Genomic DNA, 135,350 nt, shown 5'->3' on the forward strand with positions numbered 1-135,350 from the left:
TAAGTCCCTATTTCAAAAAAATTATAAATTCATTTGGGTTTTCTGTGTAGACTATCTTACAATCAGCAAATAATGAATGTTTTCTTTCTTTCTTTACAATCATTATTCCTTTGATTTCCTTTCTTCTCTTACTGCTCTGATACCACTGGTATCATTAAACATCCTCAAAGTTTTTAAAAGTTCAAATATCAAGGGGCACCTGGGTGGCTCAGTGGGTTAAAGCCTCTGCCTTCAGCTCAGGTCATGATCCCAGGGTCCTGGGCTCGAGCCCCGCATCGGGCTCTCTGCTCCATGGGAAGCCTGCTTCCTCCTCTCTCTCTGCCTGCCTCTCTGCCTACTTGTGATCTCAGTCTGTCAAATAAATAAAATCTTTTAAAAAAAAGTTCAACATCAAAAATAATATTTACTCTAGTTATTTTTATAGGTGGTTCCTATCAGATTAAGGAAGGTTTTTTTGTAGATAGACTCTTTCAGATTAAGAAAGTTCCCTTTGGGGGGCACCTGGGTGGCTCAGTGCATTAGGCCTCTGCCTTCGGCTCAGGTCATGATCCCAGGGTCCTGGGCTCGAGCCCCACATTGGACTCTCTGCTCAGCAGGGAGCCTGCTTCCTTTTCTCTCTCTCTGCCTGCCTCTCTGCCTACCTGTGATCTGTCAAATAAATAAATAACATCTTTAAAAAAAAGAGAGAGAGAAAGAAAGAAAGTTCCCTTTGGGGCACCTGGATAGCTCAGTCGGTTAAGCAACCAACTCAGGATTTTAGCTCAGGTCATGATCAAAAGGTTGTGAGATGGAGCCCTGCACTGGGCTCCACGCTGGGTGTAGAGCCTGGTTAAGATTCTCTCTCTCCCTCTCCTCCTCCCCTATCTCTGTCAAATAAATCTTTTTTTTAGAAGTTCCCAGTAGTTTGCTAAAAATGTTTTAAAATTATGAGTATTTTGTCAAATGCATATTCTGTATCTACTGAAATAGCCATATGGGTTTCCTGGTTTACACAGTTAATATAGTGAATGGTATTTGTGGATTTCACCATCCCAGGACAAGCCAAATTTTGCTGTGAACATAAAACTACTCTAAAAATAACATGAAAAAATCGAATTACAGCATCTATACAGTAAATATCCGTAGTTGTTTGTTAGAATGGGTGTATGTGGGGGAAGTGATATCACATCTGGACCTGCAACTGCAAATTGGCCAACACTCTGTGCCCCCCCCCCCCAGGTGAGTTTCCCCCTTCTGCTTATTTTTAAACACTTTTATTTGGAAGTAGTTACAGAGTCACACAGTTACAGTCCTGGTCATCTTTGATCTTCTCTTCGCACTGGCTCACTCTCGTGGTTCCATCTTTCCTTCCTTCCACATTTCTATTACTCTCCATGGTCTGACTCCCTGCCGATTCCGGGGCTTTGTGCAGGCTGGGGCTTCATCTCTTCATGTCTGGTGATCTTTGTGGTCTTCTGGGGTGATCTTAACTCATGGGTGGACTAGAGACCTAGGTGGAGCTCACTTCGCTCTAGAAGGCTTGCTTCTGCTTCCACCAGGAGCACCACCAGCCCGGCCTGTGCTCCGACCAAGGGCCTCGAGCTCAGCCAAGGAGGCCCCCCTCACCTCGCATCACAGCGTGTGCTGCTCACAGTGGCTTGCTGGGCCCTTTGGAGACATCATCCCTCCCGGGAACCAGCTTGGGGAGGACGGAATTGCTCTCTGCTTCTCCCTACCTTACTGGATTTGGGTTTTGAATCAAGTCCGTTAGGCTCACTCTGCCTCCTTTGCAAAATAAGATTAATCCGTACTTTTGCTAGTTTGTTATGGGCATTACAGATAATGACTGAGGGTTTTTTTGTTTTTTTTTTTCCAAGTAGGCTCCAAGTCCAGCATGGAGCCCAACACAGAGCTTGAACTCACAACCCTGTGATCAAGACCGGAACTGAGATCAAGAGTTTTAGGGATGCCTGGGTGGCTCTGTTGGTGAAGTGTCTGCCTTCAGCTCAGGTGATGATCCCAGAGTTCTGGGATTGAGCCCCACACTGGGCTCCCGGCTCCACAGGGAGCCTGCTTCTCCCTCTCCTTCTGCCTGTCGCTCCCCATTTGTGCACGTGTATGCTCGCATGCTCTCAAATAAATAAAATCTTAAAAAGGTTGGACACAACCAACTGAGCCACCCAGGCACCCCGATAATGACTGAAGTTTACAGTGAGAGCTTGGTGTGCTCAAGGGCCCTTGTTGCTCTAAGGGTCCAGCCTTCCTGTCCAGCAGCCGCCTCACGACCCCACCTGTGAAGAAGCCAGAGGTAAAACACAACACAGATGCTTTATTGGTTACAAAACATGAAAACCCAGGTCCCATGGGACTCAAGGGATGCCAGGGAGGTGGAAGACAGAGCAGCTGGTGGGCCCGGGGGAACACGGGCAAGGGACAGGGTCTCAGCCCCTTGCCGCAGGCTCTGTTCAGCGGGGCTCTGCTTCTGGCAAAAGGTGGCTCGTCCGCCTGCAGCCCAGGGCTGGGCCTTGCCCGAGGACCCCACGCCTGTGGAAAGTGCGGGCAGAAGGAAGATGAGGCTGGCAGCCGTCTCTGAGGAGGTGGTGAGCGGCTCCCAGATTGGGGCAGGTGGGAGAAGACCAGGCCAAGGGCCTCAGGGACCGCTACCCAAAGTTCCGGCCTGGCCACCTGCCCCCCTTCAAGTCCCCTCCGTCCTGATGCCAGTGCTGGAAGGGGACACCTGGAGGTAAGAGAGGAGCCCCGCCAAAGTTTCTCCTTTCTTTCATGCCCAAGTGGGAGGAACAGCTGAAACGCTTCCTTCCACTGAAGCGGCTCAGAGCGGGGGGAATGCTCGCTGACGAGGACAGGACACCTGCCAGGGCTTATGTACACATCTGTCTAAAAAAATGTATGTGACCTCAAAACATCAGTCCATCCCCCAGGTGAGCCCTGTGCTGTGCAAGGACCCAAAGGCAGCACTGAGAGCAGGCGGCTGGGTCCTAGGTCGGAGCTGCCTCTTTCCCGGGCCTGGAGGCCAGAGGGAGCAGGCGGGGGACAGGAGCTGGCAGGCTTGTGGCAGGCTGACGTCTACCTCCCGGGCTGCAGGTGCTTGTGCAGCTGCTCCGCCTGGGTCTTCAGGTGCTGAAACTCTTCCTGAATGAAGTCGGTCAGAGCTTTGCGCATCTCCACCTGAGGAGAAGGACGGGGGCTCGCCTGCGGGCCTTGGGCAGTTTGGCCCGGGGCCCTGGGAGGCTGTGGGTGCCAGGAGAGGCCGCGCCAGCCACAGGGTAGCCCAGGGCAGGCGGGTGGGGGAGGCGCTGGGGAGAAAGGCAACTCACAGCCGACTTGTTCTCAGCCCGGAGCCGTTCGAGCACAGGCAGAGCACTGAAGGGCTTCCCGATCAGCACCGTGATTTTCTGCAGGGAGAGCAGCCACCAGCGGGTGACAGAAACAAGCCGTGGCCCAACCACCCTGGAGAGCCAGAAGCTAAGTCCTGCCCCTAACCTGCTGCGCGTTCCCTCATGTGCGTGGGGATGGGGAGGGGCGCCTGGGCGGCTCAGTGGGTTAAAGCGGCTGCCTTCGGCTCGGGTCATGATCCCAGGGTCTTGGAATCGAGTCCCACATCAGGCTCCCTGCTCAGCGGGGAGCCTGCTTCTCCCTCTCCCACTCCCCCTGCTTGTGTTCCTCTCTCGCTCACTCTCTGTCAAATAAATAAATAAAATCTTTTAAAAAATAAAATAAGGGCACCTGGGTGGCTCAGAGGGTTAAAGCCTCTGCCTTCAGCTCAGGTCATGATCCCAGGGTCCTGGGATTGAGCCCCACATCAGGTTCTCTCCGTGGCGGGGAGCCTGCTTCCTCCTCTCTCTCTCTGCCTGCCTCTCTGCCTACTTGTGATCTCTGTTTGTCAAATAAATAAATAAAATCTTTAAAAATAATAATAAAATAAAATAAAACGAGGTGGTCAGGCTGAGAGACATTCAAGTCCTGCAGACCCCACTCTAGGTATCCTGTCCTGCTTAGACCCCAGGGCTCCCCCCACCCGGCCTGGTTCCTCTTGCTCTCCTTCTACCGGCCTCGATGCCAGGAACTCCCTCTCTCTCTGTTCCACTCGGTCCCCCTGCTGCAGCTGAACCTGGCCTCAGTGATGCTAAGTGGGAGACAAGAGGCAGATGGCAGGCAAGACAGACAGACGAAGGCCAGCAGCCCGTACCCACCTGTCCAAAGCGGGGGAAGTAGGGCGGGCTGTTAGGGAGGACATCATTCATTCCTGCAGCACAATGGACAGAGGCCAGGAAGCAGGCATGGGGTGGAGCAGGGCAGCCCCAGTCCCCTCCACCCTGGGGTCCCTCTCCCTGCCACCCAGTGGAACTCTCCCCAAACCTAGGGAAGCATCCCCTGGCCTCACCCCCAGGCTGCAGCCTTGGCCCGAGAGGGATGCTCACCGACATGCCACAGTGGCAGGATGACGGGGTTGAGATGACACTCGGCAATCAGGCGTCCGATTCCTGCCCCGGGGAGAGACAGAAACGTTGGCACAAGGAGAGTTTCGGTGCCAGCCTACGGCAAAGCCACCGCTGCCCACCTCCAATTAAGACCAACTGCCCTGGTCTGGCTCCTCTGCAAGGCGAGCCCTTGTGCCGGCGCTGCGCCCCACCCCGGCACCGCCCATACGCCCATCCCAGGCCACCGGGCAGCAGAGCCTGCCCCACGCCTACCCCACTTAAAGCGCAGAAACTCGGAGCTCATGTTCACCTTCCCTGTTGAGAGACAGGACAGGGGTGAGGCTGGGAAGCTGGGGGTGTGTGCAACCCTGCCAGCGCCACTGACCTTCTGGGAAGATGTGCACCCAGTCCCCATGGTTGAGCTTATCCAGAATGAAGTCCATTCCCTTCTGGTAGACGCCGTCTCCTGCAAGGAAAAGGCCACACCGTCGGTCGCCATTCTGCCGGGGCACCCTCCTTGCCCTGGCAGCTCATCCCCACTGCACCAGCTCATCAAGGACACCGTCATCCCCACTGCACCAGCCACACGGACACCCTCCAATCACTGTCCCTGGGGACTCAGCCACAGTTGCCCTGGGGCCCACGATGGCATTTGTTCAATGGTATCCTCTAACCCTCCAAGTACCCGTCATGGACAAGGCAGCATCACTGTCTCCAACCGCTTCCAATTGAACTTCCAAGCTGGCAACTCCTCCAGCGGCCTCCAAGCCCACCTTCTGCCCGCTGGTCCCCCGCAGCCCCACCCACTGCGCCTCGGACACCGGCGCTGTGCGCCCTCACAGACTGGCCTGCCGGCTCTGCTCCCTGCCGGCCTGGTCCCCCTTCAGCTTTTTTTTTTTTTTTTTAAGATTTTATTTATTTATTTGTCAGAGAGAGAGAGAGAGAGATCACAAGTAGTCAGAGAGGCAGGCAGAGACAGAGGGAGAAGCAGGTTCCCTGCCGAGCAAGGAGCCCGATGTGGGACTCGATCCCAGGACGCTGGGATCATGACCTGAGCCGAAGGCAGCCGCTTAACCAACTGAGCCACCCAGGCGTCCCCCCCCTTCAGCTTTTGCAGCCTTTCTCCTTGGGGTGCACCACCCCTGGGGCGAGCCTACCGTCTGCCACCCCTGGCCCTAAGGGCACTGCGGGAGCAAACCAAGTCTGTTCGTGATTTCCAGCCTCATCAGGGCCTCAGACCCCGCACAGCGACCCTTTCCTGCGGTCTCAGCTGGGCCAGTCACCACAGCCACTCTTCGCAGGCCTCCCAGCCCCACCTGAGCCCTCAGCCTCCACCATCCCTCCCTCCTGGCTGATCCCTTCGCCCCTCACAGGGCTCCCCCAGAAACTAGACTCTCATTATTGAAGCCTCTTGGGAAAGGGAGAACGTTGATGCGACATGTGGTGTCACTGAGAGCCGGGAAAAAGTCAAACTCACTAGGCTGAAAAAATGGGGGTTTAAGTGCCCCCAAGGCTAATAGCACCCACCGTAGAGACACCTGGAGACCCTGACACTCAGCCTGGGGGGCCTGGCAGTGAGCAACAGCGCAGATACGGGTGCCCAACGCTATGCGCTGGCCTTCAGCTGGGAGCCCCATGGGGACGCGCTGTGACCCCGCAGCCAGAACCTCTACTGTGCCCGTGGAGTGGACAGTGACGGGTGGCCTCGTCAAGGAGGGAGAAACACCATAAAGATGAGGAGACAGACACTGGGGCTATCTCAAATCAGTACACCAGGAAATGGGTTTTTAACCTGTTCTCTGCAAGGCCGAGTGTTTAGAAGGTGCTAGAGAGCCGTCCAGGAGGCTGAACTAAAGCCAACCCAGTGGGAACCTCACCCAGCAGCTCCCGCAGGGGCTGGAGTTGAGGAGCAGCCGGTCCCGGTGGCTTCTCAGGGCGTCCGGAGAGCAGCGCTTCCCCTCTGTAGCACAGCTTTCCCTGGTAGGAGGGGGCTTCAGAGCGCCCCGTCCTTCTCCACCAAACCTCACTGGTACAACAGCGCCATCTGGCTTGAACTGCAAATCATGCTAAACTACAAGGCTCCTCAAGCTCTGGGACACTGCCAGCGGTTCTAAGAAGGAAATGCAGAGAGGCACGCGCCTACTTCAAGAAACATGAAAAACCGTGATCTAACCTCACACCCAGAAGAACTAGAAAAAGAACAAAGCCCAAAGTTAGTAGAAGAAGGAAATAATAATTACATCAGAGTGGAAATAAATGAAATAGACTAAAAAAAATCAATGGAACCAAGAGCTGGGTCTTTGAAAAGATAAAATTGATAAACCTCTAGCTAAACTCAGCAAGAAAAGAGGAGAACGAATGACCGGTACCACAGATCCACCAAGGACCGCAAGAGTAGCGTGAAAAATTACACAACAAAAAGTTGGACAACCTGAAAGAGAGAGATACACACTCAACATGGAATCGGGAAGAAACAGAAAAGCCGAACAGGCCAACTGCTAGTGAATGATTATTTGAATCGGTCATCAAAAAACTCCCAACAGGGACGCCTGGGTGGCTCAGTTGGTTGGATGACTGCTTTCAGCTCAGGTCATGATCTCGGAGTCCCGAGATCGAGTCCCGCATCAGGCTCCCAGCTCCACGGGGAGTCTGCTTCTCCCTCTGACCTTCTCCTCGCTCATGCTCTCTCTCACTGCCTCTCTTTCAAATAAATAAATAAAATATTAAAAAAAAAAAACCTCCCAACAGGGGTGCCTGAGTGGCTCAGTGGGTTAAAGCCTCTGCCTTCAGCTCAGGTCATGATCCCAGGGTCCTGGGATCGAGCCCCGCATCGGGCTCTCTGCTCAGCAGGGAGTCTGCTTCCCCATCTCTCTCTTTGCCTGCCTCTCTGCCTACTTGTGATCTCTCTCTGTCAAACAAATAAATAAAATCTTAAAAAACGAAAACAAAAACTCCCGACAAACAAAGTCCAGGACCAGATGGCTTCACAGGTGAATTCTGCCAAACATTTAAAGAAGAGGTAATATTTATTCTTCTCAAACTATTCCAAAAAATGGAAGAGGAAGGAAGGGTTCCAAATACGTTCTGTGAGGCCAGCATCAGCTTGATACCAAAACCAAAGACATTACAAAAAAAGAGGACAGGACTACAGGACAATAGCCCTATGAACACAGACGCATAAACCCTCAAAGACATATTAGCAAACTGAATCCAACAACACGTTAGAAGGATTATTCACCACCGTGGAGTGGGATTTATTCCAGGGATGGAAGGATGGTTCAGTATGTGTGAATCAATGCTAGTGACCCCACTAACAAGAAGGGTGACAATCATATAATCATAATAGATGCAGAAAAAGCATTTTTTAAAAAGATTGTTATTTATTTATGACAGAGACACAGCGAGAGAGGGAGCACAAGCAGGGGCAGTGGGACAAGGAGAAGCAGGCTTCCTGCTGAGCAAGGATTCCGATGCAGGGATGGATCCCAGGACCCTGGGATCATGACCTGAGCCGAAGGCAGAGGGCAGATGCTTAACGACTGAGCCACCCAGGCACCCCCAGAAAAAGCATTTTGACAAAATTCAACATCTGTTCATGATAAAAATTCTCAACAAAATGGGTTTACTTTTTTCTATCTTTTTAAAGATTTTATTTATTTATTTGACAGAGAGAGAGAGAAAGAGCACACAAGCAAGGGAACGGCAGAGGGGGAGGGAGAAGCAGGCTCTCTGCTGAGCAGGGAGTCCGATGTGGGGCTTGATCCCAGGATTCTGGGATCATGACCTAAGCTGAAGGCAGACGCTTAACCGACTGAGCCCCCAGGCGCCCCTATAAAGAGGGTTTAGAGAGAACATAACATAATAAAGGCCACCTATGACAGACCACAGCTGACATCATGCTCAATGCAGAAAAACTGAGATTTTCCTCCAAGGTTAGGAACAAGACAAGGATGTCCACTCTTGCCGTTTTTATTCAACATTGTACTACAAATCCTAGCCTCGGCGATCAGACCAGAAAAAGAAATGAGGGGTGTCTACATGGCTCAGTGAGTTAAGCGTCTGCCTTCAGCTCAGGTCATGGTCTCAGCATCCTGGGGTCAAGCCCCACATCAGGCTCTCTGCTCCATGGGGAGTCTGCTTCTCCTTCTCCCTCTCCCTCTTGCTTTCCCTCACTCTTTCAAATAAATAGTCTTTTAAAAAAAAAGAAAAGAAAAAGAAATAAGAGGCATCCATTTTGATGAGGAAGGAGTTAAGCTATCTCTATTTGTAGATGATATGATACTATGCATAGAAAACTCTAAAGGCTCCACCAAAAAGTTATTAGAAGTAATAAATGAATTTAATAAAATTTTAGGATACAAAATTAACATACAGATGGGGCACCTGGGTGGCTCAGTTGGTTAAGTATCTGCCTTCAGCCCAGGTCATGATCTCAGGGTCCTGGGATGGAGCCCCGCATCGGGCTCCCTGCTCAGCGGGGAGTCTGCCTCTCCCTCTCCCTCTGCTTATGCCCCTGCTCATCCTCTCTCGCTCAAATAAATACTTTCTTTAAAAAAGATACATGCAGCCCTGTGTTTACTGCAGTTTCACAGTAGCCAAGATAGGGAACCAAGCCATGTATCCGCCGATACATGAATGAAGAAAGATGTGGTGTATACGCAGATACACACACAGAAAATTCCTGAGTCTTAAAAAAGGATGAGATCTTAGGGGCGCCTGGCTGGCTCAGTTGGTAGAGCATGCAACTCTTGATCTCAGGGTTATGAGTTCAAGCCCCACACTGGGCATGGAGCCTACTTAAAAAAAAAAATGAATGAATGAATGAATGAATGAGGCGTATCTGGGTGGCTCAGTCAGTTCAGTGTCTGTCTTCAGTTCAGGTCAGAATCCCCGGGTCCTAAGATCGAGCCTCACATCGGGCTCCCTGCTCTGTGGGAAGCTTGTTCCTCCCTCTCCCACTCCCTGCGCTTGTGTTCCGTCTCTTGCTATCTCTCTCTTTCTGTCAAATAAATACAATCTTAAAAAAAAAAAAAAAAAAAGAATCTGCCTTCGGCTCGGGTCATGATCCCAGGGTCCTGGGATCGAGCCCAACATTGGGCTCTCTGCTCAGTGGGGAGCCTGCTTCTCCCTCTGCCTCTGTGATCTCTCTCTCTGTCTCTCAAATAAATACTTAAAATCTTTTTTTAAAAAAAGAGAGAGGGGCCCCTGGGTGGCTCAGTGGGTTAAAGCTTCTGCCTTCAGCTCAGGTCATGGTCCCGGGGTCCTGGGATCGAGCCCTGCATCGGGCTCTCTGCTCAGCAGGGAGCCTGCTTCCTCCTCTCTCTCTGCCTGCCTCTCTGCCTACTTGTGATCTCTGTCTGTCAAATAAATAAATAAAATCTTTAAAAAAAGAGAGAGAGAAATTTTAAATAAATAAAGGGAAAAAATACTACTACCATGATTTTGGCACAACACTTGAGTATTTAGCTTCTACAAATGCTACTTCTGCTCGTCTGCATGGCTTGTCCAAGATCACTTTGATACTTCATATCATAAGGCCTGTACTTGGGAAGGAAATGGAGTATTTTGGAACACAGAAGCCAAGTAAGCCAGATACTTCCTTTGCTTTAACACAATTTGTTAGATCTTTGCTCCACATCACGTATGTTTGAAAAATAGCTTGTCCCTGTCCACTTTCTCTCACTGAAGGTGCTGAGAATTAAGATTTTTTAGAATTTTTATTTATTTATTTGTCAGAGAGAGAGCACAAGCAGGGGGAGCAGCAGGAAGAGGGAGGAGCAGGCTTCCCGCTGAGCAGGGAGCCCGATGTGGGACTCGATCCCAGAATCCTGGGATCATGACCTGAGCCCAAGGCAGACACCTAACTAACCGAGCCACCCAGGCGCCCCCAGTTTTCTGGTTTTAACCGTACAGTAAAACTTAGATGCAGAGCAAAAAGCAGAACAAGACAAGAAGGTGACGTGGAGGGCGCCTGGGTGGCTCAGTCGGAAAAGCATGTGACTCCTGATCTCAGGGTCATGAGTTTGACACCCCATTAAAAAAATAAATGAACTCATACTCTGGTTTCTCTTCAGATCGCATAAATCTTTCGCCTTTTACTAAAGATTTCCGTGGAGAAAAAAATAAATGAACTTAAAAAATAAATACATAAAACTTAAGAAAAAAAACGTGGACACAGAAAGCCTGTGTGTGAGGTCGCAGAAGGAAGGACCTGAGATCAGGCACCTGAGCAGAGTTCCCATCACACGATCCAACGGGCACTAGCCGCAACACTCGTAGCTTCTGCTCATGTTTTGGAGAAATGAAGCGGCCTTTGAACGCAGCTAGAAGTGAAAACACTCAAAGCTGCTGTCTCCAAAAAGCAGATGTGAGGATCTGAGCGCTGCAGCTTTTCATTAAAAGCCCTTCATTTTTTTGAGGTTACTTTACTGTGTTTCTCCAGCAGAAGTAAGAAACTCTCCCTTGACCTCTGACACCCTTTGGTTACCGCCTCCTCCCTCTTTCTCTTCATGACGGACCTTCTGGGAGGGGTGGACACCCCTGCTATCCCCACTCCCTCCTGGCCCTGGCAGCTCCTGTGGCTGTCACTTCACAGAAATGGCTTCTCCAGGGTCCCTGGAGGCTTCTCCAGTGCCAAGGGGCCCTGCTTTGCTTCCTTCCTGCCTGGCCACTGCTTCCTGCTGCCCCGGTGGCCTTTGTCTCTGTTCACGCTCTAAGCTGCCATCCTAGCGCCTGCTGGCCGTCCACTCTCCCTTGCTGCCACTCTTCCTCTACTTCTGCAACTCTGTTAGTCGCTGAGTCCCTACTACGTGCCCGAGCGCTCTTCTGAGCTCCGGAACTGCACATCCCACTGCCTCTGGGACCGCAGGCTCCTCCAATGAAACATGTGCAAAACACAACACCCGTCCCCTTCAACCCCCACACTGCTTGCCGTCCGTCCCATCCTCCCAGTGGCTCAGTGTCATCAGACGTCACCTAGCGTTGTCTTCAAGCTATCTTTTCCTTACCCCTTCCCACACCCAGTCTGTCAACAAGTCCTGTCTAGTCTGCCTCCAGCTGTCCGCAGAGGCCTCTAGAGGCGCAGCTACGATGGTCTGCTGCTGCCGGAACGACCCAACGAGTCGTCCCTACCGGGCTCCCGGCCTCCACCGAGCTCTGCTCCCCCTCCCCCCACCAGCCACACTGCGGCAGGAATGGTTTCTGTCTCTGAACCACAGAAGGAAGCACATCACTGCCCTGATGACGGAATAGAGTCCAAAATTCTTAACACGATTATTCCAGAACCTTCACATTTGGCTGGCTTGCAACCTACATTTTCTACATTTATCGCTTACCTTTTCAGGGCCTGGCATGTACTTCCTGTGTCTCAAATGCCTTTCCTTTCATACTCTTGCCTAGAAAATATTGTCCTTTCACAGACAAAAGAGCAACCTGGATTCAAATCCTGGCTTTGCCACCTCTCGCCCCATGACCCTGGGCCAGTGGCTTAATTCCTCCAAACCCCTTTATCTGGAGAATGGGGATCAAAACGGCCCCCACCTCCTGAGGCCCTCAGTGTCACACCCTCACCCCGCAAGCCTGTTTTCTGAAACGCTGCAGCTTCCAGCACATGCCACCACCATGGAAGACCCGACACCACCCTCCCATTGCTGAGTCTCTTAGCTGCGGACAATGCCTCCTTGGCTTCTAATGCCACAGTCCAGGTTCACACAGCCCTCAGGCAGTCCCAGGAAATGCATGCTCTCCACAAGGCCCTCGCTCCTCCAGCAGCCAGTACCACCTCTGCAGCCACACAGTGCAACAGGGACTCACACTAGCAGCGCAGTGGCCGCTGGCCCCCTCTGTGCCCAGGCTGTCCCAGCAGGGTCCCTCCACTCCCAGGACTGCTCAAGCAAAAGCACTGACCACCAGTCCCTGCTCCAAAGAAAAGCAGAGAAGGCTGCAGAAGTGCCTCCCTGCATTCACTCGCCCACGAGCCCCTCTTGGAGGACCAGCTCACCTCGGCACACGGGCACACACTTGCCCAAACTGAAGAAGCGGGAGTGCAGCTCTCTGGTGAAGCAGATGTCTGCAGCCGCAGGGGTCCTGAAGTAGGGACAGATGCAGTCATCCCTACCTCCCCTGCACCCTAATTCCCTGCCCTCCCCCAACATGATGCCTGACATCGTCGGCAGTGTGGAAAGGAGGCACAGGAGAGCCTGTGGAACCCCACCCCGTGCCCTGCCTGTACTGCTGGATGCCGCCTCCTGGGCAGAGCAGGAGGAGGGCAAATGTGGGCAGAGACGGGTGAGGCCTGCCAGGCCCACTGCGAGGGGCCCATTCCTCCTCACCAACGCATCAACTTCAGGTTCCAGATGTGGCGGAGTTTCAGGATCCCTAGAGAAGGAAAGTCTTCATGCCCCAGCTTGCCTTGTCCCCAGGGAACATCTTTTTCTGTTACCCAGTTTCAGGGAATGAGGAACAGAGGCAATAGCACTACCATTTCCCTATGGCTGAAGGCAGCATCTTTTAGTCGCTGGGGCTGGACCCTACGTTGTTCCTGGCTCCTCCCTCTTTCCCACCCTCACCCATACCTTATTAGTCGCCACATCTGGCCTGCCTACCCCCAGGTATCTTTTGCCACTGCCTCTTGTTCTACACCTCTCCCTCCACTGTTGCTGCCACCACACTAGTCTAGGTTACTGAGTGGCTCTAAAAGGTCCCTCCTGGTCCCCCGGTGTCTGCCTATGACACTCTACAGGCCCTTCTATGCCCAGTGGCCAGGGTGAGCTCTGAAAGGCTCTGATTTGACTAACTAGCTTCCCATGAGCTCTACAACAGTCTAACCTCCCGAATTCATCAATAAAAGCTCTGGGCACCCCTCTACCCAGCCATCTGGGTTACTGGAGCCAAGCAGCTCCCTGTGAAGTCAACAGAGCAGGAACTTCTAGGTGGCAAAGTGGGCTCCCAAATGAGGCTGGTTAAAGGATACACACTCAGCCTGGGGCAAACCTGGAAGCAGGACACGGGTCTCCCAGCCTCTAGCCCACACCTTCGTTGACAAGATACCCTATGGTTCTCAGATTTAATACTCTGTGGGACCATCCACAGTTTAGAGAATGGAGGGTTCCACAGGCCTGATGCGACAGTAAAGCAGCCATCAGACTGCCTTGCAGCTGCTTCCTCACTTCCTCGGTCCCTCCGAATTTCTGAAGCCCTTACCAAGTCATTTTCTGAGAGGACACTGAAGGGGCCACCAATCATATTTTCATCGTCGGCGCAAGACACGCAGGAACAGGAGTGCCAGGGATATGTACAGAGCCCAGTGAGAAGTGAGTTTGTTCTGCTTTTGTGTGGCCCCCTCCCGGGTTCTCGCCATGCCTCCCTACGCCCAGAACCCTGGTGCCAGGTACCCCAGAGGTGAGGGTCATCCATGCAGGACTGGTGATTGGAGACAGTGATGAGGGGCGTGGCTGGGCCTCGGTTCTCGATGAGCTCGTACAGCACCTCTTTGTTGTGGACGGTGAGGTGGTTCATGTACTCTGGAGGGAGAGACGAACTGTGGAAGAGGTCTTGGCCTCATTCTCCCTGGGTCCCAGGGCTCCCCCCACCCAAACTGGCCCCTACCCACGCCCACAACCCCAAACCCCAACTCTGGCTGGGCGTGGAGAGCCGTGGCCTACTCTGCCTCGGCTTTGGGCCCACTCACTGGTCCAGAAGCAGCTGTAGGTGCCCACTAGGCCCATGACGACGCTGCTGGCCAGAGTCCAGGTGAACGGCGGCACGGCGGGGAACGGCCATTTCACATGCAGGGGCATCTCCGCCGCCCCCACCGAGCTCCCCCGCTCCTCACTCCCCAGGTGGCCCGGCGCTTCCCCTGCCACAGGGCAGCCTGTGGGGCCGCTCTAGGTCTGTGTCCCCGACCGCTGGAGAACTGGGTCTCTGACAGGCCCGTGCCACACGGGCTCCGCGCGGCAGGGGACTCGACCAAGGTCACCTCGCAGGTCAGGCCAGGGCCGGGCCGGCCCCCGCTCTCTCGCCACAGACGAGCCGCTACTGGGGTCAGGAGCCGGGGGTCGCAGTGAAAAGCGAACGGACCCGGCGATGGCAGCCAGAAGCCCCGCGCCCCCGCCCGAAACCGAGCCAGCGACGGCGGCCCGCTCTTCGCTGCCTGTCGTAAAGGGCTATCAGGCCGCTTGACGGCAGCGGGGGCGGGTCCTGGGGCCGTGTGGCCCCGCCCCGCCGCGCCGCGCCGAGCACGTTCCCGGCGCCGGGGGCTGCGTGTCCGGAGGTGTCCGGAGCTAACCGGGCTCCGCAGCGCAATGACGGGACACCGCTAAAGGCTGGAGTTCACGGCACTTTTACTTTAGTTCTTCTTCCCCTTTATTTTCATTGAGGCAAAATTCATATAACGGAATTACCCGTTTTGTAATATTTTGTAGCATTTTATACTGTATGCCATGTTTTATGTATGTAACCTGTTATGTGTTACATTATGTAGTTTCACATAATTAACTGCACACAATTTTGCAGTTACAATATTACAGCTTTGTACAATATGTGTATATATATGTAACATGTAATATGTGATGTATATGTAGCAACATATGCCAAATAATAAAGATACCACGTATAACATAGTATTTCCTGTCGTTCAGCACATTTCCAGTATTCTCAACCACCACTTCTATTCCCATAAGAAAGCCTTGTATCCGCTAAGCCATTGTTTATTTTCCTTCTCCTCCTCTTCCTCCTTCTTCTTTTATTTAAATAATCTCTACCCCCAACGTGGGGCTTGAACTCAGTACCCTGAATTAAAAGGTCACATGCCCTACTGAAACATTTTCTAAAAATCAATAGAAAGGTGCTTCAAAAATAAGAAATCTGGGCGCCTGGCTGGCTCACTTGGGGTCACCAGAGAGCGGAGAAGTGTGCAGCCACGCTGGCAGGCGCCCTGGGGACACAGAGAGGAGGCTCTTGTCCTCCGGGGTCCCCAGGCTCGCAGCAGGGCTCCCCCGACGTCGGGCACAAGCTTGGGCTCTCGTGTTTCCTACCAGGTGCCGCCTAGAGGCAGCCCGTGTGGGGGACTGAGGGCTGGGCCTGAGAGAGCACAGCTCCTGGTTTGCATTTGCGGGCCGGCTCCCCACACCCCCGTGCCCTTGGCACAGGGACCCCACTCATTATAGGAACGCTGAGGCTCGATCTCTGTGACTCACGGGGCTGTCATCCGCCCACAGTTCCAGGCCTCCAGCAGGCGCCTGCTTCCACGTGGGTCAGAGAAGGTGGAGTCCGGCTGTGGGCCCCGGGGGGCCCAGCCCCAGCGCCAGGAAGGGTGGGGCGACCCGCCTGGCCGGAGGGGTGGGTCAGGAAGAGTCCCTTCCTCCTTTCTTCCCTAAGGTTCCTGCCAAGACCGCCGCGGCGACTCCGTAGACGGGTTGCGATCTGGTTACAGCTGCGGCAGGCGTGGATACGAGCTGGTCTGAGTAGGTATGGGAGCCCTCTGAGCAGAGGGAGGGAGGAAGTTGCCCCCTGCATGGGGAGAAGGGAAAAAGGGGAAGGGAACCGCTGGGGGCCAAGACTTAGCTTGGGAGCCTGGGCCTGGGCTGGGCTTTGGGCTGAGGCCAGAAACAGTCACTATGGTTCTTCTTGCCCTTGGCCCTTGTGTGGGCTCCTGACCCCAGAGCCTTCTAGCCTTCCCTTGACAGCCAGGGGCTGCTCCTACATCCCAGAATAGTAACCAGGGCAGGGCATCCAAGCCAGCATGAGTGACAGAGCAGGTGGCCCAGGAGAGACAGACATTCAGCCCGGCCAGGAGTATGAAAGAGACTAGATGACAAAGAAGGGAGAACAGGGAAGAGAGGGCAAGGAAGATAGAGGAAGGCAGAGCGGGAGGTGACAAAACGTTACCTGGGATGCAGTGGGAAGTTACTCAAATAAGAGGACTCAAAGGGGTGCCCCAGTGTTGCAGTCAGTTAATTGTCCTACTCCTGGTTTCGGCTCAGGTCGTCATCTCAGGGTCGTGAAATGGGGCCTGGTGTGGGGCTCTGTGCTCAGTGTGCAGCCTGCTCTGGGTTCTCTCTCTCCCCCTCTCCCTCCTGCTCACTCTCGCTCTCTCCCTCTCTCCCTTCCTCCCTCAAATAAATTAAAATCTTTGGGGCACCTGGGTGGCTCAGTCATTAAGTGTCTGCCTTCAGCTCAGGTCATGATTCCAGGGTCCTGGGATCAAGCCCCGTGTTGGGCTCCCTGCTCAGTGGGAAGCCTGCTTCTCCCTCTCCCACCACCCCTGCTTGTATTCCTTCTCTCGCTGTGTCTCTCTCTGTCAATTAATAAATAAAATATTTTAAATAAATAAATAAATCTTTTTAAAAAATAAGAGGGCTGAAAGCTATCAGTAGAAGGCAGTGGGGGAAGAGACGGAAGCAGAGAAGGAATATGGTTTATTTTACCAAACCAACAGTTCCAGCCACGGAGACACCCAGCCAGCTCAGCGTCTCACCTCACAGCCCCTTGCTAGGTGTGTCTTGCCTGATAGCGCCTCCTGTGAGCCAGTTGGGGCTAGATTGGAGCTGAGCACAGAAGTCCCTTTGCTCCCCCCCCCTCGCCGTGAGTTGTCCTAAAGTAACTCCCTTTAGCCCATTATAATACTAAAGTCTCCTGTAGGTGGACTTTTCCAGCATTTTTTGAACATACGTCGTTTGCACTAACATGTTGACTTGCTAGGCCTGCACAATTGAACCCAAACTGCCTATGTAATGTAAGCTCCCTGCCCTCACCCCTAACCCACTGGATAAAAGCTTCCTCTGTTAACGTCCTGGGGAGACAGCGCTTCATCCCCCGTCTCCTTACTTGTACCAAGAACTAAAAACCTCTTAGCTTTTATTTTATTTATTTTTGTAATGATTTTCTTTATTTGACACAGAGAGACACAGCGAGAGAGGGAACACAAGCAGGGGGAGTGGGAGAGGGAGCAGCAGGCTTCCCGCTGAGCAGGGAACCTGACGCGGGGCTTGATCCCAGGACCCTGGGATCATGACCTGAGCTGAAGGCAGACGCTTAATGACTGAGCCGTCCAGGCGCCCCCAAAACCCTCTTAGCTTTTAACCCTTCCTTGGTTTGTGTTCAAGGTGGTGCACCCCAGGGGGTGAACACCTTGAGTCTGGTTACAGAGGTGACAGAGAAAAGCAGGCAGACAGAAGTAGAGGGACTTAGTTGCTTAAATGAGAATGACACGGATAGGAATCAAGCAAGGGGCTGAACCCAAATGACGGGACAAAGTTTGAGTGCATCTGAAACCAAGGTAAACCAAGAGATGCTCAAAAAGCGGGGGGCTTTCGCAGGTAGGTTGAACAAGATGGGCTGTCTGGGGAGGGCAGGGCCGTGGGAAAGGGGCCCATCCCCCTCTGCAGTGGGTGATTTGGTCTGGCTGAGATGATTTTCAGTGCATACGCCCTTGAACCCAGTAATTCTGCTGCTGGGAGTTTGTCTTAAAGATAGCATCTCCCAAGCAGAGAGATACATGTTGTTAATGGTGGTGAAAAGTTGGAATTCACTGTGACGTTGAACTCTTGTGACCTGTTGGTGGGAATGGAACAAAGGGGTTAGTCCCTATGGAAGATGGTCTGGTGGCTCCCCAGAAAAGTGTGACCCAGCAATTTCACTTCTGGGTATACACACAAAAGGATCCGCAGCAGGAACTGGAAGAGATCTTGGCGCACTCAGGTTCGCAAGCTGTGTGATTGACAGCGGCCAAGGCTGGACGCGAGCCAAGTGTCCATGAACGGCCGAGTAGGTCAGTTCAGTTGGGTTTATCCATACCACTGAATGCTCTCCGGCCTTAAAAAGGACAGAAATTCTGACACATGCTACAACCTAGATGAAGCTTGACGACATGCTGAGTGCAATCAGCCAGTCACAAACATACGTAACGTATGACTTCTCTCCTGCAAGGTGCCGAGAGAAGTCTGATTCATGGAGACACAAAGTGGGACGGTGGACGCCAGGGGCTGGGGGGAGGAGGATAGAGGACGAGTGTCTAATGGGGACAGAGTTTCAGTTTGGGAAGCTGGAAAAATTCTGGCAATGAATGGCAGTGTGAATGTACAAAACAGTGTGGATGTACTTAATGCCACTCAACTCTGCGTTTGAAAATGGTTAAGATGGTGAAAAAAAAAGTCAAGATGCTAAATTCTATGCTATGTGTATTTTAGCACAATTAAGAAGAATGAAGTCGAGGGGCACTTGGTGGGCTCAGTTCGTGGAGCATGAGACTCTAGACCTCGGGGTTGTGAGTTCAAGCCCCACATTGGATATAGAGATTACTTAAAAATAAAATCTTCGGGGGCGCCTGGGTGGCTCAGTGGGTTAAGCCGCTGCCTTCGGCTCAGGTCATGATCTCAGGGTCCTGGGATCGAGTCCCACAATCGGGCTCTCTGCTCAGCGAGAAGCCTGCTTCCCTCTCTCTCTCTCTGCCTGCCTCTCCATCTACTTGTGATCTCTCTCTGTCAAATAAATAAATAAAATCTTAAAAAAAAAAAAAGACTTGTTTAAAAAATAAATAAATAAATAAATAAATAAATAAATAAAATAAAATTTTCGAAATTTGAGAGAGATGGAGAGACTGAGAGACAGAGCATGAACAGGGGGGACGAGGCAGAGGGAGAAGGAGAAGCAGGCTCCCCGCTGAGGATGGGGCCCGCCAGTGTGGGATTGATCCCAGAACCCCAGGATCATGGCCTGAGCTGAAATCAAGAGTCATATGCTCAACTGACTACGCCACCCAGGCACACCACTTAAAATCGTTAAAAAAAAAAAAAAGTGAAGTCGAGCCCTGCGTGCTGGTGTTGAAGGTGTCCATGGGGAGAAAGGCAGGTGGTCTATGATGCTGGCGGTTCTGGGAGGCCGGTTCTGGGAGGCCAGTGCTGGCTCAGTCCCACACTGCAATGTCCTTTCAGAAGCAGAACAGAGCCCAGCTGGGAGCGTGCCCTTGGACGGCCTGGATTCCTCCAGAAGGTCCCAGCAGTCCCCACACAGCCATGCACTACCCAGCCATGCTCCTGCTTCTCCTGCCTGGGGGCGCTGAGGCCTTTCGCATCTGTGCCTTCAATGGCCAGCGGCTGACGCTTTCCAAGGCGGCCAGAGAACATGTGATGGACACCTTTGTTCGGGTAGGTTCATCACTGAAGGAAAGCTGTGCCCACGACCCAAAGCCCCCGCCCTGCCTGACCAGGGACATTTCCCAGAGGAGAGGGGACATCAGGAGTCGTGGGTATGGAGATGGGGAGCACATTCCTTCCCTGTCATCGGCCTCCATCTCCTCTGTAATATGGGTGCAGTGTGGTTGGGGGGCACTCGGTCTTCTCCCAGGTCCTTGCTGGTCCCGGTGCTCTCCGTGGGCCTCAGCCAGAGAGCCGCATCACTCTTGGCCGCACCAGTGCTAGTTTCCCAGGGAGCCCGACTTCCTCCCAAGGTCGCTGGCACTGACCAGCCCTCCTGCTGTCCGGCAGATCCTGGCTCGCTGTGACATCATGGTGCTGCAGGAGGTGGTGGATGCTTCTGGCAGTGCTATCTCTCTCCTTCTCCGAGAACTCAATCGGTGAGGAAGGCTCTGGGGGGCTAATCTGGGGGCCCCCCCAGCCCCTCAGGGGCCCTGACCCTGGGTTTCCCTGTCCCGGCAGATTTGACGGCTCTGGGTTCTACAGCGTCTTGAGCAGCCCCTCGCTGGGGCGCAGCACATACATGGAGAAGTACGTGTACGTGTACCGGTAAGCACAGACGGGGCCGGGCCGGGGGTTGGCACCACGCCCAGTGCCAGGAGCCTCCATCGTCCCAGCAGCTGCAGGTGCCTTCCTCCCAAGGTGGCCCTCACCTTCTCGTTGCACTTTTTCTCCTCAGTGGTTTTATTTTGGGCTCGGACTCTCCTCCAGCCTAGCCAGCTGTGATGGCCACGTGTCCCTACGGCAGGGGGACTTCGTTATCCGTGCGCAGACGTGGGGCCACTCTGCCTCTCGCCCGTGGAAACCAGCGCAGGGGCTCAGGGCAAGGCTGGCCTCCTCTTTGGGAGTGAACCAGCCGAAGCTTCTGGGAAGAGACTCAACAGTGGGGGCTCATTGAGGACCTTGGGCAGACCCAGTTTCCAGAGACAGCCCTAAGTCTGTAGGACAGCCTGGGGTGGGGGAACCCTCTGGGGTCGGGATGGAGAGGGCAAGGGGCGTGCTCAGGAGAGGAGACCTATTTATACAGATGAAATCATCTGTCTAGAATTCACTTCCGTGTTATGTGAAGTATATCTCAATGAAAAACAAGTTCTAGAAAAGCAGCTAGGAAGGCTGCGGTCACGTGAAACAGGGCTGGTCATGGAGGGCCTCTTGCTCTGAGTCCCGGCTCTGAGTTAAATATCACTGATGTGGGGCCACTGCTTCTCATGCCTCGGTCCCCCAGGTCACACAAGACACAGATCCTGGATTCCTACGTGTATGAGGACACGGATGACCTCTTTGCCCGGGAGCCCTTTGTGGCCCAGTTCACTTTTCCCAGCAAGGGTAGGAAGGGAAGAAGGGTGGCCCCGCTGCCTGGGAGCAGGAAGGAGGGGCTGGCTGGCGGTCCCGAGGGTGTGGTTGCTGGGAAGAGGCTGGGAGAGGTGTGCCCAGGAGCGGGTGGGAGCCCTCGGTCCCTGGGGCCTTGCAGTCCTTCCCAGCCTGGTGCTGGTCCCGCTGCACACCACTCCGAAGGCCGTGGAGAAGGAGCTGAACGCCCTGTACGACGTGTTTCTGGATGTCTCCCAGCGCTGGCAGAGCCAGGTAAGGTTGGGATGATCACACGGGGGATCGGGGGGAGGGGCACTGGGTGGCCGGGTCTGACTCCTGCCCCCTCTCTCCAGGACATGATCTTGCTCGGGGACTTCAACGCTGACTGTGCCTCACTGCCCAAAAAGCGCCTAGGGGAGCTGGTGCTGCGGACGCAGGCAGGCTTCCAGTGGGTGATCGGCGACGAGGAGGACACCACGGTGCGGGCCAGCACCCGCTGCGCTTACGACCGCGTGGTGCTGCACGGGGGGCGCTGTCAGAGCCTGCTGCGCTCCGCGGCTGCCTTTAACTTCCCCAGGAGCTTCGGCCTCACTGAGGAGGAGGTAAAGGGGTGAGGCCACAATGGGCCCACAGGAAAGTGCCTCGGCCCCAACGCTGAGGCTCTGTCCTGCTGCCATCCCCCAGGCCCTCAACATCAGCGACCACTACCCTGTGGAAGTAGAGCTGAACCGGGCGGCACCCGGGCTCCCGCCTCTTGGCCTGGCCGCCCTGTTGCTGCTGCTGCTGCTCCTGCTCCCCCGCCTGGGCCTGGTGGCCTGAAGCAGCCCTGAGCCTGCCGCCCGCAGATGTGAGGACCGCGCTGCCTTCGGGACTCGGATCCTGCTCACTCCCCCGTGTGTGCTCCCTAGAGACTCCTCTATCTGATCATAGCTCCGCCCCACTGCAATGCAACCCTTGGACCCTTGGCCATCTGCCTTCTCTTCCGCTTGGCTTGTATTCTTTGGTTGGGCCCCTGCCCCGCATTAGAATGTAGGAGGAGGCAGGCCCTGAGGCTAGACGCATGCCACTCTGCCCCCAGCTAGTGTCAGGAGTGGGAACAGAGCAGGCTCCAGGGCTGGGGGCTCAGATGATTTGCGCTCAACTGCAGGGCTCAGAGAAGGGAATCACAATAGGTTGGAAGATTTTATTAGATAACCAAAAGGAAACACCGCTGAGAACAAAAAGCTAAATTGCGGGTCTATTACATACGTCAAGCAGATGTGCCAAGGGGCCGTTTTTATTACACGCAGGATCCCTATGAATCAATATTAAAATTGCGGCAGACACAGGGATCGATAAGCAGTTTACACGCACACACGCACAGTAACTAGCAAACAAAGTATTTACAGTTGTTGAATCCAATAAATAAAAACAGTTGCTGTCAAGCCCAAGTTCACAACCACGGTGCGGCCCAACCTCCCCCCACCTGGAGTACAGTCGGTCCACGCTGGCTGCGTGCCCACAAGGCGAGGCTTGGGCTGGTAACCAAGGTTAAGGGGCACACAGAAGAGAGGCCCCACCCATGAGTACCTAGGTGCTCGTGCAGGTGAAGAGACTACCAGATACTTAGCAAAATGTTAACAATGATCCTGTTTTGGGTGATGGTATCCTAGAACTCTTCCTTCCCCAGCTTTACTTTCCAGAGCTCAGTAAAACTAGCAAATATTTATGGTTTAGAACCATCTCAAGGTCAAGAATAAAGGTAATTTTCAACCTTAATGAATGGCTGTTAAATAATGATTACAAAAGGCTGGTGGACTCTCCAAGGCCCAGAGACTCACACAGCAGCCCAGCCCAGCCCAGCCCAGGGAAGCAGCAGCGGGGCTGGGCAGCCACCGTGGGCCACTCTGGAAGCCATCTCTTTAGGACCCTCTTCTGGGTGAGAAGCCACAGGGTATCGGGCCTAGTAGAGATCCCGCTGGCTTACTTCTGCTGCCCCAGGGTACTGTACCGAATGCTCCTCTTGGAACCCTGGCCTACAACCGAAGTGCCAGACAGCACAAAGAACCCCCAGACCAAGGGGAGCTGCACCCTATCTATCTGCCAAGAAAGGTCATCTTACAGGCCATTTCAGGTGGTCTGGGGGAGCTTGAGCTCAGGGTGAAGCAGTCAAGGACTTGTAGAGGCCACAGAAGGGGTGGCAGGTAGTTTCGAGTGTGGGTTAAAGCTGCCTTACAACTTTTAACACATGGCCGGAACCATGCCTGGTCTTCTCTTCTCCCCCGTTTCTGATCACGTTGCTGGTCTGGGACCCTCTTCAAGGAGAGCTTCCATAGCAGCACTCAGTGCCTAGGAACTCATCAGAGTGGACTTGTAAAGGGAAATCTCGAACTGACAACTTCTCATCTAGGCAGGTCCAAGTCAACACCCTAGCTAGACAACTGAGAAGATGCCAATCCTGGCCAACTTAGCAGCCTTCTCAAAATAAAGGACTGTGACTTCAGAGTCTCCAAAAAGCCCCCCCGACCATGAATCCAAATGCACAGACAGACAGGAAGTTGGATTTATTGGTGGGCATGAATATGACGGGAAGGGATAGTGCCAAGGTTCTCATGAGTGCAGAGCCCTCCATTTGTCCAAGGGACCACGGTTAGGGATGTATTTGACCCCACAGCCATCTGGGATAAGCCGCTTTTCAGCCACCATGTCTTCAAATTCATCTGCATTGAACTTAGTAAAGCCCCACTTCTTGGAGATGTGGATCTAGGGAGAGATGAAAAGAATGTCATCACAACATCTGGACACTGAGGCAAGCAAAGAAAGAATGGTGCTTTCAGCACAACTCACCTTCTGGCGGCCAGGGAACTTGAACTTGGCCCTGCGTAGGGCCTCAATCACATGCTCCTTGTTCTGCAGCTTGGTACGGATGGACATGATGACTTGGCCAATGTGGACCCTGGCTACTGTGCCCTGGGGCTTTCCAAAGGCACCCCGCATACCTGTCTGCAGCCTAAATTGGAGATAGCCATGAGGTCAGACCCCAGCATCCACCAAAAGGGCTGTCTCCAAGGTCCCTTAGGGCAACCCGTACAATCAACAGGCTGCATACACTACCGAGGAGCTTACTGTTTGCAGCCATGGCACACTGGGCCCCCATAGACAAAGAGCACAGTCGGCTTAATTGGCTGCAGAGAACAGAAAACCCCAAAACTGACTAGCCAGTCCCTATGAGGTGGCACTGGGCTCATCCGAAAGACTGAACTGTGACTGCTTCAGCTACCTGCTTGCTGGCAGATGGCTGTCAGCAGGATTAAAGCTACTCCCTCAGAAGCACCTCCCTCCACCAGCCAGTCACCAAGAGGTGAAGTCTGAGTCACCATACCTCTTATGCTCGTTCCCTCAAGCCAATTCTGTGCAGTGGTAGGAGGGGAAAATAGTCCATTAAAATGCACCCAGTAACATGTAACCTGGTTTTATTACAGGTGGTTGAGTTTGGTTGTGTGAGGCCCATTTATTTCCTCTGATTAAGAAAAAAAATGAAGCCAAACGAGGGCCTCAACTATGGCAAAACACCTGAAAAGGCAGAGACCCAGGACCCAGCTCACCTGTCTGCTCCAGCACAGGACAACATCTTGTTGATGCGGATGACATGGAAGGGATGGAGCCGCACTCGGATGTGAAAACCATCTTTGCCACAGCTTTTCACCATGTATTTGTTGGCACAAATACGGGCAGCCTCCAGGGCTAGGTTGGCGATGGGGAGGGGGGGAGGCAGCACAGTGAGACAGGACAGCCCTGAAGCAGTTACCGTAACCCTCCCTGGCTCTCACAGCACATCTGTAGCGGCTATGTTGACAAAGGCTGCCCGTTGGATACTCATGACTAACTGATAAAGCCCCGGCAGTCAGAACGTACAGAGTGATTAGGATGGCACCCTGCCTCACCTTCAGAGGAGAGCTGCTCGTATTCATCAGACACCATGTGGCCGCATAGTGGGAACTCATCTACTTTTGCCTTCTTCCGCCCCAGGTCAAAGATGCGAATCTTGGCATCTGTAAAGAACTTGTTAAGTGTGTGGGAGTGGGTGCCATAGGCACCTGAGTCAGTGGAGCCAAACCAGTTTCGTTTGGGAGCTCTCCCAGTACTTACCAGGGACACCTCTGCAGAAGCGAGATTTTGGATACGGCTTGTTCTTGCAATACCGGTAACTGCGGGGAGGGGGGAAACCCAAGTTTACAATTCACAACTGAACCCAACAATACTCTGAGGGGGCTCCCTTAAACTAAGACGAAAGGAGGACTGGGAATGGAGAGGACAACAATGTGTCAATCTCTAGCTGTCTCCATTCCTGGTGGCTTTAAGCAAGATATGGTCAAAGTAAGGTGGTGAGATGTTAGAAAACACCCATGCTAAGAACATAAAAGCAAAACAATATCGCTTGACCCCTTATTATGGTTTCATACTTCGCATAAAGTCAACATGTCCAAAAGGGCTTTTTCAGTTAAAAAAAAAAAGTATGTCTCACTTCAAGGCACTGCCAACTCGCTGATTAGTAATTCAGTTCATGCCTTCCACCGACTTTTGGGCACGTGGCACTAAATCCGCCTCCAAACCACGTGTGAAGAGATCCTGACGCCCCCTGCAGGGCACACGAGGCGGCTGAGCCCGCATTTTGGGGCGGCCCTTGGCGTCCGAAAAGGCACGGGCATGTCGCCCGGAAATAAGACCGGGATAGTACACAAAGGCCCTGAAAGGGTATTGAAGCCAAAAACGTGGCGCATTTCTAAGACAGGAGGGAAGAAAGGCGGACGTCACTCACAGCCCGAAAAGTGGTGGAACGGATGGATGTAGTCCAGGGTAGTAAACCTGCCACCCCGAACAAAACAGAAGCCGCGCTAAAGAGCAACATCAACTTTTAAAAGAAACAGTATAACCAAACACCCCAAGCAACCCGGAAGGTATTGGGAAAAACGTAGAGTCTGTTCCCAGTACAGGAAAGGTGCACTAGAGGCCCCACCCCACGGTTGGTTTTAGAGGTGAAATACGGATCTCCCTCCTTTTTCACAGCTGCTAAATTTCACGGATCCGGGACTCACCACCGGGCGGGGCGGCGGCCCATGGCGACACCAGGATCTTCAGTGGCTGCAACGAAACAGATAAAGTCGGACAGAAGACGAGGGCAGGCCTCAAACTAGGCCAGAGAATCAGCAGGGCAACGCACTACCCTAGAACCTCTACTACTCACCGCGCCGAAGGAAAAGAGGCGCTCCCACGCCTGCGCATGCCTTATATAGGCGGACTATCTTCACGCGTAGGTACCATAGAGTCCTGGCCAGGGCGGATGGACGCTCTGTCACACTTCCTAGACCATAGACACAGCACCGTTCTGCGCCTGCGTGCAGGCGTGGCTTCCGCACACGCGCAGAACGGGGCACAGCAGGGTGTTAGCATACGGGCGACCGCTTGGCCAATCTGGCGTCGCCACATCGGCACGAGAAACCTGCTTCCGGCTGGCCATCTTGGGTGTAGAACTCCCGCCGAGGCTTTGCCATCACTACAAAAGACATATATTCCTGGAATTGAAAGAAGGAAAGTACCCTAGAGTGGGGCTTACGGCGGATGCGTGCGTGTTCCTGGAGGTCACGAGGCTGAGACCCGGCCTCCGAGCCTCCCTCTGCGCTCCAGGACTCCACGGCACACGCCATGCTGGAGTCTCGGTCCGCGTTCCTTTGTCGGCGGAGTGGCTGGCTTACCCCGCCCATGTCTCCCCCGCCCTAACCGAAGAGTCCGGACCTGGCGTTGCTGGGAACCTCTCGCACCGCCTCCGGTCAATGGAGACACGGGGCGGGGCTGCGCCCTCTCGCGAGAGAAGAGCCAGGGAGAAGCCTCCCCGTGATCCGGGGCCCCAGAGACCCCGTGTGAGCCTTAGCTCCAGCCCCGCCCACTCTGACCCGGCAGGGAAAAGAGATAGTCGGCTCCCAAGCTTGACTTGGACTGGGAGGACTGCGAGTCCCCTCAAGATGGCAAAGTAGCACGACAGGTCATTCCTTCTCCGGCTGCGCCCCAGTCCTGGGCTCTGAGAGCGGCCTTCCTGTGCGCTTCTGGGCGCTTCCACCCTCCCAGGGCTCATATTACACAATCTCTCCCCCTCCCACTGCGGGCCGGCGCCCGGAGTGTGTGCCTCTGAAATGGTTCGCAATAAAGCGCCCGCCCCCACAACAATAGTATCCCGAAAGGTGAGCAGAATTAGTGCTTGAGTTACCAGCAATCTCAGTAACCGCCATAAGTGTCCACACTTTTGCAGGTGGGGTCAGGAGAAAAGTGACAAAGTCTTTCCCGTGTCACTTGATAGGTGTGGCCTCTGCCAAGAAGGGGATCCGGCTCAAGCACACCTGATCTCCAGGACAATCTGTCACTTGAGAAAATGCCTGCAGGTCCCTTTGTGGTTTCCACTTACACCGATGGTGCAGGGTGCTATCCAGGGCACCCAGCACCCCATCCATCGAAGGACTCTAGTTCTGGAAAGTGGGTGAGAGCCTGTGATTCCACTGGAGCAACAAAAGTCAGGTTATTTTGTTCTTCTACCTAGAGCATTTAGAGTTATATATATCAAGCATGCTATAGCCTCTGCCTGCTTATCTCATTCATGGTGATCTGTTGTTGTTGTTGTTACTGTTTTTTTTTAAGATTTTTTTTAAGATTATATTTATTTATTTGACAGAGAGAGATCACGAGCAGGCAGAGAGGCAGGCAGAGAGACAGGAGGAAGCAGGCTCCCCGCTGAGCAGAGAGCCCGATGCGGGGCTCGATCCCAGTACTCCGAGATCATGACCTGAGCCGAAGGCAGCGGCTCAACCCGCTGAGCCACCCAGGTGCCCTTTTTTAAAGATTTTATTTATTTATTTGACAGAGAGAGATCACAAGCAGGCAGAGAGGCAGGCAGAGAGAGAGGGGGAAGCAGGCTCCCTGCTGAGCAGAGAGCCCGATGCGGGGCTCGATCCCAGGACCCTGAGATCATGACCTGAGCCGAAGGCAGCGGCTTAACCCACTGAGCCACCCAGGCGCCCCTGTTGTTACTGTTTTTTGAAGTAGGCTCCAAACCCAGCATGGGGCTTGAACTCTCGACCCAGGGATCAAGAATCTCATGCTTTACTGACTGAGCAGACCAGTTGCCGCCATGGCTTTCTTTTCAGAGCTTTTCAAAAATGCAGGTGTTCCCACTTTAAGGTTCTCACAGAGCTTCACGAAAAAGAGCTGCTTCTGGCCATTCCATGAAACATAGGGATGGGGTGTTCAGATCGACTGTAATGAATCTACCCTCAAATTCCTCTCTGCCCAATACTTTATGTCCCCCCCCAACATTTTGTATTCCCTTGTCTACCTCACAGCAAGATTATCCTGGCATTAAAACCCATCAAATAAAAGACACCTCTGAGTCCAAGTTTCAGTCCACCTACAAAAGTGTACTGCTAGGTTTCACACCAGAACACGTGCTACTATAACTTCTACCAAGAATATCTCAATTAGGGACTTCAGCACCATTGAGTGTCTCAGCTTGCCTCACTCTGACAGCCTGAGAATCCATCCCCATAATGCTCGAATAGGATTCATTTGTCAGATATAAGTTAAACCTGGGGATTTGTAATGATGCGTGCACTATTTCCTCATGGTTCACACTTTGTGCCCAGGCGACACAGGGGATTGCACAGATCTCAAACACAATATGAGTTCCTTTACAAAGATCATAACCCAGATGACGTAATGACACCTTATCTACCAAGGAAAGGTCAGGCCTTTAGATACAGGAAAGCAGGTATTTTGAACTACAAATGATGCTCCAAGGGACTGATGTCACCCCTTTGTCAGCTTGAGCTGGGGCCCACCAGAGGCCCCAGTGCCAGGCGTGGCGGTCCCACTCCTCCAACCACCGCCTTATCTCTCACACGAGAAACACGACCTGGGAACTCCGCTGACCTTGGGATTCTGTAACCCGCACAACTAAACGTTGTTTGATTTTCGGCCCTGCCCACCCTGGCAGGCAGAGGCACTAAGGGAATTTGTAGGGCCCTCGTGGAAGTTCTCTGGTTGTCATATGGGTGACATGAGCCGAGCCCAGAGGGAAGGAACCCGGACTCGTCCTTTCTCGGCGCGCTCTCAGGTGCACTCGGGGATCGTCGCGCACCCCCATCTTCATGACGGTCCTCGCCGCGCCGCACCCGGGCGACCCAGGGCGGTGGCTGCTCCAGTTCCCCGCGGCGCTCACTGCCGGGGTTGGCCCTTCATCCCGGTGAGCCATAGGTGAGGGCCTGGCGACCCACGAGGCCCCTGCCGGCCACGGGGGCCTCACGTCCCCCTTCCCACTGGCCGGGAGCGAGCCCAGCACTGCGGCCCCAGAGCTGACCAGACCGGCCCCCACATTCCATCCCCGCGGTCTGTCTTCCTGGACCCCTTCCCGTTCGGATCCTGCATCCATCGGGCATGAGTCAGGCTACGGGAAACAGGGTTTCCCAACAGAGGGGACTGACTGGGAGGCTCGGTCACTCAGGGACTGGACGACTGGAGTCACAGAGGTAATGCGGGAGGAAGCTGCCGCCCCCAGAGCAGGGGCAAAGGGGAAAGAGGTTGGCGTCTGGGGAGCCTAGAAGCCAGGACGGGGGTGCCTTGAAGAGCCAGAGCCTGGAGCCCTGAGGAGGGGCTGCTGCAGTTTCCCAGGGAAGGAGGAGCCCCACCGCCCAGCAAGAGGGGAACCCGGGCAGGAGGTCATTTCGGAGGCCCCGGCTTCCGGGTCACTAACCCCTTCCTCAGCGGCACCCGTCTGGGGTTCAATCCATCTGTTGGGACTTCTATTTCAATGACGGTGTTTCTTTTACTTTTAAAGTTCTTTTTCAGGGACGCCTGGGTGGCTCAGTCAGTGGGGCGGCTGCCTTCGGCTGGGGTTGTGATTCTGGCGTCCTGGGATCGAGCCCCGCATTGGGCTCCAGCCCCGCATTGGACTCCTTGCTCTGCGGGAAGCCTGCTTCTCCCTCGGCCTCTGCTGGCCGCTCTGTCTGCTTGTGCTCGCTCGCGCGCTCTTTCTCTCTCTCTCTCTCTCTCTCTCTCACTCTGACAAATAAATAAATAAATAAATCATCTTTTTTTTTAAAAAGGCTCTTTTTCAAATCTGCCTGGACACTTTTCTTGTTTTTATGTTTTTACTATTATTTATTAAAGGTTGTATTGATTACTTGAGAGAGAGGGAGGGAGAGAAAGCACGAGGTGGGAGGGTCAGAGGGAAAAGCAGACTCCCCGCTGAGCCTGGAATCCCAATGGGGGGCTCCATCCCGGTCCGGGGACTCGATCCCAGGATTCCGGGATCATGACCTGAGCCGGGATCATGACCTGAGCCGAAGGCAGGCGCCCAACCACCTGAGCCGCCCAGGCACCCCCAGAGCGCTGGTTTCAGGCCGGATCTCCGTTCCGCTCTCTCACCTCCCGAAAGCCCTTCCTCCTAGCACCCAGGAAACCCGACCCGGCAGCTCCCCCACACAGCCCCAGCCCGTCCCTGAGTCCCTGATCCCTCCTCTGTTCTCATGGGCTCTGCTTCCTCCGGGATTTCTCTTGCTTACCTGTGGGCCACCTATGCATTTCAACAGCGTAACTAATTTTCTCATTATGGATTCCCTCGTCTTTCTCTCCAACTGGACTGGCATCCCTGGATGGCAGCAGCAGGGGGCCGAGTCGCACCGCCCCACCCACCCCGGCCCAGGCTCTGCCGACCGGCACCGAGCCTGTGGCCAGCTGTCCAGGACCCCGGGGATTGGACCAGCGGGTCCACCTGCCAGGCTCGGGCGAGGAGGAGTTGGCAACGGGGACTCATAAATTCTGCCCCGAATCTCCGCACTGTCCTCACGCTTGGCAGGAGGCCTTTGTGCCCAAGACACGCAACCCAGAAATCAGCAACTGACAGTTGAATACATTTGGTTATCTAGAAATGTGCAATGTCGGGGCGCCTGGCCGGCTCGGCTGGTACGGCGTGTGGCTCTTGATCTCGGGGCCGTGAGTCCCAGCCCCACGTTGGGTGTAGAGGTCGCTTAAAAGCAAAACCTGTTTTATTTTGTTGTTGTTGTTTGTTTTTTAAGATTTTATGTATTTATTTGTCAGAGGGAGTGAGCACAGGCAGAGGGAGAAGCAGGCTCCCTGCTGAGCAGGGAGCCCGATGTGGGACTCGATCCCAGGACCCTGGGATCATGACCTGAGCCGAAGGCAGCCGCTCAACCAACTGAGCCACCCAGGCGTCCCAAAAATAAAACCTGTTTTAAAAAAATGGGCAGCTTCTTGACAGCCCAAACCAACAAGCCTAGTCTTTCAAGGCCAAAGCCACACTGAGGGAAAATATTCGCGACATCCATAACAAAGAACGGACAGCCCTAGCGGAGGACGAGCGTGCCTCTTTGCGGGAAGCCATTAGTTCGTGTCTGGCAGCTCGCTGAACGCCGGTAGGTCTCCATCCCGCGGTTCCACTTCCAGGTGGTTATAACCTAGAGGGAGACTGGCGCCGGTTCACAGCAGGCTGTTGTGGCGCCAAGATGCAGTGCGGAGAGCGAGCGAGGACAGGCCAGAGTCCCGGCAGCCAGGGATCCGTTCCGGAAAGCACGGTGCACCTGTGCTCTCCGATGCCGTGCGGCCGGAGAAGGGACGTACACATTTGTCTACCGACATGGCCGGTTTTCCAAGACGTGTTGCTACGGAAAAGAAGTGGAAAAGGAAACACAATGGAATCAACGTGTAGTGTGTAAAATCGAATAAGGACGTTGGAGATTGCAGCAGCAGAATACAGTGAGAAGAGAGAAACAATTGTTAACAATGTGGCTCAAACTAATGTCGCTTTGTAAACATTTTAAATCACGTGCTGTACAAACATGCAGGGTGGTCAGGGAAGATGGTCCAGCCGCCCTGGAAGACGATTCCGCAGGTCCTTTCAGAGCGAAGCAACTGGGGCGCCCGGCGGGCTCAGTTGGGAGAGCGTGGGACTCTGCACCTCGGGATGGTGAGTCTGAGCCCCGAGCTGGGTGTAGAGGCGACCTCAGAAAGAGAAAATCTTTGACGCTTCGGCACCCGTCTGCACGGGACCCAGCGACCGTACCCGTGGGCACTTATGCCAAAGAGATAGAAACTTCGACCGCACCGTGGGCACTTATGCCAGAGAGACGGAAACTTGGGATCCCACGAACACCTGTGCATGAGTGGTCGTAGCAGGTGTGTTCGTGGAGGCCTGAAATGGAGAACAAGCCAGGTGTCCCTCAGCAGGTGAGCGCCTGAGCCTGATCGGTGGCTCCACACGGAGGACCGGAGCCAGCGGCAGGAAGGAGGAACTAACTGTGGATTCATGCAGCGGCCTGCGCGGATCGCAAGGGCATTACGTGTGGGGGGGGGGGGGAGCCCACCGCAGGCTCCCCACCCCGGCCGCGCACCGCACGGTTCCGTGTACCTAGCAGTGTCCACACGACGGAATTCTAGACGAGAATACAACGATGGGGATCGTAACGGGGGCCGTGGGTTGGGAGGAGAGGCGAGGAGGCTGTGCTCACGTCAGGTCAACAGGAGGGGTCCTCATGAGGGACCCACGGGACGCGGATGCCCGTGGCAGTCATGTGAATCTCCACGCTCGAGGAAACTGCAGAGCCAGAGCGCCTGCGCACACACACGGACGCAACTCAGACGGCGGCTCTAGGATGGCACCAAGGCCGCTTCGCGGTGTGCGATGGCAGGAGGCGTGCAACCTGCTGACCCTCGGGGAACTGCGGCAGGCATCCTGGGGTCTGTCACTTCCCCGCAAGTCACTTCTCCAAGATACAAGCTCAGGGGCGCCTGGGGGGCTCGGAGGGTTAAGCTTCTGCCTTCGGCTCAAGTCATGATCTCAGGGTCCTGGGATCGAGCCCCACATCGGGCTCTCTGCTCAGCGGGGGGCCTGCTTCTCTCTCTTCTGCCTGCCTCTCTGCCTACTTGTGACTTCTCTCTCTGTCAAATAAATAAATAAAATCTTTTTTAAAAAATCAATTTATACGGTGCATGGGTGGCTCAGAGGGTTAAGCCTCTGCCTTCGGCTCGGGTCATGATCCCAGGGTCCTGGGATCGAGCCCCGCATCGGGCTCTCTGCTCAGCAGGGAGCCTGCTCCCGCCCCCTCCCGCCCAGCCTGCCTCTCTGCCTACTTGTGATCTCGGTCTGTCAAATAAACAAATAAAATCCTTAAAAAGAAAAAAAAAAAAAAGAAAGAAAGAAACAAGCTCAAGCCAAAAGCACGCAAGCAGGGCTCCGCGTGGACAGACAGGACGACGTGCGCGGCTCTGCACAGAGAGCCCCTACCATCCTTCCCCCGACCCCGGCCTCCCGCCACCGGGGACGGCCGTCCAGCTGTCGGACAGTTCCCAGGGCTCCACCGGGAGGAAGGAAGCCGCCAGAGCTGAGCCCCGCCGGGCGCGCAGGCGAACGGCCTGTATGGATTGGGCAGAGGAAGTGTCCGTCAGGCCGCAGGGGCTGGGCTTCGTCGGCGGCCTGGGGGCGGGTCCCATCAGGAGCCGAGCCTCCTCATTGGCGAAGCCAGCCGGAAGGGGGCGGGAAGCCGGCGCCCCGCCTCCTGGGGCGGAGCTTCCGGTGGGCGCGCCGAGGGACGTGAGAAGACGGAACCGGGGGTGGCCGGGGCGGGGCTCAACAGGCCTGGACGACGCCCGAGCCTTCTCGACACCGCCCTCCGCTCCTGGGCTCCGCTCCTGGGCTCCGCCCCCGCCCCTCCGGGTCCTGGAGGCCCCGTTTCCCGAGACCTGGGGGGACCTACCCATTCTTCCGCGGGGAGGCGGAGGAGGAGCCTCTATGGAGTGCAGGCCCCCGGTGGCCGTGGGGCGCGGGGAGGGGGGAGCGCGGCTCCGTCGGGCTTCTCTCCCGCTGCGCCCCGCAGGGCCCCCCCAGCGCTATCCTGAGAGGGTCTGGCCCCTAGGCCGCCACGGCCAGTGTACTGGGGACCCCAGGGTCCTAGTGAGGAGGGAGGGGGCGGGGGGAGGAGGGAGGGCGGCGACTATCTCCCGCTCCCCCCCACCCCGCCCCCAGGATGACAGAGCGCCCTGTCACTCCGTCTCCAACCCCTCCCAGTCCTGGCCTCTGAGAGCTGCCCTGCTGTCCGCTCCTGGGCACTTCCACCCTCCCAGGGCCCAGACTGTGGCCCTGCCTCCCCCTACACCCACCCACCCCCACCCCACCCCACCCCCCGCCCGCCCGCCCGCTCCTTGCGAGCCCCGCGCACTGTGTTCCAGGGCCCCTGAGCGTGTCTGTGTCAGGGACGGTTCCCTGTCGAACATAGATTCCAAGATCCCAGCACCCCACCCCACCCGTACACACAGGCCTAGTATCCAGGAAAACGTAGACAGAGCTGGGGCCTGTACCCGGGAAGGTGGTGGTCGTCAGAGGTCTCTGTCCACGCTTCTGGGCGTGTGGACAGCAGGAAAGTAACAAAGTCTTTCCACGTCAGTCACCCGACCGGTGTGGCCCCCCTGGGAGGGAAAGCCACTCCAGCACACCCGTGCTCCAGGGGACCATCGGCATGGTGGGGACCATCGGCGGTGCCTGCGGGCCTCTCACCTGGGGAGGTCAGTCAAGGTGAGCCCGGCAGACCAAGCTCGAGCTCGAGCTCGCGGCTTCTCTCGGAGCCAGCGGGCGCGATCAGGAACCATCCATCCCAGTGGTTCTCATGCTGGAGGGCTGCACAGAACAGTCACCCCCGGGGGCTTGTTCAAACTCGGGTCACTGGGCTCCACCCCAGAGTCTCTGATCTGGCAGATCTGAGGTGGGGCCTGAGAAAGGGTGCCTCTGACAAGCTCCTGGCTGCGGCTGCTGCTGTCCCTGCGGGTCTGAGACAAGCCCCCCCACCCCTACCTTACCCCCACCCCCACCCACCGCCCCGGCCCTCCCGGTGAGAAGCGGTGCTCTGGAGGCCTGAGACTCCTAGGGGTGTGCGTGCCTGCCCTCCCTGGGGCTGGCTCCTTTGCAGGGTCCCCACGGGTCTGGCAAATGTCAGGAGGGTGCTAGCCCTCGAGAGACCAGGGACTGCCCTCGAGTGGCAGTCACCCTTTCCTGCCTAGGTGGTCTGGAGGGCACCGTCCACAGCCCAGGCACGAGAAGAGTGTCGGCTTTGTCCAGGTGCTCGGGAATTCCCAGACTGGGGCTCGTGACATGTGGACGCGTGGGAGAGAGGAGCGGCAATGAGCCCCGTGCCTGGGAGTGGGGATGGACAGAACTCTCTGATGAGGCAGAGGAAAGACCCAAACGCTGGGCTTGGGGATGGGAAAGGAACATGGGCCCTGAGATCCAGAACGTGGATTTGGGTGGCGGGGGGGAGAGTGGCGGGGAGCTTGGAGACCACACCGGGGGCTGTCCGCCCGAGAACGGCCCTGACTGTTGTCTGGTCTGTGCGTGCGGTCGGCCCTCGAGCTGGCGGGAAGCCGCTGCCTCTCTTCACCCAGGGGCTCTCCCAGCTCCTCGGTGATGCTGCCCAGACCCGCTCAATGCCCAGCACCACTGCCCGCCCGCCTAGGCCTGTCTTGCTGGTTGGTGTTTGCTTGGCTACGTGGTGGCCTGTTGTCTGGTTGGAGCTGCAGGTGAAGTGCGAGGCCAGTCACTGGCCACGGTTTGTCCCCAGAAGGAGCAACCCTGGGACCCCAGCACCTGAGCGCGTCCTGGCCGTGAGACCAGGTAGAGGAGCTTCTGGCTTTGGTTCTCCCCGCTCGCCTCCTCCACGCCCTGCAACCGCTGGCTCATCAGGCTTTTCCCCGTGGACTGCTTCAGGCTCTCTGGGTGTTCATGGGATGAGCCCTGAGTCACACCTTGCTGCTGTTTTTTCCTCCACCGTGTCACTTGTCCCCTGACTTTGTGGGTTGGGGCGTGTGTTTGGTCAGGCAGACAGTTTTGGGTTTTGTGTCATCGGACTTTCCAGGCTTTTCCTTGTTTTTTAAGTCGCTTTATTTGAGAGAGGAGCGCTTGCACGCCCCTGTGGGGAGGGGTGGGGGGCGAGGGAGAGAGCGGATCCTGAAGCAGACTCCTCCCCGCAGGGGCTCCATCCCAGGACCCTGAGATCAGAACCTGAGCCGAAACTGAGAGTCGCCAGTGGGATGCTCAACCGACAGAGCCTCCTCAGGCGCCCCGGCTCTTCCGTCTTTGCAGGGTTGCAAACAGAACCCGCGGAAAGCCCCAGAAAGCAAGCAGGATACGCGGCAGAGCTGCTGTGGGGCCCGCAAAGCCCAAGGAGTGTGCGCTCTGCCCTTTGCACAGGGGTTGCTGCTGGCAACCAGCCCCGGAGGCAGTCGGGGGGCTGGGGGGCGGGAAGGGCTTTCCCATCCCAGCAGCCCCGTCAGCCCCCGCCCCCAGGCCCGGGAGCTGGGAGGCCCCCACCCAGGCCCCACCCAGGCAGGAGGCTCCGGAACCTCCTCCGCTGGGCCCAGTGGCTCCTGCTGCCCCCCGCCCCCAGTCCTCCCTGCCTTCCCCAGGGCCGGGGTGCAGCTTGCCCTGCTTGAGGCAGGTGGGGGTCACCTCTCTGCAAGTAGGTGCAGTCCCTGCTCTTCCCCCCCACTCCCCTCTCCTCCCCTGTGCTCCAGCCTCCACGGAGCAGCTGGCAAGCAGGTCGGGGCGGGGAGCGGAGAGGAGAGGGGCAGGCCCCTCTGTGGGGGTGCAGGCCCACAGGCCCCTCTTCTTCCCCGACGGGCAGTGTCAGGTAGCCCCGTGTGCCTGCTGGGCTCTGCTGGCTCAGGGGGTGGCAGGTGCCAGGTGGCCTGTGGCGGGGTGGGCGGTGGGGGCGGGGTGGGCGGTGGAGGCGCGGCGGTCAGTCCGGCCGAGGAGCTCCTGCTGTGGCCTCGGGAGCCCAAGGGCGTCTCCTTTCCCCGGAGAAGGGAGAAGCGCCCGCCCCATCCTTCCTGGCTGGGATTCAGAGATGACTTCCCCGTGATGACAGGCTCGGACTCGCTCGGGTAGCTCCAAATTTGTCACGCAGGTTCTGGGGGCGGTGCTCTCCCCGTTGGCTCTCGCCGCTGGCCAGTGCCGGGAAGGGCCCTTGATGGCAGCTCCTGGCACCGTCTCGGGCCACCCTGTGCTTTTTGGACCCGGGGACAGTGGGTCTCGGGGGAGCCTGGCTCTGTGTCTCCCCGGAGCAGAAGCAGACTGGGGCGTGGCTTGCTGGGCCTTGGCTCAGCGGGGACTGTGGGGTCGTGGTTCCTGGGGCCATCCCTCCGCCGGGGTGTTGGGCCGCGTGGTCCTGGAGATGGCTCCCCTGGAGACACGCAGGCCCCGGAGAGCCCCGCACTCCTGGTGACACGTGACCAGTGTCTTCACCATCCCCCTGGCCTGCACCTGAGCTGAGCCACCCTCCTGTCCCTGGGCCCTGGGCAGGAGGAACAGCCAGGAGGGCCCGGCTTCCCTTAGCCTTCCCTCTGGGGCCACCTGCCCAGGAGGGCTCCCGAGGGCCCCATGGGTGCCGAGTCTCCCCTGCCCCAGCTGTGCAGGGGCTCCTCCTAGTGGCCGCTCTGCGGGTGGGCGCACTCCCTGGCTGCGGATACTGTCCCCGCCCCAGCTTCGCTGCCCAAACCTGGCCCTCACCCTCTCTGACCGGCCTGTCCTCAGCAGATGTGCCCACTCGAGGACAGCCCCCAACCCCACCCACTGTGCCGTGCTTTCCTCAGCCCTCCTGCCCTGCCCGTGGCCTCAGGCAGGGCCCGCTCGGGGACCCCTGGGAAGACAGCCCCCCCCCCCCGCCCCGCTCCCGAGGGGTGGAGGTGGCCAAGCCAGCCGCTGAGCAGCGGGCCAGCGGGCCAGCCGGCCCCCCGCTGGTTAGTGCCGTCCCCTGGATGACCTACCTTCCACGTGAGGAGGGGACACGGCTCTCTGCGGGGAGCCTGTCTGAGGTTGGGACGGGCCTTCCGGAGCGGGAGCTGGAGCGGGAGGAGGCCCGTCCAGAGCTGCAGAGTGCTGCTTGCACCTGGGGTCCCTATGGTGGCACCTGTCACCCTGCGTGCTCGCGGACCCTGTCTTAGCGGCCACCCCATCCTCCTTCCTCTGGCTCCGTCGGGGTTCCGGGGTGGGAGCTGCCCTGAAGCACCTTGGCCCTATGTCCTGGAGGGAGGTGCGGCCCCCCCATGCCGGGTAGCCCCCTCGGGAACCCCACAGTTCCCCAGACTAACGTTGCCCTTGCTGAAGTGCTGGGACCCCATCCTGTGTCGCTGAGTGGCAGCCCACCCACCCTGAAGGGCCAGTGCTCCCCTTTCCTCCCCCCCAGTCCCCTTCCAGCCTCCTGCTGGGCAGTGCGGGGCAGCAACAGGCCACAGTGAGGATCAGGAGCAGAGGTGAGGCTGGGCCAGGGGTGGAGGCTGGCTGTGGGGGGGAGCGGGGGCGGGGGACACCCACGGGGATGCGCAGGGGACGCGCAGGGGGCAGGACCTGCAGGGCAGGGGGCTGCTCCAGACTAGGGTGACCAGCGGTCCCCTCCCTAGACTTAGTGGAGGAGATGGGGCCAGCCTGGGGAGGGTGTGTGGCCGGGACCGCTCCTCTGCTCCCAGCGCCTGTTGGCAAACAGGCGTGGGGCCTGGGGGGGCCGAGGCTGCACCAACCCCTGCGGCTCTCGGCGGGTCCCCGGGCCTTCACAACCCGGGTGGGAGCCCGGCCGAGGGCCTGGACCTTGCGCCCCTCCCTGTCTCCTCCTAGCATCCGGGCTGGAGGGCAGGGCGCTGGCGCCGGAGGTCGGGGGTGTCCTCCAGGGGTTTTCTCTGTCCCAGGCCGGTTTGCCCCCAGCAGGATGGAGTCCCGGGACTCCTTTTCCTGGTGCCATCGGCCTGTCCTACCCTGGGGCCCTTTGCAGGGATGGCGTCCCAGTCTTGCTACCCTCCCGCCACCTCCCCGCCCGCGCCCCCCGCCCGCGCGGGACTCAGGCTCAGGCCTCTTCTGGCCTGTAGTCTCTGTCCGGCACTGGCTCCAAGGGCTTGTTCTCCCCTAGGCTGGCATCCTCTGCCCTTGCTGCCCGACGTGTGTCCCAGCTGCCTGGGCACAATGTGGTGTCTGGGGACGGACGGGGGCTCCCGGTTAGCTCGGCTCGGCTCTGGAGCTGTGCTTCCGGGGGGGCCCTGGTCAGCATGTAGAAGTGGTGGGGCCTGGCTTTATTCACCTGTGTCCTGCGTGCCTCCAGTGGGACAGTCTCTCCCGGAGACTGGCCACCGGGAGCCTAGGGTAGCAGACCAGACCCAGGTTCAGGAGCACTGTGGACCCGATGGCTCTCTCCTGCCCTGAAGGCCTTCTGCAGCCCCAGACTGTGGACCTCGGCAGTTTTTGTAGGCTCCTGCTTTGTGCCAGGACTCAGTGGCCCCGACGTATTCTCTCTAGCTCGCGCTGCTCGATCCTGTGCAGCCAGGATTCAAGGCAGGTGCACCCCTGGGCCTGCCCTGTAGGGACCTCCTCTTCCTCTGGGAACAGCAGGGGCCGAAGCTGGATAGCCAGCGTCGGAGCACAGCTGCGAGCTCTACCCCTCGCAGAGTCTGTGGGGCACTTGTCTCAGCCTCCCTGTCCTGGGTGGTACCGCTCTGGCAGCCCAAGCCTGCACACCTGGTGCCCCACCTTGGGCCACTGGGTCCTCTGCCCGGGGAGCCACTGTCCAGTGAACCAAAGGCAGCTATTGCCCCCCTGCTGTGCCCCTGGGCCCCTCAGAACCCTTGGTGGGGACTGAGGGGAAGGAAGCTGCCCTGATCCTTTGGGAGTGTGAGAACTGGACTGCAGCTGTCCTGGTGGGGCAACTCCAGAGCCCTGGGTTGCTTCGGGGAAGGGGGCCCATGGGAGCTTTCACACAGCCAGTCCCAGTGTCCTGGAAAGCACTAAGTGGAGACCTTGACGCCTGGCCTTTGACCACCTTTGGATCGGGGCACATGGAGACAAATGGACGTTGTTGTCCTTGGGGAATAAATGAATGAAAAGCGGGAGACTGTGTCACATGGTTGGGACTATTCCCTGTCTTCTTTCATGCAAGAAACCACAGTGGTGCCAAGTACGCCTCACTCCCCCTTTCCTGCAACAGAGGCGTTAGAGGGCTATCCCAGCCACAAGCCATGCCATCTCTCTCCCTTTGGGATGCCCCGAGCTCAGCTCCCTTTCCTCACGCTCTGCCCCACCTACTCCAGACCGTCACGTCAACCTTGCCCTTGGGTCCAGGAGGCTCCGCTTGCCTTTCTGCCGAGATCCATGGCCTGCCCAGGTACTGAGTGTGGGGCAGTTGCGTTCCCAGGCAGGGTTAGTCCCTCCTCTCCACACACTTGACTTGGGATTAGCTGGTGAGAGGAGCTGCGTCACCCTGTCTCTCCGTGGAGCTGTCAGGCCCCTTTCTCATCGGTGAGGAAGCATGTTGTGTCCATGCCCACTGCCCACGACAGAACATTCAGGTCTCTGCCCAAGGCCTGGCATGGCTTGTAGCAGCGGTAGGGAGCCTGGGGAAGTCCAAGCCGAAGGGGGCCGGGCCCTGGGGAAGGAGCCAGGCGGGAGTGACTTGCAGCAAACAAAGGAGGCTGAAACTGCGGGGATGGGGAGAAAATTAGAAGCAATTCATTTTTCATTTTTTTTTCTGTGTATTCTAAACACAGGCGTTACTTTTAGGAACACACACACACACACACACACACACGGGCAAAAGAGTAGTGTGCAAGAAAAAGAAAGAAACGACCAGGAGCCAGGGCTAGGTGGGGTTCCAGTTCCATCCCTGCCCCAAGCTCACTGTGTAGCCATAAACAAGAGCCCATACGTGCTGTGCCAGCGAGGCTGGCTCTGGCCAAGTCCTACTGCCTGAACAAGGAGCTGGTCAAAGGCAAGGAAGTGATGCCACGGCCCCACCTACCAGGGAAGGCCTCGTGGAGCCTCTGCTTCCCACCTGAGTGCTGGCAGGACTGAGCCAGTATGTGTGGCCTCACGTGGCATGCTACCCTGGGTTTTCTTAGCACTCACTTTAAAAAAATGTACGTGGACTTTTCAGGTTATGAAATACTCCCTCCCCCACAGAAAACCTGGAGATACGCAGAAATACTGCCAGGTGAGGGACTGGATTAGACCCAGAAGCAGTGCGGCATTTCTCCCATGGCATTGAACAAGCAGCTTTCCAGGAGAAACCCACTGGCTACACGCCTTATTTCCTTCCCATCCCCCCGCCTGGGGACACCGATAGTCAGGTTGTCCGCTATTCCCCGTTAAAACAGCCATAGTCAGGGGTGCCTGGGTGGTGCAGTGGGTTAAAGCCTCTGCCTTCGGCTCGGGTTGTGATCCCACAGTCCTGGGATTGAGGCCCATATCGGGCTCTCTGCTCCGCGGGGAGGCTGCTTCCCTCCTCTCTCTGCCTACTTGTGATTTCTGTCAAATAAATAAAATCTTTAAAAAAAAAAAAAAACAGCCATAGCCAGCATTGTGCATACAGCCTCGCCTGATTCCCAAGTGGGCTTTCCACATCCTGTGGGGGCATAGTTCTTTGCCTAAGTAGTTATAGCAGCTTTGGGTGCCAAGTGAGGGAGTGAACCGTACAAGCAAAGCACAAACATGTCCATGGGTAGCATGTAATCCCTACCCCAAACCCAAAGGAAAAAGAGAGAACCAACAAAGCCAGATGTTGATCCTGGAGACCCCAAGGCCTGGAGGCCCCCAGCCCGAGGAGCCTGATCCCTATCCAGGAGAAAGAGCCCACACATTAAAAATAAATGGTCTTTTTATTGTGTGTCCACGAAAACAAAGTCAGGGCGGCCTTGGTTAATCCCCCCAACAAGGTGACAACAGACAGGAGGCATGCAATGACAACAACCATGTTCTCCTCTCCAGGAGAAGGGTCTCGCCCTCCTAGGCCCTAAGGGTCAGAGGCAAGCAGGACCAGGAGACTCCAGAGGAAAGCCTGCCCAGGCCCACTGTGCTACGGAGGGCCTGGGTGTGCTGCCTCCCTGGAAGAACAAGGCAGGGGGAGCAAGTACTGACCTGGGCCAAGCCCAGCACTCCCAAGCTAGAACACACAGAAAAGCCCCACCCCCTCCCCCAGCAAACACGACTAAGGCAGTCAGCCAGGACTTCTGAGAACAGCTGGCCATGAAGCCAGACCCTCAGGGCTCCGTCCAGAAGGGGTTGCCGTCCTCAGCCTGCATGGAGTAGTAAACAAAGAGCAGGAAGGCGGCAAAAACCAAGAACAGGAGCAGCTGGCCCCAGAGCGGGACCTGGCGGTCCTGGCCCAGACCAGCCCCTGGAGCCTGCTTTTCTGGCCGGATAGCACGGCGGGTGAGCCACGAGGTGGGGGAGGATGAAGATGAGGATATGGGAGAGGTGGAAGAGGATGTGGGGTAATAGGACAGGCCCAGGGAGCTTCTGGAGACGTTGGAAACAGGGCGGTAGTGCACGATGTTGTGGTAGGCGCTGTCCCGGCCATAGGCAGGGCGTTCCCTTAGGCAAAGAGGAGAGCGGATGAGCCAGGAGGCCCTGGGCCCAGAATCAGCCCCGGTGCCTGGCCCTTCCTGCTACTCACCTATCCTTGCTTTCCTCTTCAGAAGAGAAATAACTGTCATCGCGCACCTACAGATAAGAGTCAGGGAGAAGGGACTGGCCGGCAGGGTTAGTGTGGCCTGTCCTATCCCTCAGTCCGAACTTCCTCAGCCGCCTTATTTTGACCATCGCTTAGAGGTCCAGACCACGTTCCCTCCAAAACTCCTCTCAGTTTGCAGCCTCACTTCTGTACGTCTTTGTCACTTGCTCAACGACTGTCCTGGTTGCCTGCACCTTGCTTTGTGCCCCAGGATTCTGAGAAAAGCTCTCAAACTTCCATCCCAGATCAGGGTGCAAGGCACGTCCCACGTGTTCCAGCCTTAAGAGCCCCGACAGCCCCTCAGAGGAGAGCCGTGACTGGGAAGGTGTCTGCTCAACCCACTTCCCTGGAGGCACAGGACCTACCATTTGCACCCAGCAGCCCCCTTGTTTTGTCCAAACCCAGCTGTGAACCCCATGGGTTGTACCTGACTCCTCTACAGTCAGCTCACCTGGTGATGAAAGGTGTCTGTATCTGCGAGTGAACTGGAGGGCTGGCGGAATCCCTTGGAGGTGCCCACAGGCTCAGGCTCCCCGTAAGTCCTGGTGGTCAGGTAACTCTCCTCGTAGTAGTCACCACCATAGCCTTGGGGAGCAAAGGGGACAGCAGTGCTCCCACGTGGCCCAATGGTCCTAATCTGAATCCCATTTGGGGGGCTGCAGCACGGTTTCTCCCTTCTAGGGCTGCTGAGAATGATGGGGATTGAGATCTCAGATTCTCCCTGACACCAGGGTCCCTGAGGCAGTGGAATGAAGGTGGCAGGGTGCCCACCCCACCCCAGCTCAGGCTTACCCTTGCTCTGGTAAAGTAAGGCGTCCTCCTTCTTGGGCAGATCGTACATATCCGAGTCCACGGACGCTGAATCTAAGTCTGAATGGGGTGGGGGGAGGACCATTTGCCCCCATGGCTCCCCTCCCTTTTCCCCGTGCCCCTCCCAGCCAGCGCCCCGGCCACACCCTCCCGACCCCGTCCTCCCCGTTGCCCAAACCCTGTCCCCGTGGGCGGCCAGGTGTAGCGCTGGGGCGAGGGGCCTCACCCGAGAACCGATAGGAGAAAGAGGATGCGGACGAGTTCGGAGGCGAGAGCCTCCGCCTCTGGGTCTCGTACTCGAAGATCTTCTTTTCGTAGAGCTTGCGAGTGGAACCTGGCCAGACACGGGACGCGAGGCGGTCAAGGCCGCAGGCCGCGAACCCAGGGGTAGCGCGGGGAGGGGGCCCGCCCGCCGCCGCGTACCCACGACAGGCCCATGCGGGATGTTGTACTGGCGCAGCACGGCGGCCAGCTCGGCGTCCGACAGCACCGCGTAGTCGTCCATGGCGGGCGGCGGGGGCCTGGAGGTGGCCCGGGCCTGGCGACACGAGCCGAGCTTACGGCTGCCTCAGAGCACGACGAGGGCAGCGCCAGCAGCTCGGGAGCGGCAGCACTCGCGTCACGCCTGCGTCACGCTCGCGTCACGGCCGCGGACGCTGAGGCCTGCGCGCGCGGCGCGGGGCGGGGCCAGGCCTCGAGGAACCGTCGCGGCAACCGGGCCGGTCGCGGGAGCAGGCGGGTCGGGCCTGAGAAGGCCCATGCGTCACAGACTGGCGGGACCGGCTGGAGGACAGAGAGAGGAGGGGCGAGCGCGGAAGGCAAAACTGCGCAGGCCCAACGGGCGCCGGAGCGGGCGGGGCACCGCGCCGCGGGAAGGGGGCGGGGTCGGCGGGCCGAGAGACGTCACCTGCTGGCGCGTTTGGGCGGGGCTTGAGGGAGAAGCGCGGCCTGCGTAGGAGGGGAAAGAGCGTGGGCTCGCCGGGGCGTAGGAACGGGGCGGGGTCAGCGACCGAGGCGTCACCGACTGGCGCGTCCCGGTCGGAAGGGAGATGCTGGGGGGGCCTAAGCAACTCGAACCGGCAGAAACCGGTCAAGACAGGAAAGCGGCGCTGGACTGACGCACTGGGCGTGGCTCGCGCTCCCTGAGTCACGTGGGCTCCGCCCCGTGCCCGCAGCCCCCGCAGTTCCCGCCCCCTCCCCGCCCCGGACTCCTGCGCCTGGGCTTTCCCCCGGCCGCACCCTGGGCGGCCGACCCTGCCACAGCCCGAAAGGGCCCGGTCCCAAGAGCGGGCTCGTGGAGAGGCGCGGGTCCCAGGTCAGGCGCCGCTGCGAGCGCTTTGCGCGCGTGCCCCACGCCGGGGAAGCGGCCGCCTCAGACCCCGGTGCCAGGCCCGCCTTCCCGCTCGACGCGGCCCTGGCCTGCGCACCTGCGCCGACCGGTCCCCACCACCTCCCTCCCTCCCCTCTCCATCCCGGAGGAAATGGGGCACTGGGCCAGGAGGCCGCCGGCTCTCCAGGAGCAAGCAGCCTTGCAAGGGACTGCGCGTGCCAGTAGGCACTGGCCCAGGGCCGAGGGAGGCGTGCAGACGGCGAGTGTACGCCTCACCCACCGTGCCATCCACCTGGGACGCTGGGGGTTTCCTCTCCGGTTGGAATGCCTCCCCCAATGGCCCCAGGAGGCAGCCTGGCAGGGGGCGGGGGACAGGGGGAGCCTTCCAGACCCAGAGGGCCTGCCCAGGAGGTCCAGTAAGGCTTAGCAGGCCCTGAGTACTTGGGTCTGGGTGGGCTTCAGGATCCGTGGCACTGCAGAGGGGCCCCCCAAGGACAGGGGTCCAGGGTACTGGTGTGGGTGAGCCATGGGAGGTTGCCAAGGGCTGCCGAAGAGCCCAGACTGTCATAAGGAATTCGTGAGGGCCTCGGACAGGAAAGAGCTGTTTCTGGGGAGATTGGAAAGGAGGTGACATTCATATTCTAAATGAAGTGACTCATGGAGTATGGGTCCAACTGAAACGACCCTCCTTGGGCAGGCCCAGACTGGGAGCATAGGGAGAGGAGGTGCTCTCTCTGATACCAGATGACAGCTGGTGACAGGGAGAAGACAGGAGAGGTCTCTGGTCCAACCCAGTCTGGTTGGTCCAGCTGGTGAGGGTCACAGACAAGTTATCTGTGGGTCATGGGGTGGAGAAGAGGTAGCCACACAGGGTGTGGTGAGATGTGGACTTGGTGTGATCGCAAAGACCCTCAGAAGAGTTGTGGCTGGCTAGGGTCTAGACTCTAGGGGAAGCGGGCTCTGTCTCCCGAAATAGGAGGAGGTGTGTGAGTCTCCAGCCAACCACGTGGCGGAGAAAGGGGGACAGCCCTGGCCACGGTGGGGGCTGCTGCTTCTCTTTCAGAGCAGAGAAGGACATGGCATTTGGGCTCTGGGTGCTTAGAGGCGGTCTCATGGAACTTGGGAGTTTTGGCAAAATCAGATTCCCCAGCACCTTTCCAAGCCTTCTTCTGCAGTGCTGGCTCCTGTCCCAGAGGCTCAGTCCTCCCCCATACCACCCCTCCCCGTAGGGATCCAAGCCGTTTCCTTATGAGGTCAAGGAATTCTAGGTCTGCCTTCTCCCCAAGGAACACCCCCTCCTCTGGCACCTGCCTCAGCACTCTGCCTTTTAGGCCCCACCCATTGCCCCACTACGGGGGTCCCACCAAGGATGGCACCAGGACACTGAGCTGTGATGGTCCCCTGTGCCCACCCTATGGACACCTGTAGCCCAAGCCCAGCCGGCAGCAGTACAGATCTGTTCCAGACCCCCCAAAACCAGGCACACCCTTGGCTGTGGGAGCTAAGAGGCACTCTGTGCCAGCCACCCCCATCACATAGAGGAGGAATTGGGGGCTTAGAGAGGGAGACTTGCCAAGGACCTCTAGGGCAGCAATTCAATTACAGACATTCCCACAGCTAGATTTTAGGTCTCAGGGCAATGTGGCCCAGTGGGGTTTCCGAGTCCTCAGGGGCTGTTGGGGAACATATTTGGCCTCCAGCGGAGTCTTTCTGGGAAGGGTGTGCATAGGTAAATAGGAGGAATTTTTCTGGAACCACAGCCAGGGTGAGAAGAACAAGGAAGCCACTATTCCAAGTCAAGAATAAGACGGTTTCTCAGGGTGCCTGGGTGGCTCAGTCAGTTAAGTGTCTGGCGTTGGCTCAGGTCACAATCGCAGGGTCCTGGGATGGACCCCCAAGTTGGGCTCCCTGCTCAGTGGGGAGTCTGCTTCTCCCTTTCCCTCTGCCCCTCTCCCTGTTCGTGTGCTCACTCTCTCAAATAAGTAAATAAAATCTTAGGAGGACGGTTTCTCTCTTAAGGATGGGAATGGCTTCTAAGCAGTGCATCGTGTAACTTGCAGTCCCCGGAGGATTGGAAGTTATAAGGAAAGATACCGACATGAATACATTTCTCAGCATCCACGTCCAAGGAGAAGATTGTTCACTGAGCTATTAACATTTTCTTTAAGATCAGAACTTCTTAATACTTTAGTTTGAAAAAACTTAACTTTTCGGCACATCTCGGTGGCTCATGGACTCTTGATTTTGGCGCCGGTCATGTGCAGCGTCATGGGATCGAGGCTTTAATTGGGCTCCATGCTCAATGGGGAGTCTGCTTGAAGATTCTCCCTCTCCCTCTGGCCGCTGCCCACCCCGCTTCATGCTCTCTCTCAAATAAAAAAATAAATCTTAAAAAAAAGAAAAAAAACTTATCAGGCACCTGGGTGGCTCAGTTAGATAAGTGTCTGCCTTCAGCTCAGGTCATGGTTCTGGGGTCCTGGGATCGAGCCCCACATCAGGCTCCCTGCTCAGCGGGGAGCCTGCTTCTCTCTCTGCTTCTGTCCCTCCCCCTGCTCATGTGTGCGCTTGTGCTCGTGTGCGTTCTCTCTCTCTCAAATAGAATCTTTAAAAATAAATTTAGAAATTTTTAAAAACTTAACTTTTCAAGAATGTTAAAGATCCTTTGGGTTTACCTGGTGATATTCAAGTGCTTTGAAACATTGCTCAGGGAGTAACAAAGGCCATAACATCGTTACTATTGCGAAAATTAATATGTGGAAAATTGTCACAATCAATGTAAAACAGTGGTTAGCCAACTCAAAGTCTCTTAGAGAATGCCTTGTGTCCTAGTTCTAGAACACATTGGTTCATCTTGGTACTACTGGCATGGCCAGGTGGAGATTCAGCTTGTCCTGGTGGCAAGAATGGAGCTGATTCTGGTGGTTTTCCAGAACCTTCAACACAAGGAGAAAAGGTCTGTGATTTAGTTTGATCTTCAGAGAACAGCAGGTGCTGCACAGACCTTTGCTTCCCCTAAGCCCGGAAGAAGTAGAGACCAAGAGCTGTCTGTCTTTCTGGGTTGTGTATAGAGGGGAAGCGGGGAGGTAGTGGAAAAATGATTCAGATGGAGGTGGGGCTCCCAGGATCCAGCCATGTGGCCGTAGTCTCCTTCGTGACCCCCACCCATGGCAATGGCTCCCATTTTACTGTCTGTGGTAGGGTGGCTTTCTGTCCTTGAAGGACAGCTTTGGCCACGATCTCTAGCTCTGCTTCCTCCCAGGCCTGAATGCATGCTGCCCGTCTGTGCTCCTCTGTCAAGTGACAAGAAGTCACTGCTCTCCCCAGCAACGTGTGTGTGTATGGCGAGGACGGAGTCCCACCAGAGGGAGCAACAAGAGACCCCCTCCATTGGTAGGCGATCCCACTGTGGGTCAAGATGGAAAGGTCATTGCCAGTAGAACTTGCAAAGGCAACAGTGAATGTGGAGGCTGGAGGACGGTCGTCAGCTTCCTCTCCATTGTAGACGGCTAGCCTGGCCTGATTCATACAGCGGGTAGGATGGACTTCTTCCTCCCTCCCTCCCTCCCCCCCTCTTTTCTTTTCCTCTTGTCCTTTTTATTTTTTGCAGATTTATTTATTTGAGAGAGAGAGCGTGGGCGCCTGTCAGGGCGGGGCAGAGGGAGAGAGAATCCGAAGCAGACTCCCCGCTGAACACAGAGCCCAACGCAGGGCTGGATCCCAGAACCCTGAAATCATGACCTGAGCCAAAATGGAGAGTCCATTGATCAACGGACAGCCACGCCGGCGCTCCTTTTTTTCTCTTTTAATGAAGTAGAATAAATTTTATTTTTAGATTTTATTTCTTGATTTGAGAGAGAGAGAGAGAGAGAGAGAGAGCGCGCGCGCACACAGCGGGAGAGGGAGAAGCAGGCTCCTCTCTGAGCAAGGAGCCCGTGGGGCTGGATCCCAGGACCCTGAGATCATGCCTTGAGCCAAAGGCAGACGCTTAACTCCCTGAGCCGCCCAGGCGCCCTAGTGAAACAGAATAGAATAAGAAAATATCGGAGTGCTTTTCCGGTAGTAAGAAAAAGTTGCATTTTGTGAAATGTTTCTTTCTGCTATTTGTGTGGATCTGCACGTGCCTGCACCAGCGTTCTCCCAGGGGCAAGGACACCCTATGGTCTCAGGAAAGAAAATGTATTTCATTGGGGGTTGTGGGCAAAATGTTACCATGGCACTGCTTTCTGCGACCTTCCCCAAGGAAGGGACATTTGAGCTGAATCTGAAGCCACCATGAAACAGGCCTGGAGAAGAGGAAGAGGGAGCCTGGCAGTGCCAGGGCGTGACCGTGCCCACCCAGTGCACCAGTCCTCAGCTCTTCTGGGCTGCACCCCTCTGCGCACTCTCAGACTTCGCGCCTGCACCCAGTGGTGCTCCTGAGGGTTCCACACCCAGCGGAGGCCAAATGGGCGGCAGCCGGGATGCTGGCTCTTCACGGGGCTTGGGTACCTGCCCCACTGTGGCCTTGCGGGTGGGAGAAGCTCAGTGAACGCCTGCACCGGCCCGCTGGCCACCCCCCGCCCTCCCAGAGGGCAGAACCCAACTTGCCCGGCCAGCTCAGGCTTGGGGCACTCGCTGGGGCCCCGCGACGGGGTGGGGGAAGGGCGGATCCCCGGAGGGAGTGGCACTTCCCGCTCAGCTGAGATGTGGGCCCCGTGGACCCCGCGGGATCTTGAGGCGAGCACTCCCACCCCCAGGCAGACCTCGCCGGGCGCTGAGCTCATCGGGGGTGGGGGTTGGCGGTGCCGCCGGGCGGCCCAGGCGCTTGAGCTCACGGCGCGCCCCCCCCCAACCCCCGCCGGCTCCTGGGCGATTTTACCAATTAAGGCTTTCTCGCCGGGCCGGGCGCGGGGCGGGCGCGGGGCGGGAGCGGGGCGGGCGCGGGGCGGGGGTGCGGCCAAAAAGAAGGCGGGCAGCGGCGGCCCATTCGCGTGGAGGCGCGCGGCACTCAGCGGACGCCAGCGGAACCCCGAGGCGCCGGCCGCGGGCGCCGAGGCGAATCCGGCGCCACCCCCGCAGTCGCGGGCTGCCCGCAGGGACAGCAGGTGAGGCCTCCGCGCGAGACGGTCACGGGCAGCTTGCGGACCGGGAACCGGGGTGACGAAGGAGGGCGGAGAGGCGCCAAGAACGCAGGCGCCGGCGCGTAACCGCGCCCAGGCCAGGCGCCGCTGGGATTCAAGAACTTGGGATGCGGTACCCAGGGGCTGCCTTCCCTAAAACTAGGGAACACCCGGGAGGGTGTAACTGTGCCCAGGGTTGTGGGAGCCCTCCGCCATAGGGATCCCTCACAGAGACGGTGTCTTGAGTGTTTGGCAGGACATAGGCTAAGTGGGTGCCACTTAGTGAGGTAGCCACTGCAGTATTGTCTAGGGAAGAAGGGCCCCCGACAGCAGGTCATTGTGTGGGCTGAGAGTGAGTGGCCACCTGGAGGGAGGACAATCCTCAGCCAGTATGGCCCCTGGGAAGGCAACAGTGGCTTCCTCGCTGGCACCAGCTGCCTTGGGCACGGGGGAGCTGGTTCCGGCGCTGCCCCGCTCCGTGGGGGCTGGGACAGGGGTGTGGCCAGGCACCGAAGGCAGGGGCTCCTCTTATGGGCCAGATTCCCCCGCTGGGCCCTGTCCCAGGTTGGCTTCGAGCTGGATGTTCACCGCCAGCCAGGATGTGAGCAGCAACATCCCCAGATTCCCTTGCCAGCTGGGTCCCAGAAAAGGAGGTGAAGTCCACTGGCAGGTCCATCTGCATGTGCTCCAGGCCACATGGTCAAGTTGGGAGCTCAGGAAATGACTGTCCTCACCTGCTGCACCTACCTGGTCTTGCCCTTCCAGACCAGGTCTCTTCTCACCCACCAGCTGAAGCGCCCCTGTAGGAGGGCCTGGCCTGGGGTCTGAGGGCCCCGGGGTGGGCTGGGGGGCGGGGTGTGTCTAACATCCAAGAAAAGAATCTACTCCAAATAAGGGAAAATATGAAAGAGCTGGATTTTGGTTTCTAAGGACTGCCCGATCTGGGGGCTTTGGGATGGGGCGCCATCTGGTGGCGATACTATGTTTCCTGGGGACAAAAATTCTCTACACCCGCCTACCTTGTCTCCCCCAAATAGGGAAAGCCTAGCACTGGAAGCCGGGATAACCAGCTCTGTCCCACTTTCTGCTGGGGCTGAGTACTGATAGGTTACTCTGACTCAGTACCCCTGGTCTTTGAAGATTATGGAGTGAACACAGATGACCCAGGCGGTGGCACTTACCGCGGTTCTTTCCTTGGGAACTTGCTTTCCAGTGGGGCAAGGGGTCGGACCAGGATAGATGTCATGTCATCCCGAATGGGTCCGGGTCGGGAGAAGCCAGTGTGGGCTCTCACCTTGCAGTTCCTGCTCCCACTTCCACCCCAGTTCCCAGACACCCTGGTGTGTTTCGTGCAGGTTACAAGGGGGAAGAGAGCGCATGAGCTGGGCCTCAGTCTGGAAAAGGCAATGGGATCGCTTCTCGGCCTTTTGGCTAAGATCAAGTGTGGAAAAAGCAATGGGGTGACAGTAAGCTGGAGGGCAGGGTGATGCGGACACCCAGGCCCACTGCAGAGTGAGCCATATTTGGGCATGACGCGCTGGCTGACCAGTGCCTCCTCTCCCACTGCTCTCTATCCGATAACTTACTACTAATCTGACATTCAATCTAATGAGCAAGTAGAAGGAGGAGAGTCATGTCTTCCTCGAAAGGCATAAAGAAGGGAACATCCTGCTGGGGGGCGGGTATGTAGGACTGGGAGGAATGAGTCCACTTGGGATGAACCCCTGGTAGGCTGACTTCTCTTGACTGAAGAGGGTGGCAGTGAGCGTCCCCAACAGGCCTCTTGCCACTCCGTGCCTTTGCTGGTCTGTCTCCCCACAGCAGCCTCCTCACTGTCTCCACAGTTATCTACCAGAGACTTGATTTTGAGTTAATAGCTCCCGTTACCCTTGGCAACCTCCCATGGCTCACCCACACCAGTACCCTGGACCCCTGTCCTTGGGGGGCCCCTCTGCAGTGCCACGGATCCTGAAGCCCACCCAGACCCAAGTACTCAGGGCCTGCTAAGCCTTACTGGACCTCCTGGGCAGGCCCTCTGGGTCTGGAAGGCTCCCCCTGTCCCCCGCCCCCTGCCAGGCTGCCTCCTGGGGCCATTGGGGGAGGCATTCCAACCGGAGAGGAAACCCCCAGCGTCCCAGGTGGATGGCACGGTGGGTGAGGCGTACACTCGCCGTCTGCACGCCTCCCTCGGCCCTGGGCCAGTGCCTACTGGCACGCGCAGTCCCTTGCAAGGCTGCTTGCTCCTGGAGAGCCGGCGGCCTCCTGGCCCAGTGCCCCATTTCCTCCGGGATGGAGAGGGGAGGGAGGGAGGTGGTGGGGACCGGTCGGCGCAGGTGCGCAGGCCAGGGCCGCGTCGAGCGGGAAGGCGGGCCTGGCACCGGGGTCTGAGGCGGCCGCTTCCCCGGCGTGGGGCACGCGCGCAAAGCGCTCGCAGCGGCGCCTGACCTGGGACCCGCGCCTCTCCACGAGCCCGCTCTTGGGACCGGGCCCTTTCGGGCTGTGGCAGGGTCGGCCGCCCAGGGTGCGGCCGGGGGAAAGCCCAGGCGCAGGAGTCCGGGGCGGGGAGGGGGCGGGAACTGCGGGGGCTGCGGGCACGGGGCGGAGCCCACGTGACCAGGAGCAACACCCCGCACTCCTCCACAGGGGCCGAGGAGGAGGAAAGTCCCTTGTATGGCGTGCATGCCGGAGGCCAGGTGGTCCAACGCCAGATGCGGCTAAGCCTTTTCTTGCTGCAGCGTTTCCTGCAGTGGCGGTGCAAGGCCACGGGGGCTAGGGTGCGCCTTAACCCATTCAGGGTCCAACCACCCAGCCCGGAGGGTCGGGGTTGGGTCCGAACTGCCAGGACTGGGGTCCGAAGGAGGCATTCCGACGGGCGGGGCGGGGCGGGTGCGGCCCAAAGCCCCACCCCACAACCCCGCCCACTGTGGCTCCACCCCTCCCCCCACTGAACCCGCCCTCCCCCCCCCCCCCCGCCCGCATTTAAAGGGCTCGTTCTCTCCGCAGCACAATCTCCGCTGTCTGCCTCACCCTCAGCGTGCGGAGTTGCCTGCAACTTTAATTAAGGGGCCGTCCCCTCGCCTAGGCTTCAGCACCGCCCCTCAGCTCCTCGCGCCTCAAAATGAGTAGCTCCCACTCCCGGGCGGGCCAGAGCGTGGCAGGCGCGGCTCCGGGCAGCGGTGCTGACACGCGAGACGCCGAGATGCCAGCCACCGAGAAGGACCTGGCAGAGGACGCACCGTGGAAGAAGATCCAACAGAATACGTTCACGCGCTGGTGCAACGAGCACCTGAAGTGCGTGAGCAAGCGCATCGCCAATCTGCAGACGGACCTGAGCGATGGGCTGCGGCTCATCGCGCTGCTGGAGGTGCTCAGCCAGAAGAAGATGCATCGCAAGCACAACCAGAGGCCCACCTTCCGCCAGATGCAGCTCGAGAACGTGTCCGTGGCGCTCGAGTTCCTGGACCGCGAGAGCATCAAGCTCGTGTCCATCGGTGAGGGCGCGGGTCGCTCCGGTGGCACGGGGAGGTCGAGGTTGAGGGCGGGGGCTCCACGCGTCCTCCTTTTCTCTCCTGGGCCAGCCCCTCCTAGCTAGGTCCCCCCAGCCCCGGCGCTGCCCCCCGGGGCCCCCGGGCTCCAACACACAGGCCTCGAGAACAAAGGCGCGCTGGCAGGCTGGCCGGACGTGCAGACCGCTACGCGCCCCCGCCCGCCGCACCCCGGCTGGCCCGCGCCCAGGCTGAGCTCACATCCTCCGCAGGCCGCGCCCCCGCCACTGCACCCGCGGTGGGAGAGGGCCTGCGGAAGGCGGGCACTGGCCGCAGGGCTCTGGCCCTGCGCCGGTGCCCCATCCCTGAGGAGGGGGAGTCCTGAGCTCTCCAGCCCCAACTCCCTTCAGCAGTCTGGGAAGGGCCCTCTAGCCTTAAGGCGCTCCTGTGGTTCCCACACAGGGTGTTGGAGCTTGTGAGTCCCATTGTCTAGGGCTCTTGGCTTTTTTTGGCCCTGGGAGATGAGTCCTAACATTGCAGATGTCTCCAACCCCCCAGTTTAGATCTCTCCTCGGGAAACTTGGGGCCAGAGAGGACCACAGTTAGCAAAAGGGCGTTGAAGCGATCTGGTTTGTAGTCCACTCAAACACCAAGTCACTGTTGAGCTTGGGCCAAACTCTTGCTTCCACTTAGGACTTGCTTTTCCGCATCTAGAGTGCACGAGCTTCTTGGGAGGTACTCCAGCATGCATTGAGCTCGTGGCCAACCCAGGGTCATGTCACTGGGCTGGTGAGACTGCATTGACTGGACCTTCTGCAACATCCGGGGCTCTTCTCAGGGTGGGGGCCATTCAGGGACTTGTACCAGAACTGGTGACCCCAGGGTGGTGTGTTACTGCGGAAGGAGGAGCGCTTTCTTTTCTTTACTGTTCTCCCAGTTGTCCTTAAGGCCATGAGCCTTGTTGAGCCAGAGAGTCTGAGGGACACAGGATTCAGGTGCCCCCAGCCACTCAGCAGGCAGGTCTCCAGGGCCCCACCTCTTTCTCAGGAATGCCAGTCGGGGCTGAGGCCCACCCCTCAGTCCCAGCCTCAGTCTAGCCAAGCTGAGTCATCTCTGAGTCTTGGGTGGGGGGGCAACCGGATGTGGGGAGGCAGGCCACACCCCAGCTGTCTGGGGGGGGTCTCCTCCTCCCTCTTCCCTCCTTCTCCTCCTCTAGTGAGCTGGCTGGAGCAGGCCTAGTTCCCAGAGCTTTGCCATATAAGGCAAAAAAATGTTGGAAAGCAGCAGTGATTAGGGGAGGGAGGGGGCAGGCTAGCCCCGGGGCTGGGGAAATGGGGTGGGATGGGGCGGGGCCATCCAACCAGGCTGTCTCCCAACCCTGGGCCCCGGTTGTCTGCCCTCCCTCTTTTGTGAGGGGGATGAGGAGGGTTTAGGCTGGCCTCCTATGGACCAGGGGGAGGATCCAGCCCAACCCACTAAGGCTGATGTGCTTGGCCTTATGTGTCCCGTGTCCCCTCAGGACTGTGGACGGGGTGGGGGGCGCTACTAGGAAGCTCTGGCTGGTCCTGTGCTCTTGGTCTTCTCTGAACCTTCCAGTCACCCCTAGCCTGAAGCCCCTTCTCCACCAGCCCCGCCTGCTCTTTGGGGCCATACTTGAGGCATTAGAGGCGGTAGTGCCAAACCCGGGACCGACCTCAGTCTGGGAGCAGGGAGGCTGCTTTGAGCAGCTCAGCCGGTCCTCGAGGTCCTGCCTGCCAGGTTTGGAGGCCGCCCACCACTGACAGCCCTTTCGGTGGTGTCCATCCCTTTCCTTCCACCCTCAAGTTGACTTATCAGACAAGTGTTTTCTCTTGATTTTGGGGGGGTGCAGGACTTGTGTCTCTCGGAAAGCCCTCCCCCTTTCAGGGCCCCACCCTTAGGAAGCGGAGACCCAGAAGTGCCTTGGGTGGGGCCCAGAGCCTGGAGGGGTTACCATGGTGACAGGGCGCTAGGTGCCCGCCCTAACCACTTCCCCTGTGGTGAGCTTGGCCGCCACCCGCCTGAGGCCCAGTGCCCCGCTAGGTGGTGAGGAGGGCAGGCAGTGGCGGGAGAGCTCTGCTGAGGCAGCAGGACTCGGACCCCACCCATGGCTTCTGCCACCCCAGCTCCCAAGCTGGGGCCCTGAGTATCCCACCCAGGCTCATCAGTTCTGCCTTTCTCCTCCTGGGGTTGGGCCAGGGGTCCCTGGAATGTGCCCTGACCATAGCCCTGGGTGTCACGGGGCCCAACCGTGGGTTCCTTTGTCCTCAAGCCCCGCCCTCCCCAGGCTTACTCCTGGTTAGGGTCTGTGGGAGGTGGAGGCGAACTGAGGAAGTGGGGGTGGGGCTCACATCCTCCACTCGAAGGGTCCTTGCCCAATGCCTCTACTTCCCCTGCCTGCTGTGGCCCTCCACCCACCCACCCAGCCTGAGGCAACAGTTTTCTTTCCCAACTGCCCCACGGGCAGCCTTCCTCTTCCTCGCCACCCCCCCGACCTGGGTCAGGTCGGGGGTCTCCTCTCTGCGCTTGCTGGGTTCCGGGTTCACGCTGCTGCTCCTGCCCGCTTCCCTGGAGAGCCCTGGAGATGGGCCGCTGTGAAGCACTGTGGGGGAAGGGGGATCCTCCAGAGGCCTCCCCGGGCCCTATCTGTAGCCTGGGTCTGTTGTCGGTCCTTCCTCCAGGCTCCCTATCCCAAGGGCCTCCAGCAACACCGCTGTCACCACGTGTCAATGGGGGGGGTCTCCCCCCTCCCCAGAAGTCTCCTTTATCTCCTTTGCTCCCCACAGAGACCCTGAACAGATTGGGCAGGACCCCCAGCCACCCCCTCGGGGAGCCTCTCCCTCCTCCCTGGGGACCTTCTGGTGCCATGCTCTGTGCCACCCGAGAGTGGCCCGACAGCCTGTGCTCCTGAGCGCGTGGGGATGCCCGTGGCCGGCCCCCTGCCTGCTCAGCACTGCCACTCATTCTCCTCACAGACAGCAAGGCTATCGTGGACGGGAACCTGAAGCTGATCTTGGGCCTCATCTGGACCCTGATCCTGCACTACTCCATCTCCATGCCCATGTGGGACGAGGAGGAGGACGAGGAAGCCAAGAAGCAGACGCCGAAGCAGCGGCTCCTGGGCTGGATTCAGAATAAGCTGCCGCAGCTGCCCATCACCAACTTCAGCCGGGACTGGCAGAGCGGCAGGGCCCTGGGTGCCCTCGTGGACAGCTGTGCCCCAGGTGAGGGGGGAGGGGGAGACCGCCTGCTAGGGGGACCCGTGGGTGCCTCCCCCCTTCTCACAGCCTTCCTTGTGCCGCAGGCCTGTGTCCTGACTGGGACTCATGGGACGCGAGCAAGCCTGTGAACAACGCAAGGGAGGCTATGCAGCAGGCTGACGACTGGCTGGGCATCCCTCAGGTAGCCCCTGCCAGGCTGCCTGGGGCCCTCTGGGTCACTGTGGTGCCCGTGGGGACCGGCGTCACATGGCTTGGAGGTCATGTGGCTGTTGTCTGCTGTCTGTGATAGGTGATCACACCCGAGGAAATCGTGGATCCCAATGTGGACGAGCACTCTGTCATGACCTACCTGTCCCAGTTCCCCAAGGCCAAGCTGAAGCCAGGAGCTCCCCTGCGGCCTAAACTGAACCCCAAAAAGCCCGAGCCTATGGGCCAGGTGAGCCGTTGGGCCGGGGATGCCCTGGGTGCTGACCTCACCCCTGCGGGACTTGGAGGTCTTGGGAGCTCTTCAGTCACGTGGGGGCCAGGTTATTAAATGCCCCCTCAGCGTCCAGCCAATGGGTCCGGGCTGGCCAAAACTGGCCACTGGGCTAGAAGTGCCGAGCACAAGGTGGAGTGAAGTCAGGGAGGGACGACCCAGCCACGGGACTGTCAACAGAGACAAAACCCAGCCAGGGTGTGGCGTGGGAGCTAGGGCCCAGGCAGACCCAAGCAAGAGTTCCAGAAAACAGACTTAGGCCTGTCCCACAGCAAGAATGTAGCTGGGCACGAGAGTAGGCTGTGCATGCTGGGCCGGGGTTCACTCGGAATCAGATGACCCAGTTCAGAGCATTCCTGATGGGGTGACGGCAGGGAGGAGCGCTGGCCTGAGGGGGTGGTGCGCGGGGGCGCGGAGACGGCCCTGTGAGCCGGCTCCTAGCTGCCAGCGCCTGCCCGGCAGGCATCGAGCCCGCGGGCAACATGGTGAAGAAGCGCGCAGAGTTCACTGTGGAGACCAGAAGCGCCGGCCAGGGGGAGGTGCTGGTGTATGTGGAAGACCCGGCCGGCCACCAGGAGGAGGTAGGGCTGCCGCCAAGCAGGTAGCAGCGTGGGGCGGGGCCTCTGCTCGGAGCAGGGACTCATGTGCTCCTTCCTGTCACAGGCAAAGGTAACTGCCAATAATGACAAGAACCGTACCTTCTCTGTGTGGTACGTGCCTGAGGTGACTGGGACTCACAAGGTAAGCCCTCAGCCCAGGGGGAGGCTGCCGGGGGAGACGGCGGCTGGAAAGCCCTGACCCTGCCCTCACCGTCTGCTCCTCCTGGGGACAGGTCACCGTGCTCTTTGCCGGCCAGCATATCGCCAAGAGTCCCTTTGAGGTGTACGTGGACAAGTCCCAGGGTGATGCGAGCAAAGTGACCGCCCAGGGCCCTGGCCTGGAGCCCAGTGGCAACATCGCCAACAAGACCACCTACTTTGAGATCTTCACGGCAGGTGAGGAGGCCGTTGCTGGGGCCAGCCCATCCGGGAGGAGAGCGGGGCCGGGGGGGTGGCGGGACCGGGTGGGGAGCTGAGCAGTGGTCCCTTGTGGCAGGAGCCGGCACGGGGGAGGTGGAGGTCGTGATCCAGGACCCTACGGGACAGAAGGGCACTGTGGAGCCTCAGCTGGAGGCCCGGGGCGACAGCACGTACCGCTGCAGCTACCAGCCCACCATGGAGGGGGTCCACACGGTGCACGTCACCTTCGCTGGCGTGCCCATCCCTCGCAGCCCCTACACTGTCACTGTCGGCCAAGGTAGGCCGGTCCCAGCTGCCCCCAGGCGGGGGCGCTGTAGACTGGGCCTCCCTCTGGAGGGGGCAGCTAGGGCGCGCCGCGCTCCCCGCCCCTGGCCTGGGCCTCTGTGCTTCCACTGTCTGGGCTCTCTCTCATCCCCTGCTCGGGCCCTTCCTCCTCTTCTCTCGCCCTCCTCCGTCTCTCTTCTCCACGCTCTCACCTTCGGAAGAGCCCGCTCCAGCTGTTTAGAACCCTGCTGCTCTCTGCTCTGCCCACAGGGGCCACGGTACTTGGATCTGTCTTCCTCTGGGAGGGGACGGGCTGGGCGGGGGGGCCCGCGGCTGGCATGGAGTGGCTGGGCGGCCTACAGATACTGGGGTCACGGTTCTTCACTATCCTGGGGGAACCACATTCGGAGGGACGCCCCAATTCTGATGGCCCAGCCCTGTGGGAGTAAAGGGTGGGGTCACCCAGGGCCAGCTCCCGATGGCTTAGTTGGCCCTATCCCCACAGCCTGTAACCCAGGTGCCTGCCGTGCCGTTGGCCGGGGTCTCCAACCCAAGGGGGTGCGGGTGAAAGAGACAGCAGACTTCAAGGTGTACACGAAGGGTGCTGGCAGTGGGGAGCTGAAGGTCACTGTGAAGGGTCCCAGTAAGTTGGGGTGCAGCTGGGATGGGTGGCAGTGGCCCTGGGACAGCTGCTGGGCAGGCCTGAGGCCCTCCCTTATCTTGGGCAGAGGGCGAGGAGCGTGTGAAGCAGAAGGACCTGGGGGACGGCGTCTATGGCTTCGAGTATTACCCTATGGTCCCCGGCACGTACACTGTCACCATCACGTGGGGTGGCCAGAACATCGGGCGCAGGTGAGGCCCCAGGCAGAGCCCTCAGAGCCCAGGAACAGGCTTCTCCCCCTGCTGGGCCCTCAGCACTCCTATGTGTGGCTCTTTTCACAGTCCCTTTGAGGTGAAGGTGGGCACGGAGTGTGGCAATCAGAAGGTGCGAGCCTGGGGCCCCGGGCTAGAAGGTGGTGTCGTTGGCAAGTCAGCGGACTTCGTGGTGGAGGCCATCGGGGACGACGTCGGCACCTTGGGTGAGTTGGAGGCTGGGGACAGAGGGTTGCGAGGCCACGGCTCTGAGGCTCTGGGGCGCTGATGGGACTGGTGGCTGTTGTCAGGCTTCTCGGTGGAGGGCCCATCACAGGCCAAGATTGAATGTGACGACAAGGGTGACGGTTCCTGTGATGTGCGCTACTGGCCCCAGGAGGCCGGCGAGTATGCAGTGCACGTCCTATGCAACAGTGAGGACATCCGCCTCAGCCCCTTCATGGCTGACATCCGCGAGGCGCCCCAGGACTTCCACCCAGACAGGGTAAAGGGCATGGGCTGCTGCCCTGGCTCTCAGCCTCTGCTTAGGGACTTGGGAGGCTTGGCTGGGCTGGTATCCCCAACAGTGTGTTCCTGCCGCTCTGGGTCCTTGGGGGCCTGCACTTGGTCCCCTGAGATAGGGCGGTGTCTCATCAGGTGAAGGCACGTGGGCCTGGACTGGAAAAGACGGGTGTGGCCGTCAACAAGCTGGCCGAGTTCACGGTGGATGCCAAGCATGGTGGGAAGGGCACGCTCCGGGTCCAAGTGCAGGTGGGGTGCCCATCTGTGCTGGGAGTGGTGAGGTGGGGTGGGCGGGTACCCAGGCTTGGGCGCCAACCAGCGGGCTGCCCATTCCTACCTGCTTTCCAGGACAACGAGGGATGCCCTGTGGAGGCAGCGGTCAAGGACAACGGCAACGGCACTTACAGCTGCTCTTATGTGCCCAGGAAGCCCGTGAAGCACACGGCCATGGTGTCCTGGGGCGGCGTCAGCATCCCCAACAGCCCCTTCCGGGTGAGCGGCCCTGTAGCCCGTCTCCCTCGGCTGCCTGCTTTGTGTCTGGCCCAGCTCTGTTGGCCAGAACTCACACCGTACAGTTCCCCCATGTCAAGTGTACGGCTTGGTGCTTTTGAGGACATGGGGAGGTAGACAGCAGTGATCGCAGCCAAAGGTTAGGACATTTGCATCATCTGAACAAGAAAGTCCTCTGCCCTCCAACGCGCCATCCCCCAGCCTGAAGCAAGCACTGATCTGTGCGCTGGCTGTGCGGGTTTGCCTGTCCGGGGCGGTTGCTGTGGATGCGTGCATCCATAGTGGCCTTTTGTAGCTGGTCACTGTCATCGTGGGTCACCCAGGCTGCAGCTCGAGGCAGAACTTCCCGCCACTTGCTGTCGGAGTGATAATACTGCGGTGTGGGTGGACTGCGTGGGTGTTTTGTCGTGAACGATGCCCTGTGAACGTTCGAGGCATGCGTTTGTGGGGGTGCGCGAGCGCCCCTGTCCCGACACGTCTGTACGTCGGCATAGAGCAGCTGTGCCCAACGGTCACATTCTGTGTAATCATTTGAGGAACCACCAAACTGCTTACCATTTTGTGTGCTTGTCGGCAGTGAGGAGAAAAGCCCTGCCTCTCCTCCAGGCTCCTCATGCCCTCACACTTGCCACTGTGCCCTGCAGGTAAATGTGGGAGCCGGGAGCCACCCAAACAAGGTCAAGGTATATGGCCCAGGAGTGGCCAAGACCGGGCTCAAAGCTCATGAGCCAACTTACTTCACCGTGGATTGCACCGAGGCTGGCCAGGGTAAGGCCCTGCCCCGAGTGGGAGGGCGAGTGGGTGAGCAGTCCGAGTGTGATGCCAGCCTCTGCTCCCACCCCCCACTGCAGGTGATGTAAGCATCGGCATCAAGTGCGCCCCTGGTGTGGTGGGCCCCACTGAGGCTGACATTGACTTTGACATCATCCGTAATGACAATGATACCTTCACAGTGAAGTACACGCCCCGTGGAGCCGGGAGCTACACCATCATGGTCCTCTTTGCTGACCAGGTGGATGCTGCGTCTCCCAGCCCCTAACAGTGCTGCGCCTTGGGTCATGGCTGTGCCCTGACCCGCACTCTTCCCACCCCCTGCAGGCCACACCCACCAGTCCCATCCGGGTCAAGGTGGAGCCCTCCCACGATGCCAGCAAGGTGAAGGCCGAGGGCCCTGGCCTCAGTCGCACTGGTGAGCATGGGCAGCACCTGGTGGGGTAGTCGGGGGGGCCACGAGGAGGCCAGGGGTGAGGTCCCCTTACATGGCCACCGTGTTGCCTCAGGTGTTGAGCTTGGCAAACCCACCCACTTCACGGTCAATGCCAAAGCTGCTGGCAAAGGCAAGCTGGACGTCCAGTTCTCAGGGCTGGCCAAGGGGGATGCAGTGTGTGATGTGGACATCATTGACCACCATGACAACACCTACACGGTCAAGTACACTCCCGTGCAGCAGGTACTTCCGCGCACCTCCTCAGCTACGGCTACCAAGAGCGTGGGCTTCCTCGAGTGCTGGGCTGGGGTGGGCTGCTCTGGAGGGCTTCCCACCTACTCTTGATTCCCACGTGGGACAGAGCCAGCACGGAATGGAAGGCTGGGGGTGGGGGAGCGGAAGCCCGTGTTTCTCTCACCCTTCACCCTCTGTGCCTAAGTGGGGAAGACACGGGCCAGGGAGACCAAGGTCCTAACTCATGGCTGTGCCTTTCTGTGCCCTTTCCAGGGTCCAGTGGGCATCAATGTCACTTATGGAGGGGATCCCATCCCCAAGAGCCCCTTTTCGGTGGGGGTGTCTCCAAGCCTAGACCTCAGCAAGATCAAGGTGTCTGGCCTGGGAGAGAGTAAGTAGCCAGGACTCCGTCACAGTCACTGAGGCTGCCCCAGGGGCTGCCTTGGCTGGATGTCATAGTTCTCTCCCTGGTTCTGTCATCTCAACAGAAGTGGATGTCGGCAAGGACCAGGAGTTCACAGTCAAATCGAAGGGTGCTGGTGGCCAAGGCAAAGTGGCGTCCAAGATCACGGGCCCCTCGGGCACCGCAGTGCCCTGCAAGGTGGAGCCGGGCCTGGGTGCTGACAACAGTGTGGTGCGCTTTGTGCCCCGAGAGGAGGGGCCCTATGAGGTTGAGGTGACTTATGACGGTGTGCCTGTGCCCGGCAGCCCCTTTCCTGTGGAAGCCCTGCCCCCCACCAAACCTAGCAAGGTAACTGGGGTGGGGGGGCCACCTCCTCTTTTCCAGGCTCACCCTCCCTGTTTCTCATTTCTGTCCTCATGACCCATGGCCCTGCATGGGCCCAGCTGGGCTCCTAGCTGATGGGAGAGGGTAGCCAGAACAGGAGAAGGGAGATGGGCAGTTGGGCCGGGGGTCAGGGGTCAGGGAGGTGACACAGGTTGGGCTCCTGACCCACCCCTTTTCCCGCAGGTGAAGGCGTTTGGGCCCGGGCTGCAGGGGGGCAGTGCAGGTTCCCCTGCCCGCTTCACCATCGACACCAAGGGTGCCGGCGTGGGTGGCCTGGGCCTGACTGTGGAGGGCCCCTGTGAGGCCCAGCTCGAGTGCCTAGACAACGGAGATGGCACGTGCTCTGTGTCCTACGTGCCCACCGAACCCGGGGACTAACAACATCAAACATTCTCTTCGCCGATACCCACATCCCCGGCTCTCCGTTCAAGGCCATGTGGTTTCCCTGCTTCGACGCATCCAAAGTCAAGTGCTCGGGCCCTGGGCTGGAGCGAGCCACGGCCGGGGAGGCGGGCCAGTTCCACGTAGACTGCTCGAGCGCGGGCAGTGCGGAGCTGACCATCGAGATTTGCTCAGAGGCGGGGCTGCCAGCCGAAGTGCACATCCAGGACCATGGCGATGGCACACACACCATCACCTATATCCCTCTCTGCCCTGGGGCCTACACCATCACCATCAAGTATGGTGGCCAGCCTGTGCCCAACTTCCCCAGCAAGCTACAGGTGGAGCCCGCCGTGGACACCGCAGGCGTCCAGTGCTACGGGCCTGGGGTTGAGGGCCAAGGTGAGGCCTCGCCATGGGGCATGGGGATGGAGGAGCCCCAGCACCGCTAGGGCCCCTGGAGCCCCATGCCTCCCCGCCGTGCCTGCCCCTGCAGGTGTCTTCCGAGAGGCCACTACAGAGTTCAGTGTGGACGCCCGGGCTCTGACCCAGACCGGAGGGCCACACGTCAAGGCTCGCGTGGCCAACCCCTCGGGCAGCCTGACTGAGACTTACGTGCGGGACCGTGGCGACGGCACATACCTAGTGGAGTACACGCCATACGAGGACGGTAGGTGCCAGGGCTCTGGGCTCCCAAGGCATGGGGCTTGAGAGATGGGGAGGCCTTGGCTGCTCCTGACCTGGCCCGCCTTCCTCTAGGACTCCACTCTGTGGACGTGACCTACGACGGCAGCCCCGTGCCCAGCAGCCCATTCCAGGTGCCTGTGACTGAGGGCTGTGACCCTTCCCGAGTGCGTGTCCACGGGCCAGGGATCCAGAGCGGGACCACCAACAAGCCCAACAAGTTCACCGTAGAGACGAGGTGAGCGGGCGCCTGGGAGGCAGGGGCTGCGACAGGCCTTGCAGCCCCAGGAGATAACGGCTGTCCATTTGGACTAGGGGAGCCGGCACTGGGGGCCTGGGCCTGGCTGTGGAGGGCCCCTCCGAGGCCAAAATGTCCTGCATGGATAACAAGGACGGCAGCTGTTCGGTCGAATACATCCCATACGAGGCGGGCACCTACAGCCTTAATGTCACCTACGGGGGCCACCAAGTACCAGGTGAGGAGGCGGGGTAGCTAGGGCTGGCCTGGGACCGTGTGCCGGCCCTTGGCTCTCGCACACAGCGGTCATCCTTCTCTGCTCCACAGGCAGTCCTTTCAAGGTCCCTGTGCATGACGTGACAGATGCATCCAAGGTCAAGTGCTCTGGGCCTGGCCTGAGCCCTGGCATGGTTCGCGCCAACCTCCCTCAGTCCTTTCAGGTAGACACAAGCAAGGCTGGTGTGGCCCCACTGCAAGTCAAAGTGCAGGGGCCCAAAGGTGAGCGTTTGAGTGACCGGGAATGGGTGGCCATGGATTTGGCCACTGAGCAGATGTGGCAGGAGGGAGGGCGGGCAAGGTTCCAAGGTGGCCCCCAGATTAGTATCTGGTGTTGCAGCAGCTCAGGACCATTCCCAGGGAAGGGCAGGTGAGGGCAAAGCAAGGTCGAGGCCTGGGGTGGGAGCGGAGGGCCCATCCAGCCAAAGCTTGGGTGGTCCAGTGTGGTGGGGCCGAGGGGCCCCAGGAAACTGGCTGAGTCTCTCTCTGGGACTGGGACCAGGCCTGGTGGAGCCTGTGGACGTTGTGGACAACGCTGATGGCACCCAGACTGTAAACTACGTGCCCAGCCGGGAGGGGCCCTACAGCATCTCGGTGCTATACGGGGAGAAGAGGTTCCCCGCAGGTGAGAGGTGGGGCTTGCTGCCTGTGGGAAGGGGGCCCGGGCCGAGCACTGATTCTTCCTGACCATTCACGTAACACCCCGGCCCAACAGCCCCTTCAAGGTCAAAGTGCTGCCTACGCATGATGCCAGCAAGGTGAAGGCCAGCGGTCCCGGGCTCAATACTACTGGTGTGCCCGCCAGCCTGCCTGTGGAGTTCACCATTGATGCAAAGGACGCGGGAGAGGGCCTGCTAGCCGTCCAGATCACGGTGAGCTAGCTGCCTGGGCGGCCACCTGGCTCAGCCAGCTTACAGCTCTGGCCACAGAGAAGGCAGGGGACGTAAGGGACCTAGGCCAGTGCAGTGCACAGCATAGGGCACACGACTCGGATGAGCGGACCAGTCCAGGGCTATGATCTGCCTTGGGAGCCGGGCCAGTGAGGCCAGATCCCCTGCCTCTAGGATAGTGGCAGTGGGCACAGGCCTCTCCGTGCACATGACCCAAGCCTTGGGTGCCTCATCTGGCCCACCAGTAGTGTTCTTCTCACGGGTCAGGTATAAGACTAGGACCTCGAGAAATTCCATGGGAGCTCCTGCTAGTGCCGGAGCAGGCCCCCTGGGCAGAGGGCAGGAGCCAAGAGGCGGTCATGGCCATACAGCAGGGTGGGGCCCCAGGCTCCCCGGCTCCCACCTGTCTTGCCAGGGGTGCATCTGGGATTTGGGACTTCCCTTCCGGATCCCAGCCATGGCGCAGTAAAGGACGGACGACTCCGGGTGCGGGGCAGCCATGTTGAGCCATGGCAGTCAAAGGACTTGGAGGCTGGTCCCTTGGTGTCTGCTTCTCCGAGAGGGTCTGAGGTGCCCCGGGGCCTCACTGCGCTCAAGCTGACCGCCCCTCCCCCCTGCCCTGCATTCCACTGTGCAGGACCCCGAGGGCAAGCCCAAGAAGACGCACATCCAAGACAACCACGACGGCACATACACCGTGGCCTACGTGCCAGACGTGACGGGCCGCTACACCATCCTGATCAAGTACGGCGGCGACGAGATCCCCTTCTCCCGTACCGCGTCCGGGCTGTGCCCACCGGGGACGCCAGCAAGTGCACTGTGACAGGTGAGCCAGCCCGCTGGCGGCTGCGGCGCTCAGCACGGGGCTTGGGTGTGCCTGTGTGCCAGGGCTCGCTGCTTGGGGCGGCGTGTGGGAGTGGGGGCCGCCCCCTTGAGTGACTCACCTGACCTTTCTCCTTGCTCTCTGCCCTCTCACCTCAGTGTCAATCGGAGGTCACGGGCTAGGTAAGCTGCTTGCTGGGGCCATTCCCGATGCCCCTCCTGCCCAGAGGGCAGCTTCCTTTTCCTCTCCCGGGCTGGCTCCCGGGGCAGTTCCAGCTGCAGCTCTCGGCAGGGACGGGGGGCTGGAGGGTTAGTGCCCAGGGCGGCCTCCAGAGCGGAGCGTGAGTGCTCCGGCCCTCCCTCTCGCTGGGCCTCCGTTTCCCCATCCGAGATGTCGGTTGCAGCTGAGAGCTTTGGGGTGAGGTGCGTCCTGAGAAGCACCCCACTGGGGGCTCTGGGGTCTGGGGATCTTGGCTCCCTGGGGAAGCCCCGGGGGCGGGCAGCAGGCCCTGCCTTCTTCTCACTTCGTCCTTCCGTGGCAAGGGCTCCTGCGTGGGCTGAGGGGACAAGGGCTCTACCCTTAGCAGTGGGAGTCCCGGCCCTGGCCAGATCCACAGACCTCCAGCCCCATCTCCCGGGGGCCTCCGTGTCCCCGGTGGGGGGAGGTACAGACTGCATGAGTGGGCGGGGCGGGCTGGTAGTGCAGTAGCAGCAGCGTCGCCTGCTTGGGCGGGTAGCATGGCAGGGCCTAGCCCAGCCTCAGAGCCCCAAAGTGCACTCGGCGGCCTGCCCGCCCTCCCTGCCTCCTTTCCTCTCCCTGCCCTCTACCCTGTACCCCCAGCAGTGACGTTATTCGTATAGTGCCCAAACAGGCATGGAGGTTCTCCTGCTTGGGCATGGGAGGGGAGCTCTAGCCCCAGCCAGGGACGCCAATAAGAGGTGACATTACTTGGGAGCCTCTGGAGGCTGCAGGCCTGGAGCTTGGGTGAGGTGCCAGGACAAGATTAGAGGGTGACGAGGGTCTCAGGACAGGAGTTCAGTGGCTCTGAAGGACAGGCTCCAGGATCTCTGAAGACAGGCATGCGTGCCTAGGGCAGGGGAGCAGGGCCAAGACTCGGCCAGAAGAGTGGTCGCGGTTTATGTGGCCACTGTGTGCAGAACGGAGGCAGAGAGCCCGGCAGGGGAGCTGAAGTCACCTTCGGATTAGTCATAGCAATGGCTTGGGCCAGGCTGGTGGTGATGTGGCTTAAGCATACAGCCAACTTGGGAAGCGTAGTGTGACGACGGGGCGGCTGAGACCTGCCGATGGACCGGGCGGGCAGGGGGAGCAGCTGGACGGACCGGGAAGGCAGGGCCCAAGCCTCGAGCTGGGTGGTGGGGCAGATCATGAGCTGAGAGTGGGGGTGGGTGACACGGTGGGCAGCAGGTGGCCCAGTCTGGAGCTGGAGAGAGCCTAGCGCAGCAGGAGCCCTTGGGCAGGGGTACCCCTCCCAAGGGGTACCCTCGAGCGGGTCGGTGCTCCCCGCTGCTTCCCTGCAGGAAGCGCCCTCACTGCCAGGCCTTGCAGCCACAGCCCCCTTGAGCCTTCACGGAAGAGCAGAGCTCAGACCATAACGTCACTGTCCCTCCCCCTTTCCTCGGGCACTCCTGGGGCCCTCGAGGCTGCTAGCACTTGTGGCTGTGGCTTGGGCCTCCCATCCCCGTCTCCCTCGGGTGCTCCTGCTGCCTGCTGTGCCGTGCTGCTTGGGCGCTAACCCCCGCTGCCTTCCCGCTCCCCGCTCCCGGCTCCCCGCCTGTGCGTGCCCGGCTGCCCCTCCCCTCCAGCCTGCGGTCGAGCGCGCATTCTCAGTCGTCAGGAAACTCCACTTTCACCTTCAGGCCTGGGGGGCGGGAGGCCAGTGTCACGCCCCCACCTCCACACTGCCACAGGACCCTGCCGCACCGCACCCGCACACCGCGCTGGGGCCCAGGGCCAGGCTGCAGGGACGAAGGCGGCTGCGGACCCAGCCAGGGCGCTGGTGTTGGTCCATGGCACTGGTCAAGGCTGAGTTGGCGGGGGAGGTGGCGGCGAACGCTTGTGTCCCGACGCAGCGGCGGCCTCTCGGGCCTCCGGGCCCCTTCCTTTCTCCCAGATACCTGTGTGCCACCCATCGGGCCTTTCCCACGTAGGGCTATCCCCAAGACAGGACTCCCTGGCTTGAGGCAGCTCTGGGGAACCTTTTCCTGCCTTCTGAGAAACCACTCACCGTCCCAGCTTTGGGGGGGGGGAGGCGGGGCCGGGGCGGCTGCGCTTGGTGGCAATGAGAGGCCCGGGCGGGTGGCAGGCAGATGGGAACAGCTCTGGTGCTGAGCTCACACACTGGCCCCCGCTTTGGGGACCCGCCCTGCCCCACCAGGTGCTGGCATTGGCCCCACCATCCAGATTGGGGAGGAGACGGTGATCACAGTCGACACCAAGGCGGCAGGCAAAGGCAAGGTGACCTGCACCGTGTGCACACCCGACGGCTCGGAGGCGGACGTGGACGTGGTAGAGAACGAGGACGGCACCTTTGACATCTTCTACACAGCTCCCCAGCCGGGCAAATACGTCATCTGCGTGCGCTTTGGTGGCGAGCACGTGCCCAACAGCCCTTTCCAAGTGACGGTCAGGAGGGGCTAAGGTTGAGGGGTCCTGACGGAGCTGGCTCTGTCCCTGTCCTCTGTGACACCAGACTCTCCCCATCTTGTGTTATTCCACAGGCTCTAGCCGGGGACCAGCCCACAGCGCAGCCCTCACTTCGGCCTCAGCAACTGGCCCCACCTTACACGTATGCCCAGGGAGGCCAGCAGACCTGGGTACGGCCTCAGCTGCCTCATTCAGGCTTTCCTGGCCTGAGGGGATGCTTGGGGGCTGGCCAACGGGGTGTCCCGTGAGGCCCCATCCTGCCATGCCTGAGGAGGGACCCCCAGATCCTTCCCTGGGGACTTCCTCCCCTCCTGCAACCCCTCACTTGGGCCCTCTGTCTCCACTGCAGGCCCCGGAGAGACCCCTGATGGGTGTCAATGGGTTGGACGTCACCAGCCTGAGGCCCTTCGACCTTGTCATCCCCTTCACCATCAAGAAAGGCGAGATCACGGGTGAGTGGGAGCAGGAGGAGCTTGGGAGTCACAGGGGGCCAGGCTTTGCCAGCAGGAGCCCTGACCCTGGCCGCACCACTCCGCAGGGGAGGTGAGGATGCCCTCGGGCAAGGTGGCGCAGCCGGCCATCACCGACAACAAGGATGGCACCGTGACCGTTCGCTACGCACCCAGCGAAGCTGGCTTGCACGAGATGGACATCCGCTACGATGATATGCACATCCCAGGTGTGCATCTGGCCCGCTGGCCCTGCCTCGAAGGGGGCAGGGGGCCTGGGGAGGTAACACAAGACCCCATTCCCCATGGCCCCTTTTCCTGCCTCAGGAAGCCCCCTGCAGTTCTACGTGGATTACGTCAACTGTGGCCACGTCACGGCCTACGGGCCTGGCCTCACGCACGGAGTGGTGAACAAGCCTGCTGTCTTCACCGTGAACACCAAGGACGCAGGAGAGGGTGAGCAGCAGCTCTGCTCTTAGCCCACCTTTGTGTGGAGGGACCCCCACCCTCATCTAGTGGCGAGCTGGGCACAAGGGAGATGCTCCCCGAGTTGGGGCTCCCCACCCTGCCGCCTGGCCCCTGCCGGCCTGCTGGGGCTCTTCCCTCACAGCGGTCCGCGCACCGTTTCCGAGCACCGTTCTCATCTTCACCCACGACTCTCTCTAGGGGGTTTGTCCCTGGCCATCGAGGGCCCATCCAAAGCAGAAATCAGCTGCACGGACAACCAAGATGGGACCTGCAGCGTCTCCTACCTGCCCGTGCTGCCCGGGGATTACAGCATCCTGGTCAAGTACAATGAACAGCACATCCCAGGCAGCCCCTTCACCGCCAGGGTCACAGGTGGGTGGCCCTGGGAGCAGGGACAAAGGTGGGCACAGTCTCCCTCGCACCTGGACATAACAGTGACTGTTCCCTGGCAGGTGACGACTCGATGCGCATGTCCCACCTGAAGGTGGGCTCTGCGGCTGACATCCCCATCAACATCTCGGAGACGGACCTCAGCCTGCTGACCGCCACGGTGGTGCCCCCATCCGGCCGGGAGGAGCCCTGCCTGCTGAAGCGACTGCGCAATGGCCACGTTGGTAAGAGGTGGAGGGGCGGGGTCTTCTGGAGGGGAGGGGCCTTCTGGAGAGGAGGGAGGCTGTGAGGGGAGGGCGTGCCCTTCCCCAGCTGACAGCCCCGCCCCACGCCCAGGGATCTCGTTCGTGCCCAGGAGGACAGGGGAGCACCTGGTGCACGTGAAGAAGAACGGCCAGCACGTGGCGAGCAGCCCCATCCCCGTGGTGATCAGCCAGTCGGAGATCGGGGATGCCAGCCGCGTGCGGGTCTCAGGCCAGGGCCTTCATGAAGGCCACACCTTTGAGCCTGCAGAGTTCATCATCGACACCCGTGATGCTGGTAGGTGGTGGTGGCTCACCAGCTGGGGCAGGAGCCCGGGGCTCGGCCCCCCGGCTCAGCAGCGTGCCTTCCACAGGCTACGGCGGGCTGAGCTTGTCCATTGAGGGCCCCAGCAAGGTGGACATCAACACAGAGGACCTAGAGGACGGCACATGCAGGGTCACATACTGCCCCACAGAGCCCGGCAACTACATCATCAACATCAAGTTCGCTGACCAGCATGTGCCTGGTGAGTGTGGCACCCACGCACGGCCCCCGTGACTGAGCTTCCGTGCCCCCCCAACCCATGCCACATACCAGAGCCTTCCCGCAGAGGTGTAAGCTGTGTGACATGTGAGCTGTGCTCTCTTCCTGCAGGCAGCCCATTTTCCGTAAGGGTAACAGGAGAGGGCCGGGTGAAGGAGAGCATCACACGCCGGCGACGAGCCCCTTCAGTGGCCAACGTGGGCAGTCACTGCGACCTCAGCCTGAAGATCCCTGGTAGGACCTGTGGGGAGCCAGGCCCAGGTGGCCCCAAGCAGAGGGGGTGGGGCCCAGGACCCTTGCTCACCAGGCTGTCCCCCTCCCTGCAGAAATTAGCATCCAGGACATGACCGCACAGGTTACCAGCCCATCAGGCAAGAGCCACGAGGCCGAGATTGTGGAAGGGGAGAACCATACCTACTGCATCCGCTTCGTGCCCGCCGAGATGGGCGTGCACACAGTCAGCGTCAAGTACAAGGGCCAGCACGTGCCCGGGAGCCCCTTCCAGTTCACCGTGGGGCCCCTGGGGGAAGGGGGAGCCCACAAAGTTCGTGCTGGAGGCCCTGGCCTGGAAAGGGCTGAAGCCGGCGTGCCAGGTAGCCCTGCACCTTGAGGGGCTTTTGCTCTTCAGCCTAGGGGATGGAGGGGGCGTGAGGAAGTAGCAGCCGGGTTGCCGTCAGTGGGGCTTAGAGGGGACTGAGGGCCTCTCTGAGGACACCCTGTTTTCCCACAGCTGAATTTAGCATCTGGACTAGGGAAGCTGGTGCTGGGGGCCTGGCCATCGCCGTTGAGGGCCCCAGCAAGGCCGAGATCTCATTCGAGGACCGCAAGGACGGCTCCTGTGGTGTGGCTTACGTGGTCCAGGAGCCAGGTACTGAGAGCTTGGCTGGGGTTGGGGGAGGTAGCCCCTGGGTGTGGGCTGCTCTGGCTTGCTCCCACCCTCCACCCTGAGGTCCCAGGGTCACCCAAGCCGTCTGTGGGAGGTGGGAGGCATAAACACTGACAGACAGGGCCTTCCAACGTGCCCTCTGTGCTCTCTCCCTGCCCAGGTGACTACGAGGTCTCGGTCAAGTTCAACGAGGAGCACATCCCTGACAGCCCCTCATAGTACCTGTGGCTTCTCCGTCTGGCGATGCCCGCCGCCTTACTGTTTCTAGTCTCAGGTGAGGCACCGAGAGAAACCGCCTGCCTGGGGCTCCTGGGCCCGGCCAGACCAGAGCCGCCGCACAGAGCCGGCCTTGGCCCTGTGTCAAGTGACCCGCCTAGCCCAGCTCGGGGCGCCGGGCCTCTGCTCTGGCCGGGTGCAGCCCATGCTTGGGGTTGGCAGGAAGCACCCCTGCCCGTTGTGTGGAGTTTTTCTCGTGTCTCAGGTCTAAAGGCTTTGAACAGAAGCCTGTGCCCGTTGAGCACCAGGGCTGAGGTTTAAAGAGGGACAGCCTGCCAGGGCTGAGGGCTGCCCACGGGGCGGGGCTGCCCTCCATTGCTGCTGTCTGGGTGTATGGCTGCAGAGTGTGGATCTGGGGGCGGGCGCGTGTGTGTGTAGCTTACTGGCCCCCAAGAATCAGTGGCTCTCCCTCTTTAAACCAGATTGGACGCCAGATGGGTAAGTGTAACCCCAGGGGCCTTCCTGCTGCTGGGACCCTGCTCTACCATGCCCCAGCCACCCTGTCTAACCACATCTGCTGTGCTTCCAGGAGTCAGGGCTAAAGGTCAACCAGCCAGCCTCTTTTGCAGTCAGCCTGAATGGGGCCAAGGGGGCGATCGATGCTAAGGTGCACAGCCCCTCGGGAGCCCTGGAGGAGTGCTATGTCACAGAGATCGACCAAGGTGAGGCCCTGTCCCCGCCTGGGCCACCCACCCATCTTCCGTGGTCCTGCTGGGAGCAGTGGGCCTGCCCAGCCTGGAAGCAGCTGAGAGTACAGAAGGACGGTACAGATTCTGGAAGCAGGGCCCGAACCCTGGGGCTCCCTCAGCCAGGCGACCCTTCCCCCACTCATGACCCAAGCCCTTGCCGGGGGGTGTGTCTGGCTCAGAGGCCACAGCGGCTAGGAAGGAGAAAGCCTGCAGCGGGCAGTGTGATGCAGTCTCCTGGGGGAGAGACCTGAAGTCTAGCCACAGGGCTGGCCCACTCCTTAGCCAGGCCCTGCCACTTGCCATATAGGTCTGAGGCAGCCTAGAGGTGAGAAGAGCTGGTTCAGCCCATTTCACTAGTCTCACAGCTGGTCCTGCTCCTCCGCAGCCATGGGCCTCAGGTTCCTGTCGCCTCTGTGCCCCTGTTCACGTGCAGGACTATGGCCTTCATGGTAACCTTTTCAGGGAGGCAGAGAGCCAGGTGTTTGGCTTGTAGCTTTCAGTCCAAGTGAGCACCAGCGGTGGGCTGCTTGGGGCTTCAGGAGGTCTGGGATGCGGGCTGTGGGTGCCCGGTGTGGTCCAGCGGACTGGTGGGGCAAGGGGACCTCCTCACAGATGCCACTTGCTTGGTTTTGGAGGAGGGACCTCAGGCCCACAGCGTGCCCCTCCGTTTCTCAGATAAGTATGCCGTGCGCTTTATCCCACGGGAGAATGGTGTCTACCTGATCGACGTCAAGTTCAACGGCACCCACATTCCTGGAAGCCCCTTCAAGATCCGTGTTGGGGAACCTGGGCATGGAGGGGACCCGGGCCTGGTGTCCGCCTATGGAGCCGGCCTGGAAGGTGGTGTCACAGGTAGGTCAGTGAGTGCGGCTTCCAGGGTATGGACCCCGCCGCCAGGGCTCCTCCTCCAGGTTCTCAATGACAGCAGGCGGTGTGCAGAGGTGATATAGCTATGCCGGAGGGACGGGCGTGAGAGTCGGGGGCTGGGGAAGCAGTGCAGGCCAGCTCTTCCTGACCTCCCCTGCCCCCAGGGAGCCCAGCTGAGTTTATCGTGAACACGAGCAATGCTGGAGCGGGTGCCCTGTCGGTAACCATCGACGGGCCCTCCAAGGTGAAGATGGATTGCCAGGAGTGCCCCGAGGGCTACCGTGTCACCTATACTCCCATGGCACCTGGCAGCTACCTCATCTCCATCAAGTACGGTGGCCCCTACCACATTGGGGGCAGCCCCTTCAAGGCCAAAGTCACAGGTGAGCCTCGCACCAGACTTCTGGTGCCCATCCCAAAGCCTGGCCCTCTGGCCACCTGTCAGTGCCCTAATGGGCTGTGCCCTGCAGGTCCCCGTCTTGTCAGCAACCACAGCCTGCACGAGACATCATCGGTGTTTGTGGACTCCCTGACCAAGGCTGCCAGTGCCCCCCAGCATGGGGCCCCGGGGGCAGGGTCCACGGATGCCAGCAAGGTGCTGGCCAAGGGCCTGGGGCTGAGCAAGGCCTACGTGGGCCAAAAGAGCAGCTTCACAGTAGACTGCAGCAAAGCAGGTGGGTGCCCCCGCCCCTGCCCCCGCCCGTCCAAAGGAGTAGGCCAGAGAGAAGACTAGATGACTGGGGTTCAGGAACATGAGAAGAAGGGGTTAGGTGGGGTCGGGGTGCCTCCCATCTGGGCCTCTGTGCCATCTTTTCTACCCTTCAGGAAAGTGGCTTGGGAGAAGTGGGAGTTGCCTCCGCTGGGAGGGGAGCAGGGCTGCTGGCAACTCTAGGAAGGGCTGTCACCCCTCAACAGATGGGGGTGGCAGCAGGAGGGTACCAAGACAGAAAGAGGGGTCAGCGCAGTCTCCACTGAAGGACCGAGGCCCTTTCCCTGCCAGGCAACAACATGCTGCTGGTGGGGGTGCATGGCCCCCGGACACCCTGTGAGGAGATCCTGGTGAAGCACGTGGGCAGCCGGCTCTACAGTGTGTCTTACCTGCTCAAGGACAAGGGAGAGTACACACTGGTGGTCAAGTGGGTGACGAGCACGTCCCAGGCAGCCCCTACCGTGTCCTGGTCCCCTGAGCTCTGCCTGTACTCGCCGGCAGCTCCCAGGATGAGACGTGCCCCACACTATCCCCCCAACCTGAGCAGCCCCCCCCGCCCCTGGTCTCCTCGGCCCCAGAGCCCCGGCCGGCCCGGCCGCCCCATCACTGCAGCCACCCCACCCTGCGTTGCACTCACCTGCCTCCACTTGGGCAAAGGAGAGAGGCGAGCAGAGGTAGCCCTTTGGTGGCTCTGCCTATCTTCTTTGGTTCCGGGAGGGGTGAGGGATGGGGGTACTATGCACGACCCCCCGCTAGTTCTCCTCCCTAGCCAAGAAGAATAAAGTTCTGCTTCCATTCTCCTCAGGGTGGCTCTAGCTTTCTTGCAAGAGTGACTGCAGGATGGATCAAAGTGTGGGCATAAGCCACAAGCTGATAGAGCTCCAGGCCTGGCACGCGGGGGCTCCTGTTTTCCCCTACCATGCGCACGGCTCCCCCCCCCCCCAGCTGTTGGAGACCCACTGGCACTTAAGTCTTGTTCGCCTTCCTGCGTTCAGACCAATGGAAGGGGTGAGATGTGTAGCACAGCAGGACAGGGCTTGACACTGGTGCGTGCTTCCTAGGCCACACCAGGAACGGATACCATCCTAAGGGAAAGCCGGGCTGTGACTGGACTACATAAGGCAAAGTGCCAGACAGGAAGGCCAGATGAATGGGCCTTGAAATCCCAGCAGTCCTTGGCCATTTCCCGGGCTTCTTAAATGTGTCACCATCCCCCAGCGTAAGGGACGGTCATGAGGACCTCTGCCCCAAAGCATCTCAAGGCCTCTCCGTGTACAGTGGCCCTTTTCAAGCTGCTGCCTACAGACTGGAAGTTTGCCCTCCTCGAACCCCAGCTACCTCCCACCAGGAAGGCCATGCCCTACGCGCCCTGCCTTTCTGAGATGCCCTCTTCAGTGCAGTAGGGTGATCTGAGCCCCTAGCTAAATCCCTGTGCTGCACCCCTTCCCACATCCCACCCAACCATCTTCCACTCTCAAACACAACATCCACTACTCTGGCTAAGTCCTGCTTCTGCACCCCTCTAAGCTCTGATGGCCCCAGAGCGGCCTTCATAGCCACCCCCTCCTCCCACTTCCTCCTACAAGCAGCCTTGCCCCCAACATGCAGGGAGGGACTTAAAACCCACCCAAACCTAGGCCTTCCAAAACCTCCCCTAACGGGGCAACTCCAGGATTGCTGGCCATCCCCCTATGTGGAAGCATTCTGGGCCATCACGAACGCAGGGCCTAGAGCACACTTAAACCAACGCCCAGTGAAAGAAGAACACGAACCAAGTAAGGGAAAAAGAAAACCAGGCTGTGGCCACCTCCCCAGCCACAGGTGCCCCTGCCCAAAATGCAGGGACAACACAACAGCAAGGGCAATACTGATCTCCACTAAAGTGCCGCTGGCTCCACAGTGCTCCTGAACCTGGGTCTGGTCTGCTACCCTAGGCTCCCGGTGGCCAGTCTCCGGGAGAGACTGTCCCACTGGAGGCACGCAGGACACAGGTGAATAAAGCCAGGCCCACCACTTTCTACATGCTGGCCAGGGCCCCCCCGGAAGCACAGCTCCAGAGCCGAGCCGAGCTAACCGGGAGCCCCCGTCCGTCCCCAGACACCACATTGTGCCCAGGCAGCTGGGACAACGTCGGGCAGCAAGGGCAGAGGATGCCAGCCTAGGGGAGAACAAGCCCTTGGAGCCAGTGCCGGACAGAGACTACAGGCCAAGAAGAGGCCTGAGCCTGAGTCCCGCTCCGCGGGGCGGGGGGCGCGGGCGGGGGAGGGTGGCGGGAGGGTAGCAAGACTGGGACGCCATCCCTGCAAAGGGCCCCAGGGTAGGACAGGCGATGGCACCAGGAAAAGGAGTCCCGGGACTCCATCCTGCTGGGGGCAAACCGGCCTGGGACAGAGAAAACCACTGGAGGACACCCCCCGACCTCCGGCGCCAGCGCCCTGCCCTCCAGCCCGGATGCTAGGAGGAGACAGGGAGGGGCGCAAGGTCCAGGCCCTCGGCCGGGCTCCCACCCGGGTTGTGAAGGCCCGGGGGACCCGCCGAGAGCCGCAGGGGTTGGTGCAGCCTCGGCCCCCCCCAGGCCCCACGCCTGTTTGCCAACAGGCGCTGGGAGCAGAGGAGCGGTCCCGGCCACACACCCTCCCCAGGCTGGCCCCATCTCCTCCACTAAGTCTAGGGAGGGGGACCGCTGGTCACCTAGTCTGGAGCAGCCCCCTGCCCTGCAGGTCCTGCCCCTGCGCGTCCCCTGCGCATCCCCGTGGGTGTCCCCCGCCCCCCGCTCCCCCCCACAGCCAGCCTCCACCCCTGGCCCAGCCTCACCTCTGCTCCTGATCCTCACTGTGGCCTGTTGCTGCCCCGCACTGCCCAGCAGGAGGCTGGAAGGGGACTGGGGGGGAGGAAAGGGGAGCACTGGCCCTTCAGGGTGGGTGGGGCTGCCACTCAGCGACACAGGATGGGGTCCCAGCACTTCAGCAAGGGCAACGTTAGTCTGGGGAACTGTGGGGTTCCCGAGGGGGCTACCCGGCATGGGGGGGCCGCACCTCCCTCCAGGACATAGGGCCAAGGTGCTTCAGGGCAGCTCCCACCCCGGAACCCCGACGGAGCCAGAGGAAGGAGGATGGGGTGGCCGCTAAGACAGGGTCCGCGAGCACGCAGGGTGACAGGTGCCACCATAGGGACCCCAGGTGCAAGCAGCACTCTGCAGCTCTGGACGGGCCTCCTCCCGCTCCAGCTCCCGCTCCGGAAGGCCCGTCCCAACCTCAGACAGGCTCCCCGCAGAGAGCCGTGTCCCCCTCCTCACGTGGAAGGTAGGTCATCCAGGGGACGGCACTAACCAGCGGGGGGCCGGCTTGGCCCGCTGGCCCGCTGCTCAGCGGCTGGCTTGGCCACCTCACCCCTCGGGAGCGGGGCGGGGGGGGGGGGCTGTCTTCCAGGGGTCCCCGAGCGGCCCTGCCTGAGGCCACGGGCAGGGCAGGAGGGCTGAGGAAGCACGGCACAGTGGGTGGGGTTGGGGGCTGTCCTCGAGTGGGCACATCTGCTGAGGACAGGCCGGTCAGAAGAGGGTGAGGGCCAGGTTTGGGCAGCGAAGCTGGGGCGGGGACAGTATCCGCGGCCAGGGAGGTGCGCCCCACCCGCAGAGCGGCCACTAGGAGGAGCCCCTGCACAGCTGGGGCAGGGGAGACTCGGCACCCATGGGGCCCTCGGGAGCCCTCCTGGGCAGGTGGCCCCAGAGGGAAGGCTAAGGGAAGCCGGGCCCTCCTGGCTGTTCCTCCTGCCCAGGGCCCAGGGACAGGAGGGTGGCTCAGCTCAGGTGCAGGCCAGGGGGATGGTGAAGACACTGGTCACGTGTCACCAGGAGTGCGGGGCTCTCCGGGGCCTGCGTGTCTCCAGGGGAGCCATCTCCAGGACCACGCGGCCCAACACCCCGGCGGAGGGATGGCCCCAGGAACCACGACCCCACAGTCCCCGCTGAGCCAAGGGCCCAGCAAGCCACGCCCCAGTCTGCTTCTGCTCCGGGGAGGAGACACAGAGCCAGGCTCCCCCGAGACCCACTGTCCCGGGTCCAAAAAGCACAGGGTGGCCCGAGACGGTGCCAGGAGCTGCCATCAAGGGCCCTTCCCGGCACTGGCCAGCGGCGAGAGCCAACGGGGAGAGCACCGCCCCCAGAACCTGCGTGACAAATTTGGAGCTACCCGAGCGAGTCCGAGCCTGTCATCACGGGGAAGTCATCTCTGAGTCCCAGCCAGGAAGGATGGGGCGGGCGCTTCTCCCTTCTCCGGGGAAAGGAGACGCCCTTGGGCTCCCGAGGCCACAGCAGGAGCTCCTCGGCCGGACTGACCGCCGCGCCTCCACCGCCCACCCCGCCCCCACCGCCCACCCCGCACAGGCCACCTGGCACCTGCCACCCCCTGAGCCAGCAGAGCCCAGCAGGCACACGGGGCTACCTGACACTGCCCGTCGGGGAAGAAGAGGGGCCTGTGGGCCTGCACCCCCACAGAGGGGCCTGCCCCTCTCCTCTCCGCTCCCCGCCCCGACCTGCTTGCCAGCTGCTCCGTGGAGGCTGGAGCACAGGGGAGGAGAGGGGAGTGGGGGGGAAGAGCAGGGACTGCACCTACTTGCAGAGAGGTGACCCCCCACCTGCCTCAAGCAGGGCAAGCTGCACCCCGGCCCTGGGGAAGGCAGGGAGGACTGGGGGCGGGGGGCAGCAGGAGCCACTGGGCCCAGCGGAGGAGGTTCCGGAGCCTCCTGCCTGGGTGGGGCCTGGGTGGGGGCCTCCCAGCTCCCGGGCCTGGGGGCGGGGGCTGACGGGGCTGCTGGGATGGGAAAGCCCTTCCCGCCCCCCCAGCCCCCCGACTGCCTCCGGGGCTGGTTGCCAGCAGCAACCCCTGTGCAAAGGGCAGAGCGCACACTCCTTGGGCTTTGCGGGCCCCACAGCAGCTCTGCCGCGTATCCTGCTTGCTTTCTGGGGCTTTCCGCGGGTTCTGTTTGCAACCCTGCAAAGACGGAAGAGCCGGGGCGCCTGAGGAGGCTCTGTCGGTTGAGCATCCCACTGGCGACTCTCAGTTTCGGCTCAGGTTCTGATCTCAGGGTCCTGGGATGGAGCCCCTGCGGGGAGGAGTCTGCTTCAGGATCCGCTCTCTCCCTCGCCCCCCACCCCTCCCCACAGGGGCGTGCAAGCGCTCCTCTCTCAAATAAAGCGACTTAAAAAACAAGGAAAAGCCTGGAAAGTCCGATGACACAAACCCAAACTGTCTGCCTGACCAAACACACGCCCCAACCCACAAAGTCAGGGGACAAGTGACACGGTGGAGGAAAAAAACAGCAGCAAGGTGTGACTCAGGGCTCATCCCATGAACACCCAGAGAGCCTGAAGCAGTCCACGGGGGAAAAGCCTGATGAGCCAGCGGTTGCAGGGCGTGGAGGAGGCGAGCGGGGAGAACCAAAGCCAGAAGCTCCTCTACCTGGTCTCACGGCCAGGACGCGCTCAGGTGCTGGGGTCCCAGGGTTGCTCCTTCTGGGACAAACCGTGGCCAGTGACTGGCCTCGCACTTCACCTGCAGCTCCAACCAGACAACAGGCCACCACGTAGCCAAGCAAACACCAACCAGCAAGACAGGCCTAGGCGGGCGGGCAGTGGTGCTGGGCATTGAGCGGGTCTGGGCAGCATCACCGAGGAGCTGGGAGAGCCCCTGGGTGAAGAGAGGCAGCGGCTTCCCGCCAGCTCGAGGGCCGACCGCACGCACAGACCAGACAACAGTCAGGGCCGTTCTCGGGCGGACAGCCCCCGGTGTGGTCTCCAAGCTCCCCGCCACTCTCCCCCCCCGCCACCCAAATCCACGTTCTGGATCTCAGGGCCCATGTTCCTTTCCCATCCCCAAGCCCAGCGTTTGGGTCTTTCCTCTGCCTCATCAGAGAGTTCTGTCCATCCCCACTCCCAGGCACGGGGCTCATTGCCGCTCCTCTCTCCCACGCGTCCACATGTCACGAGCCCCAGTCTGGGAATTCCCGAGCACCTGGACAAAGCCGACACTCTTCTCGTGCCTGGGCTGTGGACGGTGCCCTCCAGACCACCTAGGCAGGAAAGGGTGACTGCCACTCGAGGGCAGTCCCTGGTCTCTCGAGGGCTAGCACCCTCCTGACATTTGCCAGACCCGTGGGGACCCTGCAAAGGAGCCAGCCCCAGGGAGGGCAGGCACGCACACCCCTAGGAGTCTCAGGCCTCCAGAGCACCGCTTCTCACCGGGAGGGCCGGGGCGGTGGGTGGGGGTGGGGGTAAGGTAGGGGGGGGGGGCTTGTCTCAGACCCGCAGGGACAGCAGCAGCCGCAGCCAGGAGCTTGTCAGAGGCACCCTTTCTCAGGCCCCACCTCAGATCTGCCAGATCAGAGACTCTGGGGTGGAGCCCAGTGACCCGAGTTTGAACAAGCCCCCGGGGGTGACTGTTCTGTGCAGCCCTCCAGCATGAGAACCACTGGGATGGATGGTTCCTGATCGCGCCCGCTGGCTCCGAGAGAAGCCGCGAGCTCGAGCTCGAGCTTGGTCTGCCGGGCTCACCTTGACTGACCTCCCCAGGTGAGAGGCCCGCAGGCACCGCCGATGGTCCCCACCATGCCGATGGTCCCCTGGAGCACGGGTGTGCTGGAGTGGCTTTCCCTCCCAGGGGGGCCACACCGGTCGGGTGACTGACGTGGAAAGACTTTGTTACTTTCCTGCTGTCCACACGCCCAGAAGCGTGGACAGAGACCTCTGACGACCACCACCTTCCCGGGTACAGGCCCCAGCTCTGTCTACGTTTTCCTGGATACTAGGCCTGTGTGTACGGGTGGGGTGGGGTGCTGGGATCTTGGAATCTATGTTCGACAGGGAACCGTCCCTGACACAGACACGCTCAGGGGCCCTGGAACACAGTGCGCGGGGCTCGCAAGGAGCGGGCGGGCGGGCGGGGGGTGGGGTGGGGTGGGGGTGGGTGGGTGTAGGGGGAGGCAGGGCCACAGTCTGGGCCCTGGGAGGTGGAAGTGCCCAGGAGCGGACAGCAGGGCAGCTCTCAGAGGCCAGGACTGGGAGGGGTTGGAGACGGAGTGACAGGGCGCTCTGTCATCCTGGGGGCGGGGTGGGGGGGAGCGGGAGATAGTCGCCGCCCTCCCTCCTCCCCCCGCCCCCTCCCTCCTCACTAGGACCCTGGGGTCCCAGTACACTGGCCGTGGCGGGCCTAGGGGCCAGACCCTCTCAGGATAGCGCTGGGGGGGCCCTGCGGGGCGCAGCGGGAGAGAAGCCCGACGGAGCCGCGCTCCCCCCTCCCCGCGCCCCACGGCCACCGGGGGCCTGCACTCCATAGAGGCTCCTCCTCCGCCTCCCCGCGGAAGAATGGGTAGGTCCCCCCAGGTCTCGGGAAACGGGGCCTCCAGGACCCGGAGGGGCGGGGGCGGAGCCCAGGAGCGGAGCCCAGGAGCGGAGGGCGGTGTCGAGAAGGCTCGGGCGTCGTCCAGGCCTGTTGAGCCCCGCCCCGGCCACCCCCGGTTCCGTCTTCTCACGTCCCTCGGCGCGCCCACCGGAAGCTCCGCCCCAGGAGGCGGGGCGCCGGCTTCCCGCCCCCTTCCGGCTGGCTTCGCCAATGAGGAGGCTCGGCTCCTGATGGGACCCGCCCCCAGGCCGCCGACGAAGCCCAGCCCCTGCGGCCTGACGGACACTTCCTCTGCCCAATCCATACAGGCCGTTCGCCTGCGCGCCCGGCGGGGCTCAGCTCTGGCGGCTTCCTTCCTCCCGTGGAGCCCTGGGAACTGTCCGACAGCTGGACGGCCGTCCCCGGTGGCGGGAGGCCGGGGTCGGGGGAAGGATGGTAGGGGCTCTCTGTGCAGAGCCGCGCACGTCGTCCTGTCTGTCACGCGGAGCCCTGCTTGCGTGCTTTTGGCTTGAGCTTGTTTCTTTCTTTCTTTTTTTTTTTTTTCTTTTAAGGATTTTATTGTTATTTGACAGACCGAGATCACAAGTAGGCAGAGAGGCAGGCTGGGCGGGAGGGGGCGGGAGCAGGCTCCCTGCTGAGCAGAGAGCCCGATGCGGGGCTCGATCCCAGGACCCTGGGATCATGACCCGAGCCGAAGGCCAGAGGCTTAACCCTCTGAGCCACCCATGCACCGTATAAATGATTTTTAAAAAAGATTTTATTTATTTATTTGACAGAGAGAGAAGTCACAAGTAGGCAGAGAGGCAGGCAGAAGAGAGAGAAGCAGGCCCCCCGCTGAGCAGAGAGCCCGATGTGGGGCTCGATCCCAGGACCCTGAGATCATGACTTGAGCCGAAGGCAGAAGCTTAACCCTCCGAGCCCCCCAGGCGCCCCTGAGCTTGTATCTTGGAGAAGTGACTTGCGGGGAAGTGACAGACCCCAGGATGCCTGCCGCAGTTCCCCGAGGGTCAGCAGGTTGCACGCCTCCTGCCATCGCACACCGCGAAGCGGCCTTGGTGCCATCCTAGAGCCGCCGTCTGAGTTGCGTCCGTGTGTGTGCGCAGGCGCTCTGGCTCTGCAGTTTCCTCGAGCGTGGAGATTCACATGACTGCCACGGGCATCCGCGTCCCGTGGGTCCCTCATGAGGACCCCTCCTGTTGACCTGACGTGAGCACAGCCTCCTCGCCTCTCCTCCCAACCCACGGCCCCCGTTACGATCCCCATCGTTGTATTCTCGTCTAGAATTCCGTCGTGTGGACACTGCTAGGTACACGGAACCGTGCGGTGCGCGGCCGGGGTGGGGAGCCTGCGGTGGGCTCCCCCCCCCCCCCCACACGTAATGCCCTTGCGATCCGCGCAGGCCGCTGCATGAATCCACAGTTAGTTCCTCCTTCCTGCCGCTGGCTCCGGTCCTCCGTGTGGAGCCACCGATCAGGCTCAGGCGCTCACCTGCTGAGGGACACCTGGCTTGTTCTCCATTTCAGGCCTCCACGAACACACCTGCTACGACCACTCATGCACAGGTGTTCGTGGGATCCCAAGTTTCCGTCTCTCTGGCATAAGTGCCCACGGTGCGGTCGAAGTTTCTATCTCTTTGGCATAAGTGCCCACGGGTACGGTCGCTGGGTCCCGTGCAGACGGGTGCCGAAGCGTCAAAGATTTTCTCTTTCTGAGGTCGCCTCTACACCCAGCTCGGGGCTCAGACTCACCATCCCGAGGTGCAGAGTCCCACGCTCTCCCAACTGAGCCCGCCGGGCGCCCCAGTTGCTTCGCTCTGAAAGGACCTGCGGAATCGTCTTCCAGGGCGGCTGGACCATCTTCCCTGACCACCCTGCATGTTTGTACAGCACGTGATTTAAAATGTTTACAAAGCGACATTAGTTTGAGCCACATTGTTAACAATTGTTTCTCTCTTCTCACTGTATTCTGCTGCTGCAATCTCCAACGTCCTTATTCGATTTTACACACTACACGTTGATTCCATTGTGTTTCCTTTTCCACTTCTTTTCCGTAGCAACACGTCTTGGAAAACCGGCCATGTCGGTAGACAAATGTGTACGTCCCTTCTCCGGCCGCACGGCATCGGAGAGCACAGGTGCACCGTGCTTTCCGGAACGGATCCCTGGCTGCCGGGACTCTGGCCTGTCCTCGCTCGCTCTCCGCACTGCATCTTGGCGCCACAACAGCCTGCTGTGAACCGGCGCCAGTCTCCCTCTAGGTTATAACCACCTGGAAGTGGAACCGCGGGATGGAGACCTACCGGCGTTCAGCGAGCTGCCAGACACGAACTAATGGCTTCCCGCAAAGAGGCACGCTCGTCCTCCGCTAGGGCTGTCCGTTCTTTGTTATGGATGTCGCGAATATTTTCCCTCAGTGTGGCTTTGGCCTTGAAAGACTAGGCTTGTTGGTTTGGGCTGTCAAGAAGCTGCCCATTTTTTTAAAACAGGTTTTATTTTTGGGACGCCTGGGTGGCTCAGTTGGTTGAGCGGCTGCCTTCGGCTCAGGTCATGATCCCAGGGTCCTGGGATCGAGTCCCACATCGGGCTCCCTGCTCAGCAGGGAGCCTGCTTCTCCCTCTGCCTGTGCTCACTCCCTCTGACAAATAAATACATAAAATCTTAAAAAACAAACAACAACAACAAAAATAAAACAGGTTTTGCTTTTAAGCGACCTCTACACCCAACGTGGGGCTGGGACTCACGGCCCCGAGATCAAGAGCCACACGCCGTACCAGCCGAGCCGGCCAGGCGCCCCGACATTGCACATTTCTAGATAACCAAATGTATTCAACTGTCAGTTGCTGATTTCTGGGTTGCGTGTCTTGGGCACAAAGGCCTCCTGCCAAGCGTGAGGACAGTGCGGAGATTCGGGGCAGAATTTATGAGTCCCCGTTGCCAACTCCTCCTCGCCCGAGCCTGGCAGGTGGACCCGCTGGTCCAATCCCCGGGGTCCTGGACAGCTGGCCACAGGCTCGGTGCCGGTCGGCAGAGCCTGGGCCGGGGTGGGTGGGGCGGTGCGACTCGGCCCCCTGCTGCTGCCATCCAGGGATGCCAGTCCAGTTGGAGAGAAAGACGAGGGAATCCATAATGAGAAAATTAGTTACGCTGTTGAAATGCATAGGTGGCCCACAGGTAAGCAAGAGAAATCCCGGAGGAAGCAGAGCCCATGAGAACAGAGGAGGGATCAGGGACTCAGGGACGGGCTGGGGCTGTGTGGGGGAGCTGCCGGGTCGGGTTTCCTGGGTGCTAGGAGGAAGGGCTTTCGGGAGGTGAGAGAGCGGAACGGAGATCCGGCCTGAAACCAGCGCTCTGGGGGTGCCTGGGCGGCTCAGGTGGTTGGGCGCCTGCCTTCGGCTCAGGTCATGATCCCGGCTCAGGTCATGATCCCGGAATCCTGGGATCGAGTCCCCGGACCGGGATGGAGCCCCCCATTGGGATTCCAGGCTCAGCGGGGAGTCTGCTTTTCCCTCTGACCCTCCCACCTCGTGCTTCTCTCCCTCCCTCTCTCTCAAGTAATCAATACAACCTTTAATAAATAATAGTAAAAACATAAAAACAAGAAAAGTGTCCAGGCAGATTTGAAAAAGAGCCTTTTTAAAAAAAAAGATGATTTATTTATTTATTTATTTGTCAGAGTGAGAGAGAGAGAGAGAGAGAGAGAGAAAGAGCGCGCGAGCGAGCACAAGCAGACAGAGCGGCCAGCAGAGGCCGAGGGAGAAGCAGGCTTCCCGCAGAGCAAGGAGTCCAATGCGGGGCTGGAGCCCAATGCGGGGCTCGATCCCAGGACGCCAGAATCACAACCCCAGCCGAAGGCAGCCGCCCCACTGACTGAGCCACCCAGGCGTCCCTGAAAAAGAACTTTAAAAGTAAAAGAAACACCGTCATTGAAATAGAAGTCCCAACAGATGGATTGAACCCCAGACGGGTGCCGCTGAGGAAGGGGTTAGTGACCCGGAAGCCGGGGCCTCCGAAATGACCTCCTGCCCGGGTTCCCCTCTTGCTGGGCGGTGGGGCTCCTCCTTCCCTGGGAAACTGCAGCAGCCCCTCCTCAGGGCTCCAGGCTCTGGCTCTTCAAGGCACCCCCGTCCTGGCTTCTAGGCTCCCCAGACGCCAACCTCTTTCCCCTTTGCCCCTGCTCTGGGGGCGGCAGCTTCCTCCCGCATTACCTCTGTGACTCCAGTCGTCCAGTCCCTGAGTGACCGAGCCTCCCAGTCAGTCCCCTCTGTTGGGAAACCCTGTTTCCCGTAGCCTGACTCATGCCCGATGGATGCAGGATCCGAACGGGAAGGGGTCCAGGAAGACAGACCGCGGGGATGGAATGTGGGGGCCGGTCTGGTCAGCTCTGGGGCCGCAGTGCTGGGCTCGCTCCCGGCCAGTGGGAAGGGGGACGTGAGGCCCCCGTGGCCGGCAGGGGCCTCGTGGGTCGCCAGGCCCTCACCTATGGCTCACCGGGATGAAGGGCCAACCCCGGCAGTGAGCGCCGCGGGGAACTGGAGCAGCCACCGCCCTGGGTCGCCCGGGTGCGGCGCGGCGAGGACCGTCATGAAGATGGGGGTGCGCGACGATCCCCGAGTGCACCTGAGAGCGCGCCGAGAAAGGACGAGTCCGGGTTCCTTCCCTCTGGGCTCGGCTCATGTCACCCATATGACAACCAGAGAACTTCCACGAGGGCCCTACAAATTCCCTTAGTGCCTCTGCCTGCCAGGGTGGGCAGGGCCGAAAATCAAACAACGTTTAGTTGTGCGGGTTACAGAATCCCAAGGTCAGCGGAGTTCCCAGGTCGTGTTTCTCGTGTGAGAGATAAGGCGGTGGTTGGAGGAGTGGGACCGCCACGCCTGGCACTGGGGCCTCTGGTGGGCCCCAGCTCAAGCTGACAAAGGGGTGACATCAGTCCCTCGGAGCGTCAGCATGCTGCAGGAGGGCAGGAATTGGTAAGAGCGGGGGCTGTACCTCTCCACCCCTCCTTCCGGGTGCGCTTCTGGGTCCCTCCCTTGAGGGTTCTGTAACTCTCTGTGCGTCCTCCTCACGGAGTAGGGAATCACCGTGCGTTCTTTTTAGGATTTTGAAATTCCAAGCCACTGCTTTTCTGATCCCAAGTGCGGCTGGCTGGCTGCTCCGCGGAGGGAGAAGCTACCCGTCTCTTGTGGCAGGCAGGACCGCAGCTGGGCCGGCACACCGGTGGGTGGGCTGCTCTGCCGGAGCAGTCCGCTCCCGACCCCTTTTGCTCCAGAGGCCTGAGCTGAAGAGGGCGGTGTGTCGTGTATCATTTTCCTTGAACTTGGTAGTGCACGAGGGTCTGGGCCTCACACCTGTGCCACCACCCACCTCCACCCTCCGCAGCCCCGCGCCCTTGTCCCTCTAAGGCCGTCACCCCGCCACCAGCAGTGTCCCTTTCTCTCTGGTCATACCTCTGTCCATCGCTGGTCCGCCCAAGGTTAAGGGCAGTGCCCTGCTCCGACTGGTCCCTGGGCACCTGGGCCGTTGCGGCCCCTCGAAGCAAGGGGTCTGCTGCTAAGCCCCTGCGGTTGCTCGTCGCTCGGGGCGTTGCCCCCCTCCCGCACCCCTGGCGCAGGCGACGCTGATTGGCTGGTGCCCAATGAGTGACGGGACAAAACCCAGCGACGTGGCCCGGCTGCCGCCGGCTTTCAGATTGGCGGGTTCTGAGGGGGCCGCGAGGTCGGCCGGGAGGGCGGGCACGGCAGGAGTGAGGCGGTGTCAAATGGTGGGTAGAGGGAGTCCCGGTAGGGCACAGGCGGTCTGGAGGCGGGTGCGAGCAGCCAGTGCTGCAGAGGCGGCTGGCCAGGCCGGGAAAGGCGGGGCCTATTCTCTGCCAAGCCCGGGATGAGGCCCCAAAGGGGCTGGAGTACGGGGCGGGGGGGTAGGGGTGGGGGAGGGCCGGGGTTAGGGTTGGGGGGGGCGGGCTCAGGATGGGCCTGGGGAGTAGGAACACACCAGGAAAAAGCCGTCAGTGCGGACATTTCCATGGGCCCTCCAAAATCCCGGCCACAGTCCTGTGAGGTATTGTCACCATCATCAGCGTCATCCCCTTTTACAGATGAAACAAACTGAGGCAAAAGGGTCACAGCCCCCAGCGTTCCGACGTAGGTCAGCACCTGCACCCGCGGACCGCATGTTTCCTCCTCTGGGCGCTCGGCTGCTCTGTGCGCAGCAGCTGTAGCTGCCCCAAGTCCATTTCCTTCTCTGATCAGGCTCAGCCCAGCACCTGTCGGGCCCGAATTTAGGCTTTTGGAAGGGGATTTTCATCCTGGGTCATATTTACTGTTCTATCCTTGTCGATCTCACCGGATGGGGCATTTCACACCTGAGCCCAGGCAGGGGTGGTGCTCACACCTGGCCACGCATCTGGCTCTAAGCCCAGTGGCTCTCCTGGCGAGCACTCGGTGCGTCACAGACGTCAGGGCGCCTTCGGGCGTGGGCTCCCGTTCCTCGCAGACCCGCTCGCTCTCACGCGCACACATAGTCAACAGAAACTGCGGGGCCGCAGCTCCACTCCTCGGTTCACACACACCCGAGAGCTGCAAATTCACACCCACAAGCTTGCGTAGGAGCGTCCGCAGCATCGTTCACGAGATGAGAGGTGAAAAGCGCCCAGCGCCTGGCGGCGAGCGACCGAAATGCAGACCATGCACGGGAAGGACCGCGTGCGCTCCCGACACGCCACTCGCTCCCACGTGCAGGAGCCTCAAAGGCCTGCAGGAAGCGAGAGGCGCCAGCGCCCGCAAGGCCGCACCCCGGGCCGTGCTCATCCTGCTGAGTGTCCAGAAGAGGCAAATCTGGAGACAAAACCCACGAGCGGTTGCCAGGGGCTGGGAAGGGGCGTGGGAGCCACTACCAAGGGGTTCAGAGTTTCTATCTGGACGCAGATGTCCGCAAAATGACCCTGGGGAGAGTTGTTCAACTGGACGCGCATCCTAGAAACTACGGAATGGTGCAGTTGGAAAGGGTGAATTGTGTAGGGTGTGAGATGGTCAGGTAATTGAGGTCAAAATTTCCTTTGCTTAGGTGTATTTTCTACAGTGACCCTATATCAACCGTTACTTTTTTACAAAAAAATCCGTTTGCTGTTTTTACGGTTTTTGTATAAGGCTGTATTTTATCTATCGGCTGTCTTACACCGAAGCTGCTGGTTCTGCCATCTTAAAAAACAAGCACAGGCCAGGAAACCAGTTCAGTGATTTAAAAGCACAGGGGCAGAGCGAGAAGGCCCTGAGGGCTCCCAAGGGCCGGGGCAGCTCTGAGTCGCCCCCGCATGCTCTAGAACAGACTCCTGATGACCACCGAATGAGGGCAATCAAAATTAGGACCATGACTCTCAGACATCCTGCTTGTCCGCTCCAGCCATCCACCTCCCGCCCAATACCCTTCCCCCGCGTCTTCTGCTGTGGGGAATGGGACTCTCTTTCCTGGTTTAGACAGAAACTTTTTTCTTAACTAGAATTTCATCAAGGAGAAACCAAATCACACACACGAAGCACAAAGAGAATAAAGCAGCTGTTTTTTTTTTTTAATGATTTTATTAACATTAACTAGTATGCTTATTTGAATATAATTGAGCTAACAGTTTGGTCACTGGGCAAACGAGACATTTCTGAGACCTCACAAAGTGTGCAGTGTGGAGACTGGAACTAATTGTGTCCTCTTTTCACACAACAGTCACTGCGAGCAGCACAGGACATCCTGAGAGCTTTCGCTGCCGCTCCATAGCCTCTGCACCGTGGAGGGGAGATGAAGGCAAACACCAGAGGAAGTTCCAGTGCAGTGAAATCCCACGGTCCCCAGGGAGCGGCAGGTAGGATGGCAGCAGCACCCCGGTGGGGGGGGCAGGGGACCACAGGGCCACAAACCCTGCGTGGCACATCTACAGTGCAAGCCGCCCTTCACTTACAAGGAGAACATACACATTTGAGAAACCGATCCTACACTGATCCCCAGCAAACTTTAACGCGGTCGTTTCGTCAGCTGCCGTCTTATGTGTAAGCCTATCACACACTCTACCGGATCAGAGATGAGAGTCACACTTGTACACGCAGTTACGGTTTAACAGGAGGTAGTTACAACTTGCTTTACTTTTTAATAACAAAACAGTATAGATTTAAAAGATAGTCTGCCAACGGAGCATAAACGTAAGGTAGAGAAGCCAGTCTTCTACGTCTAATGCCAACTAATGTATTTTAGTTCATCAACATACACTTCACAGCCACTAGGATGTGTCTAGCACTGACTCCGTACATGTCCAGCAGCTCACTCGGCTTCCCACTGCGAGGCACTGCGGGCACTGCCAGCTGATGGACCAGGATGTCAGGCTCCATGGAGACAGCTGCACAGACAGCCTCCCCGATGCCACCTGGGGAAACAAAGGACAGGAGGCTCTGTTTTGATAGTGGCTAGTCAGCCTTAAAGCCCCAAAGTATAGAGGCCTTTGAATTTGCTGGTTCCTAGGGAAAAATATTTTTCGCTAGCCACTGACTCATGTAACAGCCTTCTCTGACTAGCCAGAGAAGTTCTCATTCAAAACTGTGGGTCTCCAGGGGCGCCTGCATGGCTCAGTCGGTGAAGCATCTGCCTTTGGCTCAGGTCATGATCTTAGGGTCCTGGGATCAAGCCCCGAGTTGGGGGTGGGGTGTCTCTGGTCAGCAGTGAGTCTACTTCTCCCTCTCTCCTCCCCGCAAATAGACAAAATCTTAAAAAAAAAAAAACACCCCATAAAACCTGTAAGTCTCCAAATTGCTCCCAGCCCCATTACAGCAGGAGCGCTTTCAGCTGGGGCTCCACAGACATAGGGGGCTACAAGCTCAAGTTCTTAAAGCTGTCGGGAACCCCAAAATGATTAAAGCAACCAATCAACTATACAGAAAAGAATGGCCAGGCGGGCCTGAAGCTTCGGCAGGGCTGCTTGCAAGGCTGGCACTTGGCTGACACCTGGGCGATGGCCTGGTGCAGGGCCCTGGGAGCGCCTGTTTTCCCCTGGGAGTCAGGAGGTTTGGTGTGTGGCAGAGGGAGCCTGTGTGATTGGCGCCCAATAAAACCCAAGTGCTGAGGTCTTGAGTGGGTTCCCTGGGTCTCCAGTGATGCAATTTCTCACTACTGGAGAAGGGAAAGCACTCAGCAGGCCCCTCACGGAAGGGAGGGAAGGAGCCACAGGGGTGGGCTTCTCCACAGGTTCTCCTGGGCCCAGGTGTCTGTCCTTTCCCTACAATAACCTCAGTTGTGAAAGCACTGCGAGTGCTCCTAGAAAATCACTATGGATCACAGTTGTGCTCTTGGGCCCATGACACACGACCATACGGAACTCCCTGCAGCCTCATATGCCTCACCTAAACTTCCCAGCCCCCTCTCCCAGGCTCACACAGTTTTTCTGCATTTGTTGTGTTCTCTGCTTGCAAGGCACTATTCCCCTTTTGGGAAGGGAGCAAATTAACCATTCAAAACTCAAGCACAACTGTCAAGATTTTTAAGACCCCTCCCTACCCACAATGTCGTCAGACAGTCCTCTGTCTACCACTGAGCCACTCGGCACCAGGCACAGCGCTGTGCTGGGGTCACACAACTGAGTATGGGGATGGCCCTGCCCTGAGGAACAGGTGTAGGTGGGTAAGAGACCCCAAAAACAACGCACTTGCAAAGAGCAGTAATAACGGTTGTCGGAGGAGCACCTGGCTCGGTGACACCTGGGGCATGTCATGCTTCCAGTCACGGAAATCAAAAACACATCCTGCCAAAGCCCACTTTCACAATGACCCTCAAGGCCTGCACGCACCTTCTGGGTAGTGGTCCTCCACTGTGATAATACGGCCGCCTGTGGCTCTGGCATTAGAGATAATGGTGGGAACATCCAGGGGCTTAATGGTAAACAGGTCGATGACACGGATAGAAATATCTAGAGAAGAGCAATAGCCAGCTTTGTATGTGAAACGGACTTAGGAAAAAAAGACCAAGTGGGGCACATGAGGCAGACCAAGTCCTACCTCTCCCCAACTTAAACATCAATGTCCAGCAAAAACCAACTGACCTTGCTTAGAAAGATCTTCGGCAGCTGCTAAGGCTTCGTGCAGAGTAACTCCAGCTCCGATAACTGTGACTTTGTCATTGACACTGTGGCGGAGGACCTGGTATTATGCCCAGAGAGCAAAAAAGCTGTAGTTACTGTACGCAGAGTGCATCTCAGAGAGAACACTACTAGGCTGCTCTTCCCCAGTCCTACCAATTTCACTTCTTAATAATTCACTGTATTAAAAAAGCTGAATCAATACAGTAACAAGGACACCCTTTTTTAAAAATTTTTTTAAAAATTTATTTGACAGAGATCACAGGTAGGCAGAGAGGCAGGCAGAGAGAGAGGAAGGAAAGCAGGCTCCCCGCTGAGCAGAGAGTCCAACATGGGGCTCGATCCTAGGACCCTGGGATCATGACCTGAGCCGAAAGCAGAGGCTTTAACCCACTGAGCCACCCAGGCACCCCAAGGACACCCTTTTTGATAAGCCTTCCTTCATGTTCATTTTTACAAATTCATCTATCATGCTTCATGATTTATGGTGCCTAATTACTAAATTCTTAGAGAATACCCTTTAGCAAAGAAGGCAGATTTCAAACTGGGATCTGAAAGGCAGAAGGCCAGAAGCGAGTCATACGGGCCACGAGCTGCAGACCACAGACTCAACACAGAGGGTCTAGAAGGGCACCACCCCTGGACAACTTGGACATTTTGTTGGGACATCTACACAGACTGGACTCTGATAATGAACAAGTTAATGGGGGATCATTTTGGGGCATTTGCAACATGCTCTGTGCCAAGGACCTTGCATGCCCAAGCGCCCTTTTTAAGGCCAATGCACTGGGGGCTCATTCTGTGGCTGGCGAGAATGAATCTCAGAGTGGGAAAAACTTGCCCAGCTTAGAGACTAGCAGCCAGGCCCATCTGACATCAAAGCCCACACTCTGAACCGCTTGCTCTTCTGCAAGCAAAGATAGGGCACTAGCCTTTTTTCATAGAGTTTTATTTACTCCAAAGCCACCCAACCAAAGGCATCTGAAATTATTCATTTCAGCCCTTTGTATAGGTCTCCTTGTAGCTTAAGAACCATTGCTGACAGTACAAATATTCAGGGCTTCTAAGCCACCCCATTCTTTGAAATGTTCTAGCCTTTTCATATGCATACATATAAACACGCACACTCGCCCCTCAAGTCCTCTTTGCAAAGCCTAGCTCTTGAATTATCCATGCCATGCACATTATGAGACACATTTTAACTCACATCCTTTACCATTTGGAAACTTCATTTTGTCAGGATGGGGCAAATATTGGGGAGAAAAAAAGACAGGCTTTGAAAAAGCTCTGCAAATCACATGATGTCTCTGAGACCCCCACCCACACCTCCAACCTCAGAGGCAAACATATGGCCTTGAGTTTCAGTGTGGGAGTGTGGGTGGGGAACGGCAAAATCTGTAGCTAACACTGGAGGTGAGTACTGCTGCTTTCTCATTCAATGACGCCCAGCTACCGAGTAGCAGGTCATGGACTGTTCTGCATATACCTGCTTTTTGTGGCACGAAAGCCAATCATTGCTCAGTTATTCTGAGCACTAGAAACAATGACTTCTGGCTATTGGGGTGCCTGGGTGGTTCAGTCCTTAAGTATCTGCCTTTGGCTTGGGTCATCCTGGGATCAAACTCCATATCAGGCTCCCTGCTCAGCCTTCAAAAGGCAGGAAGGAAACATGCCCAAACACCTGTAAGCCCTCCTCTCCAAGTGGTGGAGCAGAGCCAGTTATTTTCACCACAGACTCCACTGGTTTTCTGCACATGTGGTCCCAACAGAGGCCAGGTCAATGCCTGGGTCTGAGTTTCCGTCTTGCCACTCACGACTGTGTATCCTGACTAAGCTGCTCACCTTCTCTCTCATCTACAACTCAGGGTTGCTGCTAAGTCTGTGCTTCTAGGGCTCCTGTGAGAACACAGAAGATCGGGAGTGCGCAGTGATGCTAGCGCCTTTATCAGGCCCGTGGGCAATGCATTCATGTCCCTTTTTTTTTTTTTTTGTCAGAGAGAGAGGGAGAGAGAGCAAGCACAGGCAGACAGAATGGCAGGCAGAGGCAGAGGGAGAAGCAGGCTCCCCGCCAAGCAAGGAGCCCGATGTGGGACTCGATCCCAGGACGCTGGGATCATGACCTGAGCCGAAGGCAGCTGCTTAACCAACTGAGCCACCCAGATGTCCCTCATGTCCCTTTTTTAAAAAAAGATTTTATTTATGTATTTGACCCGAGATCACAAGTACACACAGAGGCAGGCAGAGAGAGAGGAGGAAGCAGACTCCCTGCCGAGCAGAGAGCCCGATGCGGGGCTCGATTCCAGGACCCTGAGACCATGACCTGAGCTGAAGGCAGAGGCTCAACCCACTGAACCACCCAGGTGCCCCATTCATGTTCCCTTTTATTCTTGGCTTGGATCTGTAAAATCCCAGTCTAATAGATCTACTATTAATTTGAAATGGGTTCTATTACTTGTTTTGCTTGAGGCTGTGGTAATTTACACCCCAAAACCTCAAGTACCTTTAAGTTGTTACCACTTTATCCTTACAAGTTTAAAAAAAAAAAAAAAAAAGGAAACTCCTCTGGATAACAGAAAACTTTACCTCCACTGACAGTGGTAGAATGTTCCTTTCTGAGCAAAAGCAGGCAAAGGTTAATTAAAACAAACAAACAAAAATGAAGAACAGATCAAGCCTTGACTGTGGGGATAGCTAGTGCTAGCTTCAGACCACTTGTCTCCACATGAAGGGACACTGGAAGACACTGGAGAGCTTTTAAGGCCTTACCTTGGCCTGTCCGATCGCAAAGCTTTCTTGTGGGTCGTAAATAACCGCGGTTTCTGGTCGGCTGGTCCGGACATAGCACATCCCCTAGGGCATAACACCAGAGGCACATTAAAAAAATCAAACTAAATGTCAACTAATAAACCTGTTTTATTTTTTTTTAAGATTTTATTTATTTATTTGACAGAGAGAGATCACAAGTAGACAGAGAGGCAGTCAGAGAGCGGGGGGAAGCAGGCTCCCCGCTGAGCAGAGAGCCCGATGCGGGACTCGATCCCAGGATCCTGAGATCATGACCTGAGCCGAAGGCAGCGGCTCAACCCACTGAGCCACCCAGGCGCCCCTAATAAACCTGTTTTAAAAAGGGCAGAAGGAAGAAACCTAAACAGTTCTTTTTACTAAAAATGAAGCGAACATTTTGGAGTAAAGAATAAGCGTCTACAACCACTGGCAAACAGGTCAGCGTCACCGGATCAGATTACTACCAAGCCAGGCAAAAGCCTACGCAGGATCCAGACAGACGCCGCCAGCGACAAACTCTCTGTGCTGTCACATGCAACGGGAGGAAAGCTTTCTTAAATACGCGGACTTGTTCGGTCCCCACAGAACACAAATTCAGGCCATAGCATGGACTCACATTTAACAGAAAGCTAAGTTAAGCAACTCATTTTTGCCACAACTTGTAATACTTCATTCTTAGAAATACCTTACACACTAGAATATAAAAAGACTATCTTACCAATGAGAAATGTAAGTAAGCACATTCTTGAACACATACTGCATAAATGAATACTCAAGTGTCTGAAGTTTCTATACACTATAAAAGGACATATTAGTTTAGGAATACTTGTTCTGTTCATCCCTTCACATCATAAATCAATTCTATTCAGTGTTTTTACTGAGATAAAGTTTACTTAATTGCAGTACTCCACGAATTCTGACAAAGGCATATACCATGTAACCATCACCCAAATATGAATAACATTTGCACATGCCAGAAAGTTTCCTCATGTCTCTCTCCACTCTCCCCACCTGAAAAGCAACCACTAATTTCTATCACCACACCTTTGCCTCTTATGAACTTTCGAGAAATTGAATCTTGCAGCACACAGAGATCACTCTATATATGCACAGTCATAAAGCAACTTCCAGGATGTAGTAAGTAAAAAAATACAGAACAATACATACAGTGTGAGCTCACTTAGGTTTAAAAAAAAAAAAAAAAGCCAAAGAATCCTAGGCCTCTAATGAGTCGGAAATGCTTAGGAACTTACATAACCTATCCCACCCATGCCTAGGGCTGTCTCTGCAGGGCCTTGGGTAGGTGCAAGGATGGGTAAGGATGGGAGTCTGGTGACCATCAGTTGGAACAGATGAAAAAGTGCAGACTCTGGTCTCTAGTCGTCCCTGTAGCTGGGTTCTAGACAAGAATCAGGGTGAGTACGTCTGCTGTCCTTGTGTGAAACTTGAGGAGGAACAAGTGGGGGCAGAATCCACACTCTTGCCCTTCTAAGATGTTCAGAGGGCAGACCAGGTCTGAGGACTCTGAGGTTTGTTTGCAGTGGAGACACTGGGTACTCTTCAGCTTTCCGGATGTCAAAAGGTGGTGACACCATGAGGTGTATCTAAGAGCGGCATTCGACAGCTTCCTGCTGGAGCCTACTCCTGTGACATTGCTGACAGTCCCCCACTTCTTGGAGCCTTCAGAGCACCCTCATTTCTCATGCTGAGCCCTGCCCCGTATGGGCCATCAGATGCTGTCTGGCGTTGTTTTGCACTTTCACAACATGACTGTGTTCATGTTTTATGTGTGTCATCACTTCTGAATAATTGTTCTTTTTTGTTTAAGATTTTATTTATTTGACAAAGAGAGAGTAGGCAGAGAGGCAGGCAGAGAGAGGGAGGAGGAAGCAGGCTCCCTGCCGAGCAGAGAGCCCGGTGTGGGGCTCAAACCCAGAACCCTGGGATCATGACTGGGATCATGACCTGAGCTGAAGGCAGAGGCTTTAACCCACTGAACCACCCAGGCGCCCACAATTGTTCATTTTCTTTTTTTTTTAAATCCTCCATTATCTTCTGTAATGAATATCTATTATCTATATACTGAGAAAAACGGGAGAAACCCAACAATCAGTAGCAAACTAGTAGCACACCCCAAAAGCATTTTCTGCCTGAACCAATGTCCCCTTAAAAATACCTTGGTATTCGCTGCCAGGAGAACAGCATGCTCCGTTGAGGTGGCGTCACTCGGGTAGAAAACCGTGCAGTTGGGAATGGATCGGAACATGGCCAGATCCTCCAGGGCCATCTGGGAGGGACCATCTTCACCTGAGAAAGCAAAGCCACAGCTGTGCAAAAAGAAAGCCCAACATATGCCACGACAGCCTAGCTCTTGCAGCTAAGAAAGGACTATTACTGTGCACGGTGCCTTGCCTGGGACAACTATCTAATTTCAGGACCCTAGCTCCTCCGGTTGGACCTAGAGCGACTGTGTCACTTAGCTGACTGATTTTAGTACTTAGACACACCTGCCCCAGGCAAAGACTCTGGGCCAGTCTGGAGTCTGGGGCAGGCTCAGTCCTGAAAAGCTACGGGCCTCGCTCTCCCCGACTCTGCACATGGCATCTGCCCGTTGAGAGACTTCTCCCAGGAAGTCCCAGAGAGGACTCTCAAAGTGCACTTCTGGCCCTGTTCCCCTCCAGCATTCTAGCAGTGTACACAAATTGTCACATCTACCGCGAGGACCTACGCCACCACAGGCACACCGGGCACCTCATCTTTCTTGTCATTTTTGTCATTCATGAACACAATCTCCTGATGTCTCTGAAGCAAGAAATTACTGAAGACCATTTTTTAAAAAAACTTTTTGTGCAATTTTGGACTCCTCCACCTGTCAGCCATGTTGACCTCTTTGTTCAGACTCTCACAGAGTAACCCTCACTTTCTATCTACTGCTAATACACACCACATCTCAATCCTTTTTCCAACTTCCTGTTTCTCCTTGCTTCCATCTAGCCTGTCCTGCCAGGTTAATGCCCCAGAGCTATATTTCCCTCAGCCCCACTCCTCTGTATCCCACTCTTCAAGGGTTCCATTTCCATCTGACCAGACAGCTCAGCCTAGGCAGAAAGCCATGGCAATCTGTGCTCCTCACTTCCTGGACTCATGCTGCTTGTCCCCGCTTAGACAAAGGGCACCACACTAAGAGCAGAAAGAAAGTCTGATCATTGTTTCTCAATGACTGAAAGAGTGGGCACTTACTTTACAGTAACACCAAGAAATCCTCTCAAAAGTAACCCAGAGTGTCTGGAACTTTTAAAATATAACACAGCAGGAAAAAAGACAGATTAGAAATAATCAAACAGCTGGGAGTCAAGATGGCGGAGAAGTAGCAGCTGAGACGACTTCAGGTAGCGGGAGATCAGCTAGATAGCTTATCTAAAGATTGCAAACACCTACAAATCCAACGGGAGAATGAAGAGAAGAAGAACAGCAACTCTAGAAACAGAAAATCAACCACTATCTGAAAGGTAGGACTGGCGGAGAAGTGAATCGAAAGCCACGGGAAGATAGACCGCGGGGGGAGGGGCCGGCTCCCGGCGAGCGGCGGAGCAACGGAGCACAAAATCGGGACTTTTAAAAGTCTGTTCCGCTGAGGGACATCGCTCCAGAGGCTTGGCTGGGGTGAAGCCCACGCAGGGTCAGCGCGGCCTCAGGTCCCGCAGGGTCGCAGAAGGATCGGGGGTGTCTCAGTGTCGCAGAGCTTACCGGTATTAGAACGGGGAAGCCGGCTACAGAGACAGAGCCGAGGAGTGACTCCCAGCTCGGGGTTACCTTGAACGGATCGCAGGCTCGGTCAGCTCGGAGCGCGGCCGGAGGCCAGGGTGACGGGAGTCATTGGGCGCTGTTCTCTGAGGGCGCACTGAGGAGTGGGGCCCCGGGCTCTCGGCTCCTCCGGGCCGGAGACCGGGAGGCCGCCATCTTTATTCCCGTCCTCCGGACTCTACGGAAAGCGCTCAGGGAACAAAAGCTCCCGAAAGCGAACCCCAGCGGATGACTCAGCGCGGCCCCGGGTAAGGGCGGTGCAACTCCGCCTGGGGCAAAGACGCTTGAGAATCACTACAACGGGCCCCTCCCCCAGAAGATCTGCGGGAAACCCAGCCAGGACCAAGTTCACCTACCAAGGAGCACAGTTTCAATACCAAGGAGAGCAGCGGAATTCCAGAGGAGGAGAAAGCAAAGCACGGAACTCATGGCTTTCTCCCCGTGATTCTTTAGCCTTGCAGTTAATTTAATTTTTTTTTTTCTTTTTCAATTTTTTTTCTTCTTCTAAATTTTTTTAACTTTTACCCTTTTCTTTAACATTTTTAACTAGTTTAATATATATATTTTTTTCCTTTTTATACTTTTTCTTTATTGGTTTTCTTTTTTTAATTTTTTTTTCTTTCTTTCTGAACCTCTTTTTATCCCCTTTCTCCCCGCCCCACGACTTGGGATCTCTTCTGATTTGGCTAAAGCATATTTTCCTGGGGTTGTTGCCACCCTTTTAGTATTTTACTTGCTCCTTCATATACTCTTATCTGGACAAAATGACAAGGCGGAAAAATTCACCACAAAAAAAAGAACAAGAGGCAGTACCAAAGGCTAGGGACCTAATCAATACAGACATTGGTAATATGTCAGATCCAGAGTTCAGAATGACGATTCTCAAGGTTCTAGCTGGGCTCAAAAAAGGCATGGAAGATATTAGAGAAAACCTCTCGTGAGACATAAAAGCCCTTTCTGGAGAAATAAAAGAACTAAACTCTAACCAAGTTGAAATAAAAAAAGCTATTAATGAGGTGCAAACAAAAATGGAGGCTCTGACGGCTAGGATAAATGAGGCAGAAGAAAGAATTAGCGACATAGAAGACCAAATGACAGAGAATAAAGAAGCTGAACAAAAGAGGGACAAACAGCTACTGGACCACGAGGGGAGAATTCGAGAGATAAGTGACACCATAAGACGAAACAACATTAGAATAATTGGGATTCCAGAAGAAGAGGAAACAGAGAGGGGAGCAGAAGGTATATTGGAGAGAATTATTGGCAAAGGGAACAAGCATCAAAATCCAGGAGGTTCAGAGAAGCCCCCTCAAGATCAATAAGAATAGGTCCACACCCCGTCACCTAATAGTAAAATTGACAAGTCTTAGTGACAAAGAAAAGATCCTGAAAGCAGCCCGGGAAAAGAAGTCTGTAACGTACAATGGTAAAAATATTAGATTGGCAGCAGACTTATCCACAGAGACCTGGCAGGCCAGAAAGAGCTGGCATGATATATTCAGAGTACTAAATGAGAAAAACATGCAACCAAGAATACTATATCCAGCTAGGCTATCATTGAAAATAGAAGGAGAGATTAAAAGCTTCCAGGACAAACAAAAACTGAAAGAATTTGCAAACACCAAACCAGCTCTACAGGAAATATTGAAAGGGGTCCTCTAAGCAAAGAGAGACCCTCAAAGTAGTAGATCAGAAAGAAACAGAGACAATATACAATAACAGTCACCTTACAGGCAATACAATGGCACTAAATTCATATCTCTCAATACTTACCCTGAATGTTAATGGGCTAAATGCCCCAATCAAAAGACACAGGGTATCAGAATGGATAAAAAAACAAAACCCATCTATATGTTGCCTACAAGAAACTCATCTTAAACCCGAAGACACCTCCAGATTTAAAGTGAGGGGGTGGAAAAGAATTTACCATGCTAATGGACATCAGAAGAGAGCAGGAGTGGCAATCCTTATATCAGATCAATTAGATTTTAAGCCAAAGACTATAATAAGAGATGAGGAAGGACACTATATCATACTCAAAGGAACTGTCCAACAAGAAGATCTAACAATTTTAAATATCTATGCCCCTAACGTGGGAGCAGCCAACTATATAAACCAATTAATAACAAAATCAAAGAAACACATCGACAAGAATACAAGAATAGTAGGGGATTTTAACACTCCCCTCACTGAAATGGACAGATCATCCAAGCAAAAGATCAACAAGGAAATCAAGGCCTTAAATGACACACTGGACCAGATGGACATCACAGATATATTCAGAACATTTCATCCCAAAGCAACAGAATACACATTCTTCTCTAGTGCACATGGAACATTCTCCAGAATAGATCACATTCTTGGTCCTAAATCAAGTCTCAACCGGTATCAAAAGATTGGGATCATTCCCTGCATATTTTCAGACCACAATGCTCTGAAGCTAGAACTCAACAAGAGGAAATTTGGAAAGAACCCAAATACATGGAGACTAAACAGCATCCTTCTAAAGAATGAATGGGTCAACCAGGAAATTAAAGAAGAATTGAAAAAATTCATGGAAACAAATGATAATGAAAACACAACAGTTCAAAATCTGTGGGACACAACAAAGGCAGTCCTGAGAGAAAAATATATAGCGGTACAAGCCTTTCTCAAGAAACAAGAAAGGTCTCAGGTACACAACCTAACCCTACACCTAAAGGAGCTGGAGAAAGAACAAGAAAGAAACCCTAAACCCAGCAGGAGAAGAGAAATCATAAAGATCAGAGCAGAAATCAATGAAATAGAAACCAAAAAAACAATAGAACAAATCAATGAAACTAGGAGCTGGTTCTTTGAAAGAATTAATAAGATTGATAACCCCCTGGCCAGACTTATCAAAAAGAAAAGAGAGAGGACCCAAATAAATAAAATCATGAATGAAAGAGGAGAGATCACAACAAACACCAAAGAAATACAGACAATTATAAGAACATACTATGAGCAACTCTACGCCAACAAATTTGACAATCTGGAAGAAATGGATGCATTCCTAGAGACATATAAACTACCACAACTGAACCAGGAAGAAATAGAAAGCCTCAACAGACCCATAACCAGTAAGGAGATTGAAACAGTCATCAAAAATCTCCAAACAAACAAAAGCCCAGGGCCAGATGACTTCCCGGGGGAATTCTACCAAACATTTAAAGAAGAACTAATTCCTATTCTCCTGAAACTGTTCCAAAAAATAGAAATAGAAGGAAAACTTCCAAACTCATTTTATGAGGCCAGCATCACCTTGATCCCAAAACCAGACAAAGATCCCATCAAAAAAGAGAACTACAGACCAATATCCTTGATGAACACAGATGTGAAAATTCTCGCCAAAATACTAGCCAATAGGATTCAACAGTACATTAAAAGGATTATTCACCACGACCAAGTGGGATTTATTCCAGGGCTGCAAGGCTGGTTCAACATCCGCAAATCAATCAATGTGATACAACACATTAATAAAAGAAAGAACAAGAGGGGCGCCTGGGTGGCTCAGTGGGTTGAGCCGCTGCCTTCGGCTCAGGTCATGATCTCAGAGTCCTGGGATCGAGCCCCGCATCGGGCTCTCTGCTCGGCGGGGAGCCTGCTTCCTCCTCTCTCTCTGCCTGCCTCTCTGCCTGCTTGTGATCTCTCTGTCAAATGGATAAATAAAATCTTTAAAAAAAAAAAAAGAAAAGAAAGAACAAAAACCATATGATACTCTCCATAGATGCTGAAAAAGCATTTGACAAAGTACAGCATCCCTTCCTGATCAAAACTCTTCAAAGTGTAGGGATAGAGGGCACATACCTCAATATTATCAAAGCCATCTATGAAAAACCCACCGCAAATATCATTCTCAATGGAGAAAAACTGAAAGCTTTTCCGCTAAGGTCAGGAACACGGCAGGGATGTCCATTATCACCACTGCTATTCAACATAGTACTAGAAGTCCTAGCCTCAGCAATCAGACAAAAAAAGGAAATTAAAGGCATCCAAATTGGCAAAGAAGAAGTCAAACTATCACTCTTTGCAGATGATATGATACTATATGTGGAAAACCCAAAAGACTCCACTCCAAAACTGCTAGAACTTGTACAGGAATTCAGTAAAGTGTCAGGATATAAAATCAATGCACAGAAATCAGTTGCATTTCTCTACACCAACAACAAGACAGAAGAAAGAGAAATTAAGGAGTCCATCCCATATACAATTGCACCCAAAACTATAAGATACCTAGGAATAAACCTAACCAAAGAGACTAAGAATCTATACACAGAAAACTATAAAGTACTCATGAAAGAAATTGAGGAAGACACAAAGAAATGGAAAAATGTTCCATGCTCCTGGATTGGAAGAATAAATATTGTGAAAATGTCTATGCTACCTAAAGCAATCTACACATTTAATGCAATTCCTATCAAAGTACCATCCATTTTTTTTTCAAAGAAATGGAACAAATAATCCTAAAATTTATATGGAACCAGAAAAGACCTCGAATAGCCAAAGGAATACTGAAAAAGAAAGCCAAAGTTGGTGGCATCACAATTCCGGACTTCAAGCTCTATTACAAAGCTGTCATCATCAAGACAGCATGGCACTGGCACAAAAACAGACACATAGATCAATGGAACAGAATAGAGAGCCCAGAAATGGACCCTCAACTCTATGGTCAACTAATCTTTGACAAAGCAGGAAAGAATGTCCAATGGAACAAAGACAGCCTCTTCAATAAATGGTGTTGGGAAAATTGGACAGCCACATGCAGAAAATGAAATTGGATCATTTCCTTACACCACACACGAAAATAGACTCAAAATGGATGAAGGATCTCAATGTGAGAAAGGAATCCATCAAAATCCTTGAGGAGAACACAGGCAGCAACCTCTTCGACGTCAGCCGCAGCAACATCTTCCTAGGAACATCGCCAAAGGCAAGGGAAGCAAGGGCAAAAATGAACTATTGGGATTTTATCAAGATCAAAAGCTTTTGCACAGCAAAGGAAACAGTGAACAAAACCAAAAGACAACTGACAGAATGGGAGAAGATATTTGCAAATGACATATCAGATAAAGGGCTAGTGTCCAAAATCTATAAAGAACTTAGCAAACTCAACACCCAAAGAACAAATAATCCAATCAAGAAATGGGCAGAGGACATGAACAGACATTTCTGCAAAGAAGACATCCAGATGGCCAACAGACACATGAAAAAGTGCTCCATATCTCTTAGCATCAGGGAAATACAAATCAAAACCACAATGAGATATCACCTCACACCAGTCAGAATGGCTAAAATTAACAAGTCAGGAAATGACAGATGCTGGCGAGGATGTGGAGAAAGGGGAACCCTCCTACACTGTTGGTGGGAATGCAAGCTGGTGCAACCACTCTGGAAAACAGCATGGAGGTTCCTCAAAATGTTGAAAATAGAACTACCCTATGACCCAGCAATTGCACTGCTGGGTATTTACCCTAAAGATACAAACGTAGTGATCCGAAGGGGCACGTGCACCCGAATGTTTATAGCAGCAATGTCTACAATAGCCAAACTATGGAAAGAACCTAGATGTCCATCTACAGATGAATGGATAAAGAAGATGTGGTATATATACACAATGGAATACTATGCAGCCATCAAAAGAAATGAAATCTTGCCATTTGCGACCACGTGGATGGAACTAGAGGGTATCATGCTTAGTGAAATAAGTCAATCGGAGAAAGACAACTATCATATGATCTCCCTGATATGAGGGATAGGAGATGCAACATGGGGGGTTAAGGGGGTAGGAGAAGAGTAAATGAAACAAGATGGGATTGGGAGGGAGACAAACCATAAGTGACTCTTAATCTCTTAATCTGAGGGTTGATGGGGGGAGGGGGGTTGGGAGGGGGGTGGGATTATGGACACTGGGGAGGGTATGTGCTATGGTGAGTGATGTGAAGTGTGTAAACCTGGTGATTCACAGACCTGTACCCCTGGGGATAAAAATATATGTTTATAAAAAATAAAATTAATAAAAATTTAAAAAAATTAAAAAAAAAAGAAATAATCAAACATTATGGAACCCCCAAGTACATTCACAGGTCAACCACTCACATGCTAATCTTTCTCTGTAAAGGAAAAAGGCTAGCAAGAGGAGAGTATTAAGAATGCATACCAACAGATACCCCACAGTGGGACCCAATAAGATTGATGTTGATTTGAGAGATGGCTCCCATCCGAATTTGATCAAATGCTCGGGTCAAGAAGGCAGCGAAGGTGCTAGCAAAAGCAACGGTCCGACCACGGGTGGCACATCCCAGTGCCACGCTCACCTGCAACGTAAAGGAGACGAATCAGAACACCCCTGGAACGGCTGCCAGAGAAGCACCATGAATGAATGTGCGGGCTGGCGGAGGCAGGGACATGGCTAGCTGGCTGTGGATACCCATCTAAAGGGGGTCCCTGCTTGGCTCCAGGCAACTGGTAGCAGGAGGGAATGCTACCTCTGTGCTGACAGATCTTCCTAACACCTAAAGCTGCTGACAAGCTTGGGATACTTTGGGCCTAGAGCCTTGGTGTCGTGGCTGTGACTCGGCCTGCTGTCCTTAGTATACCTGGAGATGGTTCTGTCTACTATTCCCTTCCTAGTGGTCCCATAAGGCACCCCACAAATTGCCTGGCTACTCTCTACTTGTTTCCTCAGAGACATTTATTCTCCAGTTCCTTTGCTTTTGTAAGTAGAAAGAAAAACCATAATATGGGGCTTGCCTCCTGGGCCCAGCAGGCCACTGTCAGTGAGAAGACCGAAAAGGGACACCCACAGCACACGCACACACCATGTTCTGCTCAGCAATGAAACATTCAATGAAGCGCTCAGGGTGTTCTCTCTTGAATATGTCTGAGAAGGTGGAGTTCTTGGTGTCACCATCCAGCACAATGACTCTATCATTTGCATGGCCCAGCTTAGCCAGAGCCAAACCACATGCTCTCCGAGTAGCTATCTGGAAAAGTCAAACAGTGGAGTTTCTTAGAGCAAATTTAGAAGGAAGGTGAAATTTTTTGGATTACCAGTTGTCTTCTATCTTAGAAACAAATTTGTGATTTACCAATAATCTCCTTTAGGGTTTTAAAAATGGGTTGCTAGCCCATCTTAAATGCATACCTGACTAACTGGGTATCAATTCTCAAAAATAAACTTATTCTTCTGCCCCATTCATATAGTTTACCAAAAAACTTAAATGTCACCAAATGCAAATGCCTGTTGACTTTTTAAACTATAAAACCAATAAGGCTAACTGCAAAAAAAAATGTAAAACTTTAGAATCATGATACCAGTAATAAAAAATTCTATTAGCATATTATTTGACATTGGACTGAATTTATGAATTAATTTAGGGGAGAACGGACATCGTCACATTATTGCATTTTTCTATTAGAAATCAAGGTTTGGCACTTCCTCAAAACATTAAACAGAGAATTACCACATGACCCAGCAGTTCTACTCCCAGCTATATACCCAAGAGAAAAATGTATCTCAGCAAAAACTTGCACACAAATGTTCAAAGCAGCAGTATTCACAACAGCCAAAAGGTAAAAACAACACAAACATCCATCAAGGATTGAAAAGGTAAACAAAATGTATGGTATATTCATAAAATGGAACACTGTACATGCCACAAGGATAGACCTTGAGAACACTGTGTTAAGACAAAGAAATCAGACAAAAAGTTATATTATATGACACTCTTTATAGGAAATATCCAGAACAAGCAACTTTACAGAAACAGAATGTAGATGAGTAGTTACTGGGCCTGGTTGGAATGGACAATGACTGCTAATGGGTGTGAGTTTTTTTAAAGATTTATTTGAGAGAGCAAGCGAGCACGATTTGGGGGGAGACGGTCAGAGGGAGAGGGAGTAGCAGGCTCCCCACTGAGCAGGGAGCTCAATTCGGGACTGGATCCCAGGATCATGACCTGAGCCCAAGGGAGATGCTTAATAGACTGAGCCACCCAGGCACCCTGGTGGGGGGAGGTTCCTTTGGATAGTTTCAGGATTCTGTTTATATGCTTAAAACCATTAAACTATACACTTCAAATGGATGATTGTAATATAGGGAATCATTTCTCAATAAAGCTATTATTTTTTTAAAAGATTTTATTTATTTATTTGACAGAGAGAGATCACAAGTAGGCAGAGAGGCAGGCAGAGAGAGAGAAGGAAGAGGGCTCCCTGCCGAGCAGAAAGCCCGATGCGGGGCTCGATCCTAGGACCCTGGGGTCATGACCTGAGCCAAAGGCAGAGGCTTTAACCCACTGAGCCACCCAGGTGCCCCAGTAAAGCTATTATTAAAAAAAAAAAAAAAAAACTTTGCTTGTCTTTTTTTTTCATTCGTCTGAACACTTAATGTTTTTTGGAGGGGAGGGAAGGGCAGGGAGAAAGAGAGGGAGAAATTCTCTAGTAGGCTCCATGCCCAGCTCAGAACCTGATGTGGGGCTTGATCTCACATCTCTGAGATCATGACCTGAGCCGAAACCAGGAGTCAGATGCTTAACAAATAGGGGCTTCTTCCTCTGCCCCCTCCCTCCCGCTCATGCTTGCTTGCACTCTCTCTCAAAAATAAGTAAAATCTGGGGCGCCTGGGTGGCTCAGTGGGTTGGGCCGCTGCCTTCGGCTCGGGTCGTGGTCTCAGAGTCCTGGGATCGAGCCCCGCGTCGGGCTCTCTGCTCGGCGGGGAGCCTGCTTCCTCTTCTCTCTCTGCCTGCCTCTCTGCCTGCTTGTGATCTCTCTGTCAAATAAATAAATAAAATCTAAAAAAAAAAAAAAAAAGGAAAATCTTAAAAAAAATAGTAAAAGATGGTATGCCTGGGTGGCTCGGTGGGTTAAGCCTCTGCCTTCGGCTCAGGTCATGATCCCAGGGTCCTGGGATTGAGCCCCGCATCAGGCTCTCTGCTCAGCAGGGAGCCTGCTTCCCCCCTTTCTCTCTGCCTGCTTGTGATGTCTCTATCAAATAAATTTTAAAAAATGGTAAAAGATACTAAAACCACCTCTATTACTTATAACCTTTAAGTTACATGTCATGCGATCTAATAACTGGTTCACCCATGGAGATTAGAGTACATGAAGAGTCCTGTCGTGTATTTAAAAATGAGAACAATATAGTTTGCCTACCTGCTCGCCGACTTTGTAAGCAGGCGGAGAGCTCATTTCTATATCCGTGATGTTGATTTGAGGCGAGTCTTCAATAGGGGGCTTTGGGTCAAGATTCTTGTTAGTCTGTATCTGGCTCTCAATGAGTTTGATAATTGCATCAGCTCTTTCCTTTGGCATTGGCTTTCCATGCCAATTTTCTGCATCTTCAACACCTGCAACCCAATAAAAGACATTCGTTCCTAAGTATATGTAATTGAGTGTCCACCAGAGTCACAGGAGCAGAAACCTGGCAAAAAGGGAGCCCGAGCTGGCACCGCAGCTGCAGCCTCGCGGGACAGCCTGAAACATCCCAGCAGCTCTCGGGGGAGGCCTCTGGCCCACACGCTGGTAAATGGAGGGAAGAGAGTGCGAGATGAGGCTGGAGAGACAGGCAGGGCGACCTTGGAATATCCTGTGGGTATAAAGAGTTTGGGTTTTGTCAGAAGCAAGACAGGAAAACACAGAGGAATTTGGAGAGGGGAGGTGACTGGTCAGTTCTTAAATGTAGAAAGATCGCCACAGTGGTCACGTGGAGACTGGCCTGGGGAGACTATAATTAAGGAGTGAAAACACAGGTCTGAGCATAGGACATAGCAGGGAACAGGTCTGAGATATACTTACTGTAGGAGCAGAAGCCATCAGAACTGATGACAGGCCGGATTTCCATGTAGGGGGCCCACAGGGGAGAAGCGAAGGCAAAGAGAATACCCAGAATTCTCCCAGGAGCAAACTGGTTCAGTGGTCATTTACTGAACTGGGGAACCATAGTTAAGCTTCTGTCTTAGGGAGGAGTCACAGAACAGTTTTTTTTTGTTTTAAGATTTTATTTATTTATTTGACAGAGATCACAAGTAGGCAGAGAGGCAGGCAGAGAGAGAGGAGGAAGCAGGCTCCCTGCTGAGCAGAGAGCCTGATGCAGGGCTCAATCCCAGGACCCTGGGATCATGACCCGAGCCGAAGGCAGAGGCTTTAACCCACTGAACCACCCAGGTGCCCCCAAAACAGCTTTATTCTAAAGCACTGATGAAAACACGGAGCAACCACACACCCTTTGCAACTCTTATACTTGAATAAGTTCAGGTGTCAGCTTTGAAATCTGCAAGAATTTAAGACTTTCAAAATGCCCTTCCTTCCCTGACCCTCAGTTCCACAGGTGCTGCTTCTCTAGCTCCTTCTGTATCCTCCAAGACAGCATGGGCACAGGCAATAGTGCCTGCACATATGCAGGCCCTTATTGGCTTGTCTGCTTATGTGCACAGTAGCACTCTTTCTCACGCTGCACTTCTGTGCAGATCACTCTCTACCAGTTCTCTAACTGATGGACTGCCCTCCTAGCCACTCCCTCCAGCACACAAAAAATCATTGCTCTTGTGCTGGGGGTCTGCGCTTCCCCTCTGATCCTAATCAGACCTGCTACCTATAAGGGCTAAGGGAAGCAAGAGCCTCCAGCACATATTAACAGGCATCATCTCTGAACACTAAGCCAGTTGGCCTGCCTTGCCATCATGAGCCTCCTTCTGCCACATCGCTATGCACACAGATGTTTTTAATAACCCTAAGCAAAAAAGAAACATTTGCTTACTTGGAATGCCCCGGCCCTTGAAGGTCTTGGCAACCACAGCAGTGGGCTTGTTCTTCACCTGACTCGCCTGCCAGAACACCTGGCACAGCGCCTCCACGTCGCGGCCGTCCACCACGTAAGTATTCCACCTGCCAACCCGGGAGAAGGCCAGGTTACAAGGTGAATGGGGGACTGGGCAGAAAGAAGGTGACATAAAACAGGACACAGTTACCCAAAGGCTTCACAGCGCTTCTGATAGACTTCTATGCAATGCTCGGGGGGCAGGGCGCCACTGTGGCCCAGGCGGTTCACGTCGAAGACAGCCACAAGATTGTCCAGATTGTAGTGGGAAGCAAAAGCCAACGCCTCCCAGACGGAGCCTTCGGAGGACTCGCCATCTCCCATGAGGCAGAACACGCGGTAGCTGGGGCAAGCCAAGAAATGTTAAGAAAGACTGTGCTCAGCGATCTTCTGGGTCACTCAGGCAAATAGATATTATGGAGGGAAACGAAGGAACAAATAGTTGCTTCACATTGTCAATTCTGTCCAAACTGGACAGTTACAGAAACACAGCTTTAAAAATTTGGACCTCATAAAATGGACTTCAACTTTGGCAAGTTTTCTCATTCTAACATTCTTCTGCCACTTCTCTGCGATCCACAAACAAGAGGGGATGGGGAGAAAACACCCAAATGACATTTTAAATATAATTTCTCAGTAAGCTTCATTTTAAGCACTACCATCTTCTATTTCTGTCCTTACAAATGTATTTATGATAATCGTAACAATCAAAACAGTCTACTTCAGGAGCATATATTCTGTTGTAAACTGTAAATTTTCTCCTCAACAAAAACAGAAAAATGTTAATACCAATAAAACACAACCCATGCCCCACAAAAATGCTGCAAAATTTAAAAAAATTGTTGATTAAACCACAGGATAGGGGCTAATAGAGGCAGTCATGAGAAATGAAAGAGGCCCTGTAGAAAAAGAACCCTTTCGATTATTTTTAAAAATTTTTTATTATTTCTTTAAAAGATTTCTATTTATTTGTTTGACAGAGAGAGATCACAAGCAGGCAGACAGGCAAGCAGAGAGAGAGGCGGAAGCAGGCTCTTCACTGAGCAGAGAGCCTGATGCAGGGCTCCATCCCAGGACCCTGAGATCATGACCTGGGCCGAAGGCAGAGGCTTAACCCACTGGGCCACCAGGCGCCCAAGCCCTTTGATTATTACTGTATGCGTCCCTTGTACAAGTGCACCAGCTAGTCACTGTATCATGAAGCTCACGGAGAGATGAAAAACAGAAAGCGATCGTTCTTGGAAAATAATGGAAGTAAACCAGTTTCTATACTACAGAACCCAACCAGAGAAGCTAGAACAGTTTACAGAAACACGATTTCTTTTCTGCTTGAACATTTGGTAGTCTGAACTTTAAAAACAATTACTAACTTCCCAAACTAATACACCATAAATAAAGCCAAGGGGCCTGAGGAATGGGGTGGAGCCAGGTAAGCAGTTGCTGGGTAAGTGCCTCACCTTGCTTTGTCAAAGTACTTGCCAGTATATGCCATCCCGCAAGCGGCCCCCAGTCCTTGCCCGAGCCATCCAGTTGCCACATCAACAAACGACAGCCTCTGTAAAAGAAGGGATCAAATGAACCTAGATGCACAGGCTGTTCTTTGGAATGGCCCCTCCCACACTTTGGGGTATCTAACTCTTTCCTACACTTACAGGCACCCCAAGTCTGGGATCAACATCACCAAGACAGGGGGAGTCACTGTAAATCCAGGTCAAGTGGACCTGTGAGGACATCCAGACTGACAATTTCTCTACACACAGTAGCCTCAACAGAGCCCAGGAGCAAAGCAGAAAACGTAAGCATGAGCCTTGCCATTTTCATAAGGTCTTTTATCTAGTCATGAACAAACCAGATGTTCAATCTTTTTGGAGAATGTGGGTTCTTAAATAGAAACCAAAAACACTGAAGAAGATTGCAATTTCCCTGGTTTGTAAAACCTCAGGTCAAATGAGATTTCAGAAGCGGTCATCTAGAAATGCCAGAAATGAATCACTATACCACTACTCTTCCTCTCCCCTCCTCCTGTGCCTACGCACAGGCTATCTTTATCTCATGGAGAAAATACCCTCTGGGTGCCACAGGGCGGTGCCAAAGGTCCCAAGCTTCCAAAGACACACTGAACTTATTCAGTGCTTCCCCTGCCACCACCTTGAACTGGCCACATCTTTTGACTTTGTCACTGCAGTGACCTCCCAACTCCCCCACCAAAGCTATTCTCAACACAGCCACCAGGGGGAGCCCGTTAAACCCTTTCCGCTCACCACCCTGCAGAGACTGGTCCAAGGTCTCTCCCAACTCCTGCCAATCAGAGCCCAAGTTCCTGCACTAGCCTGTCCACTCCGCCCCCATCGGATGTGCTGATTATCTAGGTTTCTTGTCTCACCCTTCTCACCATGCAAGAGTCAGCTCCATTCAAACAAATCATTAGGTTGTTGTTGCTACCAAAGACAGGCCAGTGGGACTTGTTAGTCTCATCCCTCCCCGTCCAGCTCCACCCTATTTCTCTGCTCCTCCCAGGGTTCTTAATCTCCTCGAACTTTTCTTCACATGCTTTGTGCCCCTAGAGACTCCATCTCTGTTCTGTATTCTTAGCCCAGCAGAACCCTCCCACTGAAGCTGTCTTCCACCCCACGATTCCTAGCGTTACTCCCATCCATAAGGTCTGGCCCACAGTTGTTTGTGTGCCCTTGGACTGAGTCTGGGCTCTGCACTCAGACCCACTCTGCTTCCCTCTGGCTTTAAAGCGGGCAGGGAGGGGGGGCAGTAAATAAGCTCACTTCTTCAAGGATTCTTCATTTTTGGGGTACAATGAAGAACCACTGTCAGGCAGCAGGGGGCTGTAGGACTGATTGAGAAAACTAGCAGGCACCTGCACGATACCTGGCACCATGGAAGTATTGCCACATGGGTTCCCTTTTCTTCCGTAAGAATCCTTATGCTGGGTGTAGGGGGATACACTCATACTTTAGGGGGGACAAGAGCTAGAATAAAAACGCATATGAGGTACTGTGTGCACTCAGAAAGACTTCCCCCTCAGGTGGGATTTCTCACCTTTGTTCTGGCACAAAGTATGCTTCAAGAAAGAGTTTTTAAAAGGCCTTTTTTGGTTTCTACCCTGCCTGCTTGACTGAAGAAAACCACAGCCATTAAAACAAAAGTAAAGGCCTAGTGGTGGGGATTGGGGGAATCACAAGACCCTCCCCGCAAGCTTCCACAGTGATTCACAGCCAGCAATCCTGATACTGCTAGGTCTTAACGGTGGGCCTCCTACCACAGTTGTCTGCACTGCACGTTCATGCCCCAGGAGCACCAGCTGTGAGGACCTCGGCTCCTTTGCTGTAGCAAGTCCACTTATTCCATTCTCAGCCAATGCCAAGATGGACTACGCTATGTGCTTTCTCCTTCCTCCTAATTCTGTTTCTGAAATCTGATGAGCATTTAAGTTCTGACAGCTAAACAGTGCACAGCCTGCTACTGCACACCAGACTGCCTCTTCACTGTTCAGGCCAATGACTGTGAACACAATAGCAGCAGTTATGTGATACTCTAGCCATCTGACTTTTTAAACCAGGGATCTGAATGTTCACACTGTGTTTGTACATCTTCATTTGTTTGATTTTCATTGTGAAGGAAGGTGAAGCTTATAGAAAAGTTTTGAGAATAACACACTGAAGTCCCATATACTCTTCACCTTGATTCACTGCCAATGGGCCATTTTTGCTTCATCTTGTTCTTTCTACACACACACTCACAAATTTTAGTTTATTTTTTTGCCAAACCTCATTTGAGATTACGTTTCAGACCCGAGGGCATGGTCAAAATTATGACCCCAGATACTCCACTCACACCCATATTCTGACTTTATTCTTTTTTAAGTAGGCTCCATGTCCAGTGTGGAGCCCAGTATGGGGCTTGAACTCACGACCATGAGATCAAGACGTGAGTTGAGATCAAGAGTCAGACACTCAACTGATTGAGCCACCTAAGCACCTGTCTTTATTCTTTAAACTAATTCCCACAGCCCACATATGGGGTTTCTGTTTATACATGGTGCTGTACCAATTGAATTTTAAATGTTTTGCTTATTAGGACACAGCAAACTTTCAGATAGCATCAAAAGAACTGCATGTTCTTCTAGGTTGACCTTGCTTTTAAATTACTCCTCTTTCCTGTTCCCCCAAATCATGAAGTACCTGGTATTATACTTAGTATAATGAGAAAGATCCCCATTGTATCAGATCAGATCTACAGAGATAGGGAAAATAAATGTAACTGACAAGTGGATGATGTCTCCCCAAATTAAGCTCAATTTTCCTTGAGGCTCAAGTAAGTCAGATCCACTGCTGCCCACCTCTATCCAGGTGGCAAAGTATTAGAGCATGATAGGTCGAGGGGGGCTTTGGTGCTAGGTGGGATAAGGCAGGGCACCAAAGATGGGAAAAAAGTGGAGCCAGTTGCCATTAAGTCATCCTTCCCACCACTGTAATCTTTGCTAGAACACTTTTTAGATCTTTGTGAGATGCTGTGGTCTGAATATCTGTGTCCCCCAAAACCTGTATGTTGAAAACCTAAGGCCCAAGGTGATGGTATTAGGAGGTGGGGGGGCTTTGGGTGGTGATTAGGTCACAAGCGCAGAACCCCCACAGATGAGATTAGAACCCTTATAAAAGAGGCCGTAGATAGATTACTTCCCCTTCTGCTATGTGAGAATATAACAAATCTGCAACCAGGAAGAAGACCCTTACCAGAGTGTGACCATGTGACCCTGACCTTGGACTTTCAGCCTCCAAAACTGTTAGAAATAAATTTCTATTGTTATAAGCCACCCAATCTGTGGTTATTTTGTTATAGCAGACTAAACAGACTAAGACATGAGGCAAAGAAGGAAGAACCAAAAAGATCAGCAGAGCCCATTTCAGGCCTTGTTGCCATACAGTAGCTTTTAAAAGGATTTTTTAAAAGTAAGCATCTGAACAGGCCCTGGGCTCCTGCGCTGGCTTACCTTGGAGAGGATGAAACGATCATTATCTGCGTTCTCTGGATCCTCCTGTTTGTATCTCATGATGTGGAAGAACAGCACGGACATGATCTCAGCAGCACTGCTGCATGATGTGGGGTGGCTTAAAGACAGACACAGCACAGGTCATTTCTCACAGGTAAGTGACTCACCAGGGACACGGGGCAGGAGACCTTTTAGTACACAGACTCCTCAGACTGGAGCAGCAGTCATTTTTCCCAGGCATGGAAGAATCCAGTCAAGGAAAAGGGATTCGGGGCCACTGCCTCCCAAGATCATAACTTTTAAGGATGCTGTAAGGCCCAGTAACCTCCTAACCTCTCCCCGTGGAGAGAAAGATCTCCAAGACTACCCCCCTCTATCAATGGAGCACCTGTATACTTGGGGCAAGTTCACCTAGTGACTCCGTAAGCACTTGAGTATTCTTTAATTTACTTGAGTTTATCTGTAATATCATTAAGTAAAAACACCATAAAGCAGAAATAAACCCATGCGTACATGAAAAACTAATATTTGATAAAGGAGCCAAGAATACTCAATGGAGAAAGGGCAGTCTCTTCAATAAATGGTGCTGGGAAAACTGGATAGTCACATGTGGAAACATGAAAATAGAAATCCTACCTTACACCACTCACAGAAGTTAACTTGAAATAAATTAAGACTTAAATGTAAGACCAGAAACCATCAGATGCCTAGAAGAAAGCAGGAAAAAACCTTGACATGGGTCCTCATACTGACTTTTTTTTGGATAGGACAACTAAACCACAAGGAACGCAATAAAAAACAAGTGGGACTACATCAAACAAAAAAACTTTCTAAAAAAAGATTTTATTTGTCAGAGACAGACGAGGGTGGCTGGGGGAGAGAACACAAGCAAGAGGAGGGACAGGCAGAGAGAGAGGGAGAAGCGGACTGCCTGCCGTGCAAGGAGGCCAATGTGGGATGAGATCCCAGGTCCAGCTCACGTACGTTAACAACCTCTTCTTTCAAAGTTCACTATTAGAAAATGGAGACTTAAACCTTTTGCCTTGCAGGTATTCCCTAAGTGGATAAGGTTTTGTTTTTGTTCTTTTCAAATGATTTTGTTCATGGGGCGCCTGGGTTAAGCCTCTGCCTTCAGCTCGGGTCATGATCTCAGGGTCCTGGGATCGAGCCCCTCCCTGGGTTCTCTGCTCAGCGGGGAGCCTGCTTTCCCCTCTCTCTCTGCCTGCCTCTGCCTGCTTGTGATCTCTCTCTGTCAAATAAATAAAAATCTTAAAAAAAAAGATTTTGTTCATTTGACAGAGAGAGAATACAAATAGGCAGAGTGGCAGGCAAAGGGAGAGGGAGAATCAGGCTCTCTGTGAAGCAGGGAGCCTGATGCGGGGCTTGATCCAAGGCCCTTGGGATCATGATCTGAGCAGAAGGCAGCCACTTAGCTGACTGAGCCACCCAGACGCCCATAAGTGGATAAGGTTTTAAAAATTGTTAGATATCTTTAAAATTCAAATAAATAAAAATTACTAGAGAAATCTTGTACAAAGCCAAACCACTATTAATTTTGATGAAAAAAGCAAGAAGTGTAAAAGAAAATCCCAAAACATACAGGTCTTAAACTCATGTAAACTGTACTTTTAATATCAAAGCTCAAAATGGAAAATAAGATTTTAAAAGAGATACCATGCAGAACATTTTATTCCACTAATACAGAAATTAGAAGTTAATAAAAGAAAACTGGAAAATCCACACATTTGTGGAAATTAAGCACTACACTCTTAACCAATGGGTCAAAGAAGAAAACAGAAATTAGAAAATACTTAAAGAAAAATGAAAATAGAAACACAGCGTACCAAATTTTATGGAATACAGCAAAAGCAGTGCTAAGAAATTGACAGTTGTGAGTGCTTACATTAAAAAAGATCTCAAATCAGGGCGCCTGGGTGACTCAGTGGGTTAAGCCGCTGCCTTCGGCTCAGGTCATGATCTCAGGGTCCTGGGATCAAATCCCACATTGGGCTCTCTGCTCAGTGGGGAGCCTGCTTCCCTCTCTCTCTCTGCCTGCCTCTCTGTCTGCTTGTGATCTCTCTCTGTCAAATAAATAAATAAAATCTTTAAAAAAATCTGAAATCAAACCCCTAACTTTACAACCTAAGAACCAGAAAAAGTAAACCCAAAGACACCAGATAGAATAATAAAGGTTAGAACAGAGAGACCAAGAAAACCCACAGGAAAAAACAAAAACAAAGGTTGGTTTTTTGAAAAGATAAAATTAACAAATTTTTCTGCTAGACTAAAACCAAAAAATTTTAGTTTTTAAATGTACTAAAGCAGGGGCATCTGGGTGGCTCAGTGGGTTGAGCTTCTGCCTTCAGCTCAGGTCATGATCTCAGGGTCCTGGGAGTGAGCCCCGCATCAAGCTCTCTGCTCAGCGGGGAGCCTTCCCCCCCCCACCCCCTGCCTACTTGTGATCTCTGTCAAGTAAATAAATAAATAAATAAATATCTTTTAAAAAATGTACTAAATCAGATTTGAAATTACTAATTTTTTAAAAACTATTTATTTGACAGAGCAGGTGCAAGGACGAGCATGCACAAGCAGGGAGAAGGGCAGGCAGTGGGAGAGGGAGAAGGAGCCTCCCTGCCGAGTAAGGAGGTCAACGTGGTACTCAATTCCTGGCCCCTGGGATCATGACCTGAGTGGAAAGCAGTTAACTGACTGAGCCACCTAAAGGTCCCATGAAATTACAGATTTTATTTCAGAAACAAAGAGAGTATTACCACTGTACAGAGATAAAAAGAACTATATGGTACCGTGAAAAACTCTATGCCAATAAATCAATTAAACTACAACTTGCTTCCTGTCACCTGAATAGCTCAGTTCACAATCCCAGGGTCCTGAGATCAAGCCCCACAACCAGCCTCCCTGCTCAGCGAGGAGTCAGCTTTTCTATCTGCTGTGCTTCCCCCCACCCTCCTGCACTCCTGCTTCTCCGCCTGCCCCTTCCACTTCGTGCACTCGTGCTTCGCCATCCCCTCCTCCTGCCTTCGTGCTTCTTGGCTCCCCCCCCCCTCCTGCACTCGTGCTTCTCCGTCTGCCCCTTTCACTTCAAGCGCTCGTGCTTCTCCACCCTCCCCTCCTGCACTCGTTAGTGCTTCTCCACCCTTCCCACCTCGGCACTCTTGCTTCTCCGCTCTCCAGTCCTCCTGCACTCGTGCTTCTCCGCCTGCCCCTTCCACATCGTGCATTCGTGCTTCTTCGCCTTTCCCGCCTCCTGCACTCGTGCTTCTCTGCCCGCCCCTCCTCCTGCACTCGTGCTTCTCCGCCTGCCCCTTCCACTTCCTGCACTCGTGCTTCTCCGCCCTTCCCATCTCGGGTGGGCGCTCATGCTGCTCTGCCCGCCCCTCCTCCTGCCTTTGTGCTTCTTGGCCTTTCCTGCCTCCTGCACTTGTGCTTCTCCGCCTGCCCCTTCCACTTCGTGCACTCGTGCTTCTCCGCCCGCCCCTCCTCCTGCCTTCGTGCTTCTCCGCCTGCCCCTTCCACTTCGTGCATTCGTGTTTCTTCGCCTTTCCCGCCTCGTGCACTCGTGCTTCTCCGCCCGCCCCTCCTCCTGCCTTCGTGCTTCTCCCGCCTGCCCCTTCCACTTCGTGCATTCGTGCTTCTTCGCCTTTCCCGCCTCGTGCACTCGTGCTTCTCTGCCCGCCCCTCCTCCTGCACTCGTGCTTCTCTGCCCGCCCCTCCTCCTGCACTCGTGCTTCTCCGCCTGCCCCTTCCACTTTGTGCATTCGTGTTTCTTCGCCTGTCCCGCCTCGTGCACTCGTGCTTCTCCGCCCGCCCCTCCTCCTGCCTTCGTGCTTCTCCGCCTGCCCCTTCCACTTCGTGCATTCGTGCTTCTTCGCCTTTCCCGCCTCGTGCACTCGTGCTTCTCTGCCCGCCCCTCCTCCTGCACTCGTGCTTCTCCGCCTGCCCCTTCCACTTTGTGCATTCGTGTTTCTTCGCCTGTCCCGCCTCGTGCACTCGTGCTTCTCCGCCCGCCCCTCCTCCTGCACTCGTGCTTCTCCGCCTGCCCCTTCCACTTCGTGCACTCGTGCTTCTCCGCCCTTCCCATCTAGGGTGGGCGCTCGGGCTGCTCTGCCCGCCCCTCCTCCTGCCTTCGTGCTTCTCCGCCTGCCCCTTCCACTTCGTGCATTCGTGCTTCTTCGCCTTTCCCGCCTCGTGCACTCGTGCTTCTCCACGTGCACTCGTGCTTCTCCGCCCTCCCCTCCTCCTGCACTCGTGCTTCCTGGCCTTTCCTGCCTCCTGCACTCGTGCTTCTCCGCCTGCCCCTTCCACTTCGTGCATTCGTGCTTCTCCCTCCGCCCCTCCCACTTCGTGCATTCGTGCTTCTCCCCCCACCCCTCCTCCTGCACTCGTGCTTCTCCGCCTGCCCCTTCCACTTCGTGCATTCGTGCTTCTTCGCCTTTCCCGCCTCGTGCACTCGTGCTTCTCCACGTGCACTCGTGCTTCTCCGCCCTCCCCTCCTCCTGCACTCGTGCTTCCTGGCCTTTCCTGCCTCCTGCACTCGTGCTTCTCCGCCTGCCCCTTCCACTTCGTGCATTCGTGCTTCTTTGCCTTTCCCGCCTCGTGCACTCGTGCTTCTCCCCCCGCCCCTCCTCCTGCACTCGTGCTTCTCCGCCTGCCCCTTCCACTTCATGCGCTCGTGGTTCTCCACCTTCCTGGCCTCGTGCTTCTCCCTCTTCCCATCCCCCTAGCGGGCGCCGCGCACTCTCAAATAAAATCTTTTTAAAAAACCTTCAGAGATGTGAAAAAAAACTAAGAAGTTTCTAGAAATAGAATTCAATAAGGCGGAACAAAGAAGAAATAGAAATTTTTATAAAATACTCTCCGTGCCCAATATGGGGCTCCAACTCACGACCCTGAGATCAAGAATCAAACGCTCTACCCACTGAGCCAGCCAGGGACCCCAAAAATAAATTCCAAATAAACCCGTAACTAATAAAGATATCGATTATGTAGTCAAAAACGCCTCTGCCGAAGGAAAACTCTCGACCTGATGGCTTCGCCAGCGAATCCTACCAAATAGCTAAAGAATTAACATCGATCCTCCTCAGATGCTTCCAAACAAAGCCGAGGGAACATCCGACTCCCTCTGAGGCCAGCACGGCCCTGAACTAGAGCCACACAAGCACCCCGCACAAAGCCAACATCTGTGAAAACACCGACGCCGAAGTCCTCACAAAATGCTAGCTGACCGCAAAGCCTCCCTTTGGCCAACTCTTCCGCGCCCCTCGCTTGCTTCTGTTACGCCCCCCAGGCGGCATCGGGACGGCATGGAGGGCGAGCCCCAGCCTGTTCCCCTTGCCCGCGCCAGCCCGGCCGCGCTCCCCCGGACTCATCACCACTCGGCCACGCCACGTTCCGGGCTCCTCCCTGCTACACGCCGGAGGCCCTGAGAGTTGGGGCTGCCACCCTCGCCGTGGCGGCGTGGCCTCAGCGCCCCACGGTCCCAAAAGGGGCTTCTACGACTGAGCCCGCCCAGCCGCCCCCACGGCTCACTTCACCTCAGGCTTTTCTGTCGCTTGAGGCCACGAGGAATTGGGACGAGGGAACCTTACCCAGAGCTCGAAGTGCACGTGGCCCTGATGGAGTGGATACGGAGGCGATTGGCCATGTCCCGCAGCACCTGCACAGTCTTCGCGTCAGGCTTGGCTTCCTCGGCGGCCGTCGCGGTGCTCGGCTTGGCGTCCGCCATCGCTACCGTCGCGGTCGGTGTCTGACGAGCGAATGCCGCTGGCTGTGTGAGGCTGTGCCTTATGGCTCCCTCGGGGTGTAGTGCGGCCCCCTCGTGCGGTGCTGTGCAGATCCCTCCGCGCACAGCTCCCTCCGCGCGGAGCTGCGAGGGTCCCAGGAGCGGTGCTTCGACGCTCCCTCCGTGAAGTGCTGCGATGCTCCCTCCGCGAGGTGCTGTGACGCTCCCTCCGCGAGGTGCTGTGACGCTCCCTCTGCGCGGTGGATTTTGAACACTTGTCTTTTGCCTGTGGGACATTGATCGAGATAATTTAATTTCTTTTTATATTTCTTTGTGCTGTCAATTCAAAGAGAACTGCCTCTGCGGGGTGGGGGGGGGAGGGTGGTTTTACTTTTGGGTGGTAAAACGGCTATGGAACTATATGTTGTGGTCGTTCCGCTCAGGGCGAATGTATCGAAGGGGACTTTTTCACGCACTTTAAAGTGTTACAATAAGTGAAGTGCTGTTTTACGTATTTAATCACAATATTTTTTAAAGAATAAGCCACGCTAGAATTTTACCTTTTGTTGGCCCCCGACCCCCACCCTCCAAACCAGCCTTGCCACAGTTAGGCTTCTCAGGCAATGAGGCATGCTGTCCTGAAACAGCGTTGTCTCTTTCTGCTACCTCTTTTTCTCTTTCTAGAACCTTCTGTATGGCAAGCTGCAAGCTCCTTGTGATCCTTGAGGTGGCGTTAGCCCAACGCTAGCTACCCTGCAGCTTTCCTGAGGCAACTTGACTTCTGGGAGCTCCCATCTCCTCAAGGTCCCGATGTAGTCTCGGAGAGCTGGTCCTTCTGACTTTGAGACAATCTTAAAAGAACATGAATGACTCCCCCCCATGAATGACACCATCCCCACAACACTATATCCTAAGTTCAGGTACTGGGGAGCATCTTAATTCAAAACTGCCGAGCTACTGAGAGCCCTTAAGTGCCACTGAATGCGGATACGCTCCCACGGTCTTGCTTGCGTAAAGGGCACATGCGCTGAAAATTTCATTTGATATTGCCTGATCGCTCCACGGAAGCCATGTGTGCCCCTACTGCAGCGTATGTGAGTGCTCATTTCCCTGCATCCTCATCAACACTGGCTGTCAGTCTTTTTAACTTGTGGCATTCTGTGGATGAGAAAACAGTATTCAGTTACTACCTTGATTCCTGTTTGCCCGATATCTTTGCGTCGCACATTTTTGCTCTGTTTATTGCCACCAGTAGTTTCTTGTTCCTGAATTGTCTATTACTATCCTTTACTGTTTTCATATTGGATTGTTTTAGCTTTCTAATTTGTAGGAATTTTCTACATACTGTGTTGACTAGCCTGTTCTCTATGAGAGATAATTGCAAATCTTTTCTCCCAAGCTGTTGCTTTTTATTTATTTATTTTTAACTTAAAAAATATTTTATTTATTTATTTGAGAGGAGAGAAGGATGGTGGTGGGGGGAGGGGCAAGGGAGAGGGACAAGCAAACTCCTGCTGATCACAGAGCCCCACGCAGGGCTGATCCCAGGACCCCAAGATTATGACCCTAACTGAAAGCAGACGCTTAACTGACTGAGCCACCCAGGCGCCCCTCAACCTGTGGTTTTTTTAAAAAGTTGAGCAATGGGGGCCTGGGTGGCTTAGTTGGTTAGGCATCTGCCTTGGGCTCAGGTTATGATCCCAGGATTCGGATTGAGAGGGAGTCTGGCTTCTTCCTTTCCCTCTTTCCCTCTGTCCCCCGCCCTCGTGTGCACTCGTGGGCGCTCTCTCTCACACACACAAAAATAAGTTAAAAAATTTTTTTTAAATGTTAAGAGAAACCTTATTTTTTTTTAAAGATTTTATTTATTTATTTGACAGAGAGAGATCACAAGTAGACTGAGAGGCAGGCAGAGAGAGAGAGAGAGAGGGAAGCAGGCTCCCTGCTGAGCAGAGAGCCCGATGCGGGCCTCGATCCCAGGACCCTGCGATCATGACCTGAGCGGAAGGCAGTGGCTTAACCCACTGAGCCACCCAGGCGCCCCGAGAAACCTTATTTTTTAAAAAGATTTTATTTGACGGACAGACCACACAAAAAAGGGGAAGAGCAGGCAGAAAGAGAAGACTGACAGGGGGCTCGATCTGAGGACCCTGGGATTGTGGTTTGAGCCCAAGGCCAATGTTTAGCTGACTGAGCCACCCGGGAGCCCCTGAAAGCTTGTTTTAATGAAGTAAAATATATAAATCTTTTTATTTATGGAACTTTGGGTTCGGTCTTGTTTAGAAATGTCCTCTTCACGAAAAGATTGTAAAAATATTATTATGTTTTTCTAATGCTTTTGTTGTTTCATTTTTATGTTTGGTTCTTTATTTACATAAGGTAGCACTTACAGCATATACAGGTGCTCAACATAACTTATTTTTTTAAAATAGCCAATTGTCCCAACACTATATTTATTATTCTTTTTCAAAAATGTCTTAGCTATTCTTTTACATTTTCTTTTTCAAATTAATTTTGGAAGCAGCTAATTTAAGATTTATAAGACACTTCTGTTGGGTTTTTAATTGGGATTTCATTGAATTTATAGGTTGATGTGTAGAGACTGACATATTTATGGTATTAAGTGTTTTCTTCAAGACCATGGTACAGAGTCATTGATAATCACATCTAATTGGCATCCTATTTTATATTTTTTATTTGCCCTAATATCTTGTTTCTTTCTGTGCCTCCTTTCTTTCCTTTTTTTGGATTAATAGAGTGCAATTGTTTTTCTCTTCTTGGTTATTTGGATATTATGTACATGGCTTTTTTCCCAATGGTTAATTTTCCACCAATGTATTCTCTCAATTCTGAGTCATTAATGATACCTCTATCTATATCTAAATTCCACAGCAAAACCAGTCTTTAGTTTTTATTTTATTTTTTTAAAGATTTGTTATTTATTTATTTGACAGACAGAGATCACAAGTAGGCAGAGAGGCAAGCAGAGAGAGAGGGGGAAGCAAGCTCCCTGCTGAGCAGGGAGCCCGATGTGGGACTCGATCCCAGGGTCCTGGGATCATGACCTGAGCCGAAGGCAGAGACTTTAACCCACTGAGCCACCCAGGCGCCCCCACAATAGAACCAGTCTTTTTTTTTTTTTTAAGATTTTATTTATTTATTTGACAGAGAGAGATCACAAGTAGATGGAGAGGAAGGCAGAGAGAGAGAGAGAGAGGGAAGCAGGCTTCCCGCCGAGCAGAGAGCCCGATGTGGGACTCGATCCCAGGACCCTGAGATCATGACCCGAGCCGAAGGCAGCGGCTTAACCCACTGAGCCACCCAGGCGCCCCTAGAACCAGTCTTTAACGAATTTTAATTTTCTCTATTTCCTACTTCCTTTATATTTTATTTTTTTTTAATTTTTTTTAAAGATTTTATTCACTTATTTGACAGACAGAGATCACAAGTAGGCAGAGAGGCAGGCAGAGAGAGAGAGGAAGCAGGCTCCCCACTGAGCAGGGAGCCTGATGCGGGACTCGATTCCAGGACCCTGGGATCATGACCTGAGCTGAAGGCAGAAACTTAACCCACTGAGGCACCCAGGTGCCCTATATTTTATTTTATTTTATTTTATTTTATTTTTTTTAAAGATTTTTATTTATTTATTTGACAGACAGAGATCACAAGTAGGCAGAGGAGATAGGCAGAGAGAGAGGAGGAAGCAGGCTCCCCGTCAAGCAGAGAGCCCAATGTGGGGCTCGATCCCAGGACCCTGGGACCATGACCTGAGCTGAAGGCAGAGGCTTAACCCACTGAGCCACCCAGGCGCCCCCTATATTTTATTTTTTTAAAGATTTTATTTGTAAGAAATTACTACACCCAATGTGTGGATTGAACTTACAACCCTGAGATCAAGAGTTGTGAGCTGTACAGACTGAGCCAGCCAGATGTCCCCTACTTCCTTTTTTAAAAAGATTTTATTTATTTTGATTGAGGGAGAAAGAGAGTGCAGAAAGCAGGGGAAATGACAGGCAGAGGGAAAGGGGAAAGCAGGGTCCTGGCTGAGCAAGGAGCCAGATGTGGGACTTGACCCCAGGAGGATCATGACCTGGGCTGAAGGCAGACTCTTAACCTGCTGAGCCACCCAGGCACCCCTATATGAACATAGTTTAAATCAGGGCTCAGCCAACTTTTTCTATAAATGGCCACATAGTAAGTCTTTGAGGCCATGTGGTCTCCTTTGTGCAGTTTTGTGGCAGAAAAGCAGCCATAGACAACACATAAATGAACAAGTATAGCTGTGTGCCGATCACACTTCGTTTATGGTCACTGAAATTTGAATCTCCTATAATTTTCACATGTCACAAAATACTCTTCTGATTTTTTTCAACAATTTAAAAATGTAAAAAACTGGTGTGCTTGGGTGACTCAGTTGGTTGAGTGGCTGACTCTTGATTTCATCCTGGGTCATGGTCTCAGGGTACTGGGATACCTGAGTGGGGCTCTGAGCTCTGTGCAGAGGGGGCTTGAGATTATCTTTCTTCCTCTCCCTCTGCCCCTCCCCCGCTGCCTGCTTGTCTGTGCTTGTGCTCAATCAGGAGTGCTCTCTCTTTCTCTATAAAGATAAATAAATCTTTTTAAAAACTTTATAAAAAATAAAAATGTAAAAACCATTCTTAACTTACACCTGTACAAAATAAAGCCATGGTTGTCTAACCTTCAGCTTGAAGATTTAAATGGTTCTACAAAGTTTATTGCAAAAAATGTCAATCCCGGGGCACCTGGGTGGCTCAGTAGGTTAAGCTTCTGCCTTCAGCTCAGGTCATGATCGCAGGGTCCTGGGATCGAGCCCCACATCGGGCTCTCTGCTTGGTGGGGAGTCTGCTTCCCCCTCTCTCTCTGCCTGCCTCTCTGCCTACTTGTGATCTCTCTCTCTACCAAATAAATAAATAAAGAAAAATCTTTAAAAAAATGTCAATCACTGGTTTCCACCCACTAAATTGTCCACTCCACCCACTAAATCATCCACTCCCTAGAATCAACCACTTTATTTATTTTTTTTTAAAGATTTTATTCATTTATTTGACAGAGAGAGATCACAAGCAGGCAGAGAGGCAGGCAGAGAGAGAGGAGGAAGCAGGCTCCCTGCCGAGCAGAGAGCCCGACGCGGGGCTCGATCCCAGGACTCTGAGATCATGACCTGAGCCGAAGGCAGCGGCCTAACCCACTGAGCCACCCAGGCGCCCCGAATCAACCACTTTAAACCTTTATGGCTCTTTCTTTTGGTATTTACCTCCAATTATCTAAAGAAATAATTTTTTGTTTTGTTTTGTGTTTACTTTAAAGATTTTATTTATTTATTTGAGAGAGAATGAGCACAAGAGTGGGGGGGGCAGAAGAAAATGGGGAGGGACAAGCAAATTCCTTGAGTGGGGAGTCTGACACAGGGTCTGATCTCAGGACCCTAAGATCATGAACCAAGCCGAAGGCAGATTTTTTTTTTTTTTTTAGATTTTATGTATTTATTTGACACAGAGAGAGATATCAAAGTAGGCAGAGAGGCAGACAGGGAGAGAGGGGGAAGCAGTCTCCCCGCCAAGCAGGGAGCCCCATGTGGGGCTTGATCCCAGGACCCCAAGACCATGACCTGAGCCGAAGGCAGAGTCTTAACCCACTGAGCCACCCAGGTGCCCCAGAAGGCAGATGTTTAACTGACTCCACCACTGAGGAGCCCCTAAATAAATCGTTTATACCATTTTTTATTTTTATATTTTAGGAATTATTTATTTATTTCACTATAGAAGATGATAATGTGGGGCACCTGGGTGGCTCAGTCGTTAAGGGTACTGGAACCAAGCCCCGCATCGGGGCTCCCTGCTCAGTGGGGAGCTTGCTTTTCCCTCTCCCGCTCCCTCTGCTTGTATTCCCTTTCTTGCTGTGTCTCTATCAAAATAAATAAATAAAATCTTTAAAAAAAAAAGAAGATGATGATAATATATCTCTCTCCCACACACCCCTTCCAAATCCTTCCAGTATGGTGTACGGGTAATCTAGGTTAGATCATTGGTGTTCACATTATCAAGTCCACGGAAACACTAGTTGTAATTGAGCCATCACTCTGATGACTTTTCTTTTCTCTCCCAATGTTTTGTTTACCTTAGACTTAATACTTGTCCCCTCCCACCACATTGCTTTTTCTCTACTACTTCTCATTGACTAGCAATTCCTCCAGCTCTCCATATCTTCTCTCTAGCAGGCCAAAGATGCCCAGCATTCCATGCATTTCATTTCCTTGGAGTGCTCTCTCCTGGAGCCCTTTTTCAAGAATTTTTTTTATTTTTTAAGATTTTATTTATTTATTTGGCAGATAGAGATCACAAGTAGGCAGAGAGGCAGGCAGAGAGAGAGGAGGAAGCAGGCTCCCCGCCAAGCAGAGAGCCCGATGTGGGGCTCGATCCCAGGACCCTGGGACCATGACCTGAGCCGAATGCAGAGGCTTTAACCCACTGAGCCACCCAGGCGCCCCTCTCCTGGAGCCTTTTTTAAAAAAGATTTTACTTATTCATGAGACAGAGGTGGGGAGGAGGAGCAGAAGGAGCAGGACAAGCAGATTCCATGCTGAGTGTGGAGCTGGACACGGGGCTCGATACCAGGACCCCAAGATCATGACCTGAGCTGAAACCAAGAGTTAGATGCTTAACCGACTGAGCCACCCAGGTACCCCTTTCCTGGAGCCTTTTGACTTGCCGTCCAGCTGTCAGCCTGGGCACCCCTTCCATCATTCCATCATCCTGGAGATTCTACTTGCTTCCTTTTGACCTGTATTATAGATCACATCTCTACCTCATTCTTAGGTCTCTCTCTGGTTTTGGTGGTGCTCCTTCTCGAGTAGCTTCCAGAGAAAGAATGCAGGTGAAGTGAAGGATTTCAGTTCTTTCATGTCTTGAGTCTAATCTCACAATAGGCAGTTTGGGTGTAGAATTCTAGGTTGAAAATCATCCCCCCCCCAGCAAATTCAGAGGCATTACTTGTTTTCTTGTTCCTCAGTGCTTTGCTGAAAAGTCTGAAGACAATGACTGCTGATTATTTGAATATGACCAATTTTTTTCTCTCTGACAGCTATTCTCTCAGCATATTGAAGATATTACTCAACTCTCTTCTGGATTTCATTGATGCCACTAAGAAGTCAGCTTTCAGTCTGAAGGTCATGGTTTTAAAGGTAATCAGTTTTTTAAATCTGGCTGTTTTTAAAGTCGTGTGTCTAGGTGTGGGTTTACTTCTGTTTTCCTGTTTGGGATTTATTTGGCTTCTTGAATTTGTGGAGTTGTGTCTTTCATCAGTCCTGGAAAGTTCTTTGTGATTATCTCTCTCTCTTTTTTTAAAGATTTTATTTATTTATCTGACAGAGATGGCAAGTAGGCAGAGAGGCAGGCAGAGAGAAAGGGGGAAGCAGGCTCCCTGCTGAGCAGAGAGCCCGATATGGGGCTCGATCCCAGGACCCTGAGATCATGACCCAAGCCAAAGGCAGAGGCTTAACCTGCTGAGTCACCCAGGTGCCCGATTATCTCTTAAAATCTTGCCATTCTCTCATTTTGTTAGACTTTCTCATTCTATCTTCCATGTCTTCTGTTTTTCAAATTTTCTACTTCTTTGTCCCCTCTGTGTTACATTCTGGATACTTTCTTTTTTTAGATTTTATTTATTTATTTCAGAGAGAGAGCATGCAGGGGGACAGGCAGAGGAAGAGGGAGAGAGGGGACCTCAAGCCGACTCCATGCTGAATGCAAAGCCTGACATAGGGCTTGATCTCTCAAACCTGAGATCATGACTGGACCCAAAAATCAAGAATTGGCTGCTTCATTGCCTCAGGCACCCAGGTGTCCCTGTTTTGCGTTTTTCTAATTCTCTCTTCAGTTATTTCTAATGCACTATACAACCATCTGTTGGCCATTAAAAACTTTCATTTTTAAAATTTAGTTTATTTATTTATTTGAGATATATATATATAGAGAGAGCACACAAGCAGGGATAGCGGGGGAGGGAGAAGCAGGCTCCCAGCTGAGCAGGGAGCACAATGTGGGGCTCGATCTTAAGACCCTGGGAACAAGACCTGAGTGGAAGGCAGACGCTTAACCCACTGAGCCACCCAGGTGTCCCAACTATTTAAAAACTTTTAAAAATGTGAGATTTGGCATATGTATATAAAGGCACAGAAAACACCAACATACATTTTAGGAAATAATGATAAGATGAACTTGCTTGTATCTACTACTCGGGTCAAGCACCTTGGCCTCCGCATGTCTCTTCCAATCAATTCCCCTTCTCCCAGTTTAGTGGGAGTCACTATACTGAGGTTTATGCTATCCATGTTCACACTTTTCTTTATAGTTTTATTGTCTACTGTCCCTAAACAACATCATTTTGTTTTGCCTGCTTTTGAACTTTGTATGAATGAAACCATAGAGAGTAAGGATTTTTCCATGTTTAGCTTTTTTGTTCAACATTATGCTTGTTCATTCATGTTTTCAAGGCTGTAGTTCATTTTCATTGTTGTATAGTAGTATATTGTTGAGCATTTTACAGTTCACTTTCACATTTCACTATTGATGGGCAGATGGGTTGTTTCTAGCCTTTGGTTATTGGGGACATTAGTGTACCTGTTTCTCAAGGCTATACCTATTAATGCAATTTCTGGGCCATTTGGTATGCATGTCTTCAATGTTACAATTTACTAGTGCTTTTCCAAAGTACTTGTACCAATTACTCTCCCACCTGGAGTGATTTAGAGGTCCTGTTGTTCCATATCCTTGCCAACATTTATTATTATTAGTCTAAATTTTGCCAGTCTACTAGATGCATAATGGTATGACCATTTTTTTAATCAAGGTGTGATTTGCATACAATAAAATAGACAGAACCAAGCTATGTATTATCATATAATCACCCCTGACTTACCACCAGGAAATCCTTTGCAGATTGAAAATGTTTGTGAAGGCTTTTACAGTTAAAAAGTAGAAACAGGGGCACCTGGGTGGTTCAGTGGGTTAATCCTCTGCCTTTGGCTCACGTGACGATCTCAGGGTCCTGGGATTGAGCCCCGCATCGGGCTCTCTGCTCAGCAGGGAGCCTGCTTCCCCCACCCCCACCTGCCTTTCTGCCTACTTGTGATCTCTCTCTCTGTCAAATAAATAAATAAAATCTTTTAAAAAAAAAGTAGAAACAGAACAGAGGCTCCAACCTGTTTTTTTTTTTTTTAAGATTTTTTAAAATATAAAACAATACCACTTCCTGCTAGTTTTTTTTAATAGTTATTCTTTGGGGGCGCCTGGGTGGCTCAGTCAGTTGGGTGTCTGCCTCCAGGTCAGGCCACGATATCAGGGTATTGGGATTGAGCTCCATGTCAGACTCCCTGTTCAGTTGGGGAGAGCTTCTCCCTCTTCTCCCTCTGCTCCTCTTCTCACTGGCTTTCTTTCTCTCAAATAAATAAATAAATAAAAATCTTTACAAAGATAGTTATTTTTTAGTAAATGTTTACAAGCATTGGGGAAAAATAAAAGATTTTACTTTAAAATAATCTCTACCCCCAATGTGGGGCTTGAACTCCCAAGTCCAAGATCAGGAGTTACGCGTTCCATGGACTGAGCCAGCAAGGCACCCCTTCACCTGTTCTGACTTCACCTATATTTCCTGGCTCATCACCATTCATTCTTCCCTGGTCCATTGTGTTCCAGCTATGCTGCTATAAGCATTTTTATTTTAGAGATGAGATAACTGACCCTCCGAGTGGTTTATTAACTTGTCTATGCAAGAGACTCATTCATAGGCATCAAAATAGACATTTTCACACTTGACCACCAGCTCTATATGAGCAAGGAACGTGTCTGGCTTCTGTACCACGTTGTGGGTGCTCGGGAAACAGGTGTTGAATGAATGATTGAATGAAGAAATGAACCTGTCAGGATGCAAATCTCCTTACCTACCACTTGTATCTGCCTGGCAGTAGCAATATAAGAAACCGTCTGGGTTGATGGTAGCAAGCTTATTCCATACTTTACAAGAGTAGTTCTTTACAAAATGAGATTTATACCAATTCAGTTGGTATTTATTGGAAGAGAGGAAGTCCAAGAACAGATAGGACAAATGTGGAGGGAAGATTCTAGCCATGGAAGATTCTAGCCAAGGAAGATTCTGGGGGTTCTATTGAGGTACACTCATAGAGCAAAAAGTCAGGGGCTGGGTCAGTTGGAGGAGTATGCAACTCTTGATCTGAGGGTTGTGACATCTAAGAAAAAAAAGTCAGGTGCTGAAAAGAAGGGGAGAGGGGCCTGGAAGTTGAACTTGACCTCCTCATCTGTGCTGGGCCCATCTTGAATGCACAAATCTTGCATATGTGAGTATCTGTACTTACGCCTAAGTATTTTTAGCATGAGGCAATTCCATGTCCTGTCCTACTATTTGTAGCTCAAAGAAGTAACTGTTAATGATTTCTTGTTTTCCAATGCAGGTGGAAGACAGCAAGAGCTCAAGTGCCACCGTTCCCTCCAACATTGCCTCCAACATTCCCTCGTGCAGGTCCCTGTCATCCGCCGAGGACGGCCCCAGCGGCCATTGCAGTCTCCCAGCTGGGGAGCTGGCCCGCAACTTACAGGACAGTGTTAGGCACCGCATCCTCTACCTCTCCGAGCAGCTGAGAGTGGAGAAGGCCAGCCGGGATGAGAACACCATGGGCTACCTCAAGCTGGTGTCCAAAGCCGACCGGCACCAGGCCCCCCACATCCGGCAGGCCTTCGAGAGGGTGAACCAGCGCGCCTCCGCCACCATTGCTCAGATCGAGCGAAGGCTCCGCCATTGCTACCAGCAGCTGCAGCAGCTGCAGGAAGGCTGCAGGCCCGGGGGCTTCGCGCTGAAGGCAAAGAGCAGCCCGGATGAGTGCAAGCGGCCCAGCGAGAAGACCCCGCCTTCTGAGCCTCCCAAGCCGGGCAGCGCAGACAGCCTGTCCACCAAGCTGTCTGGCGTCGTCAGACACGTGGCCCTGGAGAGTCACTTCCCGGCCTTGCGGCCAGGGAAGCCCTCCGAGCCAAAGGGTGTGGCCCAGCGGCGCAACTTGCTGTTGCAGAAGATGAAGGAAGACCTAAAGGCAGCCAGGGAGCTCCACGTCAGCCTCCAGGTGTCCTATCAGAGCCTGAAGGAGAAGCATGGGACGGACCTGCGGGCGTCTCTAGTGTCCCTTCGGGAAGAGAAATGCAGGTGAGTGGGAGATCCTCCCCTCTGCTGCCCCGGCTCTGGGGACAGCGGCCCCCCCCCAGGACTGTGTGCAGGAGAGTGAAGGGCAGCGAGGATGTGAACTTGGAGGGTCACAGGAGGGAAGGGGGGGCGAAGCCAGTGAGTGTTTCTCTGGGCAGCGGGGCGTCCCCAGAGTGGGGAGGGCTCATCCCGGCTCATCCCGGCCCTCTGTTGCACTTGGGCCTGCTGCTGATGCGGTTCCAGCTCAGGGTCCCGCTCGGTGGTCCCAGAAGCTGGGGGCTCTGACCCGTTGCAGTGGTGGGGAGCCCAGCAGATGCTCGCTGCCCTTTAGGGAGCGGTCCGGCGCCTGCTAGAATAGAGCATGGGAAGCAGGTGCCCCACCAGCCATGGTCCTTCACCTGTGCTCGTAGCTGAGTTGGGGCCAAAGGTCCCGTATAGGATATTTGGTCTGAAGGTCTGAAAATGTTTGTCTTCTGGGGAATGCTTTCTCCCCACTGTGTGGTGGGTCGACTTCATTTTCATCTAAGACCAGACTAGGTCTCACAAATAGGGAGAAAAAGGCATACTCGGTCCCTCAAAGGACCCATCCCATGCCTACCTGGACCTCTCAGCGGGTCCTGCCGGCCTTCAGTGGTGCCACAGTCTCCCCCTGATGCCCACAGTCTGTGGCATCGGCTGCTTGCGCTCGCTCTAACCCTCCCAACAGCCTGGCCATGGAGGGAGGGATTCACTTACGAACCAAGATTCTCAGTAAAGTAAGAACTTTGTGGTCCCTTAGTACTTCTGTGTGGGGGGGGTGCAGAAAAAAACCTCTAATGTTTTCTCAGGGAAACGTTACCTGCATTAACACTGCTTGACAAATCTAGAAAGGACAATTATAAAATATGATGGGGGTGGTGCGCTTGGGTGGGCGGCACCATTGGTTAAGCGTCTGACTCTTGGTTTCTGGTCATGTCATGATCTTGGGATCGTGGGATGGAACCCCGTGACGGGCTCGGTGATCAGCAAGGAGCCAGCTTGAGAGTCTCTCTCCCTCTCCCTCTGCTCCTCCTGCTCATGCTCTCTCTCTCTCTAATAATAAATAAATCTTCAAACAAGTATTACGGGGCAACCCTCTGTCAAGTAAGATAACGAATCAGAATCATAGATCTCTTTTGGATGTGATTTTTGTAGGACATGGCAACCAAATCTTAAATGTTGGGACTCTTAATGCCCCTTTGCCAAAATACCATTCATTTCCAAGGTCGAATTTATACAAAGCAAGACTAGAGCTCAGTGGCAGTTACACAAATCCCTGTAAGTTTCCATTCTGCCTTGGCCAACAGGACCGTTTTGATCTTGGAAGCTCTTGGCCCTTAGCGAGTCAGAATCCAGCAGCAGTGAGGGGCAGCAGGGCCACCTACCACTCCCGGATTCCCCATGAATTCTACAAGCTTGCACTTCTGGAACAGGTGCCCCCACTGCCACTGGACTGTGACAGGAGTGTGAAGTAGCTTGTTGGCTACAGCAATCAGCCTACCTTGATTAATATACACGAGAAGCAATGAAGCAGGTCTGTGTGACTCAGATTTACCAGGAGACAAGGAAAGAATGGGTGGGAGACGACTTCACATAATAGCAGTGACAGCAGGAATGAAGTAGCCCTGTCCCCTGTACCATTCAGTCACCCACTTTACCAATAGGGAAATGGAGTTTCAGAGAGGCACAAACCTGAGCACATGTCAGCATGTTCCGGCCACATGGCTTCCTGATCTAGTTGAAGGGGGCACAGGAATTCAATGCCATTTTTAAAACATACATCTCCTTCAAATCTTTTTTTTAAAGATTTTATTTATTTATTTGACACACAGAGAGATCACAAGTAGGCAGAGAAGCAGGCAGAGAGGTGGGGGGAAGCAGGCTCCCTGCTGAGCAGAGAGCCCGATGTGGGGCTCAATTCCAGGACCCTGAGATCACGACCCAAGCTGAAGGCAGAGGCTTAACCCACTGAGCCACCCAGGCGCCCCTTGCTTTTTTATTTCTGAATTGAGAGGACGTTCACAAAACAAACTCCTCCATCTTCAAATGGACAATTCCGTGGCATTTCGTACATTCACAGTACTGTGCAAGCACCACCTCTATTGGTTCAGAACATTGTCATCACTCTGGAGAGAGACCCCATTGGTCCCCATTCACTTTGCCCCAACCCCCAGTCACCACCAATGTGCTTTGTCTTTCTGCACTTGGCTTTTCTAGGTATTTCGTGTAAGTGGAATCATACAGTGTATAACCCTTTGTGTCTGTTTTCTTGCACCGGTGTAAGAGTTTTGATATTCATCGGAGTTGCATGGAGGAATAGTTCCTTCTTTCTTGCTTAGCGCTGTTCCCTTGTACGGATGCACCACAGTTAGTTGACACATTCACCTGCTGCTGGTTGGAGCTTTTTTAAAAAAATATTTTATTTATTTATTTGAGAGAGACAGAGAAAGCATGAGAGGGGAGCAAGTCAGGGGGAGAAGCCGACCCCCGGCTGAGCTGGGAGCCCGATGCGGGACTTGATCCTGGGAGACCGGGATCACGACCCAAGCTGAAGGCGGTCACCCAATCGACTGAGCCCCCCAGGCTGGGGCTGTGATGAATAAAGCCTCCACGAACGTTCTTGCATCAGCTTCTGGTGGCTGCCGGGCTCCTTAGCTTGTGGCCACATCACTCCGATCTTCACATCTCTGTTCTGTTTTCCTCTGGGCCTCTCCTCTGTGTGTAGAAGCTCCCTCTGCTTCCCTCCTGTAAGCATGCGTGTGACTGCACGTTTGATCCGGAGGACCGACTCTGTCCCTGCCGCATCACCCCCACCCTGCCCATAAGGCTTGATCCCTCCTACATCAGTTTCTCCATCTCAGACTTCTTCAGGTTGCAAGCCACTAGCTTCAAGCTCAGTGCACTGAAGACCAGTCTTCGGGAATGATCGAGAACGATACTCTTCTTCAACAGAGATAAGCTTTAGGACACTCTGTGTCGGTGAGGGCAGGTTTCACAGTTTGGGAAGATTGGAGGGCATTTTGGTTGGCTGGTTGTCATTTTGTCTTTGTAAGAGTGTTTTCTCTCTCTTTTTAAAAAAGACTTATTTATTTATTTTAGAGAGAGAGAGAGAGAGCACGTGGAGGGGAGGGGCAGGGGGAGAGGGAGAGAAACTGCAGCCGACTCTGTGCTGAGCACGGAGCCTGATGGCGGGGCCTTGTGCGGCTTGATCTGATGACTCTATCGTGAGCTGAGCCAAAGCCAAGAACTGGATGCTTAAGTGACTGTGCCACCCAAGCACCCCTGGAAGGGCATTTTCTAGAGTGGTCCATTTGCCTCTGCAGCTGTACAAGTGGGAGAGTGAGAGGTCCTTGACTAGTGGAGGGACGGAGAGGAGTATCAGCGGTGCCGCAGCCAAGGAGGCTGGGGGCCGGAGACAAGTCACTAGAGTACCGTCATGACTCAACATTTTCTCATTCAATAATCTATTCCAGAACGCATTGAAGAATATATTTGTCAGTTTGTATAAATATGTTAATGAAGAATCTATTCATTGACTTCTTAACCGTGAAGAGTATATTCATGAACATGTACTCGAACGTTCTTGGGTCTGAATCCCTCACATAAGTGGAGAGACGGGCATGCAGAATGTCCTTTCAAGGGGGCACCGTACTGCCTCCCCGTCTGTGGGCATTGTCTCTTCTCCATAAGGAGTAGGGCAGAGCCCGATAGTCCCTGAAACACGGTCATGAACCAGCTCTTGACAAACCGGCTTTCAGCAAGTGATTGTTCGGCGCATTACCTGCCTGGGCGATGACTCCATGTGGGTGTCAGTCAAGTGCTTGAAGCAGGACGAAACTGACCTCCTTGCCTCATATTTCCTGTCTTGTGCGACAGCACCCCTGGTTATGCCCTGTGTGTGCCGGAGCCCTGTGATCTGACTGGGCACCGCGCCCCAGCCCTTCTGTGCCCCCAGGGCTCTCCGGCACCTGTCTGCACCTCCCACTCCACACCCATGGGACAGCCTTCCTGTCTTTGGCTCTTCCCTCAAGGACAACACTAAAAGCCTCATGGCCTCTGGCCTCCAGCCCATCCTTCCTGGTGCCCAAATGAAGAACCTCAAAGTGTTTTTTTTTTTTTTTTTTAATGGAGATTTTTTTCTTTATTGAGAAACTTAAGACTTGGGTACATCAAATAAAACCAATTTCTTGGGGGAAAAAATCAAAACCCACAATACAAAAAAAAAAAAAAAGTTAACACTATCTGGGCCACAGCAGAACCCAGAGAATATATTCTTTTTTTTTTTTTTAAAGATTTTATTTATTTATTTGACAGAGAGAGATCACAAGTAGACGGAGAGGCAGGCAGAGAGAAAGAGAGAGAGAGAGGGAAGCAGGCCTCCCGCTGAGCAGAGAGCCCGATGTGGGACTCGATCCCAGGACCCTGAGATCATGACCTGAGCCGAAGGCAGCAGCTTAACCCACTGAGCCACCCAGGCGCCCGAGAATATATTCTTTTAATTGAAAAATTCTAGGTGCTTCATAATTGACCTTTTGATACAAAATGACCTATTAAATTTCCCAATTTGTGGTTCTTGGTGTTGAGGTCCATAGGACACGCTAGAAATCTTCAAACCTTGAGCTGAATTCCAGGAGGGGTTATTT

The 135,350-nt window shown here is 55.1% G+C and overlaps 8 protein-coding genes, 2 long non-coding RNA genes, 1 other non-coding gene and 1 pseudogene across 28 annotated transcripts in view; 5 read left to right on the forward strand and 7 right to left on the reverse strand.

The window, feature by feature from the left end:
* Positions 1-2,288: 2,288 nt before the first annotated feature.
* Positions 2,289-14,593, reverse strand: TAFAZZIN (tafazzin, phospholipid-lysophospholipid transacylase). Of its 9 annotated transcripts, XM_047714860.1 has the most exons (11): positions 14,107-14,593; positions 13,811-13,939; positions 12,749-12,794; positions 12,418-12,503; positions 4,804-4,884; positions 4,692-4,733; positions 4,419-4,481; positions 4,191-4,243; positions 3,315-3,392; positions 3,068-3,165; positions 2,289-2,523 (listed from the first exon to the last, which is right to left on the reverse strand). In XM_047714860.1, exons 1-11 carry the CDS (start codon positions 14,213-14,215, stop codon positions 2,445-2,447), a joined length of 864 nt encoding a protein of 287 aa, XP_047570816.1. In that variant the 5' UTR covers positions 14,216-14,593; the 3' UTR covers positions 2,289-2,444. The 9 variants fall into 9 exon arrangements, 8 of the variants coding, with proteins under 8 accessions (XP_047570816.1, XP_047570815.1, XP_047570818.1 ...); XM_047714863.1 differs by having other exon boundaries at positions 2,472-3,165; XM_047714859.1 differs by lacking the exon at positions 12,749-12,794 and having other exon boundaries at positions 4,692-4,884.
* LOC125092476 (uncharacterized) lies at positions 10,473-10,563 on the forward strand (annotated as a pseudogene).
* Positions 14,594-15,660: 1,067 nt separating the features above from the next.
* Positions 15,661-22,338, forward strand: DNASE1L1 (deoxyribonuclease 1 like 1). Of its 4 annotated transcripts, none has more exons than XM_047714856.1 (9): positions 15,661-15,679; positions 15,795-15,884; positions 19,349-19,561; positions 19,901-19,989; positions 20,072-20,158; positions 20,835-20,935; positions 21,081-21,193; positions 21,274-21,522; positions 21,605-22,338. In XM_047714856.1, exons 3-9 carry the CDS (start codon positions 19,430-19,432, stop codon positions 21,737-21,739), a joined length of 906 nt encoding a protein of 301 aa, XP_047570812.1. In that variant the 5' UTR covers positions 15,661-15,679; positions 15,795-15,884; positions 19,349-19,429; the 3' UTR covers positions 21,740-22,338. The 4 variants fall into 4 exon arrangements, with proteins under 4 accessions (XP_047570812.1, XP_047570814.1, XP_047570810.1 ...); XM_047714858.1 differs by having other exon boundaries at positions 15,795-15,880; XM_047714854.1 differs by lacking the exon at positions 15,661-15,679 and having other exon boundaries at positions 15,686-15,884.
* A 1,110-nt stretch (positions 22,339-23,448) lies between these two features.
* RPL10 (ribosomal protein L10) lies at positions 23,449-26,155 on the reverse strand. 2 transcript variants are annotated; one of them, XM_047714883.1, is made up of 6 exons: positions 25,996-26,153; positions 25,049-25,107; positions 24,844-24,951; positions 24,505-24,643; positions 23,747-23,909; positions 23,449-23,662 (listed from the first exon to the last, which is right to left on the reverse strand). In XM_047714883.1, the coding sequence occupies exons 1-6, from the start codon at positions 26,016-26,018 to the stop codon at positions 23,510-23,512; spliced, it is 645 nt and encodes a 214-aa protein (XP_047570839.1). In that variant the 5' UTR covers positions 26,019-26,153; the 3' UTR covers positions 23,449-23,509. The 2 variants fall into 2 exon arrangements, with proteins under 2 accessions (XP_047570839.1, XP_047570840.1); XM_047714884.1 differs by lacking the exon at positions 23,449-23,662 and having other exon boundaries at positions 23,790-23,898; positions 25,996-26,155.
* LOC125092538 (small nucleolar RNA SNORA70) lies at positions 23,957-24,090 on the reverse strand. Its single transcript, XR_007124994.1, has one exon. It is a non-coding gene; the product is annotated as a small nucleolar RNA SNORA70 (small nucleolar RNA).
* Positions 26,156-32,872: 6,717 nt separating the features above from the next.
* Positions 32,873-34,015, reverse strand: LOC125091344 (uncharacterized). The gene is made up of 3 exons (XR_007124656.1): positions 33,712-34,015; positions 33,243-33,370; positions 32,873-32,896 (listed from the first exon to the last, which is right to left on the reverse strand). It is a non-coding gene; the product is annotated as an uncharacterized LOC125091344 (long non-coding RNA).
* On the forward strand, positions 33,989-40,271 carry LOC125091342 (uncharacterized). Its single transcript, XR_007124653.1, has 4 exons — positions 33,989-34,526; positions 35,009-35,618; positions 35,975-36,693; positions 36,759-40,271. It is a non-coding gene; the product is annotated as an uncharacterized LOC125091342 (long non-coding RNA).
* A 1,345-nt stretch (positions 40,272-41,616) lies between these two features.
* EMD (emerin) lies at positions 41,617-44,077 on the reverse strand. The gene is made up of 6 exons (XM_047714873.1): positions 43,723-44,077; positions 43,526-43,633; positions 43,282-43,359; positions 42,941-43,074; positions 42,433-42,479; positions 41,617-42,350 (listed from the first exon to the last, which is right to left on the reverse strand). The coding sequence occupies exons 1-6, from the start codon at positions 43,802-43,804 to the stop codon at positions 42,017-42,019; spliced, it is 783 nt and encodes a 260-aa protein (XP_047570829.1). The 5' UTR covers positions 43,805-44,077; the 3' UTR covers positions 41,617-42,016.
* Positions 44,078-49,584: 5,507 nt separating this feature from the next.
* On the forward strand, positions 49,585-74,416 carry FLNA (filamin A). Its single transcript, XM_047714895.1, is given in 53 exon segments — positions 49,585-49,713; positions 52,732-53,219; positions 56,207-56,455; positions 56,536-56,633; positions 56,742-56,868; positions 56,871-56,888; positions 57,393-57,511; positions 57,594-57,671; positions 57,763-57,925; positions 58,026-58,226; positions 58,719-58,856; positions 58,942-59,065; positions 59,156-59,292; positions 59,377-59,570; positions 59,723-59,836; positions 59,936-60,079; positions 60,742-60,865; positions 60,949-61,109; positions 61,196-61,286; positions 61,378-61,547; positions 61,812-61,929; positions 62,027-62,289; positions 62,509-62,700; positions 62,703-63,108; positions 63,203-63,376; positions 63,466-63,628; positions 63,706-63,866; positions 63,956-64,126; positions 64,407-64,536; positions 64,620-64,776; positions 65,432-65,561; positions 65,564-65,620; positions 68,013-68,260; positions 68,356-68,451; positions 68,631-68,733; positions 68,820-68,960; positions 69,058-69,186; positions 69,397-69,570; positions 69,651-69,812; positions 69,925-70,128; positions 70,205-70,357; positions 70,486-70,608; positions 70,701-70,967; positions 71,105-71,242; positions 71,421-71,471; positions 71,474-71,534; position 71,880; positions 72,066-72,198; positions 72,901-73,077; positions 73,257-73,475; positions 73,563-73,766; positions 74,093-74,230; positions 74,233-74,416. Coding segments are annotated over 52 exon segments (7,914 nt in total). The 5' UTR covers positions 49,585-49,713; positions 52,732-52,846; the 3' UTR covers positions 74,280-74,416.
* Positions 74,417-86,805: 12,389 nt separating this feature from the next.
* Positions 86,806-135,350, forward strand: part of TEX28 (testis expressed 28) — a 54,532-nt gene continuing 5,987 nt past the window's right edge. The window contains exons 1-5 of one of the 4 annotated variants that reach the window (XM_047714825.1): positions 86,806-86,955; positions 88,908-89,043; positions 110,376-110,516; positions 126,565-126,664; positions 129,950-130,692. In XM_047714825.1, coding sequence (XP_047570781.1) covers positions 126,653-126,664; positions 129,950-130,692 — 755 coding nt within the window. In that variant the 5' untranslated portion in view covers positions 86,806-86,955; positions 88,908-89,043; positions 110,376-110,516; positions 126,565-126,652. Of the gene's footprint in view, positions 86,956-88,831; positions 89,044-110,375; positions 110,517-126,564; positions 126,665-129,949; positions 130,693-135,350 lie in introns of those variants that run through there. The other 3 variants (XM_047714826.1, XM_047714827.1, XM_047714828.1) reach the window with 3 other exon arrangements.
* Positions 89,215-119,512, reverse strand: TKTL1 (transketolase like 1). The gene is made up of 13 exons (XM_047714811.1): positions 119,330-119,512; positions 113,724-113,841; positions 110,179-110,276; positions 108,873-109,064; positions 108,662-108,789; positions 107,059-107,252; positions 104,724-104,888; positions 104,063-104,219; positions 96,260-96,390; positions 94,066-94,149; positions 91,264-91,360; positions 91,012-91,131; positions 89,215-89,598 (listed from the first exon to the last, which is right to left on the reverse strand). The coding sequence occupies exons 1-13, from the start codon at positions 119,464-119,466 to the stop codon at positions 89,426-89,428; spliced, it is 1,794 nt and encodes a 597-aa protein (XP_047570767.1). The 5' UTR covers positions 119,467-119,512; the 3' UTR covers positions 89,215-89,425.
* LOC125091301 (polyadenylate-binding protein 4-like) overlaps positions 135,197-135,350 on the reverse strand; it is a 3,068-nt gene continuing 2,914 nt past the window's right edge. For all 3 annotated transcript variants that reach the window (XM_047714806.1, XM_047714804.1, XM_047714803.1), the window contains one exon: positions 135,197-135,350. This exon is cut by the window's right edge. The gene's annotated coding sequence lies outside the window, so the exon portion shown is untranslated.

The sequence above is a fragment of the Lutra lutra genome, chromosome X (genome assembly GCF_902655055.1).
Source record: "Lutra lutra chromosome X, mLutLut1.2, whole genome shotgun sequence".
NCBI classification, from domain to species: Eukaryota; Metazoa; Chordata; class Mammalia; order Carnivora; family Mustelidae; genus Lutra; species Lutra lutra.

Bases quoted from the DNA above. Each gene is read 5' to 3' on its own strand.
- TAFAZZIN (XM_047714859.1), bottom strand. From the start codon at position 14,215: ATGCCCCTGCATGTGAAATGGCCGTTCCCCGCCGTGCCGCCGTTCACC. The intron at 13,940-14,106 runs GTGAGTGGGCCC...CTCTCCCTCCAG, and splicing joins CTACAGCTGCTTCTGGACCA to AGTACATGAACCACCTCACC. The intron at 2,524-3,067 runs GTAGACGTCAGC...CACTTTCCACAG, and splicing joins AAGCACCTGCAGCCCGGGAG to GCGTGGGGTCCTCGGGCAAG.
- DNASE1L1 (XM_047714856.1), top strand. From the start codon at position 19,430: ATGCACTACCCAGCCATGCTCCTGCTTCTCCTGCCTGGGGGCGCTGAG. The intron at 20,159-20,834 runs GTAAGCACAGAC...TCGGTCCCCCAG, and splicing joins AAGTACGTGTACGTGTACCG to GTCACACAAGACACAGATCC. The intron at 21,523-21,604 runs GTAAAGGGGTGA...GCCATCCCCCAG, and splicing joins TCGGCCTCACTGAGGAGGAG to GCCCTCAACATCAGCGACCA.
- RPL10 (XM_047714883.1), bottom strand. From the start codon at position 26,018: ATGGGCCGCCGCCCCGCCCGGTG. The intron at 24,952-25,048 runs GTAAGTACTGGG...AGTTCTTTACAG, and splicing joins CTTCTGCAGAGGTGTCCCTG to ATGCCAAGATTCGCATCTTT. The intron at 24,644-24,843 runs GTGAGGCAGGGT...TCGCCAACCTAG, and splicing joins CGAGCAGCTCTCCTCTGAAG to CCCTGGAGGCTGCCCGTATT.
- EMD (XM_047714873.1), bottom strand. From the start codon at position 43,804: ATGGACGACTACGCGGTGCTGTCGGACGCCGAGCTGGCCGCCGTGCTG. The intron at 43,634-43,722 runs GTACGCGGCGGC...GTGTCTGGCCAG, and splicing joins CCCGCATGGGCCTGTCGTGG to GTTCCACTCGCAAGCTCTAC. The intron at 43,075-43,281 runs GTAAGCCTGAGC...TTGCTCCCCAAG, and splicing joins CTTACTTTACCAGAGCAAGG to GCTATGGTGGTGACTACTAC.
- TKTL1 (XM_047714811.1), bottom strand. From the start codon at position 119,466: ATGGCGGACGCCAAGCCGAGCACCGCGACGGCCGCCGAGGAAGCCAAG. The intron at 91,132-91,263 runs GTCAGTTGGTTT...GCTCTTCTCTAG, and splicing joins CGAAGATCTTTCTAAGCAAG to ATATTTCTATCCGTGTCATC. The intron at 89,599-91,011 runs GTGCGTGCAGGC...TTGTTTCCCCAG, and splicing joins GGAGGACCACTACCCAGAAG to GTGGCATCGGGGAGGCTGTC.